This window comes from Oryctolagus cuniculus, chromosome 9 (assembly GCF_964237555.1).
Source record: "Oryctolagus cuniculus chromosome 9, mOryCun1.1, whole genome shotgun sequence".
Taxonomy (NCBI): domain Eukaryota; kingdom Metazoa; phylum Chordata; class Mammalia; order Lagomorpha; family Leporidae; genus Oryctolagus; species Oryctolagus cuniculus.
The window spans coordinates 53,616,783-53,760,961 of record NC_091440.1 but is presented as its reverse complement, the minus strand read 5'-3'; the positions used below and the strand labels follow the sequence as shown (position 1 = coordinate 53,760,961).

General features: G+C 37.6%; 2 long non-coding RNA genes across 3 annotated transcripts; both read right to left on the bottom strand.

The window, feature by feature from the left end:
• Positions 1-36,653: 36,653 nt before the first annotated feature.
• Positions 36,654-66,660, bottom strand: LOC127492026 (uncharacterized). Of its 2 annotated transcripts, XR_007920953.2 has the most exons (5): positions 65,757-66,660; positions 63,513-63,584; positions 45,202-45,264; positions 43,818-43,902; positions 36,654-41,574 (listed from the first exon to the last, which is right to left on the bottom strand). It is a non-coding gene; the product is annotated as an uncharacterized lncRNA (long non-coding RNA). The 2 variants fall into 2 exon arrangements; XR_007920954.2 differs by lacking the exon at positions 36,654-41,574 and having other exon boundaries at positions 42,525-43,902.
• A 3,359-nt stretch (positions 66,661-70,019) lies between these two features.
• Positions 70,020-136,103, bottom strand: LOC138843784 (uncharacterized). The gene is made up of 4 exons (XR_011378768.1): positions 134,855-136,103; positions 109,679-109,780; positions 99,476-99,643; positions 70,020-72,377 (listed from the first exon to the last, which is right to left on the bottom strand). It is a non-coding gene; the product is annotated as an uncharacterized lncRNA (long non-coding RNA).
• Between the last annotated feature and the right edge of the window lie 8,076 nt (positions 136,104-144,179).

Below are 144,179 nucleotides of genomic sequence, written 5' to 3'. Positions count from 1 at the left end.
TATCTGCATGCACTCAGTCTATCTGTATATATAATAAAAAATAGACCAGAGACAGCAGAGTCCCAGGATTTCACTTTGTTTGTCAGACTCAGATTTAATCATCTTCCACATGTTGCATTACAGTCAAATAATAACTCTGTAGCGGGGTGAAGGGAAGAAGATGAGTGTATGTATGTATGAAAAAACAGCCCTGAATTCTTGAGATGTCTTTTTAAATTATAACTGATTTAACATTTGTAAGCATTGCCATAGAAGAGGTTTGACGGACTGTAGCTGAATTTATTATGTGCCTACCGCATTAGCTCAGAACACAAGTAACTTTGTGCTTCGATATAGCTCTGGGAATCTCCTTTTGATATGGGGATTGCCATTTGCCCATGCCTGGAAGGAAAGAATGATGGCTGAGGTGGTTGTGGGTAGACAATGACCTCATTAATCATTGTGATGTAGATATGGATTGTTCCTTGCAGTGACTCATTACAGAGTGCATCAAATAATAAACACTGACAGCTAGCTGGTAGTGAATGAAGACTGACAGATGGTCAATAAATTCAGAACTGGCATATTTTTGTAAATTGATTGTAGGTTTGAAGGCTTGCAGTGCTTTTCATCACAACTTTAAATCACCAAAGTTGTCTTCCAGATTAAGCAATTAAAATTTAAATATGAAATGTCCTAATCATTTGAAAATGGGACATTTTCTACTCTTATGCTACTGAATGTTAACCAATTATTTTCAGTAAAAAACATTTTTAGAGTTTATGAAAAAAACATTCAGTGGCTGAACTGCAGATACTTTCCTATGAATGCCATGAAATAACTATACAATTTTTTAAAAAATATATTGCCACATAGCTCATGAACTTTTTTCCTGCAAGCTATCATTATCTCAAATCTAAACATGCAAAGATAAAAAGAAAACAAGTGCAAAGCTCCAATAATGAGTGATGCTTTATAAAATGATTTCACAAGATATTCTACCATGTAAGATATCGTTACCATAGTTGACATCATTCTCCCCTCTCATAACATCCAAAATTACATGAGTCTTATTTTAGTGGTTTTGGAAGATTTACAAAAAGAATGTCATTCTAAAGCCAAGGGCAATATACTCAATTAAAGCAACAAACCTGTCTCCTGCATCTACACCATTCACACTGCCTGCTCCTGGGACTCCCCTATAGTAGTTCGTCCTCCACAGTGCATAAACTATAAAATAAATCTGTTTTCAAGAACGATGACAAACTGTTACTTCAGTTCATTGTATTAGTAGCAAGCTTTATTTAACATCAACATTGTAAATAAATACCTAAAGCATATTTTTGTTTCCTTGGGGTTACTTGCCAGATTTCTTGTCCCTCCAGGCATGCCCTTGCTCCTATCCATTGTGGATTTATGTCCCCAATACATAGAAGCTCAAGTCCTCACCTGAAGGACTTGTGAATTGACCTTATTTGGAAACAATGTTTTGCAAATGTACATGTGTTTAGATTAGGTCATATTCTATGCAGGTCTGCCCTAACCCAATAGGAATCATGTTCCTCTAAGAGGAGAAAACATATAAAGACATAGATGCATGAGAGAAGACATCAGGTGATGATAAAGGCACAAATGAAGCGTCTGCAAGGCAAGACACATCAGGGATTGTTGACAAACCTCCAGAATCTGGGAAGTGGCAAGAGAATATTCTCCCCTCCTAAATCCCAAAGGGAGTACAGACCTGCCAAAACTTTGTTTTCTAACTTCTCATCTGCAAAATGAGCGACAATACATTTTTGTTGTTTTAAGCCACTCAGTTATAGTACTTTGCTCCAATAGCCCTGGGAAATGGATGCAATATCCATCCTTTTGTCCAAGAACATGGCCCATTATAGCTGCACCAATGGGCTTTCTCCCACATCTGATTCAGAGTTGCCAAAATAAAGCTCTGGCAGGAAATTAGAGAGCAATGGGAGCATGAGGACAGGTGTTTATTCCTGTGGTTCCCTCCTGTTAGGTAGCTTTGACTTGTTTCTCTCCCAAAAACCATACCTGCAGTCAGCTACTTCCTCTGGGTCTAATAACTGCCTTGTCCCCTTTCTCCTTCTGACCTGTGTGGCTGGTGGCTCGCAAATGTTATCACCTATGTTAAGTATCAATTGCTGCATAGTAAATTACCACCCATAAAAGAAACACAAATCATTATCTCAATGTTCCTAGGGAGCAGGAATCAGGTATGGCATTGCTGTATCTTCTGACTTAGGATCTTGAAGGAAGCAGCAGTAAAGCTACTGGCCAAGGCTGGAGCTTCTACAAAGGCTCAAATGAAAAAGGATCTACACCATGTTCACTTATCCATAGCCTCACATTTTCATGCACTTTTAGGTATGCATAATCAACTGTGGTTTAATATTAGATTAAAAATTCCATAAATAAACAACTCATCACTTTTAAATTGGGTGGCTTTGTGTGTAGTGTAATGAAATCTTGTGTCATCCCTCCCAGAATGTGAATCATCCCTTCACCCAGTGCAACCATGCTGTGTGCACGGTCCCTCCATTAGCCACTTAATAGCTTTCTCAGTTATCAGATTGACTATTGTGATACTGGATGCTTGTGTTCAAACAACCCTATTTTACCTAATAATAGCCTTGAAGTGCAAGAGTAATGATGCTGGAAATTCAGATATGACAAAACATAGCCATAAAATGTTTCTTTTAAGTGAAAGAAGCAAGGGGAAAATCATAAAAAGGAAAGAAAAAAAATCATATGCTAAAGTTGCTAAGATCTATGGGAAGAATGAATTTTCTATCTGTAAAATTATAAGCAAGTAAAAGATATACTGGTGTAACTATTCTATTTCATTGTTAGTTATTATTAGTAATCTCCTATAGTGCCTAATCAACAAATTAAATTTATATATATATATGCTTAGATATAATTAAATTTTATATAATATATAATATTATACAATATATATTTATATGTTTATATAAATTTATGTTTATTTAAATATATATTTTATATAACATAAATTATATAAATATAAATTTATATATATATAAATTTTACTATATATATATGCTTAGAGGAAAATGTAGCACATATAGGGTTTGGAACTACCCATGATTTTGAGCATCCTTTGGGGATCTTAGAATATACTGCACATGAATAAAATATGCTTCCTAAGTTATTTCCACTTGAATTGTTGGACTGGGGGGCGTAGTTCCTTTCTGGCTGTTGACCCGGGGTTTATCTTCAATTTCTTGCCATGTAGGCCTCCTCAACATGATAATTTACCTCATCAGAGCCAGTAAAAGAAAATGTCTTCTGCAATGCAGATGTCAGAATTTTCTCTAATTCAATCATAAAAGTAGAATGCTTTCAAAGTTAAGATATTCAGTTTAATCAAGGGGAGAAAATTAAGTGAGGAAGTGAATACTATAAGGTCAAGGTCACTGTGGATCATCTTAAAGCCTCCTACCACACCAACTCTAGTTATTTTTTTTAGGAATGCTAATGTTTATTTGTTTAACAAATGAAGAACTTTCCAATATCTACAAGGACCAACTCTGGTTAGAATAATTAAATCCTGCTCACATGTTAGTAAATAATCCCTTCTTTGAATGTGTCATTTGTTTCCTGCCTCAAGATGCTGCCATGATAAAGTAAATCAAATCACTCTTCTTTCTATTCGTTGTGATGAATTATTGTTGACTATGAATAATGTGCTAGTTTCCAAGATTCACCAAAACTAAAGGAATCTATGATTACTGGACATTCTCACCATCTCATTCAGGCCAATATAGTTAAGGCATAGAATAAAAACATGTTCTGAAATAATTCAGATTTATACCTGATTAGATTAAGAAAGAATTAATTCATGAGAGATCATGTAGGAGGATATTAAGAACTTGGATATATTCAACAACCATGTGGCTAGAATAGCTGAAAATGTAGGCATGAAGTTAAACATTAAATCTGACCATTGGGGTGGCTGTTATGGTGAGGGGGTAAGCTGCAGTTTAAGACACCTATATATATGTGTGTGTGTGTATATATATATATATATATATATATATATTAGAGTGCTCGGGATCTAGTCTTGCCTCTACTTCTGATTAACCTTCCTACAGATGCAGTTTGGTTGGAGCAGAATATAACTGGGGTCCCTGACAGCTACATGGAAGATCTGGATCAAATTCTTGGCTTCTGGCTTCAAACTTGCCTAGCCAAGGCTGTTGCAGACATTTGGGGAATGAACCAATGAATGGAAGTTCTCTCTCTCTCTCTCTCTCTCTTTCTCTCCTCTCTCCTCTCTCTCTGTCACTCCACCTTTCAAATAAATAAATCCTTAAAACAAAACCTGGTCATGGAGAGAGGATAGAAATCAGAGCTGAATGATAATGCTAAATGTCATGTCCAAGGGACTAACAAAGTCCACAAATAAGTAGCTGAGTCAGGAAAGTAACTGATTAGAGAACCAATGAAGCCTGGGAATGAGGAGGTTATCATGAAACAGAGAAAGCATTCGACTTGCCTTTGGAGTAAGGCAAGCACAGGAGATTAAAGAATTATACAGGCACATAAGCTCTGTGAAAGAGAGTATATCCATGATTTTCTTTGTAAGAAAACAATTAAAACCTTATCTAATTTTTCTTATTCCTCAAGTAAAGGAATACTACAAGCAGGATTTTAAGGCAATACCAAGCCAGAAGCAGAATTTCTCCGACACAAATATCAATCTACCATATAGAGCAAATGAGTTAATATTTTTAGTTTCCTCATCAATAAATCAGAACAAAAACATGTACATTGCCTATATCACAAGAATGTTGTGAAGATCCAGTAGGCAATAAATGTAAAAGTACTTTGAAAAGCAAAACACATCAAATAAACATTATTAAAAATATTTTTCAAAGCTCAATCATGTGGTATATATTTATGACAGTTATAGGTTACAGTAAAGCATTTCTTAATAGGAATCTCTAAATGTTGTCATTAAAATTTCAAAAGCACAAAATTTTCTTTACTTTGCTCATGATTGAGCCACTTTGGTAACCATTGAACTAAAACATAATATATAAAAGTATATCAACATAATGGCACTACGAATTTTTTTCCAAGATATGATTCAATGATTCTTGTCAGTTCAATATTGTGAAAAATGAGGATAATATTTTGTAATATTTCCTGACATAGTTTCCTTCTCAGTAATTAGATACCTCCCTAGGAAATGCCATCTTAGAAGGAGAAAGATATAGGAAATGTTCCTGAAAACAACAAAAGAGATAGGTTTTTCTAGTTGCAGAAGACAGCAGAAGAAAGTCCAGCAAAAAAATGCTATTCACATTTTCTGCCATCCTAGCATGACTGATTGAAAAAGCAGCATGGTAAAGAGGCAGTAAGTAGTTTAGGAGGAAGGTAATCTAAGGGACATAGATCCTTAAAAGGGTCCTAATGCCTTTCTGAGATCTCAGCTACACCACCTCTCACTGGCATAAGTGATGTGGTGGATTGTCACAGAGGGAAAGAAGCTTTGAAATTAGTCGTACTGAAACTACCTTCGATGGGTGTGATATTCCCAGTGGAGACATTGGAAGCAGTTCAGTGGTGAGAGTAGCCTGGCTACCATGACCCACTGTGGTAGAGATCATGATGACCTAAAGCCTAAGTCCAGCTAATGGAGAACTTGATTGGAATTCAGAGAATGCATAGCATCCTGGCACCATGGTAGAGGCCAACTCAGGCCAGGAAGGTGTTCTGCTTCTGCTGGAAATGAAGACAGGATGCCCAATATACAGTTGTAACAAGAGACCTGTCATAGACCAGCGAGGAATCAAAGGGGCCACACAAGGGCTCCTGCTTAGATCTGAATGCTCCACCTGCAACTGAGAAGTAGAGCAAGCGTCCCTCTCCGACCTACGTGGCGCTAGGAAAGTGGCAGACAAAAGAAGAAACCTCTCTGAATCAGAGTCTTGCTCTGTAGTGCCTCAGCATCTCTCCAAAAGGAGAAGAGCTTAAGTCAGAAGAGACTAAAATACATTTACTTAGTAAGTTTATATTTTATCTAACACCCTGTGGATAGAGGTTATGAGAAAGTTCAAATGAGTTACAGAGAAATTTTTGCACATCTGAGTGTAGTGTATAAATATGCAACCCTACCACATTTCCAAACCTGTTTCCCATATACATTTTAAAAGAAATGTCTCATTTCAGATCCACAAAGAATGTAACTATTCAACAGGAGCAAACATAATTTGCATAAATGCCTGCCTTACTGTGTAATGACAGATTCTGAAATGAATTTATAAGTGTAAAATGTGACAGATATTTAACGGCAGAAGGCAAGTGTCCTTAGGAAATAATGCCTTCCTATTTCGGAAAGGATGTAAACCTAGTAAACCAAAGGGTAATGAAGCTGTGGTTCCTGATTACTTATTTTTCCAGTTCACAAGATTATTTTAGTACAGTTAGACCTTTACAAATTCTTTTTAAATAGAACCTTTGAAACAGAATTGTATGTCCACTTTGTGAAGGAGTGTGAATAATGATATACCTAAGGAACAATGTAGAACTTAATGTAATCTCTTATTTTTACCCTATCCCAAATTTACTGATTGTGAGACATGTAAATATCAGAAAGATTTGAAATACTGAACAGATTTTTAAAAAAAGAAAGCAAAAATTCAACTTATTGAAAATGGGAAAATATGTCTGATTCTTGTATCAGAAAAATTATGAGTAATCTTTTTATTAAGATAATTACAATTCAAAGCATTTTATCTTCAGAAATCCATGAGAAAAATGAGGAGATATTAATTCAATTTCCAGGTAAAGTTTTCTGTTTAAATTCTTAGAAAGTCAAGCTAGAATGTCTATCTTTGCAGACAATACCAATAATTGAACTAACCAAGTACAAAACAATGTTTGCGATTTTTAGTTGATCAGTGAGATCTGTGCATAAGCAACAATAATTGCTTTGATTTTTCTTTTAATAATTTAAATATATTCAACTAAAGTGTCATTGACGGTTATCAGAAAATCTATGTGTTTATTCAACTAAACTAAGACAAAAGATATTTCTACAATAGTAACCACCAGTACTTTCTCTCAAGTGGGTTCACGTTTTCCCCAGGTCCAACAGTAATTACTAGATTTTCAGAAGTGAATTAACAGGAGTGAGTCTTAGATATGACAGGCTAAAAATCACTACACAGGGTGGAAGTTTTCATTTCTAAAATATTCTATATATTTCTATTGCTTATATAGCAAGAGGTGTATTATGGCTTTTTAAATAACCAACAAGTTCCATATTATATACAATACAAATAACCTAATCCGTCTATTATAATCTTGAATGTTTTTGAAGCATACAGGCTACTTTTTGGTGGCTTTGTCTTTGAAATCAGTCACATAATCTGTTCCTTGATTTTTCAGCTTCAAACGTCAGCTATTAAATTAAGATAACATTTCAATGGTCAATAATGTATTTTGGTGGATTTTGTATACTTGAGGGAATTGAAAATAATTTGTAACATAATTTTTTAAACTTTTATTTAATAAATATCAATTTCCAAAGTACAGCTTATGGATTACAGTGGCTTTTTCCCCCCCATAACTTCCCTCCCACATGCAACCCTCCCATCTCCTGCTCCCTCTCCCATTCCATTCACATCAAGATTCATTTTCAATTCTCTTTATATACAGAAGATCAATTTAGTATATACTAAGTAAAGATTTCAACAGTTTGCTCCCACACAGAAACACAAAGTGTAAAGTACTGTTTGAGTACTAGTTATAGCATTAATTTACATTGTACAACACATTAAGGCAGAGATCCTACATGGGGAGCAAGTGCACAGTGACTCCTGTTGTTGACTTAACAAATTGACACTCTTGTTTATGGCGTCAGTAATCTCCCTAGGCTCTAGTCATGAGCTGCCAAGGCTATGGAAGCCTTTTGAGTTCACCAACTCTGATCTTATTTAGACAAGGTCATAGTCAAAGTGGAAGTTCTCTCCTCCCTTCAGAGAAAGGTATATTCTTCTTTGATGGTCCATTATTTCCACTGGGATCTCACTGGCAGAGATCATTCATTTAGTTTTTTGTTTGTTTGTTTGTTTGTTTTTGCCAGAGTTTCTTTGCTTTCCATGCCTAAAATACTCTCATGGGCTCTTCAGCCAGATCCAAATGCCTTAAGGGCTGATTCTGAGGCCAGAGTGCTGTTTAGGACATCTGCCATTCTGTGAGTCTGCTGTGTATTCCGCTTCCCATGGTTCTCTCCTTTTTAATTATATCAGTTAGTATTAGCAGACATTAGTCTTGTTTATGTGATCCCTTTGACTCTTAATCCTTTTATTATGAACAACTTAATACTTTATCCCTTTTAGTAGTTTTTTTGTTCTACTTAATGCTATTGGTTGAATTCTTTAATTAACACACAATTATTCTTAGGTGTTTAAATTTAACTGAAAAGTGATCCCTGTTAAATATAAGAGTGGGAATAAGAGAGGCAGGAGATATACAATTTGAGACATGCTCAATTGGACTTGCCCCAAATGGTAGAATAGAAACGTGTCAGGGGATACCAATTCAATCCCATCAAAGTGGCATGTACCACTGCCATCTCACTAGTCAAAGTGATCAGTTTCAGTTCACAATTGATCATAATTTAACATAAATTTTTAAAAATCATTCTTTTTTATTATGTTTGTGACCTTCAAAAATTAAGAGAGCTTGAACTTGCTAGTGCCTTCAGCAACAGGGCAGTCACTTTTGAAATAGGTACCTTTTTGAGTGAATTCAAGAATTAGTGAATAGGTTGATGGAGAGCATGTAGCTATACGGGGTAGAAAATATTGACTGAAAAATTAATGATCAAAGGCAGGCATTCAGCCTAGCAGTTAAGACAGCTGCATCTCATGTCAATTTACCTGGGTTCAATTCCAAGCTCCAATTCCTTTAACCCAGATTCCTGCTAATGAACACCCTGGGAGTCAGTGGTGATAGCCATAGTAATTGTGTTCCCCTGGTCAGCCATGTGGGAGAAGTGGATTGTATTCCCAACTCGTTGCATTGGCAAGTATTTGATGAGTCAACTAGTGGATAGGAGATCTCTCTTCTCTCTCTCTCTCTCTCTCTCTCTCTCTCTCTCTCTACATATATATATATATATATATATATATCTTCCTATCTCTATCTCTTTCTATGTCTTTCTATATCTCTTTCTGTCTCAAAATTAAATATTTTTTTACTTTTTAAAAAAGATGTATTTATTTATTTGAAAGGCAGAGTTATAGAGAAGCCAAGGCAAAGAGGAAGAGAGAGAGAGAGAGAGAGAGAGAGATTTTCCCTCTGCTGGTTCACTCCCCAAATGGCCACAAAATGGACGGAGTTGGGCTGATCTGAACCCAGGAGCCAGGTGCTTATTCCAGATCTCCCACATGGACACAGGGGCCCAAGAACTTGGGCCATCTTTTATTGCTTTCCCAGGCCATAGCAGAGAGAAGAATTGGAAGTGGAGCAGCTGAGACTCGAACTGGCACCCATATGGGATGTTGGCACTCCAGGCAGCGGCTTTACCACTATGCCACAATGCTGGCCCCTAAAATACATTTTAAAAAAGCATGCCTTATATATTTATTTTCACATACAGCTATTTCTGGTTTCTGTCTTATATCTCAAGTTATTTCAGAAGTATTCAAATGTATTTAAAATAAATATTCAGTAGCTTCAAAAAATGCTGTGTTCTTGCTACATACTTAAAATATTTTAATTTTTCTGAAAATTCATTTCTGGTACGTTACAGTCATGCCCCAAAATTTATAGTCTCTGAGTAGCAGTAATTTCTGCTTCTGCCACTGACTTACAGCTTGACAATTCTGTTCTTCTTCTTTTTAATATCTTGAAACTTAACACGCTGACTCTTAGCAGAAGGGTAAGTCACAATTTTTTTCTTTTCCACACTCAGCATTCATAAACTAGGCTGATTAAAGAATCAGTATGGATGTGGCTTATCACACATGAGAATGCTAATTAACTAATAAATTTAAATATTGAAAATATTAACCATGTGACCATATACAGAAGAAAAATGAGACCATAGTTGATCATCCCTTTGAAAGTCATATTCATCTATGCAACATTACTAGAAAACATATATCTGGATCATCAGCCCATTATATTTTGTTTAATTCAGAAAAGCTTTTTCTCTACTCCAAAATAGGCGGCTCCTATCATGGTCATTTCCAGTTTCTAGGGTTCGGGATTCCATGAGAGCTCAGGTGTCTTTTAGGGAGTGAGAAAGGAAGGAGAAGAGTAGAGTATAATTTTACTTAAGCATTATCTAGCTGTTCACTTGGCAATTGATATTTTCTATATATACCCATATTTCAAAACTATTACTTTTTTATTCTAATATCACAGCTGAGACATTCAGAGCTATATAAAATCATGGGCAAAATATCTGGACAATAAACCAAGCACAGAAATACAAACATAGCATGTTCTCTTTTATATGCAGAAGTTTTTAAAAAGTCAATCTTAGGCGTCAATGTTGTGGAATAGTGGGTAAAGCCACTGCCTGTGACTCTGGTATCCCATATGGCTGCCTGTTTGTGTCCCAGCTGCTTCACTTCTGATTCAGCTCCCTGAAAATGGCTTGGGAAAAGCAGTGGGAGGTGGCCCAAGTGTTTGGGCCCCTGCCACCCACATGGGAGACCCAGATGAAGCTCTTTGATCTTGGCTTCAGCCTGGGGTACTGCTGGTCATTGCAGCCATCTGGGGAGTGAACCAGCAGATAGAAAATACCTCTCTCATTCTCTCTCTCTCTCTCAGATTCTTTCACGATAAATAAACAAATCTTTAAAAAATAAAAATTCCATCAACTTAAATACTAGCTACAAGAGGCTGGTAAAAGTGGTGAGATAACAGATACTAAAACAGTGTCAAGTAGATGTAATAACTTCTAGTGTTCCACAGCACAGTGAGGTGACTATAGCTCACAGTAACATAAAAAGAATAGGAAGAGGATCTGGTAGGCCTCAAACATAGAGAAATGGTAAGGAAACGTGAAAGCTGTATGCATGATTGGATCCATTTACAATGTTTACATGTGTTGAAATACCGCACTACATCCCACAAAACTATTCAAGAACTATATGTTAACCAAAATAAATTTTTAAAAAAGAGAAACTTTAAATAAAATTTTAAAAATACTTCTGTGTCAGGAATTCTGCTTGATGCTTTTATTGTTGTCTTAACCACTGAGACACAGAGTTGAAAATGACTGGTTGAAATCATACATTTCTCTGACTTTATGCCCTGAATAAGCTAGTTTTCAAAATTCCATATTCGTTCCACCTATGAAATAAATATGAAAGTAGCAATCACTTTCAAGAGGATGTAGTCTAGCGGGAGGTGTTGGTTGTATAATGGTGAGCATACCTGCCTTCTAAGAGAATGTCGTCTGTATTGTAAGAATTCCCAAGAATATTGGGATCTAATCTCAGAAATTTCTAAGAAAATATCAAGTATATGACCTGCTTACAACTCCACAGTTATATTTTATCTTCTAATGTTTTTCAATAATTTTTAAAATATAAGTTGTGTGTTGGTTATGAGTGTGATCAGAGAACAAAAAAATCATTTAGCTGCACTCTTAGGTTCATTTCTTGGTGTGTATACCACATTTCAATAAAATGTTTAAAAATATTTTTTAAATAGAGGTATGAAGCAATGGTTCCCACACTTCAGTAAGCATTTAAACATTTTCCATCCATCACATGGAAACTTGCTAAGCTACAGAACTCTGGGCTGCATCCTTAAAGCTCCTGACTCAGGACTGCCAGGGTGATAACTAAGGACTTGCATTTCTAAGGGACCTCCAGATAACAGGTATGCTGCTGATCCAGGGACCATGTTTTAAGAATTACTGTTCTAAAGGATACTTTTGTTCTGCAAACTCACATAAAAATGGTAATCATCAAATATATAAAAGTAGCTATAGAATAAGATAACTTACTTTTGTATCTCTTTTTATTTCAGTATCAATGTTTGAAACTTTCCTAAAAAGTGTTTTGGGACATAGCAAAATGTCATACAGCCTGGATTGCTTAGATGAATTATATGCTTAGCAAGGGAGATGTCTAGCAAGATCTAACATTAGATCATTGTACCATAAACTGTATTTTCTCCAGCATGCCCTAGATAGTACCCCAGCTAACTCAATAAAAACAAAATTAACACTGTTATATTACCAGACAATCACATTCCCATTAGCATCAGCCTCAGTGAAAGGTATTCCCATGTTGGAAGTTAGCCAGACTCCTTCAGACAATCTCAACTTACAACACAATGCAATTTGGAAATGGCCATATGGCAATAAATATGGCCACAAAATATCTTACAAGCCCTTGCTCAGCTTTCTTGTGTGACAGATAAGACTGAACATCTAGAGATTACCTTAACGGTAGCCACAGTGTATTTATAAGTGAAGTATATCAGCATAACCTTTGGTCCTATGGCCACAGAAAAACAAACATTATTTCTGAAATTAAATAAACAAACATTTTATCACTTAAATCACTTACATGACACAGATCCCTGCTGTGTGCAAGATCTAAGTGGTAGGGGAAAGAGAAAGTATTGCAAGCAATGTTTCTCATAGTATATAACTGGTCACATTTTATTTCATGAAAGAGATTGCTTACACCATTTTCTTGTATTTGGTGCAATGAAAGAACTAACATTGACAACATTCAAGCAGGAATACTTAAGGCCTGGTAGAATCTGCAGTGAGATCTCTTTCTATTTTTTTTTCCACTGCCGTGTACATCGGTTAGAAGACTGTAGTGGACTTCTCGTAATAAGAACTAGCTTTTCTATTCTCTTGCCTTTTTGCATTATCCTTCAAGTACAGCCACCTGCTCAGACAATCAACATGACTTTCTATGACTTCTCAGTAAATGAAGCTCACTCCACTAACCCAAGGGTACTGTCAATCTAAAATATCGATATGAAAGCCTGAATTGCACATTTTATGATCAGCCAACTGTACTTAAGCAGTAGCCATATTTAGAAGAGAGCCATTTTCTCATCTTTTAAAATCATATTCTACAGTGCCCTCTCTCACCAGTATTAGAAAACCTATCATTTTGCATATTAAATGCAGTATTACTGAAAATGCAGCAGAATGAATAGGCAACTCTTTTTTTCTATGCAGTAGAATTTCAGAGCGGTTATTTGGTTAGACAAAATCTCCAAAAACAGAATAAGGATTTTAAAGCATCCTCCTGGAAACGAGCCTAAAGAATATGAAATGAGCAAGGACCTGCCCTATGCCACTTGCCCTATGCTAATTCTAATTCTCTACTAATATTTCTCTTTATTAAGACACTTTACTGATAAGTTTGCAGCAGATATTGCCGATTTTGTTGGGGTAAAGATAGGGAAATTTTATTCAACTTATTTCAGCCTTTTGTAAAAGGCATAGAATATTATACTACACAATCTTGCTTCTGTCATTTACCTACCATTTGTGGACATGAGAAATTGTCAGATAGGTCCCTTAAGACAGAACATTTTGATCCAATAAGATTGGTGGGGCATTAAGTCAGATGCTGGTATTTTAATTTGTGTTTTCCCTTTTACCTAGTGAAATTTAAAAATATTCATCCTAACACAGTAAATGAGGCTTTAACGGAAGCTAAATCATTAGCAAAATGAATCAGAGTATGGCTAATATTGTGTTTTCTATCATCTTAAATGTGAAATTGTTGTGGTCTGACCAATTCAGTTGAAAACACCAACTCAAAAGTACCAGAGGCCATGCTACTGCTTGCACTGTAACTCAGATGTTAATTTCTTGCCTGCAACAATACTGACTTTAGAAAGTTTCCCTCTAGCCTCTCTCTCACAGAAGAAGAGAGAATTTATTTATTTATTTTTTTTTATTTATTTATTTTTTTTTTTGGACAGGTAGAGTTATAGACAGAGAGAGAGAGACAGAGAAAGGTCTTCCTTCTGTTGGTTCACTCCCCAAATGGCTGCCACGGCCAGCGCTGTGCCTATCCCAAGCTAGGAGCCAGGTGCTTCCTCCTGAGGCTCAAGCACCTGGGCCATCCTCCACTGCACTCCCGGGCCACAGCAGAGAACTGGACTGGAAGAGGAGCAACTGGTACTAGAACTGGCCACCATATGGGATGCCGGCACCACAGGCAGAGGATTAACCAAGCAAGCCATGGCACTGGCCCCGAACGAATTTTTTAACAATGTCATGAATATATAACACATATATGAGTTACTAGATAAAATCAACTATGTGTGGTCACAATGCAGTTCTGATGCAATGAAATGAACACCAAAGTGAGGTCAGAAAACTGAGGATCTATTCCTGGCTGTTTATGGAAACTCGTAGTTTCTCTAAACTTCAGTCCCTAGCATAAAGGGGAAAAATTGAGTTTAACAGTATCTCCTGGGGCTGGCACTGTGGCACAGAGGGTTAAAACCCTGCCTGGCAGCAGCAGCATCCCATACAACCGCCAGTTCAAGTCCTGGCTGCTCCATTTCTGATCCAGCTAGCTCCCTGCTAATGTGCCTGGGAAAGCAGTGGGGGATGGCCCAAGTCCTTGGGCCCTTGCACCCATGTGAGAGATCCAGAAGAATCTCCTGGCTCCTGGCTTCGGATTGGCAAAGCTCCAGCCATTGCAGCCATTTGGGGAGTGAAGGAACAGGTAGAAGCATCTCTCTCTCTCTCTCTCTCTCTCTTTCTGTGTGTCTCTGTCTCCACCTCTCTCTGTAACTCTATCAAATAAATAAAGAAAATAAATCTTTAAAAAAATTTAAAGTCCATAGCATTTAAAAACAAAAACCTCCTTCATAACACGGATATGGGCATCAAAAACGTCTTGCATGTTAACATACTTTTGAAATATAAAAATCAGTTATAAACTACATTTTCCACCCTCCTCCTTCATTTTCCCCTGTTGCCACTGAAGAACTCTTTTACAGACAATCTCGATATTCAATTCTGTGCTTCCATTTCTCGTTTAAAATTCTACCCCTCTCCATACGAACTGCCTACCTCCTACACATCTTACTCTGCAGTCATTATCAGGCTTCTCAAACTTCATGTGGCAACATCAGAAGCTACTCCCTTTCCCTCTTAAAGTCTGCCAGTCTTGTTACACTCCCTATCTTGGTGACTAGAACCCTCCATTAATTTTTAATTCTCCCTTTACTCCATTATCTATATACAACTGGTCTCCAGCTTTGGTAATTCCATGTCATTAATAATACCAGGTTCTATAGTTCTGCCTCAACAATAACTGGCACTGTTGAGGTTCAAGTCGTCATTTTTCTCCCCTGAATTGGGGGAAAGTCTTCTACTCCCTATTCCACCTTATCCCTGATGATGCTGCCAAATTCCTCTTATTAATAGCACATCTGTGTAGGTTACCCCTTGTTTAAATCCTCCATTAACTGGCCATCTCCTTGAAGGTAAATTAGGAATTCCCCAATGCATATTTTTCCAGATTTAGCTTCCTCCAAGAGCTACCTCTAGCTCCTCACCACTCATAAACTAATTTCCACCCAAGTTGTAACAGTGAAGTTCTTCAAGCATAGTTGCACTAAGCCTTTCCTTTTCATTGGCCTCTCCACACTTTAAGCATAATCAGTATTTCATTTTGTGCCTCTCAATCTTGAAGAAACAGCAGGTAACTGTTCCTCCAAGAAGCATTTCCTCGGACTGACATCATGGCCTGCCTTCCATGCTTCCAGCTCACTCTCCCCTTCCCTTAGTCATAACACAGTCACAGTGTTATAATTAATGTTTGATTTGCTTTCTCTATGAATTAAAATGTATTAATTTTTACTTTAATATCTAATTTTCTAACATCAATATATTGCCTAGAACACTGTTAATATTCAATAAGAGATGGTTGAATAAGCATGTTTTTCCTAGTCTTTTGTCATTTGATTTTTGGTAAAAAGTCACAAAATATTTTAAACCACTAAGTTAGTGATGCCTATCTACAAGCAGAAATGCTACCCATTTGCCTGTATACATCCCCCAAGTTTTACTAACGAAATTGCATACATAAATGTTGTTACAGATTCCAATCTGAGAGAACTGTGTTGAGCTCTTATCTAATCCTATAATGATTCAAGCCATAGGAACACTATTGGATTTCCAGAATCCTGAAATGAAGATTACCAACAACTTCACCACATTTGAAGCTCTCCTAAATGTTGAAAGGGTCTTTCTTGGAAAAACGTGAGTAGATGAACTATAACTGGGTCTGATATTGGAGATTTCTTTGATACTTAAGAACATTTGTCTTTTACCAATTACTATTTTTTGTTTTGTTTTGGTTGATGTTGTAAATGGTGACCATCTCTAATTCATTGTTTAGGAAAATAAAGAAGCTATAATAATTCCCTTATTGCATAGAATGATACTCAAAGAAATAAAGAAAAGGAAGTACAATAATATAAAAAAATTTCCTGCAATGTACACAAACATAGCAACAAGACAGAAATGGGAAACAAAGCATAATAAGATGGGTCATAAATTTTGGTGTGATTGGCATAAGCAAATGTGATTGGCCTAAGCCAAGTTGAGGTTAGGGTTCAAATTTCCTGATTGTCTTCTATAACTATTTTCTTTGTGTTTCTCTCTACTTTTTAATCCTGTGACTACACCCATATCGCATTAACTATACTCTCCTATACAAGTCTTTCTCTTCCACTGAAAAGTAAATATATTTTCATAATGAGCCATGTAATTCATTTTATCCTTTTTAAAGATTCTAGAAAAGAAAGGGATCGCTTTACTTCTCACTTCAGAAAAATAGGAGTGCTTTAAGTAACAATTCATTTCCATAAGTCCAAAGTTTTGTGTTCATAGACAAAGCTAAACTCAAGAATAACTTTTATTTTGTAGTATAAGAAGGATAAGAGAGAAGGGGCCGGTGCTGTGGCGCACTAGGTTAATCATCTGCATGCAGCACCGGCATCCCAAATGGGCGCCAGTTCTAGTCCCGGTTGCTCCTCTTCCAGTCCAGCTCTCTGCTGTGGCCCAGGAAGGCAGTGGAGGATGGCCCAAGTACTTGGGCCCCAGCACCCTCATGGGAGACCAGGAGGAAGCACCTGGCTCCTGGCTTTGGATCAGCACAGCACCCACCATGGCGGCCACTTGGGGAGTGAACCAACGGAAGGACGACCTTTCTCTCTGTCTGTCTCTCTCATTGTCTATAACTCTACCTGTCAAAAAAAAGTTTAAAAAATTAAAAAAATTAAAAAGATAAGATATAATATGCTAATATTTTAAATATTTTATAATTTTCTTTTGGGAAAGTTCAATGGACTGGGTTTTGGCAAAAACTCCCTCCAGATTCTAAAGCATTCTTGTCATTAAATGTTTTATTAAATTTTCTGCCAATTAAGCTATAGTAAACTGCTCTGTAGAAAATTCATGTGCTAAAATAATCATCTGAATGATGTTTTTGATGAATCATCAAAGTGCAAAAAGAGATAGGTTGTTATTTCTACTATTTCTATTTCAAGATCATGAGGGAAGTCAGAATCCTTAGTCACCAACTTCTTAGCTACAGGTGAGAGATTCTCCCACATCCTCTGAAAAACAAATTTACTGGAATTGACATAATTGAGAAAGAAGTCAAACTGCACACAGGTATGCAATTTTCCTATAACAATTTGTGTATCTGTCCATCATGAATGAAAGTGAAGTAGCAAAAATACAAAATAAACCCAACTATAGACATTTAATCCCTTTGTTTTCACATTGGCAATTATTTATATATAAATTAATTTTATATCTTCATATGTTCAGATACCTGTGTTCACATACAAAACATATTAACTGAAATTTCAAATCACTGTATTTGATAACGTGACTTTCTGCAGTTTCTGTGATACCTATGAAGGAACTTCAAAAATGAAATTAAGAGATGTGTATGTTGGTGGAAAAAATTAAACCCCATGCATAATTTTTCATAATACACATTTTTCATGAACTTTTGAAAGTACCCTCATTTTCTCAAAGCTTTTGTTTTCTAAGGCTAAAGTAACAATATGACCTCACAGAGACTTGTGACGTATCTCCTTGACAGCAGGTGTGAAGGTCCTATCTTTCAGGAAAGGGAAGAAAAATCTAATAGCTCAGATGCTAACTCTAGTCCTAAATCCATTTATAGCTGCTGAGTGACTTGTGGAGAGAGAGAGGGAAAAAAATGTGACATACAATGTAAACAGATGTTCTGGCTTTAATGACACTGGTTTTTTAATCCCCAAATACAAGCATACTCTTTGGACTAGAGTAAAGGGCATGGCATTACACAGAAATCTAAATCTCTCATAAAATAGTAATTTACTAGAGATTAATTAAAATACAAGAGAAATAAAACCCTTTGAATTTACTTATTTAAAGACTAGCCCTGATCTAAAATCAGTATTTTCTTTTTTCTGAAAGAAAAGAAGTCTAACCAAATATATCAGGAGTTAATCTAATCCTTTGTTGTTGATTAAAAACAATCATTTCTTTTGAATAATGATAAATAAATATCAATGGTCTTCCTTCTCTGTTATTGATGAATTCACACATTTGGTATATTTTGAAAATTTCTACAAAAGATCCGTAAGTATTTACATATTGATATTGTACAACAGATTAACAAAAACTTTCAAGGGAAAATGGAATTAAAAGATCAGTTTTTGGTGCATAAAAATGAAATCTATGCATAGCTTTGCATAATATGCATTTCTCATAAACTTTCCAAAGACCCCTATATCTTCTCTGAGAGACATATCTTGTTCACCACACCTGAAAGAGTTAACACATCATCATCCTCTCTTATCTCACTCTTATTTATTCTACTTTTTTATGATTATTTTAAATTTTGTTTCCATTTGTACTTGCTTATACCCATCTCTTATGCCCCAAAAATGTTCACTACAGATGTAAGAATGTGTCCTGCCTGATTTTTAATTAAGTTCTCTGTTCCCAGGACCCTACAGTGTCCCTGGCATTATAGGAATGTAATGAACAACTTAAATCTCCATTTAAATCTCCCTTCACACACTTGCTTGTAACTTAAAATAAGTCTTTTGCACTCACAATTTTAAGCATGAAATCAGATGTTTTCAATGTCCTAAACTTCACACAGAGGGACAAGCCCAGGTCCTTTGTTCATTACATTCTTGGTTTTTTCCTTTTACGAAGTTTCCTCTGCGGAGATGGAATGAAGTTTACTGGTTGTAAAAACAGAACAAGCTCTCTTGTGGCAGCTGACTGCTGGGATGCCCACTGCTGGAAGAGTCTGTGTTCTGTCATGCTGGGGAATGAGGTTCCATGAACTAACTCTACAATCAACAAAGAGAAGTGGGTATGGCCACTAACCCCAGACTGCAGTTGGATGACTGTTTCAAGCCTCCCCATCTTTAGAATCTAAGAGAGATGTATGAAGGATGAGCGCAAGCACAGTTGAGGAAAGTGGCATGGTAGCTTTTCCCTAAACTACCAATTGCCTGTTACTTTTGGCAGAGAGAAAACAAAAAAGAGCCAGACTGCCTGACTATAGCTTTTGTACTTCTGCCCAGATATTAGGAAAAATGATGGGATTAAAATAAGAATGCCAGTGATAACAAAAAGGAAAACTTCCCAATAGTTTTCCTGGCCCCGAGGATGAACTGCTAGAAGCACTGACCTCCTTGCCTGTCTCAATGAGGTCAACAACTGACTGTCACTCCTACAGTTATGATTAATGATGCTCTCCTTGGTGACTATTTCCAGCCACAGTCTCTGGAGTGAAGCAAGACTCAATTGCCTCGTGGTGTGTCGTGTTGTCGCTCTGGCGAAAGATCTATTTGTTATAGCTACAGGCTTAGCTTTCAACAAGGCATCCTCTCGATTCTTTGCTGTGACATCCTATCATGAGAGAACAGAGAGCCCCATACAAAGAATGACTGCTAAGAAGGATAAAACATTAAATTAATTTTAAAAAAGCTTTTGTACTGAACAGCAAAATGCAGCATAATGAATAATTAAACAATTAATAATGTAATCCTCTTAAAAGCACAGAACCACTATGTGAGAAGATTAAGTGTTTAACAGTTTCCAGTGTAATGCAAATGGTAAAGGATGAGCCTATTTTTCCCACCTTTTAGGGTAATGGAATTGAAAGCACATTTCTGGATTTTAATTAAATACTATTAAATTTTCAGTAATAAGCCAGGAACAACAGTACTGCAATATGGAAGGATTATTAAATACAAAGGTAAATACACAGTAGCAAGGCACTAACATCTTCTGGTCTGTATTTATAAAAAGAGGTTACTTGAAAGAGTGCATTCAACTTCTAAGCTACTGTGATACACATCACTAAGCCTCAAATTAAATGTTAATCTGTGTAATGACTCTAAGATTGGGATTTAGATTAATGTATTTCAGTGACAGTCCAATCATAAGAAAAGAACTGGAGAAACAATGTATACTATTTACAGAGCTATAAAACAAAAGAATTTGTGCATCCCAATTCTATTACATTCGCAAGCTTGCAATTAATACTCTACATTACACAGCACCTGTGCTCCTATGATTAGATTTTTACTAGTTCACAGATAGGGGCTGTCTTTGCTCAGTTTCCCTAGAAGTAGAAGGTGATAGGTTCAGGTGAACATAAGAAGTGAAACATGAGAGAATACTTGACCTTCTTCTAGGAGAAACTGAGTCAGGGAGGAAGATGCCAAACCTGAGTGAGACTTCAAATGAAAACCAGCTCAATCTGATTACACTGAGCTTTGGAGCATCAAAGACACCACAGAGTCTGTTCTGCTACCTTGGTAAATGAACCTAGCAGTCTAAAGTCATCCTCCGGGCAAGGGGGAGAACAGAGCATGAAGACACAGCACTGAGCAGTAAGAGGACTCCAAGCGGTGCAAGCAGAGAATCAACAACGACTCTACATATTTGTAGCAAAGAAAAATGTTTGCTTGTCCTCTCCATGAACTAGCTTAACTTTGTACCTAACCATGTTTTAAGTTGTAAAATGCTGGTTAGGTCAACTTTGATCCCTACATTCTGCTTGCCTCTGCTTACTAAGGCAAATTCCTATATGAAAACTTCTTCCTAAGAGCAATTTAGACTTCAAGCAGAAGGGATTGTCTAGACGAGGAGTATTTTGCCTGACACTGTAGAACTTGGCCTCAACTAATTTTATGTCTATCCTGTTCTGAGAATTGAGATGTATGACTGAAATCAACGCCACCCACAATTCCTGTAACTTTTACCCTTTGTTTAGGATTCCAATGTATTGCTTAGATCTCAGTCCTACCAAGGAGTTCTATTACACTCCTGTTCTTCCTCCTCAGAATTCTGACCCTCAACTTCACACTTTCGACCATCCCACTTCTCATTTTGTCAGTTTCATGAAATCCCAGGGGATGTGATTTACCTCTAAGTTGTTGAGAACTCGTCATCTGTAATTGTTGCTGCTTTCCATACTTTCATCTCAGTAATCAATTACACATTCCAGAATCACCTTCTTTCTGTTTCTGTAGGTGGAACTATAGGCTGGCCTCTTGCAGATGCCAGATTCTGATGGGTATCTCATTGGGTAGCAATTACCCGGCCATATGTAGCTATAATGCCAGTGATGAGTCTTAAGAAATTCAATTTTTAAAATAAGAATAAGTTGTCCAAATCATTCAGCAAGCAATTGCAGAGGTGACTCAAATAAAAAAAAAAAAAATCACAAATCCCTCTAATAAAAAAGGTTACCTTGGAAGCCAAGAACAAGGTTTGCTCTACAAATTTTAACTCTAGGGAATAATTCTTTGGACTATACAATACTTAGGAAAAAATTGATCTTAAAAGGAAGAGAAATATTAATGATAGGCACATTTTAATCATAGAACATAAAAATAACTGAAGTTTCTTAATCTTGCAAATGTGGACATAAGAAAAAACTAGAATCAGCTGAAAGGTTGTAAACAAATCATGGTTGGTTTAAAAGAGTTTTTAAGAAGCATAGTTAAGTTTGTTGGTATTACTAAGTTTAATAATAATAAAAAAGAAATATTTAACTATAAATGCAAATACATTTTAATTTATAAAATACAGTTTTGGAATTACTTGGAAATTATTTTTAATTTATTTTTAAAAGTTTATCTTGGGGCTGATGTCATGGCAGAGTGGGTTAAGCCACCTCCTGCAGCGCCAGTATTTCATATGGGCTGAACTAGTGTTCAACTCCCAGCTGCTCTACTTCCCATCTAGCTCCCTGTTAATGTGCCTAGGAAAGCAGATGGAGGAACTGTCTTTCTCTCCCTTTGTCTCTGTAACTCTGCCTTTCAAATAAATAAATCAATAAAAAATTTATCCTAAAGGAGTGCCCATAGATCTTATATTTCCTTTCTCCATCATATGTTAGAGAAAGGTTGCTGCATATCATCAATACAGAATCCAAGGCCACTACGTTCAGGCAAAATTTGAGTTTTAGCAAGTGTTGGAGGTCCAGAAAATGGTGGATACAATGAATAAATATAATCTTTGAGGCAAAGAAGAATCAGAAGCACAGCCAGTTGCTAGAGAAGATCAATGTGATGGGGAATTCTTGAGTCTGTTGGCTAAATCAACAACAAGCCTAGTGGGAACCATGAAGCGGGCAGAGGTGGAGGTCTTACACAGCTGACTCAGCAACTTTACAGCAGGAATTTCTCTTTAAGGCTCATTCTCTTCTAGGGTACATGCATTGGGTTTGAAGCTTCAGCTCTCTGATACCTGTCTGTGTAGTGCAGTAGAATATTCTTGAACTTCAAATCAAAAAAGATCTACATCCTACTTCAGTTCTGATGTTCATTAGCTCTGTGAAACTAGAAAGTATTTGCATTATTTAGATTATTATGGGAAATACAATATTTGTTCTTAAAAATATTGTGAGGGGGCAGGTGTGTGGTATAATGGTTAAGTCCCCACATGGGACACCTGCACCTGATGTAGGAGTGCCTGATTCAAATCTCAACTCCTCTGCTTCTGAGTCAGCTTTATACTAATGTACCTACGGAAGATATCCGGTGATTGCCCAAGTACTTGGGTCCCTGCCACCCACATGATATGCATGGATTTCCAGGCTCTCAGATTTGGCATGTTCCAGCCCAAGCTGTTGCAGTTATTTGGAAAGTGAACCAGCTTATGGAAGATCGCTCTCCATCTATCTCTGTGTCTGTGTGGGTATCTGCCTCTCACACAAAATGAAAATGATTTTAAAAAATTTTAAAAAATAAGGGTTAAATAAAATAATGATGACCAGCTTCATTTTATTTTGTAGACTCCCCACGAGGTCCCACAATGTTGGGTGAAATATAATTCATGCCCAATGAAGAGAAAAGAATAGAAGCAGGAAGTAGAATCCAAGTTAATCATGACAGTCAATACTGAGCACATACTTGACTATATATGTGCATATTTATAAAAGACACTGAGGACATACTCTGTACCAGATTCTGTACTGTGTATTTTCCATTTCATTAGATCTTTGCAATTTCTTAATTAAGTTTTATTTGTTTGTTTATTTATTTGAAAAGTAGGGATTGAAAAAAAAGAGAGAGAGACGGATAGATCATAACTCACTGATTTACTCCCTAAATGGCTGCAATTGCCAGGGCTAGGCCAGGCTGAAACCAGGAACCAGGAACTCCAACCAGATCTCCCACATAGTGGCAGGAACCCAAGTACTTGCACTATCATATCTTGCCTCCAAGTGCATAAACAGGAAGCTGGATTGAAGCAGAAGTGGGGATTGACCCCAGGCACTCTGACATGAGATGCGGGCAGCCCATTGTACTACATTGCCCACCCTTGGCCTTTACAACTTATGAAAAGTAAGCATTAACATGATCATTTTATGGATAAGAACATTGAAATTCACAGATATGAAATAACTTTTCCAAATTACATAGCCAAGAAATGGTATTAAAAAGTTTGTTTGGCTCTACTTTCTATACCCAGATCACATTTGTGTTTCATTTTGATCCATATCTGGACATGTGAGTACAGCTGAAATGATGTGGGATTTTCATATGGTCCAAATACTAAGGGGATTATCCTCCCAGTAGCCCAAAGATTCATCCTGGAATTTTAATTTCTGAAGCATAAATCCCTTCAAATTTAACTAGGTGATGATTTATAATGAACTTAACAGTGGGATCAGGGTTGTGGTGCAGCTAGTTAAGCCATCACTTGAGGCACTAGGATCCCATATCAGAGTGCTAACTCTAGCTCCAGCTGCTCTGCTTCCTATTCATCTCCCTGCTATTGAACCTGGGAAAGCAACAGAAGATGATCAAAACACTTGGACCCCTGCCACCCACATGGGATTCTTGGATGGAGTTTCTGGCTCCTGCCTTTGGCCTGGCCCAGCCCCAGCAATTGAAGCATTTGGTGCGTGAACCAGCAGATAGAAGACATCTGTCTTCCTCTCTCTGTCTTCCTCTCTCTCTCTGTCAAATAAAATAAAAATATTTTTAAAACACAATAGAGAACTAATTGTGTGGGGATAATATGGGAGAAAACTACTTTGAATATCATGTGTGTGTATGCTAATGGTGAGTACATAGGAGGCATTATACAATTTCTCTGGATTTAGAAGATTCATTTATTAAAGTATGGGGATTCTATTCCCAGAGAAAGAGAAGTACTATAAAGGAAAACATTGGAGGATGCATTCTCAATTTACTTTTATTTCCCTAAGGAAATGTAAATCCAATTTCTAATGACAATCAGTGGAGAAATCTGACTTGCTTTTAAGGAACTATTTTTTCAACCAACTTTGCTGGCATTCATCTACACACTATTGAAACAAGAAAGTTCAGTTCTCAACATTTAACTATCCCATGTTGACATTTGAAACCACTTTAAAGGAAAAGGGTATCATATTTGAATATGAAGAGAATTGGAATAAGTGTCAATGGACTAAGACCTCAACACCTCTTTTCTTATGAAAAATGATTATTATTTATATTCACTCTTTAAAGAACAAGTGATAGATGATGAGGTACAAAACGAAATCTATACATCAGATCCCATCAAGATCTTCAAAGTCATTCTAAGTAAATCACATTTGAATCAGGTAAGAAGTAGAACTAAAATATCCATTATTACATCTGAATTAGACAGATTTCCCAAAGTTCAACCAAAGCCAGAAAACAAAGAAATAATATCAATCAAGGATCTGAATATTTTTTGCCAGGTAGAGCTGCTTAAGTTTTCCCCTGAGAAAATATTGTTGAGAATAAACTAACACCTTGAGGAAGGTAACATAAATAACAAATGTACTCAAATAACACTCTCCAGTAGGAACTCTGGTCTGTACACACCCATGCTCATGGGTGGGACCTCGGGAGTCAAACCCTGCAACAGACTGCCCTGCAGCCTTGGCTGTGCAGTCATCAGCAGGGCAGAGAACTACAGAGAAACGGCTCAGGGTGGAAAGCTCATTATTACTCTCCATCCAGCAGCTACGTGCTTTGTAAATGTCCACACAAAACTCACTCCATAGCTGTTGAACTCCCTTCTAAATGACAATATAGATACCTCAAACTCAGCTGAATCTCATTTTGTGCTCATTTCACTTTGAGGCAGCATCTTTTTGCCTTCCATGCAGTATTTTTCTCAAACAATCATCAAACTGGCAGGCTCTGACTAGCTTGTCAGAAAGGAAAAGGAATTTATGCTTCATAGGAAATTAATCTAATAAGCAGAACATTTATAAGAGACCAAGTCAGACTTGTTTACAAATACCTGAAGAGGAGAAATTTTAATCTCATTATAATATGACCTTCCAAGTCCTAGGACACAATGGTTTAATCCCCATTGTTAACTCATTGTGTTTAAAGTTTACTGTGCCTTATGATTTTCGGAGGAATAAAAGGAAGCTGAAAATCACCTTATTCTAATAAAAGAGGAAGCAGGCGGTAAACCAATAATAACCTTTAATACTGTGATGAAAATAGCCTTGCATAAAACAAAGATAAACAACATTGCAATCTAATTTACCTCTGCATAAAATGTAAACTAGAACTCCATATGCAATAAAATATTAGTATCTTTACTGCCAGCATAATCTTAACTAATCATTTCTTACCTTACTTCTGTAGTTACAGTAAGTCATCTGCATGAAATTTGACTGAGTAAGGTTAGCCAGTGACTGAAACCAGTGTGGTTTTCCTTCTTTTCCATTTCCTAAAGTCTTTTTTCATTAACGTTCTCATACATTTCTAAGCTGGTCCCAAACAGGATCAGCCTCTACTCTTCCGAAATGTCACCAGCCCAAAATAGTTTCTTCTTAACAATCCCCTTCTTTGTAATACATAAACACATTCTTCAGGGGCACTGTAATTATCCAAAATGAGCTTTAGTGCTGCAAATTACTTCAGCACCCCTTTGATTTATCTGTAGTAAACACACTTTATAATATTTATATCCCCACTAAAACTGATACTAATAATGAATCGAGAGCACGTAACCATTTATATGATACAACATGGACAGATACCGGATGTCCAGATCATAGTTACATTACCTGCTCTTTCTATGGTGTTGGGAAAACCAAGCCTTGGCATTTTGCCACATCGAGGAAAATACCTTTGAAAATGGCTCAGCACATTGCACTTCATGTTTCCAATCATTCCCCTTAAAAAGATGGCATTTGTCCGTTCTTATGAGGTCTGGGTTATTGCGTTTTCACATTATGCATCATTACTCCGAGTAGGTGTCTTATCAGCAGCTCCAGTTGGTGTGGAGAAGATTGGAATTAAGCACTGGAAGCTTTTTATTTATTTTACACGCTTTATTCCTACAAGATTTTCTGCATATAAGCTTCTTTGTTCGACTGAGAATTGGATACATTGCCAAGGCATTGTAAAATTTACATCTTGCTTTTTCTCCTGTATTCTTTCCAAAATTGGATTGAAAACAAAGTACAGTTTTTAATTAAACCTCTGACCGATAACAGACTTTTTTTTCCCTGAGCATTGGCATTTCTGATCAGCAGTGAGCATTGAGGAAAGCCTAATAGGAGATGTTCACTATTTAACCACAGTCAGCCTTCAAGCAGTTTATGTCAGCTAAAATCTGGAGTTCTCCTGACAATATTCATTTAAAGATAATCATCACCAACATTGATCTTACTATGATCAACAAGAGCTTCAGCAAATCTGAAGGAAATTGGCCTTTTCCTTTTAATATCATGTAATCCACAATGATGCTTCTGCTAATTTTAACAGAGAAGTTTTGAAAGAACTGTTACTTTTTTTGAGGAAATTACAGAATACACTTTGGGTTACTTTTTGCTACTTAGTTCAGACAATTGTGGCCTATTTTATACTGAAGTGAAGTCCAGAAGTCCTCTGGTTTTGGCTTCGAAACGGCTTAATGACTTAAATACCCTGAGTAATGCTAATAGCCTGATTATCTGATACAGGTTTAAGAAATGCACAGATCACAGTAAATCCAGTTATATGATTTAAGGCTAAGCTAAGTCAAGAAATCAATGACCTGTCTTCCCATCTGTAAACTGAAATTAGCAAACATGCCTATAATATGGCAACAACCTTCACTTTCTGAAATGCTCAGATCCTTTCATTTCTATAACACCATGAATTTCTGCTGTCTGCCTGGGGTGTCTGCCTCCTACACCCAACATTTAGTTATGGAAATTTGTCAGCACTCAGTCTTAGTGATTTGTATTCTCACGCCATGCTTTCCCCTGAGGTGATCTCATCCACTTTCACACCTTTAAAACCACCTTGTGTCAATGACACCTGAACTATTATGTTCAGCCCAGGGCTTCTCTGAGATCCAGATTCCTATATTCAAGTGCTTACTTGACCTAAACTTCTCACAGATATTTCAAGCTTAGCTCATCCAAAACTAGAAAACTAAAATTTTCTTCAAATTTCTTGATTACTGTATATTCTCTCCTAATCTGTCTTAATACTTAATATCAAAATTCATTCCTATGTCTCTAGCAAAAATAACTAGGATACATCTCCTTCACATCACAAATTCTTCCCGTTGAACTACTTAAGTGAGGTTAAAATTGGCCCAATTATCTTCATTTTTACTATCACCAACTCTTTTAGTCTGTTTTCTGTTGCTATAGCAGAATACTACAGAGTGGATAATCTATCAAGAACACAGATTTATTTCTCACCATCTGGAGAGAGTAATACCAAGATATTGGCATCTGGTGAGGGTCTTCTTGTCATATCATAACGTGGCAGAGGCTATCAGGTGGCCAGGCAAATCAAGCATACTAGCTTGGTTCTTTATTATTATATAGCCAGCAATTCCATCATGAGGGCCTCACTTTTATGACCTCATGTAACTCAGTTACCTCTCAAGGGTTACAACTCCAAATACCACCAACACATAAATTTGAGGATTAAATTTCTAACACATGAACTTCTTGGGGAGACATTCCAGTGATAGCACCAATCTACATCAAGAGATCACCATTGCCTCTTAATTAACTACTGGTTTATCTTCCAAGGTGCATACCTCCCTTCCATAAATTCATACTGTCTACAACAGCTAAAGTGACCTTTAAAAATCAAATGAACTTCTTGTCAATCTCATATAAAAATGTTCCAATAGCCTCTCAAACTTTTAAAATAAAAGACTAATTTGTTGTCAAGACGTTCAAAGACCTTAATGATCAGAACCCTGGCTGCTTCATCACACTGTGCTTTATTCTATGCTACATCTCAACCACCTTAGCTTTCTTCGCTCCAAGAACAATTCACAGAATAAATAGCCTGAAGCTAAGCTCTACCTTTACCCAGAGTACTTCATCTTCTCTTTGCTAGCTTTTATTCAACTTAAGCCTATTTATCTCTGTTCAATCTAAGCCTACTATCAATTCTTCTGAAACTCATTTTCTAACCAGATTTTACATTCAAGCTAAAGTACTTTCAGAAACAGCACCTACTTTGTCCTTTGTCACAAGTTACCTTATCCTTGAAAGCCATGATCATAGTCATGTTGCTTACATTTTGTTAGCTTGATCCTCTATCCCTAACACCTATCTTTGAACCTGACACATTGTAGGTACTCAATGATCCTTCATAGATTTTATGTTTTGTATCATCTAGGTTGGACCCAGAATATGAAGAAGTCATTGCCAATTCTTGATGGCAATCACAAATCTTGATTATGATTCTGGTGAAGAGAACAGCTAAAGAATGGCAAATAAGGAATTTTATTCATGTAGAACAAAACTGGAGCACAAAAAATAAGAAAGGTTGAAATATGAGAAGAAATAAAGAGCAAATGAAGTGGTAAAATTATAAACCTCTAACCAAATATTAGCTGTATAAAAAGTAAGCTTAAGAATTCAAGATAAAAATTATAATAAATGAAAAATAGATTACTTATCACATTAAAAATAACTATGAAGGAACTAATAGTGATAAATGACTCACAAAGAATTTTTGAGAACTTAAAATATGCATGCAATAAGTAACATGATCTCAGATATATACATTTATAAAATAATAGGACTATAAGGAGAAAGACCCAAATGTGTAGTTGGTGAGAGATAACACACATAAATTTAAGAAAGATACAGACGGAAAAAGCAGACTTAATAGTTATCTGGGTACTCAGTAGCTCTACATATTTAATTCTTCATAGAACAAATGGAACAATTACAAAACCTGAACAATATTCTATGCTGCAAAGGAAATACCAGTAAATATGAAACACATATTCTTTGACATATCACAATAATAAATTACAACAAGAAAATATCTGTAAGTTTGGAAATTATGAAGACATGTTAAAAGACAATAATGAGAGAAAAATAAAATATACTGATTTAAATAACAATGAAAATACTACAAATCAAAATTTAGAAAGTATAGGGGCTGAATTTTTGTCATTGCAGGTAACACTGCTGCCTGTGACACCGCCATCTCATATAGACACCGGTTTTAGTCCCTACTGCTCCACTTCTAACTCAGATCCCTGCTAATGAGCTTGGGAAATCAGCAGAATATGGCCCAAAATCTTGAGCCCCTGCACCAACATGGGAGACACAGATGCTCCGGACTCCTGCCTGCAGCCTGGCCTAGCCCTGCCATTGTGGCCATTTGGGAAAGTGAACCAGTAGATGGAAGATCTATCTATCTATCTATATCTATATCTATCTATCTATCTATCTATCTATCTATCTCTTCTCTCTCTCTATCTATAAACTCTATCTTTCAAATAAATAAAATAGATCTTTAAAAAAATTTGGGAAGCATAACATATACAAAGAAATGTATACACTAACAGCACACATTTGAAAGGGAAAGCAAACATTTAAGCCTTCATCTCAGGAAATTATATGAATAAGAGCAAAAAAGAAAGTAGAAAGAAAGAAATATAAAGGAAAAACAGTGAAAACATGAATAATGATACAATAAAAGATTAAATATAATGCAAATGATCAACAAAGCCAAATTTTGGAAAACTGATAATATTTAAACATGTATACAGGCAAAGAGAGAAAAAATAATAAAGGGGAGAAATAACTTACATGAACTATAAAATAGGAGAGAGGGAGAAATAAGTTTGTATAGATACTGAAAAGAGACTTTGGTTATAAACAACTATATCCCAATTTCCTATAAAATAGAATTTAGAAATTGACAATGAAACAATAGAAAACTGAGATAAAAACTAAAGAAATTGATCCAGTAAAACAAAACTTTGTTCAAAACAAGATTCTGGACCAAATGTCATTTTTGGCAAACTTTAGAAAAAAATTAATATTGATCTTACATACTTCCAGAGAACAAGACAGGATGAACTATAATTTGTTGTATCAGATTGGATTTCATTGATACAAAAATCCAATAGAGAAAGTACAAAAATGGAAAAAATAGTCTGACCTCATTATAAACATGGTTGCACAGATCCTTAGAAATCTTTGGCAAATCTAAGCCAGCAATTGGTAAAAAAGGATAATGCATTATGAGCAACTTGGTATACATTAGAAAAACAAAGTTTAGCACTAGAAAACCAATGAAATATTACTAGTGCTCATAATACCATACCAGAAGAAAAAACATAACTTCATGACACAAAAACATATTTGATGTGTTTTATAATACATTCCCAATAAATATAAAGAGCTCTTTGTCAAATTTGGACTAGAATGGAGCTTAATCTGAAAAATGCTATATCCAACACATACACACACACACGCACACACACACACATATCACAGCTGGCATCTAATTAAATGGTATGGCTTTCAAAGCTTTCCTTTGGGGTCAAGGACACCAAATATAACCACTTCACTTCAGCTTTATTCTGAGAGGCCTAGGTGCCACTAAAAGATAGGAAACAGCAATGAAAATATATTAATTACAAAGGGAAAATAAAATTGTATTTATGCTCCATTCTATCAGATATATAGAAGTTCCAAAAGACTGTATAGATATGTTAAAAGTATTAATAATATTTTAGCAATGCTCAGGGATGGGAAGCCAGTTATATTTATATGCCAACATCAAAAAGTTACAAAACATATTTTTAAGTCTTCACTTGTATTAGCAGCAAAAAATTTAATGTCTGTATATATATCTAATTTATGCAGGATCTCTAATAAGAAATTACGTTGTTCCTTTAAAAATGTCAAATTAGAGACAACATTTTCATGAATTGGAAAAGTCAATATTGAAAAATGCTAATTGTTTCAAATAGCAATCATAATCAAAATCTGACTCTCTGAAATATGTATACATATGTGTGTCTGTTTCTCGCTGTGTAACTTGACAAGCTAATTATAAAATTATTTGCACAGTAGGGTGACTATAGTTAATAATAACGTATTGTACATTTCTAAGATAGTAAACTTCCAATGTCTCACCACAAAATATGGTAAGTGAAGTGATGGATATATTAATTACCTTTATTTAATTATTTCCTATTACATAAATAGTTTAAAACATCTTGTGGTATGCCACAAGTTGTCTGAGAGGCAGAGAGAGAGAACACACAGAGACAGAAAGAAAAAAAGAGCTGCCGTTCCCTGGTTCACACCTCAATGCCCATAACAGCTAGGATTAGGTCCGACTGAGATCAGAAACACAATCCTGGTCTCACATGTGGGTGGCAGGGACCAAACTGATCCAACAGTGATGCTTTCCAGCATCTACATTAGCAGGAAGCTAGAATCAAAAGCTAGAGTCAGAAATTAAACCCAGGCACTCCAATATGACATCCCCTCAGCAACTCAGCCTCTAGGCTAACTTCCCATCACCAAACTTACAAAGAACATTAAATATAATATTGATGCAGTCATTTAGCTTAGAAAGTATAATGCCAGTTAAGACAACCCACATTCCACATCAGAGTGGCTGAGTTCAATTCCTGGCTCCTGCTCCTGATTCCAGCTTCTTGCTAATATGGACCCTGAGAAGCAGAGGTGATCATACCAGTAATTAGGTCTCTACCACCCATTTGTGAGACTTGGATTGTATCCTAACCCCATCCCTGGTTTAGCCTTATCCATTGTGGGCATTTGGGGAATGAACTAGCACATGGGGCACCAGTTCGAGTCCTGGCTACTCCACTTCTGATCAAGTTCCTTGCTAATGTGCCTGGGAAAACAGTGGAAGATGGTCCAAGTACTTGGACCCATGGTACCCACTTGGAAGATCCAGAAAAAGATCCTGGATCACAGCTTTGGCTGACCCAGGCCTAGCCGTTGGAGCCAACTGGGTAGTGAATCAGCAGATGTTCTCTCTCTCTCTCTCTCTCTCTCTCTCTCTTTGTCTCTTAAATAAAATAAGTAATAAATATTTTTTAAAAAAAGACAAATCTAGATTTGCAGAATGAGAGAGACAGAGATCTTCTGTTCTCTGATTCATCCTCAAATAACACCAATGGTCAGGTCAGCTTCAGAGCCAGGCTGAAGCTAGGAGTCAGGAACTCCCTCCTGGTCTCTCATGTGAGTGCCAGGGGTCCAAGTACTTGGGTCATCATCTCCTTCCTACACAGGCATATTAGCAGGAATCTGGATGGGAAGAGGAACAGGAGCCAGTGTTGTGACTCTCTACTTCTGATCCAGCTGCCTGCTAATTCGCCTGAGAAAGCACCAAAAGATGGCCTCCGCACCCACATGGGAGACCCAGATGGAGTTTCAGTATCCTGGCATCAGCCTCGCCCAACAATGGCAAGAGACTATTTAGAGAGTGAAGCAGTGGATAGCAGACCAATTTCCTCCCCTTCACCCTCTCCCACTCCCTCTGTGTGTGTGTGTGTGTATGTGTGTGTCGCTCTATCTCTGTAACTCTGCTTTTGAATAAAGGAATAAATCTTTCTTAGAATTCTTCTGAATGTAGGTTTTTTTACATTTTTTAAACTTTTATTTAATGAATATAGATTTCCAAAGTACAGCTTATGAATTACAATGGCTTCCCCCCCATAACGTCCCTCCAACCCACAACCCTCCCCTTTCCCACTCCCTCTCCCCTTCCATTCACATCAAGATTCATTTTCGATTCTCTTTATATACAGAAGATCAGTTTAGCATACATTAAGTAAAGATTTCAACAGTTTGCTCCCACACAGAAACATAAAGTGAAAAATACTGTTTGAGTACTACTTATAGCATTAAATCTCAATGTACAGCACACTAAGGACAAAGATCCTACATGAGGAGTAAGTGCACAGTGACTCCTGTTGTTGACTTAACAAATTGACACTCTTATTTATGGCATCAGTAATCACCCTAGGCTCTTGTCATGAGCTGCCAAGGCTATGGAAGCCCCCTGAGTTCACTGACTCTGATCATATTTAGACAAGGCCATGGTCAAAGTGGAAGTTCTCTCCTCCCTTCAGAGAAAGGTCCCTCCTTCTTTGATGACCCGTTATTTCCAATGGGATCTCACTTGCGGAGATCCTTCATTTAGTTTTTTTTTTTTTTTTTTTTTCCAGAGTGTCTTGGCTTTCCATGCCTGAAATACTCTCATGGGCTTTTCAGCCGGATCTGCATGCCTTAAGGGCTGATTATGAGGCCAGAGTGCTGTTTAGGACATCTGCCATTCTATGGGTCTGCTGTGTATCTCACTTCCCATGTTGGATCATTCTCTCCCGTTTTGATTCTATCAGCTAGTATTTGCAGACACTAGTCTTGTTTATGTGATCCCTTTGGTTCTTAGTCCTATCATTATGATCAATTGTGAACAGAAATTGATCACTGGGACTAGTGAGATGGCATTGGTACATGCCACCTCGATGGGATTAAATTCAAATCCCCTGGTATGTTTCTAACTCTACTGTTTGAGGTAAGTCAGCTTGAGCATGTCCCGAATTGCACATCTCTTCCCTCTCTTATTCCCACTCTTATATTTAACAGCAATCACTTTTCAGTTAAGTTTCAGCACTTAAGAAGAATTGTGTATTGATTACAGTATTCAACCAAAAGTATTAAGTAGAATAAACAAAAAAAAATACTAAGAGAGATAACATATTAAGCTGCTCATCAACAGTCAGGGTGAGGGCTGATCAAGTCACCATTTCTCATAGTGTTCATTTCACTTTAACAGGTTTCCTTTTTGGTGCTCAGTTAGTTGCACCTATCAAGGAGAACAAGTGGTATTTGTCCCTTTGGGATTGGCTTATTTCACTCAGCATAATGTTTTCCAAATTCCTAACAGGGATCACTTTTCAGTTAAAATTTAAACACCTAAGAATAATTGTGTGTTAATTACAGAGTCAACCAACGGTACTAGAACAAAAAAAATACTAAAATGGATAAAGTATTACATTGTACATCAACCGTCAGGACAAGAGCTGATCAAGTCACTGTTTCTCATAGTGTCCATTTCATTTCAATAAGTTTCCCCTTTGGTGCTCAGTTAGTTGTCGCTGATCAGGGAGAACATATGATATTTGTCCCTTTGGGCCTGGCTTAATTCACTCAGCATGATGTTTTCCAAATTCCTCCATCTTGTTGCAAATGACCAGGTTTCGTTGTTTTTGACTGCTGTATAGTATTCGATAGAGTACATGTCCCATAATTTCTTTATCCAGTCTACTGTTGATGGGCATTTGGGTTGGTTCCAGGTCTTAGCTATTGTGAATTGAGCTGCAATAAACATTAATGTGCAGACAGCTTGTTTGTTTGCCAATTTAAATTCCTTTGGGGAAATTCCAAGGAGTGGGATAGCTGGGTTGAATGGTAGGGTTATATTCAGGTTTCTGAGGAATCTCCAAACTGACTTCCATAGTGGCTTGACCAATTTGCATTCCCACCAACAGTGGGTTAGTGTCCCTTTTTCCCCACATCCTCTCCAGCATCTATTGTTGGTAGATTTCTGAATGTGAGCCATTCTAACTGGGGTGAGGTGAAACCTCATTGTGGTTTTGATTTGCATTTCCCTGATTGCTAGTGATCTTGAACATTTTTTCATGTGTCTGTTGGCCATTTGGATTTCCTCTTTTGAAAAATGTCTATTGAGTTCCTTGGCCCATCTCTTAAGTGGGTTGTTGGTTTTGTTTTTGTGGAGTTTCTTGATCTCTTTGTAGATTCTTGTTATTAACCCTTTATCTGTTGCATAGTTTGCAAATATTTTTTTTCCCATTCTGTCGGTTGTCTCTTCATTTTCCTGACTGTTTCTTTTGCAGTACAGAAACTTCTCAATTTGATGCAATCCCAATAGTTAATTTTGGCTTTGACTGCCTGTGCTTCTGGGGTGTTTTCCAAGAATTCATTGCCGGTACCTATATCTTGCAGGGTTTTTCCAATGCTCTCTAATAATTTGACGGTGTCAGGTCGTAGATTTAAGTATTTAATCCATGTTGAGTGGATTTTTGTGTAAGGTGAAAGGTAGGGGTCTTGCTTCATGATTCTGCATGTGGCAATCCAAGTTTCCCAGCACCATTTATTGAATGGACTGTCCTTACTCCAGGGATTGGTTTTGGACCCTTGATCAAATATAAGTTGGCTGTAGATGTTTCGATTGATTTCTGGTGTTTCAATTCTGTTCCATTGGTCTATCCATCTGTTTCTGTACCAGTACCATGCTGTTTTGATTACAACTGCCCTGTAGTATGTCCTGAAATCTGGTATTGTGATGCCTCCAGCTTTGTTTTTGTTGTACAAGATTGCTTTAGCTATTCGAGGTCTCCTGTGTCTCCTAAAATGTAGTTTTATTCCAATGGGTATACAATGACATATTCTTTAAAAACAATAACATTTCAATACCTTTAGCATATTCTCAATGACTAAATATTAAATATATAGATTGAAATTTAAAATGTTATAACTTCAATTTTTATAAATCATTAATATTTACTAGCTCATTCCTGAAATTAGTCAAGTGCACAGCACCCGATTTTTCAAGACTGTACTTCTCTACCACATGCCCTAGATTGCCAGTTTTAATTTTTTATTAATATAAAGAGAGATTTCATGCATTCAATTGGCACAGTTCCAAAAAAAAACCACATTTCCCTCACTCCCCTTTCCCCCTACCACCACTCACACCCTCCCTCCCCTCCGTTCATCAGTTTTTGGAAAGACAGAATTTTAATCCATTCTATGTTCACAAGCTTGATTCACCACTAACAATAAAAAGTAGGAAGTAAAAAGTAAAAAGTAGGAAGACCATATTCCAAAGGAGGATAAACAAGGGCTAAAAATGGTAATCATATCAAAATATTCATTTCATTTTTCTACATTTTTTGTATTCTATGTTAGCAGACAAATATCAGAGAAAACATGGTATTTGTCATTTGGAGACTGGCTTATTTCACAAACATAATGGTTTCCAGCTATATCCATTTTGTTGCAAAAGACAGGATTTTGTTCATTGTTTATGGCTGAGTAATATTTCATAGTGTATATATACCACAATTTCTTTATCCAGTAATCAGTTGATGGACATCTGGGTTGATTTCATATCTTAGCTAATGTGAATTAAGCTTCAATAAATGTGGGGGTACAGATAACTCTTTCATACGCTGATTTATTTTCATTTGAGTACATTCCGAGGAGTGGAATTGCTGGGTCATATAGTAGATCTATTTTCATATCTCTGAAGAATCTCCATATTGTCTTCCGTAATGCTTGAACTAGTTTACATTCCCACCAACACTGCATTAGTGTACCTTGTCCCCAAATCCTCTAGAGCATTTGTTATTTTCTGATTTTTGGATAATAACATTCTAACTAGGGTGAGGTTGTAATTTGCATTGTGGTTTTGATTTACATTTTCCTCACAGCTAGTGATCCTGAGCAATTTTTTCATGTGTCTGTTGGCCATTTGAATTTCATACTTTGAAAAATGCCTGTTCATTTCCTTTGCCAATTTCTTAACTGGATGGTTTATCTCATTGTTGAGTTTCTTGAGCTCTTTATAGATTCTGAATATTAATCCAATAGCAGTTGCATGGTTTGCAAATATTTTACACCATTCTGTCGCTCGTTTCTTTACTTTGTTGAGTGTTTCCCTTGTGGTGCAGAAGCTTCTTAGCTTGATGTAATCCCTTTTGCCTGTTTTTGTCTTTACTGTCTGTGCCTCAGAGGTCTTTTCTAAGAAGTCTTTGCCAATGTCTTGCAGAATTTCCCCCGTGGTTTCCTCTAATAATTTAATGGTATCAGATCATAGATGTTCATTCTTGGTCCATATTGAGTTGCTCTTTGTATAAGAGTTAAGATAGGGTTCTTGTTTCATACCTCTGCACATGTAGATACAATTGGCAGCACCATACCGTCCTTTCTCCAGGGACTGATTTTACTGATTTGGAAAAGGTTAGTTGGTGTAGAAATGTAGATTATTTTCTGTGTTTCTAATCCATTCCACTGATCTATATGTCTATATTTGTGGCAGTACTAGACTGTTTTGATAATGATGCTTTTAAGCATGTCTTGAAATCTGGTATTGTGATGCCTCCAGCTTAGTTTTTGTTGAATAACATTGCTTTAGCTATTTTGAGGTCTCTGGTGTTTCCATATGAATTTTAGCATTATTGTTTCTAGATCTGAGAATAATGTTGTCAGTGTTTTGCTTTGGATCACAGTGAATCTGTAAATTGCTTTTGGTAGTATGGATATTTTGATTGTATTACTTCTTCCAGTATATGAACACAAAAGAATTTTCCATTTTTTGTGGCTTTTTCTATTTCTTTCTTTAACATTTTGTATTATTCATTGTAGAGATTTTCACATACTTGGTCAAATTTATCCCAAGGTATTTAAATTTTTGGTAGCTATTGTGAATGGGATTGATCTTCGAAGTTCTTTCTCAGCCAAGGCATTCTCTTTTATACAAAGGCTATTGATTTTTATGTGTTGATTTTATATCTTGCAACTTTACCAAACTCTCTTATGAGTTCTAACAGTCTCTTGGTTGAGTCTTTTGGATCCCCTATATATAGAATTATGTCAAATGCAAACAGGCACTATTTGACCTCCTTATTTCTGATTTGTATCCATATATTTCTTTTTCTTACCTAATGGCTCTGGCTAAAGCTTCCAGAACTGTATTGGACAGCAATGATGAGAGTGGGCATTTTTTTCTGGTTCTGGGTCTTAGTGGAAATGCTTCCAACTTTTACCCATAAACATGATGATGGCTATGAATTTGTCATAGATTGCCTTGATTGTGTTGAGGAATGTTCCTTCTATACCCAGTTTGCTTAAAGTTTTTATTATGAAAGGATGTTGTATTATTTTATCAAATGCATTCTCTGCATCTATTGAGATAATAATATGATTTTTTCTTCAGTTTGCTAATGTGATATATCACATTTATTGAAATGCATATATTGATCAATCCCTGCATACCTGGAATACATCCCACTTGGTCTGGATGAATTATCTTCCTGATATGTTGTTGGATTTGACTAGCTAGTATTTTGTTCAGGATTTTTGCATCTATGTTCATCAGGTTTATTGATATATAATTCTTTTTCTTTGTTGTATCTTTTTGGAATTGAGGTGATGCTAGCCTCATAGAATGAGTTTGAGAGGATTCCCTCCCTTTCTATTGTTTTGAGTAGTTTGAGAAGAATTAGAATTAGTTCTTTAAAAGTTTGGTAGAATTCAGCATTGAAGCTATCCAGTCTTGGGCTTTTCTTTATTGAGAAGAGTCTTTATTACTGAATCAATCTCTATCTTGGTTATTGGTGTTTCAGGTTTTCTATGTCTTTATGAATCAAATTTGGTAAATCATATGTGTCCAGAAATCTATTTCCTCTAGATTTTCCAATTTGTTGGCTTATAGCTGTTTGTAGTAATTCCTGATGATTATTTTTTATTTCTGCCAAATCTGTTGTTCTATCTCCTGTTTTTACATAGATTTTTTCTTCTCTTCTGTGGTATTTCTTATTATATCTCCTGTTATTACATCTGCTTTTTCTTCTTCAATTTTATTAACTTGGGTCTTCTCCTTCTTTTATTTGGTTAGTTGGGCCAATGGCATATTCAATTTTATTTATTTTTGCAAAAAAATATGTATTCATTTCACTGATCTGTTTCATTTGTTTCAATTTTGTTCATTTTTTCTCTAATTTTAATTATTTCTGTCCTCCTTTTTCTTTGTGTTTGGTTGGTTCCTATTTTTCTAGGTCCTTGAGATTAATTCTTCAATCCTATACTTGATGCCTTTCTAACTTCTTAATATAGCTACTCATTGGTATAAACTTCACTCCTAGCACTACTTTTGCTGTATTCCATAAGTGTTGATACATTATGTTGCAATCTTCATTTTTTTCTTAGGATATTTGTATTTCCCTTTTCATTTCTTCTATAACTTATTGTTCATTTAGGTCTGTGTTGTTCAGTCTCCATGTGTTTGACTATTTTATAGAATTTCTCAAGATGTTAATTTCTAGCTAGTCAGAGAAGATACATACTATGATTTCAATTGGATTGAATTTGCTGAGACTTACTTTATGGACTATCCTAGAGAAAGTTCAATGCACGGATGAAAAGAATGTGTATTATGCAACTGTAGGATTAGAAGTTCTGTAGATATCAATTAGGTCCACTTGGTCCATAATACAGATTAGCTCTATTGCTTTGTTGATTTTCTGCTTAGTTGATGTCCATTGATGAAAGTGGATTTTAAAGTCCCCCATTACCATTGTATTGGAGTGTAGTCTCTCTTCAGAACCATATTTGTTTTAAATAGCCACATACCCTAGCATTGGGTGTCTATGCCTTTATTGTAGTCACATTTTCCTGTTGAATGAATCCCTTTATCATTACATAATGCCCTTCTTTTTTTCTTTTTTTTAGTTTTTTTTTTTTTTTTGACAGGCAGAGTGGACAGAGAGAGAGAGACAGAGAGAAAGGTCTTCCTTTTTGCCGTTGGTTCACCCTCCAATGGCTGCTGCGGCCGGTGCGCTGCGGCCTGTGCATCGCGCTGATCCGTAAGCCAGGAGCCAGGTGCTTCTCCTGGTCTCCCATGTGGGTGCAGGGCCCAAGGACTTGGGCCATCCTCCACTGCACTCCCGGGCCATAGAAGAGAGCTGGGCTGGAAGATGGGCAACCGGGACATAATCCAGCACCCCGACCGGGACTAGAACCCAGTGTGCCGGCGACGCTAGGTGGAGGATTAGCCTATTGAGCCACGGTGCCGGCCTTCTTTTTCTCTTTTAACATTTTTTGTGATAAAGTCCTTTTTTTCTGATATTAGGATGGCCACACCTATTCATTTTTATGTCAATTAGTATGGAATATCTTTTCCACACTTTCACCTTAAGTCTGCATGTATTTTTGTTGGTGAGGTGTGTTTCTTGTAGGCAGCAAATATATGGGTCTTGTCTTTTAATCCATTCAGCCAATCTGTATTTTTTAATTGTAGAATTTAGGCCATTTACTTTCAAGGTTATTATTGATAAGTAATGACTTGGCCCTGCTATTTTTACATAAATATCCATAATCATTGCTTTGGATATCCTTTGTACTTTTACTAGGACATATTCTGCCTTCACATTATTTCACAATTATGACTACGTGTTTTTGTTTCTGTGTGTAACACATGCTTAAGTATCATTTGTAAGACTGGAAAAGTGACAATTCCTTCGATTTCTGTTTGCTTTGGATGGTCTTTACTTCACCTTCATTTATAAATGAGAGCTTTTTTGGGTACACTATTATTGTTTGACAGTTTCTTTCTTTTTGGAATAATGAGAAAGAACTGTGCTCTCTGTTTACAGGTTTAGACGGGCACCTTACCCTCCCACTAACACTCTAGGCCAGACTCGAAGTCAGTGTGGTCTGTCTGGTTCTCCCTCAGGAAATATCACTAGTGACACATGCTTTCGCAGTCTGCTCTCACCTTGCTCCCAGAAGGTGGACTCTCCTCCAGCCCCTGGCTGTGGGAATCATGGGTTGTTCCCCACTCAGTATTGAGTGTTCTTCCTGTCCATGGTGCTCTATGGTATCTTTCTTCTTTCTGTAGAATTTATACTGCAAACTTCTCTCTAAGTCTTCCTCTACTTTTCTTCTGTTATCTTCTCCTGGTCAAAATCAGCACATCTTTTTCCTATCAGCCATCTTGGAGCTTCAATTTAAAAAAAAAAAAAGCAGAGTTTTTTTTTTTTTTTTTTTTAATTTGGCAGTTTGAGTTGGGATGCTAGCATCATAAGTGCAAGCCTAAACCACTGGGTCCCAACATCAGATTCTATGATAGTATTTTTAAAATAGTTTATATTCTAGAGATATATAGTGAAATATTTATGAATGAAATTATGTAATGACAAACTATATTTAAATGAAACTGAGGGGCCGGAACTGTGGTGTAGCAGGTAAAGCCACTGCCTGAAGTGCCAGCATCCCATATGGACACCAGTTCAAGTCCTAGCAACTCCACTTCCAATCCAGCTCTGTGCTATGGCCTGAGAAAGCAGAGGAAGATCTCCCAAGTCCTTGGGCCCCTGCACTCATGTGGGAGACTCCAATGAAGCTCCTGGCTCCCGGCTTTGAATCAACACAGCTCCAGACATTGTGGTCATCTGGGGAGTGAACCAGCGGGTAGAAGACCTCTGTCTGTCTGTCTTTCTCTCTCTCTGTCTCTGCCTCAGCCTTTCTGTAATTCTGCCTTTCAAATAAATAAATAAATAAATGATCCTGAATTCTCAGAATTGGACAGAGGCATAAATGAAATCAGCCTGACAAGAGTTCACAATTTATTCACCATATATGTCACACTTCTGAATATGTTTCTAATTTCTAAAATAAAGATGTAAAAAGACAATAAAGTTTTCAAAAGACCACAGTGAAACAACCTTTACACATGAATTTATATCCAAAATATATGAAAATTTCCATAATCAATAATACTGAAAACCTAATAGAAAAATAAGCCAATGACTTGAAAAGGCTCTTTATCAAAAGACAAAATGCAAATAAACAACAAACATTATAAGATATTAAAGCTTATTTATAATCAGAAAAACATAAATTAAATACATAGTGGAAGAAACAACTATATACTCACCAGGAGGGGGGAAAACTAACTGTAGCAAATGTTGGCAAAGAAATGAAGGAATAGATTTCTTATATACACATTTGGGGCTGTAGTTTCGAACGTTCGCGTGGGAAACAATTTTGGACTATTCCTATGAAACTGTTGATGCACTTTATGCGACCTAACAATTCTAGGTGTGATTCTACAGAAAATTCATTCACGTGTGCACCTGGATATGTACATAAGATTGCTTTAATAATGTTGTTCTTTTCAGCTTCATACTAAAAATAGTCCAAATGGTTATCAATAGCAGAATGAATAAATACATTTAGGTTATTCATTTGGAGGTAAAGCATGCCTGAATGAAAATGCAAAATTTATGAATCTATTAACAATGGATATGAGTTAAACAGTCATAAATAATTTGATAAAAGCTTCAAGCCAGGATAACCTAAACCTCATCATTTAGGGTTTCATTCTAGATGGAATTACTATAAAGAAAAAAAGAAGTGTGGGTAATCATACCCTCAGGAAAATGCAGAGAGGGTTGAGGGAAGTATTGCATTTTCTACCTGGATAGTGATTTCACAGTGTTCTCTTGAAAAATAACTTGTGGAATTTGACACTTATTTTCATCCTTTTTTCTACTGGTCTGTTCTAGATAACATAAATAGTTGAAAAGAAAGCAGAGGGTTATTCCTTCACTAAAGAATAACATGCAGAACAACGAGATCCTATTCTTCCATTAATTTGGTTTTTGTAGGAAGTTTGGACGGCTGTTTTCGGCTATAATATTTGGATATGTGGGAAGAAAACTCAATGAAAAATGGAAATGAGACATTTTTACTGATGGATATTCTGAATTATAAAACATACTTTAAGAATTTTAATTTTCATATTTTCAATTAATACCATATAGAAATTATTCAAAGCTATGAATTGCCCTGAGGAAAGGTTTGCTTTAGTGAAGAATAATCGCCAACTAAACCATCAGCTTGAACAAAATTGTAGATATGTCATATCTATTTTCTTCTACTGTATCTTAATTTTCCAACTAGTGTCATTTGAATTAGTTAATTTTATCACCCTGAGCCCTGCCCCACTTCTGGTGTACACAGACTCATTCACATTCATCCTCTCTTTCTCTCCATCTCTTTTCTCTCTTAACTGTCTCTCGAATCTCTTGACTGTCCTGTTTAAAACTAAAGATATTCCAATTTGCTACGGTGGTCAAGACAAATATCCAAACTGAGTGGTTTAAAAAACAGAAACATATTTTCTTACACTGGAAATCCAATCAAGGTGTGAACATCCTGGCTTCTCAGGAGACCTCTCACCTTGGCTTGCAGATGAGTGGTCTTCTGGTTATATGCTCTCTGCATTTTTTCTGTGCACACACCTCCCTGGTGTCTCCTCCTCCATCTACAAAGTTACCAGACATACTGGATTAGAGCCCCACCCTTATGAATTCATTTAACTTTAATTACTTCATTAAAGTTCCTATCTACAAGTACAGTCACATTGAGGGTTAGCAATTTACCATGAGAATTTGAGGTGCGGGGCAGAGGAGTACATTTAGGTCCTTACACAAATTCTTTCATTTTTGTAACATTATATTTAGTCAGTCTTCAGAACAATAAAATAATAAAATAAATTTCAAAGTTAGTAACACTATATATGTTGTTCAGAGAATAGTAAATCATAAGGACCATCATTTATTCCCCTCCATTTCAACTGTAAAATATTACAAATATTTTTAAAATAATGGAAAATATAAAATGGGATATGAACCTTTGTAAGAGTTCTAGTAGAAGATTGGATCCTCACAGCTCAAAAGGGACTGGAGGGGAGGTGGGCCATAAGTGTATGCTGAAATTCTTCTGCATAAATATTTGAACATTTTACTGTATCCCATAGACTCGAGCTAAGCGTGATAGCTTGAAATACAAAATGCTGAATCATCCAACTCCAGCTTACTTTTCAGTCTTAACTTCTGTTCCTCCACTCCACGTGTGCCCTGATTTTACAGCATAAGACGCTTCAGCAATGTCCAGATTATTCCACACCTACCATAGAATTCTCTTTCACTGCAATGGTGCCCAGGACACTACTTGGCCTTAAGACACAGCTCAAAGCTGCCTCCTTACTGCATAAACAAGTTTTTTTCTATCACAGTATACAGCCCTCACCTCAGTTATAGTGCTCCTGATATTTTACTGTCAATGCTTTTATATCCAAGCCCCAACTTCTAGGCATGGGCAACTTGAACACTTCCAGCCTCAGTTCTTAGCATGTGGTAATGATCACTGATTTTTACTTTTTTTTTTTTATTTGACAGATTGAGTTAGTGAGAGAGAGACAGAGAAAAAGGTCTTCCTTCCATTGGTTCACTCCCCCAATGACCACTACAGCCAGTGCTGCACCGATCCGAAGCCAGGAGCCTGGTGCCTCTTCCTGGTCTCCCATGTGGGTGCAGGGCCCAAGCACCTGGGCAATCCTCCACTGCACTCCCAGGCCACAGCAGAGAGCTGGACTGGAAGAGGAGCAGCCGGACTAGAACCGGCATCCATATGGGATGTGAGTACCACAGGTGGAGGATTAACCAAGTGAGCCATGGCGCCAGCCCCTGATTTTTATTTTAATATGCAAGTTACCGCAGTATTTTATTCTTTCAGTACATAGGCATATAGACATTAAGGATATACTATATAAAACACTTACCAAGGCTCTGGGAACATAGCTGATAACTCAGCTGGTGTCTGGGTGTAGTCTCAAGTTTACATTCTAAAAGGGAAAAACAGACATTAAAAATTTACTACACAATTATTTAACAGATAACTTCTTAAGTTCTATAGAGGAGGAAAAAAGACACAAAATTATTCAAATATAGAATAAGGTACCTTCACCTAGTCAGGGGAAGAAGTTATTGAGCAAAGTTTTCTCAACAGAGTGATAAGGAGAAAGAAAGAGAGAGAGAATCAAAGAAATTAACTAGGTCATTGTTCCCAAATGTCAGTTGAGTATAAGATGACATGAATTATTATTTCTATTAGTTATGACACATAATTATGGCTTGCTTTAACTCATTAAAATGGTGTTGTATTTCTTTTTCTAACACATAGTCTTTAGTTTACAAAAGTGAATGATTTGAAGAAAAGTAGTGCATTAGAGGAAAATAATAGTAGCCATACACAGATATGGCAAAAAAAATTTAAAGATATTCTGCATGAAATTATTTGCAGTAATTTCCAAACAGTACAAAGAAGAAGGAGAAGAAGAAATTCCCAGAACAATGGAGAAAAACTTTGGCATGTAGGAGAAATGAAAGAACTCCAGATAAATACAGCTCTAAGGGAGTAGGAGACAATGCTGGAAGATTAGGCCTCCATGAGGGGGAATAAAAGTGACAAGGAAAGATTGTTTTGGAAAACTCTAATATGGAAGAAGTGGAAGGACAAATGGCAAGGAGGCAAAAGGAGAAACTGCCTGGTGTTGCATCATCCAAGTCAAAGATGAAAGCTTTCCAGAAGAAGGAACGATCACCTGTGACTAACAGTGCTGGAAAGACAAGCTAAGAACTAAAATGCTAAGGCTGGCATTGTGGCACAGTGGGTTAGCCTGCCACGTACAGTGCTTTCCATGTGGTACTACCAGTTCAAGTCTCAGGTGCTCTGCTTCAGGTCCAACTCCCTGCACTTGCTACTTATGTCTGAGAACACACAAAATTGAGTTCCTGGTTCCTGGGCTGAGCCTGACCCAAACCTACATATTGCAGTCACTTGGTGAATGAGCTTCTGATGAAAGATTCATATTTCTCTCTCTCTCTCTCTCTCTCTCTCTCTCTCTCACACACACACACACACACACACACATAAATAAAAATTTATTTTAAAAACCCCAAAAGCATCAATTATTTTTAACAATATGCATTTCACTTCTGTCTTGAGCCAGAGACGTAAGGGATCATATCTAAGGACTCTGATACGTCTTTCTGCAGTTTGGATGAATATAAATCTGGGTCTTAGGCATGATAGGCTTTGATTTGCCCTTAGTGTCAGGGCCCAGTTTTTCAGAAAGATGTTCTTCACATTTATTTCTCTAGAAATACATTGCATGAGAAGATCTTAATTTCTTATTTCACTAATTTTTCATGCTTCCCCTGATGGCAAATTAAAATTCCTTTACTATATGTTTGATCTTGGGCAAGGCATTTAGGTGACTGAAGGTCATATTCCTAGGGAAACTTATATCTGCAATACATAGTTGTTGTTAACTTTAAGAATAATGTGGAGTGAACATTTGACTTCATGCTGAAGCCCACATCGCCTCTCAGAGAACCTGGATTTTAAACCGAGCTTGAGCTGCCAATTCCACCCTCCTGCAAAGGCAGACTCTGGGAGGCAGCAAGTGATGGCTAAAGTGGTCAAGCCCCAGCCACCCTTGTGAGATAGCTGGATTGAGTTCCTGGATCCTTATTTCTGCCCCAGTGCAGCCTCACCCATTGTAGGCATTTGGGGAGTGGATCAGCTCCTAGGAGATCTTTCTATCTGCCTCTCTGTCTCTCTGCCCCTCAGGTGGATTTAAAAGAAAGAGAAAGAAAAACAAAAGTACAACCAGTGGCAAGCATGCAGTACTTGCTTCGAAGTAGCATGAATTATCATCAGCCCCATTCCACAGTGTTTCATTCATCTTTATCAAGAGATACTAAGCCTGAGGCCTATCCTCAACATTGCACACTTTCCCATGGGGTTATATAAGCAGTTCCACATAGGAAGACTGTTTGACTACAAAGCAGTTATTTATTTACTTACTTACTTGTTTACTTACTTACTTATGTGAGAGGTAGAGTTACAGACAAAGAGAGGGAGAGACAGAAAGGTCTTTCACCTGTTGGTTCACTCTCCAGATGGCCGCAATGGCCAGAGCTGGGCTGATCCAAAGCCAAGAGCCAGGAGTTTCTGCCAGGTCTCCCACACAGGTGCAGGGGCTCAAGCATTTGGGCCATCTTCCATTGCTTTCCCAGGCCATATCCAAGAGGTGGAATGGAAAAGGAGCAGCCAGTACATGAACCAACACCACAGGTGAGGCTTAGACTACTATGGCATAGCATCAGCCCCTACAAAGCAGTTTGTTTGGGTGTCATCAAGTTCCAAAAATCATCAATACTCAATAAAATACCTTTAAAACTATGTATACAAATATTTTATGTCTTCTGAGAAAGAAGATCTCTTAAAACCAATTGTAACTCCATGAAACACAAGAAATTTTATTTCTTGAGATTAACATCCAAGATATGCTTAGCATGACATAAACATTGTTTAGAATATTACAGTTATTTTAACTCACTGTTTTCAGAATAAATCACATTTACAGAAGCACATTTATAGAAGGCTGAAGACAATGCCATGTGTAATAAATAGAACTGCTGTTTTGCTCTTGTCAGTGAACACTTATTAAACACCCACTAGGTACTAGAATTAATGGAAATGAATATGAATTAACACATTTCCTCTTCAAAAAGACATTTTTCAGTGACTTGACTTTTTTCTAGTGTTTGGTGTAGGTAAATAAAAATGACTGTATCATATTAGAAACCAATCTGTTATCAAATGTAATTTTTTGCAACAGCAAACATTTTTAGATTATATGAACACACAGACATACATACACACTAAAAGCATCTGAAACAGGCAATGCTCTATTATTCTAAATGGCTCTCTGACTGAGACCTGGTATGCCAGCCTGAAGCAAATTATTATAGCCCTGTCTATTAGCTCCTAAAAATAGTGAGCTATAATGGAAACACTTGGAGACTAAAGAGTGGGCAAAACTACTGTCCCAATAATGGTGCAGCAATGAAACACATTTGTGTGGTTTGTCATGTCATGGTGAGGGATATATGATAGCTATGCCTGCCTAGTGACACCAACCTGAACTTGGGTTCAGTGTTTTTTTTTTCTTTTATTGTAGACTTTTAAAAATTTTCTTTACAAAGTCTATTTCTCTGTACCTTTCTCTTCTCTTCTCTGGCAAAATTCTCGGATCAAATTACTCCTTTAAGTCTATACCAAAGGAAAGGGTAGTTGTATTTGTTGAAGCAGAACCTATAAGTAAAAATTGCTAAAGTGATCTGAAATGAAAATGCCAGAACTCTGACCCTTGACAATTTTGCAAAGCCCTTGTTGAGTGACACATTTTCTAACACAACCCACAAGGCTCTGACCATTTTGCAGGGTGTAACATTATTTTATTTGAGCTTATGCCAGGGCTGTAACACACTGCCATCTAAATTTGTGTTGTAAGTCAGCTGTTTGCTATCCTCTCATTAGATGGGTCAATAGACTTTGTTTTTATGTCTATTAGACATGGCTAAGACTTTAAATAAGTCAGTTTATACAGTACAATATAATTAAAACAAACTTGCATAAAATTATGGTATTCTATTTAGCTTATATATTTCAAATCACAGGCATAAAAGTAAACCCAATCTTAGTCTGATATAACAACAAAAAGACAAAGAATCGAATTATCTCAAATGTACCTCTATTTTAAATTGAAGTATAAGTTTCATACAATAAATTATACAAACCTTAAATGTAAAGGTTCAATACCTTTTGACAAAATAATACACTTGGCCGGTACCGCGGCTCAACAGGCTAATCCTCCACCTAGCGGTGCTGGTACACCGGGTTCTAGTCCCGGTCGGGGCGCCGGATTCTGTCCCGGTTGCCCCTCTTCCAGGCCAGCTCTCTGCTGTGGCCTGGGAAGGCAGTGGAGGATGGCCCAAGTTCTTGGGCCCTGCACCCCATGGGAGACCAGGAGAAGTACCTTGCTCCTGCCATTGGATCAGTGCGGTGCGCCAGCCGTGGCGGACATTGGAGGGTGAACCAACAGCAAAAGGAAGACCTTTCTCTCTGTCTCTCTTTCTCACTATCCACTCTGCCTGTTAAAAAATAATAATAATAATACACTCACTGGTGTAATGGCCAAATCTATTATAAGATCATTGATACCATTGCAGAAAGTTCCTAAATGTCCCTTGCACTTGTTCCTCCCAAAACTCTTGATCAGAGGCAGCAATTGTTCTGGTTTTTCTTTTTGTAGTTCGTTTATTTTTTACCAAAGATAAATTCTGCATGTTATAAAATTATATTACAAAATGTACCAACAAACACTTTTGAAATTGACATATTGGGACCGGAGCTGTGTCATCACATGTAAAGCTGCTGCCTGAAGTGCTGGCATCCCATATAGGCACTGACTCGAGTTCCCACTGCTCCACATCTGATCCAGCTGTTTGCAATGGCCTGGGAAAGCAGTAGAGGATGTCTCAAGTCCTTGGGCCCTTGCACCCATGTGGGATACCTGGAACAAACTCCTGGCTCCTGGCTCCTGGCTCCTGGCTCCTGGCTCCTGGCTCCTGGCTTCGGATCCACACAGCTCCAGCTGTTGAGGGGCCCACTGGGGAGTGAACCAGCAGATAGAAGACCTCTCTCTCTCTCTCTCTTTCTCTCTCTGCCTTTCAAATAAATAAATAAATCATTTTAAAAAGTTTACATATCATTCAATATAATATTCTCCAACTAGCTCATGTGTTTACATGTATCCACGGTTCTTTAATTTCACTATTGAGTAGTACTTCATTATGATTGCTTATCCATTTGCTCATTGATGAATTTGAGTTTTTTCAGGTTTGTGTCTATTTTGAATAAAACTGCTTCAAACAATTTTGAAAAAAGTACTTTTGTCAATATGTATCTTATTTTCTCTTGGATAAATACCTGAAAGAATTGTTAACTCAAAGGGTAGGTAACTATAATTCAAAAAATTACTACCAAACGGGGGCTGGCACTGTGGTGTAGTGGGTAAAGCCACCACCTGCAGTGCCAGCATCCCATATGGGTGCTGGTTCAGTACCTGGCTGCTCCACTTCCAATCCAGCTCTCTGCTATGGCCTGGGAAAGCAAAAGATGGCCCAAGTCCTTGGGCCCCTGCACCCACGTCGGAGGGAGACCTGGAAAAAGATCCTGGCTCCTGGCTTCTGGCTTCAGATCCACACAGCTCCAGCTGTTGAGGGGCCAACTGGGTAATGAACCAGCAGATGGAAGACCTGTCTCTCTCTCTCTCTGCCTATGCCTCTGTGTAATTTTGCCTTTCAAATAAATAAATCATTTTTTAAAAAAACTACCAAATGATTTTCAACTAGATGTACGAATTTTATACATTTACACCAATGTACAATGGTATATATTAACAACTCATAATTAATGGTGTTAACATATTTCATGTGCCAATTGTTTATCTTCCTTTCAAAGCGCCTGTTTAGGTATTTTGTCAGTTTATCAAAATTTGAGTTGTTAAGGGCTTAAAATTGATTTATGATCATTATTTACACATATCACATAAGTTTATTGTCAGATATATGTATTACAAATATTTTCCCATAGTCTTATGTGAAAAATAGCAAATTAGGAGAACGCTTTAATATTTATGGGATGTAAATCACCAATTTTTCGCTTTGGTTACTGCATTTCTCAATTTCAGAATTTCCATATGTTAAAATTTGTATTTCACAATTGCAATTTTTCATCTATTTATCAGGTTCATACTTTCTTTTAAATTCTTAAATAGGGGCAGACATTTAGCCTTCAGGTTAAGATGCCTGCATCCCATGTCAGTGTCTGGGTTTGATTTCTGGCTCTGACTGCAGATTCTAGCTTCCTGTTAATTTAGAACCTTGGAGGCAGCAGTGATGGCTCAAATAATTGGGTTCCTGCCACTCACATGGAACACTTGGATCGAGTTTCCAGCTCCTGGCTTCTGCCTGGCCTTAGTCCCAGCAATTGCAAGAACTTGGGGAATGAACCAGCAAAGCAAGTGCTTTCTTTCCCTCATAAATATCTAATAAATAAATAAATGTTCTGAAACATATTTAAATAGCTGTTTTAAGCTCTTTCGTCTCTGGGTCTTATATATATATATATATATATATAAATTTTGTTTCTCCGTCTTGCTGATAACATGATTCTTTTCATCTATGCCTTATAGTGAGGCTTTATGTTATGCTAAGGATTATATACTTTATGTTCTTGTTAGTTGGATATTTTTAAGTCATTAAGGAGGGTTGAGTGTTCCTTTGTTGGAGAATTAATATAATAGTGGAACACCTTGATTGTGAAGGTAAGTCCATGTGATTTCTCATTCTAAGTCTATAGTAGACCTATTCCTAATATGTAAACTCAGGACTACATTGAATGCCCACAGTGTTTAGCAAGGCTCTTACAACTCCTACCTCTTAAGAAATGTCAGAAATGTATGACTTGTAGAGTCGAATTACTTTTATCACCCACCCAATTCACTGAGTCACTACTCACAACTTAACACTTAATTTAAAAAAAGAAAAAACACTTCCTAGGTGGATTTAGTTTTAGCTCAGTTCTTTTCTCTGTAGTCTATGATATTACAATTTTTTTTGCCTTTCTTTTTTTTAACTTTTATTTAACGAATATAAATTTCCAAAGTACAGAATATGGATTACAATGGCTTCCCCCCCATAACGTCCCTCCAACCCGCAACCCTCCCCTTATCCACTCACTCTCCCCTTCCATTCACATCAAGATTCATTTTCAATTCTCTTTATATACAGAAGATCAGTTTAGCATACATTAAGTAAAGATTTCAACAGTTTGCTCCCACACAGAAACATAAAGTGAAAAATACTGTTTGAGTACTACTTATAGCATTAAATCTCAATGTACAGCACACTAAGGACAGAGATCCTACATGAGGAGTAAGTGCACAGTGACTCCTGTTGTTGACTTAACAAATTGACACTCTTGTTTATGGCCTCAGTAATCACCCTAGGCTCTTGTCATGAGCTGCCAAGGCTATGGAAGCCCCCTGAGTTCACTGACTCTGATCATATTTAGACAAGGCCATGGTCAAAGTGGAAGTTCTCTCCTCCCTTCAGAGAAAGGTACCTCCTTCTTTGATGACCCATTCTTTCCACTGGGATCCCACTCGTGGAGATCTTTCATTTAGTTTTTTTTTTTTTTTTTTTTTTTTTTTTCCCCCAGAGTGTCTTGGCTTTCCATGCCTGAAATACTCTCATGGGCTTTTCAGCCGGATCCGCATGCCTTAAGGGCTGATTATGAGGCCAGAGTGCTGTTAGGACATTTGCCATTCTATGGGTCTGCTGTGTATCTCACTTCCCATGTTGGATCATTCTCTCCCGTTTTGATTCTATCAGCTAGTATTTGCAGACACTATTCTTGTTTATGTGCTCCCTTTGGTTCTTAGTCCTATCACTATGATCAATTGTGAACAGAAATTGATCACTGGGACTAGTGAGATGGCATTGGTACATGCCACCTCGATGGGATTGAATTCAAATCCCCTGGTATGTTTCTAACTCCACCGTTTGAGGTAAGTCAGCTTGAGCATGTCCCGAATTGCACATCTCTTCCCTCTCTTATTCCCACTCTTATATTTAACAGCGATCACTTTTCAGTTAAGTTTCAGCACTTAAGAAGAATTGTGTATTGATTACAGTATTCAACCAAAAGTATTAAGTAGAACAAACAAAAAAATACTAAGAGGGATAACATATTAAGCTGCTCATCAACAGTCAGGGTGAGGGCTGATCAAGTCACCATTTCTCATAGTGTTCATTTCACTTTAACAGGTTTCCTTTTTGGTGCTCAGTTAGTTGTCACCTATCAAGGAGAACAAGTGGTATTTGTCCCTTTGGGATTGGCTTATTTCACTCAGCATAATGTTTTCCAAATTCCTAACAGGGATCATTAAAATTTAAACACCTAAGAACAATTGTGTGTTAATTACAGAGTTCAACCAATGGTACTAGAACAAAAAAAAATACTAAAATGGATAAAGTATTACATTGTACATCAACCGTCAGGACAAGAGCTGATCAAGTCACTGTTTCTCATAGTGTCCATTTCACTTCAACAAGTTTCCCCTTTGGTGCTCATTTTAACTCACCCAACAGCCCATAATTCTAACCTCTGCTTCTATACCCAGCAAGATGATTATGCTCTGCTAGGACTCTGCCTCCCTCACTTACAATCTAGAAACTGCTTCGAGGCAGAAAGTCATGTTAATCACACGGCTTGCTTTGCCTGTTTTCTTTCTTTCTGAGATCATAGTCCTGTGTTGCCTCTTATCAAATGTCTAAAACAGTTCTTCCAAATATTACGTCCAGTTTGATAACTGTTTATACTGAGTGGACTATTCCCGGTCACTTACTCTGTCTTGGCTGCAGTCAAGTCCCTCAAGATTTGTGGTTCATGAAAGTTAGTACACATCAGTAACACAAAACACCATGCTAGTCTCTAAAAAGCCAACCCACATATAAGAACCACAAAGACTTGTGTTGTGTTTTGGTTTGATGTCTTTTGCTTTATTTTTAATGAAGACTCCAATTTTAAAAATGCTGCTTCCTTAAGAGCAAGTTCCCTGGTTTTAATAAACCCAATGCATAACAGGTTCTTTCTGGATTATGCTCTTCAGCTAAGTATACTTTCAAATATAATAGGAGCACCTATAAAAGAAGCCCTTAGTACTTAAGATAAAGCAAATACTTTGTATTCACTAGGAAAAGACAACACACAAATCACACACCTGTGATTTTGAGAAATGAGATCTGACTTGAACCGTGGACAACATTTGATTTTACTTCTTTTCTTTTTTTGGATACTGAGAATGTTTCACAAATGAGCACTTTGCAATATTCAAGGTGAGTTCTGGACTTTTGACCCTTTATAATTTAAACTAGAAATTTTCCTGGACTGACAACAAGCTGTTTCACATTCTTCTCTGGGTAGGCTCCTAACCTCTGCCACCTTTGCAGACATGCACACACATATGTACACACAAAGAGACACACATGATAGCCCGGTGATAGCAGACCCATCACTCACTTTCTATGCCAAGGATGTAGATAGGCAATGAGCACAGAACAGTTTGAATTAGTACCACTTCCATGACCTTTAACACTTTTTCACTTTTTCATCATGACTTAGTGTCAATTCATTTTTCTGACATGGTATATAGTGCAAAGAAAACAAAAGCTGATAAGACAAATTTATTCCATTCAACCAAATGGGATGACCTCTGTATACAAATAAAAAGATTATCTGTACAGAAATGCATTTCTATTATGATTGGAGGGCAAATTCTGCTCTTCTACCTACTAGTTTTGCTAGTGGTGGCTCTGAGGGTGCAAATGCCAATAGGGAGCAGCAGAGACTACCAGCAATGTATTAAATCTCCTAGTTGGAGGACAAAATATAACTGATGTTGGGGCCGGTGCTGTGGTGCAGCGGGTTAAAGCCCTGGCCTGAAGCGCCGGCATCCCATATGGGTGCAGTCAGGTTGTAGTCCTGGCAGCTTGTCTTCTGATCCAGCTCTCTGCTATGGCCTGAGGAAGCAGTCGAAGATGGCCTAGGTGCTTGGGTCCCTGCACCCACATGGGAATCCCAGAAGAAGCTCCTGGCTCCTGCCTTTGGTTAGGCGCAGCTCTGGCCATTGCGGACACCTGGGGATTGAACCAGCAAATGGAGGACTTCTCTCTTTGTCTCTCTTTCTTTCAAATAAATAAAATAAATCTTTAAAATATATACATTATATATATATTATATTATATATTTAACTGATGTTAAATATATAACTCATGTTATATATCTTTATTTTAAGATTTTTTTAAATTTATTTAAGAGGTAGAGTTACAGACAGTGAGAGGGAGAAACTGAGAGAAAGCTCTTCTATCCATTGGTTCACTCCCCAGATGGCTGCAATGACCGGAGCTGCGCCAATCCGAAGCCAGGAGCCAGGAGCTTCTTGCTAGTCTCCCATGAGGGTGCAAGGGGCCCAAGGACTTGTGCCATCCTCAACTGCCTTCCCAGGCAACAGCCGAGAGCTGGATTGGAAGAGGAGCAGCCGGAACTAGAACTAGCACCATAAGGGATGCCAGCTCTGCAGGCGGAGGATTAACCTACTGCGCCACAGCACTGGCCCCCATATTATATATTTATTAGTCAAAATATAACTCATGTTAAAGGAGACAATAGCTAAAATTCAAAAACTCTTCTACTAAGAAAACTTCAAAGCAAGAAAAGAACAGACTAAAAACTGAGCTGAAGCAAAAGAGTAGCAAAGATAGAGCATAAGAGGAAGACCAGGAATAAGGATTCCCTCCCTCTGGTTTAAAGTCACAAGTACTGTGGTGAAGTGGATTTTAAGTGTAAGGAAGTGAAATGACTTCCCTAAACATATCTGTGTGAATGAGGAAGATGGAGCAGCATGACTATCTCCTCACTTTTCACACTTTCAGTAAGTGTGTGAAATTAACTCTTAGTGTAAAGCCAATTAACTCTTAGTAAGATAAGGCCAATTACTTAACTGCTTAGTTAACTCTTAACTCCTATTCTTAGTAAGGTTAGACAAGTGATCCCACTTTGGGTTAAACCCCTGTCTCTCTTTCTCAGTCTGCAGTCTTCATTTCAGATGGATACCAGCTATCCTCTCTAGGCCTCGTCCACATTCAGCCCAGGAGGCACGGTGTTGTCTGAGAACAATGAACAAATTCTGGCACGTTATATGCAAAATAAGGAATCCCAGAAAGTAAGGCTGAATCTAAAGTCACACAGCAAGAAAGTGGCAAAGGCAATGTTCACATTAGGTCTCTCTCTTGCTCAAGGTTGTATTCTCTCCATCAAGCCTTAGTCTCATTCTCTAAACTCTGAATTCAGTTGACCCTCTCTCTCTGGTTGGCTCCACATCCAAGAATGCAAACAAGCATGGATTGAAAATATTTTCTAAAATAGTTCTAGATATTTCCAAAAAGCAAAACTTGGATGTGCCATATGTCAGCTATTTTACTGGATCCATGGAGATATAGCAATGTTTAGGAACCACATTAAGGTTTCATAAATAATATAGAGAGGATTTAAAGTATACAAGAGGATAGATGTATGTTATATGGAAATGTTATACCATTTAAGATAAGGAATTTGAGAATATGCAGATTTTGGCATCCATGAGATTCTGGAACCAAACTCCCATGGGTACCCAGGGACAAATGTTTTTTGAAATGAGAGTATGATCTGTGTGGGTGGCTTATGTCTGTACAAACTGACTTTCCAGACTAAACTTTGGCTCATATTTGTATAAAATCTTTCCAAAACCAAACATTGGCTTATGTTTATACAAAGTTGTACACATTGTAGTGTATGTCATGAGTCAATGTCACATTTGTTATTCCTCAACAACCTTTAGTCAAAGATTATGGAATTAAATAAAAGTGAGAATTAAATCTCATATGTCAATAAAGCATCTAGGACATCTAGTACAGCCCTAGTTCCTCTTCAACAAGTGTCCAAAGCTACATTATTTTTATAAATTCATTAGTGAATCAAACATATTGCTCTCTAACTAATCAGTTTTAGCATCCATGGGAGTTTAAGATCCCATTGTTAATTTACTTTTAAAAAAGACTTTGAAAGAAATATTAAAGTGTATAAATCTAGAATTACATTGTTACTGAAAACCTGATACTAAGAGGTGCCAATTGTCTGGTGTCTCAGTGAGAGGAGGTCCTCAGTGAGAAGAGGCCAAAATCTTGATGGCAATATTAACCTAGGGTGATGCCAGAGCTGTTGTTACACCAGTATGCACTGATACTGCAGGGCTGACAAGGAAAATATTTAAATGCTTCCATTCTGATTGGCACACAGCAGCTTCAAAAAGCAGCAACATGAATTAATAATATAATTCCAGCACATATGGCTTATCTCAGAAACCCAAGAATCATTGCAATTTCAGGACATTTTCCCCAGATCAGACATGGTATACAGAACTGAGAGCCAACTCTAAAATCCTTCTATTCATTGTAGATATGAGGGAGGTGTGCCATCAACAAAAACAATTTTGGGTTGGAGAGAGGGCTCTGCAGCCCTACTGCAGAGAAACCGTTCTATAAACTCCTACAAGAAATGCCCATAATCTGCACGAGAGAAGAAACAGAGACCATTTTCAAAGAAGGATCGAGGAATCCACTGGGGATATTGTCTTAGACTGCACAGTCTCACCAGTGAAAAGTTTTAAAGAGCACTGATGTTTTTTTAACAACTTATTTTCTAGTGGGTAATGGCCTTCCATGTGAATTGTGAAAAGTCATGTTGGAGGACATCTATAAGTCCAGCAAAATACATTGAAATGTTAGGAGGGTATGTGCCTCAGAGAGGGACAGAGAAGCACAAATGTCCTAAATTGCTCCCTCTCACACACATACCCCATGCCTCTCCCTCTCCATGCCTGCCGGTTATTCAGGGAACACCCAACCAAGCCAGATTGTTCCCTGGCAAATAAGCCTGCATCTTCTTCAGTCATCAGTCACAGCAGTATCACTCCCTCCCCTCTCTCCTTTTGCTCTTTTATTTTTGCCTCAGCTAATAACTTGGCATCCTTCAGTCATCACCACATCTGCTGGCACCAGCTTTTTCTTGATTCACCAACAGGGTATACAGCTGACTCATGTTTAGGAAGAAAAAGAAAGGAAAAAGCCCGAGTTCTTGGCTCCAAAATCCCAGTTCCAACCCACCTCCAATCCCTTCTTGTTTTTTCACTCCTTCTAACTACTTCCTTCAACTCCTGGTTTTTTGAACATTGATGACAAACCCACAGTGGAAGTAAGGAAAATGAAAAAGGGCAAGCAGAGACTTGAAGGGAAGTGTGATGAGTTAAAGATAGAGAGGATGAGTGTGAAAGAGCCCCTATGTGCTATAGAGAATGCCCAGTCACTAGAGAAGTTGCAAGGTGGCATCATTGGAACAGATTGAAGAATGATTCTGACAGGAACATTATTTAACTAAGAACAACATAAACAGATTGGAACACTTACTACAGTTACATTGACAGTTGCCTCTCTAAACTCCTTACTTTGGACTTGTCTATACCATTGGCAAAAATAAAAGGAAGACTTTTTTTTATCACTGTGAATGGGAGTCATTGATTAGGGACTATGCAGAGAACCCATTTGGTGATAGCAGCAATTTCCTACCCTATGGCTATATCCAGTCCTTCATCCCTCAATGTCAGAGTGATAAAGTTATGAGAATAAAAATAAAAGAATCCCAATATACTTAATTTTCTAGCTTTTTTTTTTCTGAAAAGTAGTAGAGACCCAAGAGGAAGTCCATTGAAAGGTACCTAGAGATAATTTTCTCCCTGATGAAAGCATGTCTGTTAAGATAAAATCTTTGTCCCTCCTCTGCCACCAGCATCCTACCCCAGCCTCTAATCTTTCTACCTATCTTTGACTGACTATAGCATGAGGATTATTCCTTGGTGCTGCTATAGCCATCTTCTGACCAGGAAGGCAGACCAATGATTCACTATAGATGGCAAAGTAGAAAGACAGACAAAATCTTGGTAAACCCCTGCATTGCTAAATCAAAAAGAGCAAAAGCTACTTACAGATTTCTTAATACATAACACAATACATTCTCAATCATTAGCTGTGTGATGATCCAACAATAGGAGGTAACAATTACCATCAAAAGAAACCGTGGAATATAAAAAGATCATGGAAATTCAGGAAGAGAAAAGATAGTCATATACCCTCTCTCCCACCTCATCAGCACTCTGTGTATCCAGGTTGAGTTTCAGGTTCCTCCAGGCATACTCCACTGTTGTGGGCATTTGGAGACTAAGTGGATGGATGGGAGATCTCTCTCTCTCATTCTCTCTTTCTCTCTCTCTCTCTCTCTCATTCTTTCTCTCTCTCTCTCTCTCTTTCACTCTTTCTCTCCTCCCCCATTTAAATAACTAAAATAACATTTTAAAAACCTAAAAGTATTAAAGTAAACTAGTGATAACATTATATTCTATATAACAAAACTAACACAACTATTGTTATTAGTAAAGTAGCTTTGCAAGTTTCTGATTAATGAGATGTCAATAAATCATGAAAAACTAATTTAAAAATGTAATAAAACCACTATGGAGGAATTTATGATATTTTCAAAACCCTCCATATCTATAGATTGCCTTAAAAACATCAAGGAAGAAATCTGCAGAAGTAAAAATCACTGACTACATATTTTAAAATGTGTGTAACTAATGGAGTATTAAACATAAATATCTAAGTATCTTCAAAATTTTATTTCACCTTCAATTTTTGGTCTTAGAGGATCCGGGCATTTATTTATTTTTTAAATGATTCCATTTTATTTTGACTGTTAAAATAATCAGAAGTTCTAAATAAAATTGAAATACTCCCTTGGTTACAAATTTTGTGTGGATGTTTGCTCAAAAGGCCACTAAAATGGGCTCAGTGATTGATAGACTGATTCTGAATTTCTTGTGTACCTATAATGTTATTTTGAAACATTATATTATTCTAAGATTCCAAAAAAATTTAACAAAACTTAATAGAGCTATTTCAGTGTTATTCCATCAAGTGTGAGATTACAAAATTGCAGTGTATCTTTAGGCCATAGACATGAACCATACTGTATGAAAATAGAAAACAAGCTCGAGAATTATATAGTGTAGTCATTGATCTTACAAAAGCATTTGTCTGCTGGAGCAAAGCTGAATTCCACACAACAAAACTGCCTTACACTTATTTAGTGTTCTCTCAATCTTCTAAGACACAAAGACCCATCTTTTAAATCTGAAATAAGATTGTGTCATTCTGAGCTATAAAATTATCTCCAAAATACATGTTGTGAATTACCTGTATTGGCAAAGCAATAGACAGGATAACGTGTATTGCATTTTGCTTTGATTCTTTGCATTTTACAGAAAAACATCTTGTTAAACAGAGAAAGATGACAAGCAATATATTCAGTCATGTATCAATAAGGGAAGAAATTTTCTCAAATAAGTTATATATACGGACAAAGCTTTGGAATTCCACCAATGTCGAATAAGTGCCACAAAATGCATTGGTCCATGTGTTTTTCTTTATCCTTTCAGAACTGACATTTCAAAGCTAAAATTTATCCCTAGCATCTTCCAATTGCAAAATACTGATTACCATGCTATGGCTCAGCTTGTCTACAAACAATTCAGATCTTGTGATCTTACAGTTCACTTCAATAGAGACCTGTTGATTTGTGACAAATTGTGTTAAGTCAGCTTACAATTTCCCAAAGCAACATCTGTGAACTTTCATTTTAACATAGGATGTTTTATGAGATTCTCATTTAGAGCACTTGCTTGCCACTATTCCAAAGAGAATTAATGATCCTTGGAAAATATATAATAGAATCCTAGGTGTTATGTGGTATATATTTTTTGGCTGTTTTGGTAACTATAGTATAAAAACAAGAAGGCTAATTTTGTGGCTAAGCACTGCCCAAACCAACTTTGAAAAATGTCACCTCCAGGAACATCACTTTTCTCTGGTTGATATCCTTTATACCCTAATCTAAAAGTCAAATGAGCATTTCTAGACAAAAGAAATAAGAGCTGGGGCGTGCCCGTAGGTTTATTTTTAATTGGAAAAAGAACTCCTCTTTCTTAAAAGTCAGGTAATGATTTTAATGTGTTGCTAAGCAAGACCTGAATAAAATATTAGACAATCATGCTCAGAAGCTATTAGTGGTTTTCTAATCTAATACAGAGAGAGGTAGTTTTAAAAGTAATTGAGATTTTTCTTTATTTGTAGCTGTAGAACTTGTGGAAATTTATCAAGTATACTATTTTTTGAAATTATCATCAAGCACAGCATGGACTTTAAAGTTCTTTACAAGAGACTACAGAGTCTATTCCCGTTAACTGGTAGATAAAAACACATTGAAAAGTGGTATGCAAATAAATATACAGTTTTCATAAGAAAAAATCTAGAGCTGCAGAAGGGGAGATATGCTGTTTTATTTTTTCCCTATAACAATCTATTGTTTTAGGATAGAGTGTTTATTATTATTATTACTATTATTGATCTTATTATTACTAGAACCAAACTTGAAGTTTAGAATCTGATATATATCCAGATAAAGAGAATGCTATTGAGTTTATCAACCAAAATATTGACTGGGAAGGGAGTTTGAATCTATGCTTCTTCAATTTCAGCCAACACCTTTGTTCACCACATGATTAATTTGTTCATAATGTGCCACAAGTGCTTGCATTGGAAATTGCTAAGTGGGGAGAAATGGATAACTTTTATTTTGAGGAGGAATTGTCTTACTCGGGCAAGAAAGCAAAACTAATTGGATGGTGTATACAACTAAACGAGTTGCTGTCTTTTCCTCCCCTGATCCCTATAGTATTAAGGACAGAATTTCCCCAGGTAGGCTGGGTGCATGGCGTATTGGGTTTATGTTTTTAGCTGATAACTTTTGACACCCGTATTAAGTGTCAGAATGAAGGAAGAGAATCAGATAAAGAGCCAAAATATATAAAACTCCAACTATCTACCTTTAGATACACGTCTCCTCCCAAAAGTAAAGCTCTTTCAAGAATATAAATCCAACTGTGCTCTCAAAAGTAGATTTTGCATGGTAGAGGCTCAATTAAGGGATGGTTTCTAGGATTTATTTCCATTAGCATACAAAAACGCCATTTAAGGAACATTTAAATGGTGACAAAGGAACTGCCTCCCCACTGCATCTTTAAAAGGGCACTGGTACAATATTTCTTGTCCTGCTGATAATCATTTTTTCTTCCTGCTGTTCATCCATTCCTCACTTCTGAAGACTAAGTATCTTTTTCTCTAAGAAAATAGAAATATTAAAATAAATCCTAATCACTTGATCTAGAGACAAAGTATAATGACCACCAATTTAAATACTATAAACACAATCTGAAAAATGAAAACTTGATACATTTCCAATATGCAATGATGTATTTTTTCAACACTAGTAGGATGCATTAAAATATGTTCTCCTTAAGAGATTTCAAATTCATTACCAGACAGTTATGTTTTTACTTTAAAAGCAGAATTGACAGTACCCTATGAATAAAAATGAAAAGTAAATCTCACAGTCAGAAAATCTAGTGGCTGTGAGCTCTTGTTCCACGGCACTTGAGATTACACATTGGGCAAACTAATAGCCTGCTGATTCAACCTCAGTGAGTGATGGAAAGATTAAAGTGAAAAAAAAAAAAACCACCAAAAATAGGTTAATTTTGGCTACCAAGAATTTTGTTAGCCAGACACAAAATTCCAACATAATGTCATTGGGTTCTCAATGTAGATAATTCATTTTTCAATTTTTATTTTTAAATATTTATTTATTTGTAATACAGAGAAAGAAAGTTGGAGACAGACACAGAAACAATCTTCACTCCTCATATGCCACCAATCCTAAGCTATGAGTCCCAGAACTCCATCTGTATCTCCCAAGTAGGTGGCAGGGACCTAAATTCTATAGCCATCACCTGCTGCCCCCCAGTGTGTATACTGGCAAGGAGCTGGAATCAGGAGTGGAGTCAGGACTCAACTGCAGGTACTCCAGTATGGGATGTGGCATCCCAAATGATATCTTAACAGCTGGGTCAAAGATTCACTCTTTAATGTAGATATAAGGAACCTATAAAAGGAATATTATTAATCTTCCCGTTCATCATTCGAATAAAATAGAGGATTTTGCTCTTCTTTTCTGCTGAAGTAAGAGAATCAGGCTTGGGCAAGGTAAAGGCCAAGTCAAAGCCTCAACCCGTGAACAACTCTTCATTAATCACCATGTCATCCACTGAGTTAAAGGTAATCTAGCAACTGAATTTCACAGCTAGAAGGGATCATGGAAATCATCTAAATAATGCCCTTATTTTACAGCTGAGGAAAGTGAATGGATCTAACCGCTCAGTTATTTTTTAGTACAACCGAAACTAGAATTCAACTAGAATTGGGAGATGTTTACCCTCTTCATATTATTCAGAGCGCTATTGTTTGTGAACAGTGACTTTCCAACATTTGTGAAAAAAATGGGGAGAAATGTGTTTCATATCTTACTCCACATACACACAGAAACTGAAGCAAAATTTCTTAAAACAATACTTACTATGTATGACGCACCAAGACATTCTGTAATCCTTTCTGTTAGATGCTATTTCTTTGTAATGCCTATCAAGACCTAGTGAAATAATAATTTCATTGGTTAAAGGGCAATTACATATTTTGAAAAAATAACACTAGTATAAGCTAGTGTAACTTAACTATTTTTTGTCTTCAAAGAGATATAAAGAACTTCAGTTGTAACTTAAGGAATTTTTGCCAACAAAGGGGCACCAGGACAGGCGTCTTCCCGACATAGGAAGACCCTAAGCAAAAGGAACCAGTGTCGTTTTTGCTAATTGTGCTTGCCTTTCTCATATCAGTATTCACCTAGTGCTGTTTGGTGAAGTAACATTCTAGCCCTTCCAAACAGGAAGAGAGTAATTGAGAGAAAACACTCTAGTTCCATATAAGCTGTTCCCACCTTCCCAACTTCCTTTTCCTTCCTTGTTTAGAAGAGATGTTGCAAAATCAGAATAGTTTTCACTGGAATTCTTGTCTTCTCACAACTAAATCACTTTTCCCCACATTCTGCCGCCAAAAAATCCATGGATACCCTTGCTTTCTTTCTGCTCAGTGGTCCTTTCTCATGGATCACAAGCAAGTCATTCTTCTATACAATTTTTCTAAACAGAAAATGGGAAATTCCATGGAATACTTGCAAGTTCCTTTGACTCTGTCTTGGCCACCTCTCTACCTCACCTATTCCCATGTCTCCTGCACACTTCCAAATCTCTCTCTCTCTCTCTTTCCCCCCTCCCTCCCTCCCTCCTTCCCTCCATTGGTCTTATTCTATTTCACATGCAAACAAATACCAACAAGGATATGTATTTGAATCTGGGATTCGGATGTGCAAGTTGACCCAGCTCTTTGGGTAATAGAGATATCTGCATCACCCATAACTACACACACCCCTGTGTGCCACAGCTCGGTGCATACACATCCAGGCCCCACAACCAGCACTTCTGTGTCCAGAGATCAAGTGACCTTTACATAGTTAGTTCTTTCTATTAGTTACTTTTGTGGTTTTGCTCGGTAGCTTTCAATCAAAGTTTAAGCAATAGCCTAATCTGGGAGTGAGAGAAGAGAAGGATCCCTTGTTGTTTATGCAGAATACTGAACATACACACTGGCTCTGCTTCTTGCTTGCCCCCCCAACCATTGTAAGGCAGGCTTAGCTGCTTGGAGTGGTTTAAAATCTGAGCTCTCTTAGAGTACTTTCAGACAGTCCTAGAAACACATAGTATCCTGGTCATCTGAAATGGAAATAGAAAGGAGAGAATAAAGGGAAGAGAAATAGAATGACAGGATTTACTAGTGTTGGATAATACCAGGACTGAAGAACAAAGCTATGCTGAATCTTCATTACAGATGTTATTGATTGGATTCGTTTGTTTTCATCCTTTTATCAATTTGTCTTCTGTAGCAGCCGCACCAGTGATGAAAGGGTGTTCAGAAAGAAAACTTTATTATGACAAATATCACTCAGAGTTAAGCCATCTCTGTATCCCTGAAGCATTCACAGGCCCTCAGTAAGAACAAAACAAATTAGATTAAAAAGGAATAAACATACATTGAACCACAGTGCCCCATGGCAAACAAGGCATCCTTTCCTCCTTAACTAAAACCATTTTTCAACTAGTAAGGAAACAGGCAACTGTGAGGCTATCTCCTTGTCCTCTGGAGAAGTTACAGAGATGGCAGGTGATACCACTGCAGCCCTCTGAACGGTCAGAGAAGAATGTCTGCTCCTTCACATTTTGACCTGCTGAATCTATATCAGGTGTAACTGAAAAATAAAAGCCAGATGGTCTCACAATTTTCCTACTGCTACCAATTACCCAGAGATGAATTGTCTGTGCAGGTGAATAACTCAGTAATCTTGGCTTGGATGCACTGTAGACTTGAAGTAGCTCAGCTACTACAACTTCCTCTGACAGAAGAAGTTACTGTTGTAATCAATTTTACATTCTTAGCATATTTATAATTACAATGAAAACTATATATGCATGCGGGGTGGACAAAAAAGATTTCTTGAAAATGTTATCTTTCTGAAATGCCTTTAGTTAAATATGGTTGGAAATGTTTGAGGCAATTTATAATGTCAAATCATTAACAGAATGGATTTTTCTTGTTGAACATGGGGTGGAGGGTTATGCAACAAGAAATTTGGCAAGTCTTCTTGGCCAATCTTTGTCAACAATCTGTTTCAGAAGGCCTTTACTTATCTGTGTTCTGCTTTCATTCTCACCATTTGTTTGAGGGTGATGAGGCACAATGGTGACAACTTAGATAAGGTTTCTGTCTGCAGGTTTCTCAAACTGGACTGAGCTAAAGGAAAAAACAGAAACAACAATGTCTGTCAATCTCTGGTCCTTGAAATAAGTGACAGGGAGGCAGCTGTGCCTGGGCAGCAGCGTTTTAATTTAGAACTAAGAGCACTTGGAGAAATGTTGAATAGTCTCCCAGAATCATAAATTGTTTTCTCCAGAATGATCCAACAAAATAATTTGGGCTCTTAACCATGGCTTCTTTGGTCCCCTTACCTGAGAAGTTAAGTACTTGGGATATGTTCAACAGAAATTGGCATGTGCTATACACCTTTACAGATTTTTAAATATCAGAATCACTTCTGCACAACCAGTTACATTTTAAAGCCAAAGCTTTTATGCAAACACTTCAGAATGTGTGTGTTTATTGTGGCAAGCATAATACAGTCACTTCATTTGAGAATAGCAATGTAATTTTCACCCTTTAAAATGTATGCTTTATGTATAGACAGCTCACATTAATGTTTGTGAAAGGCTTGGATCCTGAGCAATAACTTATTGAAGAGCAGGCAATTGATGTCTCATTGCTTTGTGACATTTGTGGCTAAATCAAAACTCCCAAGCTGGGTATGGTTTCCATTCTGTGTAGTGTAATAACACAGATGCAGAGACAAAAATTACTTAGAAAATGTCCTTATGGTGGTCTCCAGTGGCACAAATTTATTTTCTGTAAGTATGAGTCAGTATCACAGTATAACTTTGACTTTTTTTCAAGGAAGATTTAGGAATTTTCTTTATTAATTGTCTACATATGACCAACCATGAAATGGACTCCTTTTGGGATCAAATTCAAGGATACTTTTGTCATTTGCTTGAAAAAGTGAGACTGGATATTCCAACTACAGAAGTCTTGATTTTTTAACTCAATATTTGCTAGGTATATCAAATATATATACATATATATATATATGAATGAAAAAGAACTCTATGAATCATTTGCAAAAAGCTAACCTTTAAAATCAATTAAAAAAAAACTGCCTTGTTAGAATTACTTTTAAAAAGAACTTAATATTTATTATTGTACAAGAGACAAATTGATAAGTAACTTAGATAGGTGTGTTCAGGTATGAAAAGATGCAAAAGTCCAGGATGAGAATTTAGAATATTTTGGGAGAGGAAATGGAAATTAAACCAAGAAGACAGGAGAAACAAAGAATGTATATAGTGCAGAGAACTGAGATGATGGGTTCTGTGCAAAGCAATGTGTGACCATGTCATCAGTAAGCAAGTTTGACAAAAATCATAAAAGGTTTAGCATGAGTATATTTCTTGTTGAAACCTCTGCAGATGATGAATTTTGCATTCTGTATTCATTTTGAGTTAAATGGAAATGTTATGTGTGGACTCAACCATTAGAAATATTTTACCATACTTGGAGGTACAGAAAGTGAGCTCACAGGGCCAGCACCTCGGCTCAATAGGCTAATCCTCCACCTGCAGCGCAGGCACGCCAGGGTTCTAGTCCTGGTCAGGCCGCAGGATTCTGTCCCGGTTGCCCCTCTTCCAGGCCAGCTCTCTGCTGTGGCCCGGGAGTGTAGTGGAGGATGGCCCAAGTGCTTGGGCCCTGCACCACATGGGAGACCAGGAGAAGCATCTGGCTCCTGGCTTCGGATCAGCGTGGTGCGCCGGCCGTGGCGGCCATTGGAGGGTGAACCAACGGTAAAAAAAGAAGACCTTTCTCTCTCTGTCTCTCTCTCACTGTCCACTCTGTCAAAAAAAAGAAAAAAAAGTGAGCTCACATCTTATACCAAAAATAATAATATAGGTAAATTAAAGATCTCAGTATAAAAGAACAATACTTGTTCATACCCTTAGTCCATTTCTTTTTTTAACCAAATTGATAAGGCTTATTTTATTTGTGATAGCCGTAAAGGAAAATCAATTAGGATGTCCTGCAACATGCAAATGTTTAAGAAGTTTGTGGTACATACATGCCATGGAATGCTATGCAACAATGAAAAGATATGGATCATTGATACATATAACAGCCTGGATGAATATTAAGGGAATTATTCTGGGTAACAAATGTTAAGGTCAGTTGTTATAGCACAGTAGTTAGACTGCCTTGGCATGCCTATATCCCATTTTAGAGTGCCTATTTTTAATCACCACTTAACCCATTGTTGTGAACAGAATTAATATCATGAAAATGTCCATTCTATCCAAAGAACATTAAAGATTGAATGTGATCCCAATAAAAATATCAAAGCTTTTCTTCTCGAATCTAGAAAAAAAAAAAAACTACCCTAAAATTGATATAGAGTCACAAGAGAACCTAAATAGCTAAAACAATGCTAAACAATAAAAACAAAGCTGAAGGGATCCCAAAGATTTCAAGACATATTACAGACCAATTATAATCAAAACATCCTGATGCTGGCACAAGAAAAGACATATGGACCAACAGAAAAGATTATCCACCCCAGAAATTAATCCACACATCTACAACCAACTAATCTTTGACAAATTAGCTAAAATTTCTTTCTTTTTTTTTTTAACTTTCATTTAATGAATATAAATTTCCAAAGTACGACTTATGGATTACAATGGCTTCCCCCCCATACTGTCCCTCCCACCCACAACCCTCCCCTTTCCCACTCCCTCTCCCCTTCCATTCACATCAAGATTCATTTTCGATTATCTTAATATACAGAAGATCAGCTTAGTATACATTAAGTAAGGATTTCAACAGTTTGCTCCCACACAGAAACATAAAGTGAAAAATAAAAGATGATTTTTTTTAAATGATGATGAAATCAGATCAGACCTATTATCATGTTTAATCCCAGTGAGAGTCAAGTTGGGAATTGATAATTTCTTTTTTTTTTTTTTTTTTTTACAGAAGATCAGTTTAGTGTACATTAAGTAAAGATTTCAACAGTTTGCACCCCCACAGAAACAGAAAGTGAAATATACTGTTTGAGTACTCGTTATAGCATTAAATCTCAATGCACAGCACATTAAGGACAGAGATCCTACATGAGGAGTAAGTGCACAGTGACTCCTGTTGTTGACTTTACCAATTGACACTCCTGTCTATGGCATTAGTAATCTCCCTAGGCTCCAATCATGAGTTTCCAAGGCTATGGAAGCCCTCTGAGTTCTCCAACTCTTATCTTGTTTAGACAAGGTCATAGTCAAAGTGGAGGTTCTCTCCTCCCTTCAGAGAAAGGTACCTCCTTCTTTGAAGACCTGTTCTTTCCACTGGGATCTCACTCACAGAGATCTTTTGCCAGAGTGTCTTGGCTTTCCATGCCTGAAATACTCTCATGGGCTTTTCAGCCAGATCTGAATGCCTTTAGGGCTGATTCTGAGGCCAGAGTGCTATTTAGGACAGCTGCCATTCTATGAGTCTGCTGAGTATCTCACTTCCCATGTTGGATCACTCTCCCCTTTAATTATTCTATCGGTTAGTGTTAGCAGGTACTAGACTTGTTTATGTGCTCCCTTTGACTCTTAGTCCTTTCATTATGATCAATTGTGAACTGAAATTGATCACTTGGACTGGTGAGATGGCATTGGTACATGCCACCTTGATGGGATTGAATTGGAATCCCCTGGTATGTTTCTAACTCTACCATTTGGGGCAAGTCAGCTTGAGCATGTCCCAAATTGTACATCTCTTCCCTCTCTTATTCCCACTCTTATGTTTAACAGGGATCACATTTCAGTTAAATTTCAACACTTAAGAATAACTGTGTATTAATTACAGAATTAAACCAGTCATATTAAGTAGAACAGATAAAAAAAAAACTACTAAGAGGGATAATGTATTAAGTTGTTCATTAACAGTCAGGGCTATGCTGATGAAGTCACTGTTTCTCATAGTGTCCATTTCACTTCAACAGGTTTCCTTTTTGGTGTTCAGTCAGTTGTCACCGATCAGGGAGAACATATGGTATTTGTCCCTTTGGGACTGGCTTATTTCACTCAGCATGATGTGTTCCAGATTCCTCCATTTTGTTGCAAATGACTGGATTTCGTTGTTTCTTACTGCGGTAAAGTATTCTAAAGAGTACATATCCCATAATTTCTTTATCCAGTCTACCATTGATGGGCATTTAGGTTGGTTCCAGGTCTTAGCTATTGTGAATTGAGCTGCAATAAACATTAGGGTGCAGACTGCTTTTTTGTTTGCCAATTTAAATTCCTTTGGGTAAATTCCAAGGAGTGGAATGGCTGGGTCGAACGGTAGGGTTATCTTCAGGTTTCTGAGGAATCTCCAGACTGACTTCCATAGTGGCTTGACCAGTTTGCATTCCCACCAACAGTGGGTTAGTGTCCCTTTTTCCCCACATCCTCGCCAGCAAAATTTCTTTCTTTAGCAAGGATAGCTTCTTCAACAAATGGTGTTGGAAAAATTGGAACTCAGCATGCAGAAGTATGAAACAAGAACTTTACCTTACATACTATACAAAAGCCAACTCACAATAGATCAGGGATCTAAATCTAAGACCTGAAGTCATCAAATTACCAGAGGAAAACATAAGAAGAAACACTGCAAGATTTCGGCATAGACACAGACTTCTTGGATAAGATACCTGGCGCACAGGCAATAAAGGCAAAAACCGACAAATGGGATTACATCAAGCTAAGACACTTACACACAGCAAAGGAGACAATCAATAAAGAGGCAACAAAATAGGAGAAAAAAATTGCAAACTATATATTTGATAAAGGATTAATATCCAGAATATATAAGGCATTTTTCACTAAGAGAGAAAAGGTGGAAATCAAACTTGTATGTTTATTTGATTTCCTATTCTCTTTCCCTCCCTCTCTCTGTTTTTGTCTATATTTAGAGAAATTAAACAATATATACATAAGATTAGTAACACAGGAAATATATATCATAGTTATATGTGGATTTTTAAAATGAGAGTTTTTTTTTACTTGTTTGTATTTTCCCACATTTTTCAAGTTCTCAAAATGAACATTTATTAATTTTGTAATTTTTATTTTGACTATATTTTACCTCTTGAAGTATGGAACAAACAGTAAAAACATACTCAAAGTCTGAAATATAGAGATGCTTAATGTGAGGTACCTAAAGAAAGAAGTCTATTTAATTTTCTGTAATACAATCACACAGTATGAGAAGTTGACTGAAGATTCCTACTGGATATGAGGTTGCATCAGGATAGAGACTCAACAAAGTCAACCCTTCTTCATTAAGTATAGAGATGGTCTATCGTTTGCATCACTAATATAAGACACACACACACACATTGTTATATCAAAGAATATACTGTTGGCTTTTAAGTGAGGGGATTCAATAAACTGAACTAGACAAAATGATGTTGGAAATAACAAGGTCTAAGTTCTTTTGTACTCACCATACATTTGAAGCATAGTTAACCTTAACTTATGAGAACCCTGTGCATTAGGCTGTGTATCTGCATTTTTGGACCCCAAACAAGCTGAGATTTATAGATACAGAGCATAAAGTTACTGACATTGTCAAAACTCAGGCAGAATAAACTAAGATTGTAATGATTTCTTAACATCATTCCCAACTGAATTAATTATATCAAGCTTTCCATCCTCTGAAAATGCTAAATTCAGACTAAATCTAGATTATTTCTCACCTCTTTTTTCATCAGCCTATTCTCACCAAATTTCTCAGGATTTTAGGTTATCAAGTAGTCTCTCTTTTTTGTATGTTAACCTCTGAACTCTCACTCTTAATCTGTTCTTCCACATCCACAAGTAAATGAGTCAAATTTCTCATCCATGAAATAAATACCGAAAGAAAGATATTTACAATCTTGTATTGGCCTCACATGCCTTCTAACAATTATTGGATTTTATTCTCCGCTTCATGGCAAAACATTCTATAGTGCTTGTCTACATTTAATTTTCATCCAATAACTTCTGAATCTAGTGATCTTCACATGGTTTAATTTGCAAGATTATTTTTAGTGTTTGTCTTACCATCCACTCATTGGCATAAACCTCTCATGTTCACTCCTCTATCCTTCATTGATTTTTGAAACATTCCATGCTTCAGGTTCTATGATTTCAAACTAAGTTCAATAAGCTGGATCACTCCTGCTCTGTCTCCTTCACATGATCAAACCTCCATCAAATTACTAAAAGTTGGCTTGGTCTAGGTGTTTTACCTTTTAAATATAATAGCTGCAGGTAATTTCCTTCATGCTGATGGGTTTAATTATCATTCTGTCAAGTTCTCACTAATCTTTATCTAAATTCTAGTTATTTCTTTAAGTACCTATTTAACACCTCCACTAGGATAGCTAAAAGGTGCCTCCGAATTACACCAAATTCAGTATCTGCCATTCCCCCATCCTATCACTACTATTCATTCTAACTGATACATCAGTTCATTAAGTTGTATGTGCCACATTAAGCATCATTTATAATAGCCCCTTATAATTCTCTTAAACTCAATATTGAAACTGGCTGACATTTGTCTCTGGAATATACCTACTTCTAGCAAGTTCTATGTTGCTGATGTTCCTGCCCTCACTCTTGCCTCCCTGCAATCCACTTTTAATTGCTTTATTGAATATGTTTTCATCCTAAAATGACATTCATATTTGTAGTCTTTGCTCTGTTTCCACTGTCTCTCTGACTATTCTCCCTTCACTCCCTATACTCTTGCCATGTTAACCTTCTACCACATCTTAAAAAAGGTATGTGGCACCCTTTCAGAGTGCATGCTGTATGGAGAGGCCAAGCGTCCCAATATCTAGGGTGTTTCTGTTCTGAACCCCTTGTCCCTTGTAGTGCATAGTGCTATGTGGGCTAGGGTGCTGGGGTCACAGTTGTCCTAATGGATCTGTTGGATTTGTGAGGCTATGCTCTCTTTTGCTAGTGTAAAGTCCAGGGGTAGGGATAGGCAGGGGGCTTCTGTCCTCTGAGACAGTATGGATTCTGACAGTGCCTCTTTTCTCAAAATGGCTGCATACTACCATCGTTTGTGCTCAGGGTTGGAAAATGGTTGGGGGAATGATAGGAGCTCCGTACCCGAAATACTCTTCATCTAGATTCCCACTGGTTTTGTTTCTGTCTTAATCAAAGTTCACAAATTAGTTCAAATATATTACTTTTCCTTTCTCAACTAAATCTCCCCCAGCATAGACCAAGTCTGTCTATTGTATATCCTCATGATACCTTCGCCTTTCCTTCAGGAAAGTTCCACATTTGTGATTCTAAATAGTAGCTTCAATCTAAAACATATTATGAGCGAATTAATAAATGAATGATCAATTAATATTTACTAGGTACTGCAATGGCAATAGCAATTTTAAGATACATAAATCTCTGGTCCTGCTCTCCTATCTAGTGGGAAAAAACCTAGGAAAGTAATTAAAAACATAATATAGTGTGATAAGTAATATAATGAAAAAATGTACTTCAAGTTTGTGGAAAGGAAGATCTAATTAATTCTGCAAGGAAGGGACAAGGGCAGGCTGGCTTCAAAGAAAAGCTGACACTTGGGTTAAACTTTGAAGGATGATCATGAGTTAGTGAGGCAGAGTTTGGTGAAAAGATAGGTTAGGCATAAAGAACAGCACGAACTAAATCACCAAGGTATTTCCATGGAATTCAGGTCCAAGGAATTAGAATGAATGCCTGCTTTGTGTCTAGAACATGTGGTGTATGGAAGGGAGAGGTATAAGGTAAGGCAAAGAGGTAGATTGGGGTAGAACTGCCAAGATTCTGAAATGGTAGGTAAGTAACTTAAGACTATATTTACTGAACACAGTGGGATCTCTTCTTTCTTTCTCTTCCAGGTATTAAACTGTGTTTGCAAGAGGTAGTAGACAGTAATATAGAGAGTAGGTAGGTAGAAAAGAGTGGCACTCTAAGAGACAAAAAGACTAGTAAAAACTATTACAATCATCTAGTGAAGCTGTAATTAGAGCAATAGCACAGGGAAGGGAGAGAGTCGAGGGTTAAATAAGTGTGACCTGGTGACCAAACGGGATGTGAACCATGAAAGTGATGAAAGAAGGGAAGATCGAAGTTGTCTGGATTCGATGACTGAGTTATATTTACTAAGATGGTAGATACATTAGAATAACATACTGTGGAGATGAGGGCCACATTTTCTAGCTCTTACCATGATAACAACATGCAGAAAAACATCATTTTACTTAGAGATAGCATAAAATATGCTGTTAAGGAAAGCCCATCATTTGTTCAGAAACTGTATTGATAGGGTCAGCATTGTGTTGCAGCAGGTTAAGCTGTCACCTGCAACACGTGTGGTCCCAGCTGCTCTACTTCTGATCCAGCTCCTTGTTAATGCACCTGGGAAAGCAATAGAAAACTGCCCAGGTGTTTGGCCCTTGCCATGTGGGAGATCTAAATAGAGTTCCAGGCTCCTTCCTTTAGCATGGCTCAACCCCAACCATCATGGTCATTTGAGGATTGAACCAGTGGAGAGAAATGGAGCCAATGTCTTCATACACCTTAGAGTTTGAGCTGACAAATAGTATTTGCAGACATAATATCAAGCTATATTCACAGAAATGTTGGAGGAAATATAGACACTGTGTGGCTTTCATTGCAAAAGAGGAAAATATTTAACTGTTGGGTCTTTCGAGCAGAAAGGTTTGTGTTATGTGTGATGTAAAATTCTCCCTCAGTTTCTCCTGTGAACTCTGATAAATTCCACACTTCACACTCCTGCCTGGTTCAGCCTTTCAAAATGATTTAGTATGAATATTTACAAAAAGACTTAAGAGATACACAACAACCACACATGAAAATTTCAAGAGGCCTTCATCATCTTTTGTGAAAAAGACAAGAAGTACTGAACACATGGAAGGTCTTAAACATATCACCAAAGAAATACTTCAACAGCACAAGCAAGAATAACCAATAAATACAAAGAATCCCTATGCTGTCCAGGCATGCATGCATGCTCCATCATTGACTGATCATTTTCATTGATATTTACATGAAGACTGGCATGATCCTGCTAAAAGTCAAGCCTTAATAATTAAAGGCTCTTTGTCTTGGTTTAGGAAGAATCTGCAGGATTTGCTTTAAAGATACTGACAAATGCTGATTTTCTCTCCCTTCACTCAGGATTGTGTCTAATGCCAGTACCTGCACAACATGACCTTCTTTTTTTTTTTTTTTAAGATGTATTGATTTATTTGAATGTCAGAGTTACAGAGAGAGAGGAGAGGCAGCAAGAAAGAGAGATCTCCCATCTGATGGTTCACTCCCCAATTGGCCGCAATGGCTGGAGCTGCGCCGATCTGAAGCCAGGAGCCAGGAGCTTCTTCTGGGTCTCCTGCGCAGGTGCAAGGGCCCAAGGACTTGGGCCATCCTCTACTGCCTTCCCAGGCCATAGCAGAGAGCTGGATCAGAAAAGGAGCAGCCGGGACTAGAACCGGTGCCCACATGGTATGCCAGCGCTTTAGGTCAGGGTGTTAACCCGCTGAGCCCCCACCATGACTTTCTATTCAGTGCTGAAATGCAGTCTTCTTCACCCTGCAGGGTAGATGAGCAATTATGCATGACTAATTCTGTAAAACTCACATAAAAGATACAAAGACTAGTCTCATTACATTTCCATTATTCTTTAATAATTATTAAAACAAAGGACTACTTACTATAGATGGTTCAATGGACCTTGTGTTTCCTTCGTCTGCATGTATAATGAATTGAATAGATGTTATATTTTCAACAAATCAATTGCCTATTCCCTAATCTATATTATTGTTCGCTTAGAAAAGATGAAACATTTTACTCTTCTGGGTAAGGTGTGATGACACATTGAATGAGTACAGGGTTTTTATTCAAATTATCCATTGACACTAACGAAACAGAAACACATCACTTAGTATCAAAGTTAAATTAGCCAAAAGAATCACTATTTTTTTCTCTCAACCTAATTTTAAAGCTCAAGATTACAAGTATGCCTAATGTTCTTTCTGTATGTAACAGAAACACGTTTAAGAGAAAAGCAATTATTCCATCCACAATCCTCTCCAAAAAATCTTTTTTATTCTTTTTCAAGACATCATGGAAAATGATATCAATTTTCTATCTTTTCTATAGCCTATTACAGGACTTCTTGGCTGCCATACAACCTTTGGCAGGTACAACACATCAAATCCAGAGCCATCCAAAAAATCCTCAGTAAAAGTGAACTGTGACTGCATAGAAGGGTTTCTCTTACATTTCATTTTGACCTTCTCCAAAGATAAGTTGACTTTTAGAATCATTTTATTAATGTTACTTAACCATGTTAAGGAAATTTGCTTTCAGGAAGAATTTAGTTCATCGAAACTAACCTTCTGGGAAATCATTTAGTCAACCTGTCAGACTAGACTAATCACAGTTTGCTAAATGACTGTAGCCTTATTTAAAACCTGAATACACTGAATCCAAACCACACATCTCACTATTAAACTTATTGGTATCAGGAAACTATCTAGCCCATTTACACCACTCACCAACTCTAAATTTATCTAGACCATTGGGAAAAAAATAACTTTAAAATATAATAGCAACCACATCTTTAATAGTGATTGGTTATCCCTGTGATTATTATTTGAATTCTTATTATAAATTCACTCTTATTGTTGGATTTATCACTCCCAAGCATAAAATGTATCTAAAGTTAAATGCCAGTGCTACATTTGAGAAAATACTTTAGCACTCGTTCACAGTGAAGTGCTATTAGTTCAGCAAGTCTATTTAAGAACAAATCTAGAAGATGTTCTGATGCAGAGCCCAATTTCTCAGTAGTAATGTGTCAGTTCTCATTAGATATATAATAAAGTATATTACAAGGCCTTTTAAGACAACAAGCATTTTGATATAGCCTGACATCAGGATGAACAGTTGTTGCCTACAGTGATTCTTAAGGAAAATATATATGCAATCAATCACTACGAAACAATAAAAAAGAATTACAAGATTTAAAAAATTAGCAGATGTAAAATTTCTCTCTATGTGTGGATAGTTGTTTAACTATCTTTGTTCTACATATTATCAAATCCCTGAGTATAATAATAACACATGTTCTAATAGTTAATGTTCCTTCAGATTTTCCTCCTACAGCCTTCTGTAATAATTTTTTTCAGTTATCCAAAAAGCAGTGAAAATATTGACACAGATTTTATCCATCACACCAAAAGCAAAACTGTGGGGAAACATCAAATAAAAATAAAAATAGAGCCAGATAAAAAAAAATTTTGACTTCTAAAATATTGTCTCATCTTAAGAAAAGAAAAAAGAATGCTCTCCTTACTAATGTGATTAACCCTACTTCTTCTAAATAATGCTAGAATCAATGTGGTCAAAAACTGCTTAGCCATAGGACCACATTGTGGTAAAGCAGGTTATGCCACAGACTGCCACCATGCCTGATCACATATGAGTGCCAGTTGGAGTCCAGCTGCTCCACTTCCAATCAAGCTCCCTGCTAATATGCCTGAGAAAGCAGTGGAAGACAGCCCGAATTCTTGGACTCCTGCAACTCACGTGGAATATCTGCATGAAGTTCCAAGCTCTTGGCTTCAGCCTGGACCAATACTAACTATTGTCGCCATGTGAGGAGTGAATCACTGATTGGAAGATCTCTGTCTCTGTGGCCATTTTGGTAATTAAACACTGGATGGAAGATTTCTCTGTGTGTGTGTGTGTGTGTGTGTGTGTGTGTGTTGGGGGAGGGGGGTGTGTCTGTGGTCATTTTGGGAGTGAACCTGTAGATGAAAGATCTTTCTGTCTTTGTCTCTCTGCCTCTATCTCTGTTTCACTCTCTCTCTCTGTAACTCTACCTTTCAGTATAAATCTTTAAAAAAACAGCCTTGCAAAGTGTTAGGAAAGTGTCCAAATAAAGAAAACTTTTGAGACCTACAGGTGGAAGATAAGAGCAAACAGGGAACATCAATAGTTAACTGTGTTCATCTTCAATAATTACCAACATTTCCAAATATTTTAAGTGTATGTACAAGTGTAAGTATATAAGTAACATGTAATAACTTTAAAATACTATTATGTACAATGTGAATTAATGCTATAACTAGTACTCAAACAGTATATTACACTTTGTGTTTCTGTGTGGGTGCAAACTGTTGAAAGCTTTACTTAATATATGCTAAATCGATCTTCTGTATATAAAGATAATTGAAAATGAATCTTGATGTGATTAGAAGGGGAGAGGGAACAGGAGATGGGAGGATTGCAGGTGGGAGGGAAGTTATGGGGGTGGAAAAAGCCATTGTAATCCATAAGCTGTACTTTGGAAATTTATATTCATTAAATAAAAGTTAAAAAAATACTATTATGTAATAAATAAATTCTTGCAAGCTATTTTTACAAATACAGTGATTCTTATACTGATATATAAGAGAATATTAAAATCTCATATAAACTGTAATCAAAATGTTTGTTGTGATTCAAAAATATTTTTAAATTTTTTCTATTTTTTATGACATGCATCTTTCATTAAGTTTTTAAAGACCCTTTGTGTAACTTTTGTGCAATTTTTGTGTCACTCAAGTGACAACCACACCTACTTGGAGAGTATCCTGTTTATTCAAGAAGCGTTTTTGAGAGTCTACTATCAGGTTCTGTGCTAGGCATTCTATAAAAAGAAATATTAACAAAAAAAGAAATATTAGTACCTATTTTTAAAGGATTCTTTCCCACATGCTATATTCTGAATATTAGTTTTCAAAAAGAAAACCTAAAATACATCATAATGATATACACCAGAAATATTTTCTCATACAGACCTGTAATTTTGTGAATTTATTGTTTGTGAATCAGAGGTCAAATACTCTAAACAATAGCCCAGTACCAAGAACCAGCTTAAGTTGATCAGGAAACTTGAGAGTCCAATCAGAAAAGTGATTTGTTCTCAGCACCACCATAAAGAAAAGAGTTACAGCAAACTGCATTTGCTAAACATGAATATGCCATCATGCTCCCTGATAGACTCATTGTAACTACAGTGTTTATGTTGTAATGTTTTAGGCTTTTACTTCCTTTATGTATGCTGCCAAAGTTCTATTAGAAAGTTGAGCCAAATACAAATTGATTCAGAATGGTTGTAACCATTGTGTGTGTTTCTTCAATAACCACTAATGACCCTTAAAAAAAAAAAAAACTCAATGAATATGGCTAACATTTGGAGATATCTGTCTCTTTTTAACCAAGGAAATTTGTAAAAACCCCTCTGTATAACACATTTGAACCATCTCTCCTAGTCATAGCTCCATGCTGTACTTCTTTATGAATGTTTCTCATTTGCAGGCCATAGTTATCTGGAAGGCAAGGACCTGTCTTGTGCAACTTGATGCCCGCCATGCACAGCACACAAAAAATGTGCTAAATAATAAATAAGAGTCCTGTATTTTAATGTGATTTTTAAATTATCACAAGCAGAAAAAGAAAAAAATCTGGAACATTACCAATACTTAGTTTTGGAAAAATCAAGGTTTGATTCTAAAATGTGACATTTTCCATTACCGTTGCTATGATTCTTTTGGTGAAACTGCAAAGCCTATACCTTTAAATTCTGCCTGTATAATTAGCTCTGAGCATGACACAGAACAACTCACTCAACCTCTCTACTCCTAGGTAGTAAAAATTATTCTAATTTACTTTGCAGGAAGGTTGGAAGAAACCAGCTATGAAGCAAATTATAATATAAAAGTGCTATATAAAGATTAATGGAGAGAACTATGACTTATAAAAAGTGATTATAATGAAATAAAATGACTACAGATTCAACAGCAACTTATAGCAGAAACAAAGCAGCCACAGAAACAACCTTGACATTATCTCAATTCCTATTTATGATAACAGCATTCTATCCAGATTGTAGTGGATATTTATTCTTCTAGATTCAAAAGTAAATTTCTGTAATTGCTTGTCCTATATGCATTATATCATAACAACTATTACATCACTAAAGTTATGAAGCTTATTATCCATTTTAGAATCTACCACTTTGAAACAAGATCAAGATTTTATAACCTGGGGCCAGCCTTGTGGCACAAAGTTAAGCTTCCACCCGTGGCACCAACATCCCATTTAAGCACCAGTTTGAGTCCCAGATGCTCTACTTCCAATCCAGATCCATGCTAATTTGCCTGAATATAACCCTGCCATACAACCCAGCCATCCCACTCCTTGTAATTTACCCAAAGGAAATTAAATTGGCAAATAAAAGAGCTGTCTGCAGCTCAATGTTTATTGCAGCTCAATTCACAATAGCTAATTCCTGGAATCAACCTAAATGCCCATCAATAGTAGACTGGATAAAGAATATGGGATATGTACTCTATAGAATATAGACAGCAGTAAAAAACAATGAAATCCGGTCATTTGCAGCAAAATGGAGGAATCTGGAACACATCATGCTGAGTGAAATAAGCCAGTCCCAGAGGGACAAATATCATATGTTCTCCCTAATCGGTGACAACTAACTGAGCACCAAAAAGGAAACTTGTTGAAGTGAAATGGACACTATGAGAAACAATGATTTGATCAGCCCCTATCCTGACTGTCAAGGAACAACTTAATACTTTATTCCTTTTAGTCTTTTTTTGTTCTACTTAATACTATTGGTTGAACTCTTTAATTAATACACAATCATTCTTAGGTGTTTAAATTTAACTGAAAAGTGATCCCTATTAAATAAAAGGGTGGGAATAAGAGAGGGAGGAGATGTACAGTTCGGCACATGCTCAATCGGACTTACAACTAACGGTAGAGTTAGAAACGTGCTAGGGGATTCCAATTCAATCCCATCAAGGTGGCATATACCAATGCCATCTCACTAGTCAAAGTAAACAGTTTCAGTTCACAATTGATCATAATGATAGGTCTAAGAGTCAAAGGGATCACATAAACAAGACTAGTGTCTACTAATACTAACTGATAGAATTAAAAAGGGAAAGAACAATCCAACATGGGAAGCAGGATACTCAGCAGACTCATAGAATGGCAGATGTCCTAAACAGCACTCTGGCCTCAGAATCAGCCCTTAAGGCACTTGGATCTGGCTGAAGAGCCCATGAGAGTATTTTAGGCATGGAAAGCCAAGATACTCTGGCAAAAACAAAAAACAAAAAACAAAACAAAACAACAAAAAAAAAACACCTAAATGAAAGATCTCTGCGAGTGAGATCCCAGCAGAAAGAACGGGCCATCAAAGAAGAAGGTACCTTTCTCTGAAGGGAGGAGAGAACTTCCACTTTGATATGACCTTGTCTAAATAAGATTGGAGTCAGTGAACTCAAAAGGCTTCCATAGTCCTGGCAACTTATGACAAGAGCCTCAGGTGATTACTGATGCCATAAAAAAGAATGTCAATTGTTAAATAAACAGCAGGAGTCACTGTGTACTTACTCCTCATGTAGGATCTCTGTCCTTTATATGTTGTACCATGTTAATTAACAGTTTAACTAGTACTCAAACAGTACTTTATACTTTGTGTTTCTGTGTGTTTGCAAACTGTTGAAATCTTACTTAATATATACTAAATTGATCTTCTATTTATAAAGATAATTGAAAATGAATCTTGATGTGAATGGGATGGGAGAGGGAGCGGGAGATGGGATAGGTGCGAGTGGGATGTGGTTATGTGGAGAAAAAGCTGCTATAATCCAAAAGTTTACTTTGGAAATTTATATTTTTTTTAAACTTTTATTTAATGAATATAAATTTCCAAAGTACGGCTTATGGATTACAATGGCTTCCCCCCCATAACATCCCTCCCACCCGCAACTCTCCCCTTTCCCATTCCCTCTCCCCTTCCATTCACATGAGGATTCATTTTCAATTCTCTTTATATACAGAAGATCAGTTTAGCATACATTAAGTAAAGATTTCAACAGTTTGCTCCCACACAGAAACATAAAGTGAAAAATAATAGATGATTTTTTAAATGATGATGAAATCAGATCAGACCTATTGTCATGTTTAATCCCAGTGAGAGTCAAGTTGGGAATTGCTAATTTCTTCTTTTTTTTTTAACAGAAGATCAGTTTAGTATACATTAAGTTAAGATTTCAACAGTTTTCACCCCCATAGAAACACAAAGTGAAATATACTGTTTGAGTACTCGTTATAGCATTAAGCCTCAATGTACAGCACATTAAGGACAGAGATCCTACATGAGGAGTAAGTGCACAGTGACTCCTGTTGTTGACTTTACCAATTGACACTCCTGTTTATGGCATCAGTAATCTCCCTATGCACCAGTCATGAGTTTCCAAGGCTATGGAAGCCCCTTGAGTTCTCGGACTCTTATCTTGTTTAGACAAGGTCATAGTCAAAGTGGAGGTTCTCTCCTCCCTTCAGAGAAAGGTACCTCCTTCTTTGAAGACCTGTTCTTTCCACTGGGATCTCACTCACAGAGATCTTTCATTTAGGAGGTTTGTTTTTGTTTTTTTTTTTTTTTTTTTTTTTTTTTTTTTTGCCAGAGTGTCTTGGCTTTCCATGCCTGAAATACTCTCATGGGCTTTTCAGCCAGATCCGAATCCCTTTAGGGCTGGTTCTGAGGCCAGAGTTCTGTTTAGGACATCCACCATTCTATGAGTCTGCTGAGTATCTCGCTTCCCATGTTGGATCACTCTCCCTTTATTTATTCTATCAGTTAGTATTAGCAGGTACTAGACTTGTTTATGTGCTCCCTTTGACTCTTAGTCCTTTCATTATGATCAATTGTGAACTGAAATTGATCACTTGGACTAGTGAGATGGCATTGGTACATGCCACCTTGATGGGATTAAATTGGAGTCCCCTGGTATGTTTCTAACACTACCATTTGGGGCAAGTCAGCTTGAGCATGTCCCAAATTGTACATCTCTTCCCTCTCTTATTCCCACTCTTATGTTTAACAGGGATCACATTTCAGTTAAATTTCAACACTTAAGAATAACTGTGTATTAATTACAGAATTAAACCAGTCATATTAAGTAGAACAGATAAAAAAAAAAAACTACTAAGAGGGATAATGTATTAAGTTGTTCATTAACAGTCAGGGCTATGTTGATCAAGTCACCGTTTCTCATAGTGTCTATATATTTATTAAATAAAAGTTAAAAAAGAAATATTTTTCCAAGTTGGTGGCTTGTTTTATCATTGTTTTAACAAAGTCTTGGGGCCGTTGCTGTGGCACAGTGGGTTAAAGCCATGGACTGCAGCGCCAGCATCCCTATGTGCACTGGTTCAAGAACCCACTGCTCCACTTCTGATCCAACTCTGCTCATGTGCCCCTGCACCCAAGTGGAATACTTAGAAAAAGCTCCTGGCTTGTGGTTTTGGATTGGCTCAGCTCTGGCAATTGTAGCCATTTGGGGAGTGAACCAGCAGATGGAGGATCTCTCTCTCTCTCTCTCTGTTTCTTCCTGTACCTCTGTCTTTCAAATAAATAAAATAAATCTTAAACAAAAAAACAAAGACTTTCATAAACCAAAGGTTTTTATGTAGTTGAAGTTCAATTTATGGATTTTGTTTATGTGTGTGGATTCTGTCTTTAGTGTAATGTCTAAGAACTTGTCACCTAATGCTAAGTTATGACAATTTTCTATTTTATTCTCTATAAAAAGTTTTGTAGTTTTATATTTTACATGTAAGTCATAAAAATCCATTTTAGATTTTGCATATGTGAGGTTTAAGTCAAAGTTCATTTTTTGGGTTATTGATGCCCAATTGTCCCAACATCGTTTGTTAAAAAGACTATACCCTTTCTCCAGTGAATTACTTTGCACATTTGTCAGAAACTTGTAACTTCAGTTTAACTGTGTGAACTTAATAAGTTCTCAATTTAAAAATCACAAGTCCAAAGCCATTATGTGGCATATTTGAATATTTAAGAGAACTTCAGTGTCACCTTATTTAAAAGTTTAATTTGTTAGATTTATAATTTTTAAGTACTCCAATGGTTTCGTTTGTTAGACAATTGAATTACTTTAAAAGGAAATCTATCATATCAAATGCATAAACACAGTTTAAAATGTTGAGAAAAGTTATTAACTAAATATGTAAATGAGAACAACGACTACTAAAAGGCCCCTTTAAAAAGACTGAAGAAATTTGCTAAACATATTAAAATTGTTGCATAAGCTACACTTTCATACTTAAAGTTGAAGTAGGCCTTTGATACATATTTGATAATTAAGCTCTTTTTAAAAAAGTAGTACTTCTTAGAGAAGCTAAAATTAAAAAAAAAAATAATGACAATACCAACTGCTGGCAAGGTTACAGCAAAACTAATACCTTCATACATTCTTTTAGGAATATGAAATGTCCTAACCATGCTACAGAACAGTTTGGCAGTTTCTTACAAAACTAAACATGACTTACCATATGGCACAAAAATTCTACTCTTCAGCATTTATCCAAGAGAAATTAAAACTTATGTTTACATAAAAACTTGTACACATACTTATAGCACCTTGAGTTGTAATAGCCAAAAACTTGAAACTGCACAAATGCAGTCAGCTGGTGAGTGTAACCAAATGTGTTACAGCCATACTGTGGAACAGTACTCAGCAGAGAAAAGGAATAAACTAGATAAAATTTGGACAAATGATATTATGTGCAATGAAGGAGAGAAAGTCAGTCTTAAAAGATAGCATCCGGTAAAGTTTCATTCACATAACATTACTGGAATGACAAAATTACAGAGACGTAATACAGAGTAGTGTTTGTCAGGAGTTAGGGGCTGGCAGCAATAGTAGATAGGGAAATGGTGAGACTGTGTAAGGTAACTTGATAAATCCTTGTCGTTACCAAATTGTCCGTATCTCTACCACGGTGATCCTCACACTAACACAGACGTGCGATAAAAGGAAACACATATATGAGTGCATGTAAAACTGGTAAAATTTGAAGATTAGTGAATTGGGTTAATGACAATATTCTGCTCATCCTACTATACTCTAGATTATCAATTTGTAATCATTGGAAGGAACCAGGTGATGTCTACACAAGATCTATTTTTCCTTTAGATTACACATGAGTGTAAAATTAATTTTTTTTAACTTTTATTTAATGAATATAAATTTGCAAAGTACGATTTATGGATTACAATGGCTTCCCCCACATACCGTCCCTCCCACTCACTACCCTCCCCTTTCCCACTCCCTCTCCCCTTCCATTCACATCAAGATTCATTTTCGATTATCTTAATATACAGAAGTTCAGCTTAGTATACATTAAGTAAGGATTTCAACAGTTTGCTCCCACACAGAAACATAAAGTGAAAAATAATAGATGATTTTTTTTAAATGATGATGAAATCAGATCAGACCTATTGTCATGTTTAATCCCAGTGAGAGTCAAGTTGGGAGTTGAGAATTTCTTTCTTTCTTTTCTTTTTTTTTTTTTTTACAGAGGATCAGTTTAGTATACATTAAGTAAAGATTTCAACAGTTTGCACCCCCATAGAAACACAAAGTGAAATATATTGTTTGAGGAATAAGTGCACAGTGACTCCTGTTGTTGACTTTACCAATTGACGCTCCTGTCTATGGCATCAGTAATCTCCCTATGCTCCAGTCATGAGTTTCCAAGGCTATGGAAGCCCTCTGAGTTCTCCGATTCTTATCTTGTTTAGACAAGGTCATGGTCAAAGTGGAGGTTCTCTCCTCCCTTCAGAGAAAGGTACCTCCTTCTTTGAAGACCTGTTCTTTCCACTGGGATATCACTCGCAGAGATCTTTTGCCAGAGTGTCTTGGCTTTCCATGCCTGAAATACTCTCTTAAAATAATTTAAAATAAATACATTAATATTCTCTTCCATGCACAAAAAAAAAAAAAAAAAAAAAAAAAAAAAAAAAACAACAAAGTAAGACCCTTACGAACATCAAAACAGCTAGTATAATATACAGTGGAGGGCATTTGGCTTAAGAGGTTAAGACACCCATGTGCCACATCAAGGTGCTTAGATTCAATACCTGACTATGCTCCTAACTCCAACTTCATGCTAGTACAAACATTGGGAGGTAGCAGTAAGGGCTCAAGTGATTGGGTTCTTGCCAACTACAAGAGACCTGTACTGAATTCCCAGCTCCCAGCCCAGTCCAGTCCTGGATATTGTGGGTGTTTGAGGAGTGAACCAGCAGATGGAAGAACAAACTCTCTCTTGCTTTCTGTTTCCCTCTTTATCTCTCTGTTTCTGTCTCTCACTTGCTCTTTGCCTCTAAAATAAATAAATAAATAAATTTCTTTACACACAATACTACAGTAATCAGAACAACTGATTAATATATGGCATATATTTAACAAATTGTACCTGTTGCCACAGTTGTTAATTTTATTACTACTTCTATGATTTTTATCATTAATATTTGACCTTGTATTTGCTCTTAGGACTGATGCTCTACCTTTAATTATTCTCATTATTGACTTTTCATTTGATTAAGTATTTGAGAAGTTTACTAGAGCAAATAATACTCCCTTGCCCAACTTATCTCAGCCCTATCCTGAATGTCTACTCTTCATTTCTCCCTACTCCACTGCTTTACCACAATTTATTTTCCTCCTTAGCATGTATGATCAAATGATATATTATAAATTTATGCTGTTACTTCTTTGTCCTTTTCTTAAAGGTGCATTCTTTATTTGAAAGGGAGAATTACGCAGAGAGGGAGAGAGAGAAGTCTTACATGCACTGGTTCAATCCCCAAATGGCCACATGGCCAGTGCTGGGCCAGGCCAAAGCTTCCAAAGCTGCATCTTGGTCACCCATGTGGTTGCAGGGGTCCAAGGACTTGGACCATATTCCATTGCTTTCTCAGGAACATTAGCAGCGAATTGGATCAGAAGTGGAGCAACTGGGGCTCTAACAGACACTCAAATGGGCTGTCTGTATTGCTAACAGCAGCTTAACCTGCCACAATAACGGCCCCACATGTTTATTCTTGAGTCTCCTTTAGAAGTCAAACTCTTGGACAACAGGGTTTTATTTACTTTTGTTCACTGTTGCATCTCTAGTTCTTACCCAATACCTGACATGATAGAGATTCAGCGATGATTTTTAAGAAAGTCAACATTGGTTTCAACTAATTAGTGAATGTTAATATTAAAAATAAGAAGGCAAAAATAATTTTGCTCCATGTTTTAAGTAACAACTCCTGATGTGTGAGAATGTGCCTTAGAAAAATACTTTTCTAAAGATATAAAACTATTTTGAAAAGAATCTTCCAAGCACTTCAAGGACAAAAAAGATCAAGGAAATACTATGTTTCTTGAGGGTTTGATACATTTCTCTGCATGCCTTATTCATGAGTGAAAATGAAGAGTCTGCTCCCTTTCGGAGCCCATTCACTTTTACTTCTGTGCTTCCATTGGCTATTCACGTTAACCAGTTCTTAGGATAGTAGTTCAGTTGCCTCAGACCAAATTTGCATTTTGCTTTCAGGATGCATGCTAATTCTCTTACTTCAAGTTTATTTTCATCTATTTATGCAAGAATAATTTGGAATCCATCAAGATGCATAAGTACTTCAGTAACCTCCCCTACCTCTTGCTCCAGATTATATATGAGTCTGTTTAATTTCTCTGGAAATGAAGCAAAGACATTTAAAAATATTTGTTATGAACCACAAAATTGTTTTAGGGGTGATACATACTCTTATTAACTTTCCTTCTGTTTCAGGTCTTAAAAGAACACCTTCTCCAGTCAGGTCCATGGATTCACTGGGTGATTCACACCCATGCAGTTTGTTCTTCATTCAAATGAGTAAATAGGAAAAAACAAAATCTTAAGGGACCTGGGAAGGAAGACAAATATGTGCCACTTACTGAGCATTCTGAAAATTATAGACATGCTTCAGGAAATAAGTGTGGGGAGCAACCCGGACTGGACTAAGTTACTGGAATTAAGACTTATTCTATGCATCTGCTCTCCCACAATATGGCGCTGGGAGAGGAGGAAACAGCTTCTACGCAGCTGCCTCTTGCCAACCTGAGTGATGACCTCCAAAAGCTGATCCTGCTCCTGATTGGAGTACTCGGCGTGTGGGCAGCCGAGTTGGGATTGGTGGAAGAGGACTATAAAGGAGGAGAGAGACAACATGCACCAGGAACATCTATCTGAAGGAACACCTGTGCAGCCCCCGAGAGAGCCGGCCGGCGGTGTGCTGCTCCCCTGCGGAAGTGGGGAAAGTGGCCAGGGGGAACCGCCCTTCCACGGAGGTGGAAGGGACGGTAGCCAACCCGGGAAGAACCAGCAGCAAACCCGGGGAGGGCCGAGCAGACGAAAGAACAGTGCAGGGTCCTGTGTCGTTCCTCCACGAAGAGGGGGAGCGACATAATGGTGCCGTGACTCGGATATGAAGCCTAGGCAGGGCCTAGTGTCGTTCCTCCATGAAGAGGGGGAGCGACAAATAAGAAGGGTTCCGTTTCCAATAGATAGCAGCCAAATGCAAAATAAAAATAAAACAGTTCCCACCCAGCCACCTTGTGATTCCAGCCTCCCATTTCAGTGTACTAGTTCCAATTGCAGTTGCTCCATTTTGAATCCAGCTCCATGTTAACATACTAGGGAAAGCAGTGGAAGATAGCCCATGTACCTGGGCCCCTGCACTCATATGGGAGATCCAGACAGAGTTCCAGGCTTCTGGCTTTGGACTGGACAAAATCTGGCCATTGTGGCCATTTGAGTAGTGAACCAGCAGATGGAAATCTCTCTCTCTCTCTCTCCTCTCTCCTCTCTCTTCTCTCTCTCCTTTCTCTCCTCTTTCTCCTTTCTCTCTTTCATTCTGCCTGTCAAATAAATAAATAAATAAAATATCCTTAAAATAAAAAAAAATTACAACTCCCATCCTGAAGTAGGCAGGATTCACCAGGGATCCAGAACTTTTTCATGACTCGTGGAGAATGTGAGCTCATAAAAAGCAGTAGTAAAGGGACTCAAGGAGTCTGGTGAGAAATACCATAGATTGTAAGTGCCCCAAGATAACATAAATTGCTTCTGGTTTCCATCTTCTACTTAACTCTCTGTTATCAAAATTCTCAGGAAGTAACTTGAGACTGGGTAGTAAATGAATGACTCTTGATCATTTGAAACAATGTAGGCTAAGCTTTACATGGTGTAAGTTTCACTGTCTTTGTTACCTGACCAAAAAGCATTGTTTTTCATTACATTTATAACAATATCATTATTCATTACACATTTGAACTTTGGAACCAAACTCATGCCATTGTGTCCAATCTAATAGCAGTATATGAAGGTCTAAGGATGTCACAGAAGAAAGATGCATCGATAGGTATTACTCATTAAATACCTCACAAAGTAAGGCAATTTGGAATATTTGCCAAGGCCATGATCTAAGTTACAGTAATATTTTTTATCTCTTTCTCACTTAAATCCAGGCAGAGTCAAAGAACCTCAAGTTAGTATGGGAAGGGGAGTCTACTTTTCTCATTATAATTCTCCGACCTAAAGCAGTTCCAAGTTAAAGGAGGAAATATTAAGCTCCAAAAGTTGGGAGTTCCAAATAATACCTAATACTGATCATTCCAGTTATTTAATTGAAATGATGTTTATGAGAAGTTTTTGCAAGACTCTGTCTTATCTAAGGATCTGCATAATAATCTTGGGCTTGCTGGAGTTTCTTCCAGGAGTAGAAGATTATACTGACTATAACAGATGAGATAAGAAACTGCATTTTGCTAAAAATCCATGCATGTCAATTCAACATACTGGTTACACATACAATATCTCATTTATTCCTCATAGCACCTTGAAATTCATGCATGCAACTTGTGCAGTTGTGCAGGTATACATGCTGAGAAGTTTGCCATGCATGTGTTAAGACTCTCCTCTCACTGTCTTAAAGTTCTTAATAATTTTAAAAGGGTTCCCAAATTCAAATTTGCACTGAGTTTTCATGTTATGTAGCTGGTCCTACAAAATGTTTCTGGGAGTCTGGTCATACTCAGTTTCTTGACTCAGATTTGTAATTATATGGGTGGCAACTTTTAATAATTTGTTATACCGTACACATTTTTCGAAAATGTTTCATGTATTTTATGTTACATGATTTTAAAATGTTAAAAACAAATCCTTTCCAAGAAACAGATTTATTTCAGGAAATGAGGAAAATTAATATCCGACTCACAGTCTCAATAAATATGAAGGCTTACTTCTAGTAAATAGAAGTAAGTAGAAATAAAACCTAATTATTTTTAATTTAGAAATTGAAATAAAATCTGTATTGGAAGCACTACATGGCAGACTTGTCACAGCAGAAGAATACATCTTTTTTTTTTTTTTTTTTTTTTTGACAATCAGAGTGGACAGTGAGAGAGAGAGACAGAGAGAAAGGTCTTCCTTTGCCATTGGTTCACCCTCCAATGGCCGCCGCGGCCAGCGTGCTGCTGTGGGCCCACCATGCTGATTCAATGGCAGGAGCCAGGTACTTATTTTGGTCTCCCACGGGGTGCAGGGCCCAAGCACTTGGGCCATCCTCCACTGCACTTCCCTGGCCACAGCAGAGAGCTGGCCTGGAAGAGGTGCAACCGGGACAGAATACAGTGCCCTGACCGGGACTAGAACCTGGTGTGCTGGTGCCGCAAGGCGGAGGATTAGCCTAGTGAACCGTGGCGCCGGCCCAAGAATACATCTTGTAAGAGTAAAAGGATAAGCCTGAGATATAATCCTACAATTCAAAATGAACACATATAGGTATGGGAAGACAAGAGATGTGGAGGGTAATTGACAGAGATCCAACTTATAAATAATGGTCATCTCTAAAGAAGGAAAAAATGCATCAAAATCCACTTGTAGGAAGAGATCATTCCAGAGTAGAGAATACCAAAGGAAACGAAGAAGCTTCACCAAATTCACAGCAAATTTAATAAGAGTCATGTTTCTTGTTAACTTTATTATTTGATTTACAATGAAACAAATAAGACTGTGAAACCTTATTAACTGAAAAATAGGTAGTCCTCTAAGAATTATCTAGAAGTGGGAAGAGTTCAAAATTTTTTGTTATTTTTTCTTCAGATAACAATATAAAAATGTTTTGCAGTTTAGGCTGTAGAAATTAGGGAACATAATGATCCAATGATCCAAAACTATTGCCACCAGTCAAGTTATTATGCATTTTTGAAAGCAGAATAGTCAATTCAGAGCTTCAAAGTTTCAGGAAAATATATATTCAGGTACTTCTGGGATTAAAAAAAGATTAAATACATTAAGTCCACTGGAAAATGAAAATGAATCAAATTTAAATGAATCAAATTTAAAACTATTATTGCAAAGTCATGATAGCAAAAGACCAGCAGTAAAAATAAAACCAGCCAGAACAAACTTCAGACATCTCTAAACATCATTGAAAGATTGATGCCGTTAAGTCTAAACAATTTGTGTAACTATGGTAACTAGCAAAGGATGCAAATGACAAAACATGCCTTGAAAAAAAGAACGCTTTTAAAATAACAAGGTTTTCAATGGAAGATTAAATTAACAAAAAGTACCTTAGGTAGAGAGAAAAACCCAAAAATACTATGTTTATTTTTCCATGAAATGGAACTCAAAGTTGTCATTTTTTATAAAAGCATAACATATACCAATCTAAAAAAATCCATGAATATTACTAAATTGCCATTAACAAAATTTAATTCTCCATTTTCCAAATTATTGCAAAAATATGAACATACAAAACAATTTCTATGCAAAACACACACACACACAAATAGGAAAACAGTTCCACTGTAAGAATTAGACTTAGAAAACAACTAGAATCACTTATAGGTTCAATTCAGAATTAATCACATGATTTTTGTGGTCAGTCTTGTGGCACAGCAGGTAAAGCCCCCGCTTGTGACACCTGTATCCCTTTCAGAGAGCCAGTTCGATTCCCAGCTGCTCTGCTTCCTGCTAATATACCTGGGAAGGTGGTTCAAAATGGCCAAAGTATTTATGAACTTGCCACCCACATGGGGGAACACATGGTACTTGGCTTAGGCTTGGCCAGCCCTAGCTGTTGGAGCCATTTGGGGTATGAGCCAACAGATGGAAAAGCACCTCTCTCTCCCTCCCCCTCCCTCCTCCCTCCCAATGAATAAAATAAATCTAAAAAAGATTAATCATATGATTTAAATGAAAATACCCCCAAGCTTTGGAAATCTCCTAAATGACTATTGTTTCTGAAAACAATACAGTATAAAATGCAGGACTACACAGAAAAATATTTTTTAAACCTAATCGTACAGCTTAATGTCACAGATTAAAATGGACACTATAACTGTAAATGAAGCAACTGGAACAGAGAAGATACAAATTTTTGTGGCCCTAGCAGCACATTTTCTCTCCTTTTGATAATTTGGCAGAGAGTTGGCTCAGGAGCCCTGAGCTGCCTCAAGGGAAGAACAGACTGACAGCTGTCATCTTTTCCCAGAGTCTCCCTTTCAAAAAGATCTCCTGTAGACTCAGGAGCTTCTGTTCTTTTATCCCCACAGAGATGCTCCCTGGTCTTCCACGTAAATATGCACGGCAAGACTTCCCTCATAGAGGCACCAGCGAATACCATGGACGATCCCTGCTCCCTAGATTTGAGACAATCTGCTCAAATTCTAACTTTTTTTTTCCCCTCCACTAGTAAATTCCCTCTTATAAATGTGTGTTAAACCTACTCTGGTTTGCTACTCATGTTGCCCGTGATTGCTTTGTACAACATAAATCAAGTCAACAATTTATTTTGCCTAAAGATATTAATTTGAGAAATGAAAATCAGATTACATATATAAAATTGATTAACATCATATGTCATAGAAAAAGGATAAATAAGAAAAATAATATTTCCTTTTAATGGGATGGCAAAAGGAACATGATAAAATATTGTGCCCATTTATTTGTGTAAAACTCTCAGAAAGGACAAGAAAAATGGGTTTGGAGTGTTTATTGTGTTTATTTCAAGCCAGTATCCAGCATTACATTCTTTATGAAAAAGCATTAAGTCTTTCCATTCAAATCAGCACTAGAGTCAATAAGATTTCTATTTTAAAGCTAGGAATATTTAAAACTTATGATCAATTTCATAATTATGAACCAAAATATAATTGAAACCATAATGGAAAGAAACAGGAAATGTTCTTTTAGTTACTGATCACGGAAAGCTCTAGAAAAGTAATCTATTGAAAAAAAGAATTCATAGTGGAGTTCAGCCAAGGAGAAGATCAAAAGACACTTAGAGAAACATCAATTCCAATTCCATGTACCAAATTCACGAATTCTCATTTGAAACAGCAACAAAAATTAAGAATTGCTCCTGTGAGAAAAGCAAGTGATCTATAGTGATAAAATTTATTTTACATCTGTAGCAAAGAAAAAATGTATCTCTATTTTATTTCTCACTAATTTCAAGATGAGATGATAAATCTTTCCAAATTAATATATTAAACTTGATTAGAATAAAAATTCTAATGGGATTCATGTGGAATGTTGAGGACATTAAATTCCATCTGTAAGGATAACCAGGATGAGAATACCTTTGTAAATTTTTAAAAGAAAGTAACTTGCCAAGCCATATGCTTGAAATGAATCATATGATTGTAATAATTAAGATCAATACAGATAAACATACAGGTGGCTGAAAAGAAATTACATTGCACATGTGATGAGTCATCTCAAATGAATGACTAATGAAAGGAACATCCTGTATTTATTGTCTTAGTACTATTCAGTGGGCAGAATATGGGAATTTCAAATCCATATACAGTATCAGTACATATCATGCAACATAACTAACTCCTGAGGAATTAAAAATTGAATGTTAGTAAAGAAAATCAGACAAAATTGATCTACATATCAATATTTAAGAGGCTTATTTTCTAAGTAAAGTAAACATAAAAAAGAGGAAATTACCCAATATTTAACTCATCAAAATAAAAACTTGAATATAAAAAGCCAATAGCAATTGAAAAGTACATAAAATATTAAGTTGAAATTTCTAGCAAATAAATAAAGGAGTAATATCATTATAAACTTCGCTCCGCTCTAATTTGCATTTGTTTGATATAGTGAGATTTAGCATTATCTCACATTTTTACTTAAAGGTTGTGATTCTACACTGGTGCAGTACCTATTTATGTTTCTTTACCATGTGTCAGTCTCAAAATTTCCCTAATCATACCACATTTGGGAAAATACTTTTAATAAAAAAAGAGAGCAGAGCATATTTCTAGTTTACAAAATTAAAAAAAATAAAATCATTAAGCATCTCTAGTCATCAAAAAATTGTCAATCAAAGCCACAGTGACAAATTTTAACTTTTAAATTAGCAAATAGGTTTTTTTAAAGATAATTTCCCAAACTGGTTTGAGTAAAAATATAGTTTTCTCTCTCACACATAAATGGTAATAATAGAAGTTGAAATTATAGTTAGAAGAGCAATTTATACTTATAAGCAATATTTATAAAATTATCATAAAAAGCTTTTTCAAAATATACATTTATGTATTTAAAAGGCAGAGTAGGAGAGAAGGCGCGAGAGATCCATTTCATCAATTGGTTTATAGCCCAAAATAGCCACAACTGCCAGGGTTGAATCAAGTCAAATTCAGGAACCCAGAACTCCATCTGTCTCTCATGTGGGTTGCAGGGGACATAGTACATGGGCCGCTTTTTACTGCTTTCCCAGGCACATTAGCAGGGAGCTAGTTTGGAAGTAGGGCAATTTAAAACCTGAACCAGAGCTCCCATATGGGATGCCAGCATCGAAGGCCGCAGCTTTACCCACACCACAAAAATTCTGTCCCCTGTCATAAAACTCTTAATGGTAGTAAATGCATATCCTACAAATGAACAACTCTAAAATATGTAAAAGACTATTTTTAAGAATTTCCAGTCAGTATATCAAACAACACAGAAACAGGAAAGCAAATTATGGCTCACATACAGAGAACTCAGTGCTACCATTAAAATGATGATTATGAAGATTACATAACAGCATGGAAATACTTATGAAAATTCTACCACAGGAAAACACAGAAGCAAAATATAAAATTATGTGCATGATAGCAAAAGAAAAAAATGGAAAGTACATAAAAATCAATATCCTTTAAGAACAACAAAAGGCCAGTGCCACGGCTCAATAGGCTAATCCTCCACCTAGCGGCACCGGCACACCGGGTTCTAGTCCCGGTCAGGGGCGCTGGATTCTGTCCCAGTGGCCCCTCTTCCAGGCCAGTTCTCTGCTGTGGCCCGGGAAGGCAGTGGAGGATGGCCCAAGTGCTTGGGCCCTGCACCCCATGGGAGACCAGGAGAAGCACCTGGCTCCTGCCTTCGGATCAGCCCGGTGCACCGGCCACAGCACACCAGCCGTGGCGGCCATTGGAGGGTGAACCAACGGCAAAGGAAGACCTTTCTCTCTGTCTCTCTCTCTCTCACTATCCACTCTGCCTGTCAAAAAAAAAAAAAAAAAAAAAAAAAAAAAAAAAAAAAAAGAAGTCTGATTCCTTTAATTTATAAACATGTGGTCTCTATTTATTAATTAAAAGCTTTCATATCAACATAATCCAATTCTCATTCCAATGATGATTCAAACATTATAACCCAACTTACCAGCTCTCATTCAAATATAAGACAATCCGAGCTCCCTTGATCACACTGCAGCTGAGGCTGGAACTTGGGGACTAGGAATAAAGAAGGAATTTTGATCTCTTTTTTTCTGCTTCTCCTCCATAGATGGCTGCTATGGTTTGGATAGAATTTAGCTTCCCAATCAATGCAAACATTTAAACTTAAAGTCAAAGGTTAACGGAACTAAGAAGATGTACACTTAATCCAATTATGGTGTTTGGGAGGTAGTTTGGTGAGAGGTCCTTAGGTCATTGGAGGTGTGCCCTCAGGAGGGAGTTCTCAGTACAGGGTTGGTTATACAAGCCAGCTGGATCCAGCCTCTCTGCTTCCTGGATCACCATGTGATCCTTCCTCACCTGCACTCCTGACTCCACCATTGTCAGCCTCATCAGAGCTCAAACCATTAGGTCCATCTAATCTTGAACTTGAACTTCCCAAACTGAGAGCTAACTAAACCTTTTCTCTTCATAATGTTAGGTTTCTCATGTGTCTCATTGCGGTAGCATAAAGCTCACTGAACAATTACTAGCTTGGAGTTTAGAATCTTCTCTCCCTTGGTGTCCCCTCACCCTCTTGAGCGTACCTTTTAGTCAAGATTTCAATCAGTTATTTCTCTCCTGTGGCATCCCCATGTGGTTCATGAAAATGCATATCCATTCTTTGACTTATCAGGATTGCAATAACCAAAAGTGAGGCCCGAGTCATGCCTTTATTTGGGGCTTGAGTAGTGAACAGAGGAAAGTCACCTGGGGTATTGACTGAGGAACTGAAGCCCACTCTTCCAGGCTTAACAGAAGGATGCAGTAGCACCCCCTCCTCAACCCTAGGAACTATACAATTTCTTCTTCCCTTTTCAGTCAGCCTTTGTAAGTCACTTTCTCTGTTTTATTCTGTTCCCCTTAGATGTTTTGTTATGGGCTGATTGTGTTTCCCAATAATTCCTATGTTGAAATTTAATCCCCATGGTGTGGTATTCAGAGAGTAGAAACGTAATCTGACTATAGTGTTCAGTTTTGAGGACTTTGAGAGATTATTGGTATTCAACAGGGTCATCAGGATGGCTTTCTAAAAGAAAGGGAGAGACCAGAAGACACACATGCACCTGCTCATGTCTCTCTTTGTGAAGCCCTGTACCACAAAGGATTCTGCTAGTGTGAAGGCCGTCACTAGAGGCAAGACTTGAAACCTCAGAACCATGAGCTAAATAAACCCTTTTTCTCTATAAAGTTACCCAACTTCAGGTCTTTCATCACAGTAATGCTAAGCTGGCTACTACCTAATCTTTTTACATTCTTGAAATTATCAAGTAATTTAAGAGTTATGGATGGGATTCTTGTCTACCATTTTGAAATTTTCTCTTAGGGCTCATCAGTTGCTTACATTTGAACAGCTGTTCAAGAGCAATAAACACCACAGAAAATTACAAATGGTCACTGTACTTTCAATTTGTTCTGATGATTAAAATAAATGTGTAAATAATGGAAAAATGAAGATAAATCAGTCAGAAGTAAAAAATTCTAGTTTCTTTGTGATCACTTAGTAAGTACATGCCTTACTCAGTGTCCTCAAGCTCTCCAGATTTGTTTCATTCCCTATAGTAGAGATAGTAAATAATAGCTCTTGTAATTCTTTCATAATAAGTTATGATATACTATTTATTTACCATAAATATCAATATATGTTAGCCTTATTAAAGTAATTAAGTCCTTTTTTATTACAGGATTTTCCCCCACAATCCCTTTTTGCATTTTTTTAAATATTTATTTGAGTGGCACAGAGACAGAGAACTCCCATCTTCTGGTTTGTACCCCAAATGCCAACAATGGTCAGGACTTAGCCAGAGCCGAAGACAGAAAAAAGAACTCAATCCAAGTCACTCACATTGGTATCTGGGAACAATTACATAAGCCATTATCTGCTGCTTCCCAGGCTCTATATTTACAGAAAGCTTGAGTCAGGCACCAGATCTGAGAATCAAACTGTGATGTGAGATACAGGAGCCCTAACCAGCATCTTCTAAGCCTTCCCCAACTATTTCATAAATAGAAATATTACTATGTATTCTGCTTTTTTCTTAAGTGTATAGATTGCTTTAGTCTTCTAAGTAGTGAAATAATCAGCAGTGAAATAATCAGAAGTGAAAACCAAAGTCAAAATTTACTGTAACAGCTTGTTCATTGAGGCTTATGAGAATAACCACCAAGCATGTAAAAAAAAACAGCAAAATGACACCTTGTGTGAGATTCTTTTTTTGACTGAAATTAATAAAGAGATGTAAAGCATCTGGAAACAAAAGCATGTCAAAGCTTTTCTTTCAGTGAGCACAAAAGACATACTGATAGGGTTAGATGCTTTAAAAAAAACTAGTGAAATGAGTTGAGTATTAAAAGAACCCTTTTGTTGAAGATTATTGCTTTTATTCAGGTTCAGATGAAATTGTTTGCTTTAGTTAGACAATAAATTTCCTTCTCAGGAGTAATTTCCCTGTAATGTTATTTTTATCCAAGGCAATTTATGTCTAATGTTAGATCAGAAGGATAACAGAGGCACTTTGTTCTAGGTTTTTCCTGGGGTGGTTCCCTTGAGTGTGGAATCCTGAACGCCCAAAAAGGGCTCAGAAATCTGCTGACTGCATTTCCATTTTTTTTCTCCCTTGTTTCTTCCTTCATCTCCCTAGCAACCCAACCAGCCCCCAAACAGTTCACCTCTAGGAATAGGTGTGAGTAACATGAGCAACACAATAAACTGTAAGGTGTTTAATTCTTTCCTAAGGCTGAGCCACCCCTACAAAGGAATCCTGTATTCATTGAGGAGGGAACATTTTGAGCAGAGAGACCTCTGGAGCTCCGTGACTATTCAAATCTCGCTCATTTGCCCTTAGACTCTTCCCTGCCCTGTTGAGCAACTGGATGCCACCTTATTTAGCAATGTCCAGTCACACAGCAGCACCTTTCCTGTCTGCACTCTCACAGTCGAAATCTGAATAAAAGCATCCCAAACTAACAGCATATTTATCTGTGTAGTCTTAAGGGAAGCAAAAATTTAAAGCTGCTGAAGGTATACCTATAAAAATGAACTTCTATACATTATTTCCTAAATGATAAATATGAAGAAAATAATTTTGCAATGCAATCTGTTTGACTTAAATCATAGTAGTATTAGTAATGATTTGGTATAATTCAAAAGAAAATGAAAATATTTACAGTGTGTTTAACAGAATTATATTATCTTAATGTTGAAAGAAAACATTCAAAATTTCCCTCACATCTTGTATTTGAGGATCGTGGATGATGAAATGAGTTGCCCAAAGGACTTTGCAAACTCACAACAAGAGCAGAGGCTCTTTCATTCCTGTTCTGTTCTGTGTATATGTACAATGTCACACACCTCTTTGGTTTCTTACTGGAAATTGCTGTTGAAACTATCAACCCAAAACTTAAGTCAGGCCATTATAACTTCCTTAAGTATCAAAAGAGGTAAACAAGAGAATGAGATAAACTAATAGGATTCCTGTCTTCCTCCTGACCTTATATTCCTCATATCATAACTGGTGACATCAATCACTACCCTTTCACTCCCTCACAATTCATCACTTGGAATATTAACCATGAAGTGGAAGCCACATTGCCCTTCACTTGTAGCACTATCTTCTCCCACCATATTATTCATGCAATTAGTGGGTGTCTTCCCTGCTTCATTTCCTGCCTCCTACACACGTTCCGCAGAAATTATGATGAAGCATGCAGACCTTGATTTCTGTATTTTGCTCTGCTATGGTCTGAATATTTGTGTCTGCTTCTTTCTCCCTACCCAAATTCATATGTTGATGCTTCATGACGGTGGGATGTGATTAGGCCATGGAGGTATTGCCCTCATGAATGAGAATAATATTTTTGTCAAAGATGCCCCAGAGGCTTCTTTGTCCCTTTCTCCATGGGAGGACCCAGAAGACGCTATCTTTGAATCAGAGATCAAGCCTTTACCAGTTACGAGATCTCCTGGCACTTTGATCTTGGACTTTTCAGCCTCTAGAATTGTAAGCAGTAAATTGCTGTCATTTATCAATCACTCAGTCATAGGTATTTACTATAGCTACCTGAATAAGGTTCCAGTTTCCACAGAGAAAAGACGAACATCAGCTTCCTTGTAGTGGTACCATTGTCATTCCCATAAATATGCAACCTCTTGGAACTTTGAGGCATCAGGCTGGAAAAATCCCATTCATGCCAACTCATGGAGCAGGAGTTCTCTGTGCTTGTTGCCCCTAGAAGTCAAGAAGTCCAGAAGTCAAGATCATTCCTGGGACTTCACACTAGGGATATTTACTCAACAGGTAGCCTTGAATCCAGAGGGAAATTTATCTCTAGGTTCTGAGGAGCCAATATCTCCTAGGGCAATCTGACTTCCCAGATGGTGTGAAAGACATCACCTGATACAGAACAGAGACATAATGGAGAGCTGAGGAGGGGACTGTGAATTCATCAACTCAGGAATTCCATACTTAGCCCTCCCACCCACATATGCTTCTCATCCTACCACTCCACATTCCACTCAGACTCTGAGCCCAAAGAACAGTATAAAGGAAGAAATTGACAACTTTTTTTGCATGACTAAGTCCTTCATGGGATAATGATATTAAATTGGCATCTGGATATGACAAACAGCAGTTCTAAGTAAATATTTTTCCATTTATATGTCAGACATGTTTTGATGTCTCTTTTATTTACTTATGTATTCTGATATTTTGCACAAAAACATGAAATTGTACATTGAGCAAAATAGAAGCAATTAAACATAAAACTATAATGGCACCTAATTTTTACTATGTAAAAATAGAGGAAATCAAGTCTTAGGTGCTACAATAAAATTGTCCGAGTTCACATTCCACTTCTGCAGTTAGCTGACCCTTGACCTGGTCAGAATGTTTAATCTGTCTGAACTTGGTTGGTTGGTCTCATGTGCAAAGTGGAGAGGATAATAGCATCCACCACACAGAATTGTTCCATGAATAACTGGGTACATGGAAAATATTTAGCACACTGTCTGCCACATGTACTTAGTAAATATATACGCATGTCTAAAAGAAGAAAATGCAGGGGAGGGCGATTGGATTAAGATGGTGGAGTAGGGAGGGACCTGGCTGCTCCAGTCTAGAAGATAGTTTTTTTTAAAAAAAATGGAAAGAGTGCAGTCTCAGGGAAGAGTTAGGGAGAAAACAGCAGAGGAAACTCTACACAAATTGGAGGAACACAGTGGACCTATGTGGAGGACAAGGACATGCACAATGTAGGACCACAGCCGCCGAGATCCTCTGCACCAGGTTTGGAGAGTGAGGTGAGACCACACTACAGCAGCCCAAGCCACTGATGAAAAAACTACAGGAAAAGCCTAGAGGGAATCTGGCTTGGAACCCTGTGGGGGACAGTGTACCTGCCAGACTAGAGGAGAAAAAACAAAGGGTGGAGGGGCACATTCTCTCTTTGCGATAATCCTGCAAAGGCATCCTATAACAAGCTGACAGAGAGCACGCACGATTTTGGAATACGTAATAACTGCTCCAGCTCATGTCTGTGCCCAGCAACGAACCAAGTGGAGACTTCTGAATATGGTGGAAAGAACAGACAGGTGGCTGTGTGCTCAGGACTGAGAGGCTAGTGTTCCTGGACTGTGAAAACACTGCGGCTGTGTGGGAGGACTCAGGGTGTGGCTGGGACATTGAGCAGTAACTATGGGAGGCTGCACATGATCAGGGCTTCTTGGATACATGGCAAGGGACATTGCTGGGGAATCTGAGCTCACACTGAAGACTGCACAGACCCTTTGTGTGGTCCTTACAGCAGAGAGGATGAAAAATATACTCACTGGAGTTAGGTCTCCTTCAAGGAGAGGAGCTCAGCTGGGTCTATGCCAACAGACAAGAAGTAACCTAGCCTCTGATTAAAAAAAAAGAAAAAGGAGATTTAACAGGACAAACCTGAGTGTATCACCTAAGACACACCCTCCACCCTGAAGAGAACTCTACAGTTAAAAAAAAAAAGTCTGGCTGAATGGACTTCAAAACAAAAGCATTTATTTGCTGCCTACAAGAAACACATCTCACCAACAAAGATGCATGCAGACTGAAAGTCAAAGGATGGAAAAAGATATTCCATGCTAACAGAAACCAAAAAGAACTGGTATAGCCATTCTAATATCAGACAAAATAGACTTTAACACAAAAACTGTTAAAAAAAAAAAAGACCTAAATTAAAGATCTCTGTGAGTGAGATCCCAGCAGAAAGAACGGGCCATCAAAGAAGGAGGTGCCTTTCTCTGAAGGGAGGAGAGAACTTCCACTTGGACTATGACCTTGTCTAAATAAGATTGGAGTTGGCGAACATGAAAGGCTTCCATAGCCTTGGCAACTCATGACAAGAGCCTAGGGTGATTACTGATGCCATAAACAAGAGTGTCAATTGTTGAATCAACAACAGGAGTCATTGTGCACTTACTCCCCGTGTAGGATCTCTGTCCTTAATGTGTTGTACTATGTGAATCAATGGTATAACTAGTAATCAAACAGTATTTTACACTTTGTGTTTCTGTGTGGGTGCAAAGTGTTGAAAGTTTTAATTAACATATACTAAATTGATCTTCTATATATAAAGATAATTAAAAATGAAACTTGATGTGAATGGATGGGAGAGGGAGCGGGAGATGGGAGGACTGTGGGTGAGAGGGAAGTTATGTGAGGGAAAAAACCACTGTAATCCAAAAGCTGTACTTTGGAAATTTATATTTATTAAATAAAAGTTTAAAAAATTTCTTGATATCCAAGAAAAAAAAAGAGACAAAGAAGGACATTATGTAATGAATAAAGGATCAAATCAACAGGAAGATGTGACTTTGATAAATGTATATGCACCTAATTAGAGGGCACCTGGATATTTAAAAGAAATTTTAAGGGATTCAAAGGGAGATTTAAACTCAAATAAACTAGTAATGGGTGATATTTTAATAACCCACTTTCAGCAATGGACAGATCAACCAAACAGAAAATCGGCAAAGAAAAAGCAGAGTTAAGCGACACTATAAACTAAATGGACCTAACAGATATCTGCAGAACTTTCCATCCTACAGTTGCAGAATACACATTCTTCTCACCAGTGTAAGGAACCTTCTCTGTTATTGACCACATTCTAGGCTATAAAGAAAGTCTCAGCAAATTAAAAAAAAAATCAAAATCATACATTGCATCTTCTCAGACCACAATAAAGTGAAGCTAGAAAACAGCAACTCACTAGAAAATATGCAAATACTTGGAAACTGAGCACATGCTCCTAAATGAACGGTGTGTCATAGAAGAACTCAAAAGAGAAATCAAATAAACATCTGTAAAATAATTAAGATGACAGTACAGCATATCAAAACTTATGGGATACAGCAAGAGCAATGTTAAGTGGAAAGTTTATAGCAATTGGCGCCTACATCAAGAAATTGGAAATGAACAAAATAAATGAGCATTCAATGCATCTCAAGGATCTAGAAAAGCAAAGTAAACTAAACCCAAAACTAGTAGGAGAAAAGAAATAATGAAAATTAGAAGGGCCGGTGCTGAGGTGCAGCAGGTTATGCCTGGCCTGAAGTACCAACATCCTATATGGGCGTGAGTTTGAGCCCCGGCTGCTCCACTTCCAATCCATCTCTCTGCTGTGGCCTGGCCTGAAGATGGCCCAAGTCCTTGGGCCCCTCTACGCACGTGGGAGACTTGGAGGAAGCTCCTGGCTCCTGGCTTCAGATTGGTGCAGCTCCGGCCATTGCAGCCAGTTGGGGAGTGAACCATCGGATGGAAGACCTCTCTCACTCTCTCTCTCTCTCTCTGCCTCTCCTCTCTCTGTGTAACTCTGACTTTCAAATAAATAAATTTTTTAAAAGAAATTTAGAGAAGAAATCAAAAAAATTGAATTAAAAATACAAAAGATCAGCAATATGAAGAGCTGGTTTTTTGAAAAAGTAAGCAAAATTGACACAACATTGGCCCAACTAACCAAAAAAAGGAGAGAGAAGATCCAAATAAATAAAATTAGAGATGAAAAATAAAATGTAACGACACCAGAGAAATAAAAAGAATCAAAAGAAATTACTAGAAAGCTGTATGACAACAAACTGGGAAAGCTGAAAGAAATGGATAGATATTTGGACACATACAATCTACCTAAATCAAGCCATGTAAACAAAGAAAACCTAAACAGACCCAATACCAAGAAGAAAATTAAATCAATAATGAAGAACCTTCCAACAAAGAAAAGCCCAGGACCAGATGGCTTTAATGCTTAATTCAACCAGGCACTTAAAGAAGAATTAACTCCATTTCTTCTCAAGTTATTCAAAACCATTGAAAGGGAGTGAACCCTCCCAAATTCTTTCTGTGATGCAAGCATCACCTTAATTCCTAAACTCACAGAGGACACAACAGAGAAAAAGAACTACAGACCAAATTCCCTGGTGAACAGAGATGCAAAAATCCTCAACAAAATACTAGCCAATGAAATCCAACAACACATCAAAAAGATCATTCACCCAGACCAAGTGAGATTTATCCCTGGTATGCAAGGATGGTTCAAAATTTGCAAATCAATCAATTTGATACATCACAGTAACAAACTGAACAACAACAAAAAAAACATGATTATCTCAATACAAACAGATAAAGCATTTGATAAAATACAACACACTTTCTTTTTTTTAAGATTATTTATTTATTTATTTGAGAGGTAGAGTTACAGACAGTGAGAGGGAGAGACAGAGAGAAAGGTCTTCTGCCTGTTGGTTCACTCCCCAATGGCCCCAACGGTGAGAGCTGTGCCAGTCTAAAGCCAGGAGCCAGGTGCTTCTTCCTGGTCTCCCATGTGGGTACAGGGTCCCAAGGACTTGGGCCTTCTTCTGCTTTCCCAGGCCACAGCAGAGAGATGGCTTGGAAGAGGAGCAGCTGAGACTAGAACTGGTGCCCATAAGGAATGCCAGCTCCACAGGTGGAAGATTAACCTACTGCACCACGGCACTGACCCCCAACACACTTTCATGATGAAAACTCTAACCAAATTGTGTATAGAAGGAACATTCTTCAGCACAATCAAGGCAATTTATGACAAACCCATAGCCACCATCCTATTGAATGGGTAAAAGTTAGAAGCATTTCCACTGAGATCCAGAACTATACAAGGTTGCCCACTCTCACCACTATTTAATACAGCCCTGGAAGTATTAACCAGAGCCATTAGGCAAGAAAAAGAAATCAAAGGGATACAAATTGGAAAGCAGGAAGTCAATCTATCCCTATTTGCAGATGACATGATCCTATAGGGGATCCAAAAGATTCTACTAAGAGACTATTGAACTCAGAAGAGTTTGGTAAAGCAGCCAGATATAAAAACAGCACTGGGCATTAGCTTCAGGGAGTATACATAGACAATGCTATGGCTGAGAAAGACTTATAAGATCAATCCCATTCACAATAGCTACCAAAAAAAAAACAAATAACTTGGAATAAATTTGACCAAGGATGTTACAGATCTCTATGATAAGAATTACAAAATATTAAAGAAAGAAATAGAAGAATAAGAAAAAATGGGAAAATCTTCCATGTTCATGGTTTGGAAGAATCAATGCCATTAAAATGTCCTTTCTTCTGAAAGCAATTTACAGATTCAATGCAATACCAATCAAAATACCACGGGCATTCTTCTCAGATATAGAAAAAAATGATGCTGAAATTCATATGGAAGCAGAGGAGACTTAGAATAGCTAAAGCAATCTTATACAACAAAAACAAAGCTGAAGGCATCACAATATCAGATTTTAAGACATACTACAGGCAGTTATAATCAAAACAGCATGATATTGGTACAGAAACAGATGGATAGACCAATTGAGCAGAATAGAAACAACAGAAATTAATCCAAGCATCTACAGCCAACTTCTATTTTACCAAGAGGCTAAAACCAATCCCTGGAGCAAGGACAGTCTCTTCAACACATGGTCTGGGACAAGTAGATTTCCACATGCAGAAGTATGAAGCAGGACCCCTACCTTATACCTCACACAAAAATCGATTAAACATGGATTAAAATCTAAATCTATGACCTGATACCATCAAATTACTAGAAAACGTTGAGAAAACCCTGTAAGATATTGGCACAGGCAAAGAGTTCTTGGAAAAGATCCCAGAGGCATGGGCAATCAAAGCCCAAACTAACAAACTGGGATTACATCACACTGAGAAGCTTCTGTACTGCAAAAGAAACACTCAGGAAAGAGAAGAGGCAAACAACAGAATGGGAAAAAGTATTTGCAAACAATGCAACTGATAAAGGATTAATAACCAGAACCTACAAAGAGATCAAGAAAGTCCACAACAACAAAACAAACAACTCACTTAAGAGATGGGCCAAGGACCTCAATAGATGTTTTTTGAAAGAGAAAATCTAAAGTGCCAACAGACACATGCAAAAATGCAGGATCACTTGCCATCAGGGTAATGCAAACCAAAACTACAATGAGGTTCCACCTTACCCCAGTTAGAATGTCTTTCATACAGAAATCAACAAACGACAAATGCTGGTGAGGATGTGGGGAAAAATGTACACTAATCCACTGTTGATGGGAATGTAAACTGGTAAAACCACTAAGGAAGTCAGTTTGGAGATACCTCAGCAATCTGAATATAGACCTACCATATGACCCGGCCATCCCACTCCTGGGAATTTACCCAAGAAATATGAAATCAGCAAATAACAGAGTTATCTGCACCTGCATGTTTGTTGCAGCTGAATTCATAATAGCTATAACATGCAATCATCCTAAATGCCTGTAAACCAAAGACTAGGCATAAAAATTATGGAATATGTACTCTATGGAATACTACACAACAGTAAAAAATGAAATCCAGTTAATTGAAATAAAATAGATGAATCTGGAAAACATCATACATAGAGAAATAAGCCATTCCCAAAGGGACAGATACCATATGTTCTCCCTGATCTGTGGTATCTAATAGAGCACCTAAAAGGAAATTGGTAGAAGTGAAATTGACGCTTTGAGAAGCAATGACTTGAACAGCCATTGTCTTGACTAGCAATAAACTGTTTTTTTTTTTTTAATTCTTAATGGAGAATGGGACTGGTAATGGGAGAGAAAGGAGGAAGATGGGTGGGAGTGTGGTTATTGTGGGAAGAATCACTATATTCCTAAAGTTGTACATATGAAATTTTAGTGGTTAAATAAAAGGTTTCTTTGTGGGGGGAAGAAAAGAAAATGGGGGATATTATTAAAATTATAAAGAAGATACCCTGAGTAAATAATCCAAATGCTCTTGAGTACACAGCTTAAAAAGCAGTGACATGCCCATCCTATGGAATACCACTCAGGAACAAGAAGGAATGAACTATTGATGCAACTTGAATGGATTTCAATGGAATAATATTGCATGGAAAAAAAAACCAGCTGCACAATTTTGCATGCTATTTCATTTATATGTTATTAAAATGAAAAAATAATAAAGACAGAAACAGACTAGTACTTGCCAGGGGCTAAGGGAGGGGAAAAGTGATAAACTGGCATTGGTTCTATCAAGATAGCTCAAGGAATCCTTATAATATAAGTGTTCTGTGTCACGTCTGTGGAGATGGTCAAATTGCATATAATTAAACACAAATTCATATCAATGAAAGCATGCAAAACTGGAGAGCATTGAATAAATTCAGTTAATTTTATCAATATCGATTTCCAGGTTGTGATATTGTACTCTGGTTATGCAAGTTGCTTACTACCTCTGTGGGAAACCAAGTGAAAGGCCCATGGAATTATCTCTGCTATTTCCTACAACAAGGTGTGAATCTGCAATTATCTCAAAACAAAAGTTAAAGAAATAATAATCACTAAAATAATTTTGGAGGTTACTATGATTACATCATTCTGCCTTGTTTATGTTTTGTATGCCGTTTCATATATAATTTCCACATTAATAATTTCTATACAAATAAGTAGATCATACTTGAAAGTTATTGAAAATCTTTAAAGAATAAAAATGAAAGCTGGGGCTGGTGTGACATAGCATGTTAAGCCACCAGCTGCAACAATGGCATCCCATATGGGCACCAGTTTGACTCCTGCCTACTCCACCTCAAATCCAGCTTTCTGTTAATGTGCCTGGGAAAGCAGCAGAGGATGGCTCAGGTCCTTGGGCCTCTGTATCAATGTGGGATACCCAATAGACTCTTGGTATCCTGGCTTCAGCCTGGCTTAACCCAGGCTGTTCTGGTTATCTGGAAAGTAAACCAGCAGATGGAAGATCTCTCTGTCTCTGTTTCTCTCTCTCTCTCTCTAACTGCACTTTTCAAGTAAATACATATTTTTTGTTTAAATCAAAAAATAAATGCTGACAATTGATAGGCAATTACTTTGTCCAGCTATTTATTTATTTATTTTGCCCCCTAAAATGGAGTAAATTAGTCATTCATTGTCAATTTACTTGCTATCTAATCATTGAGTGGTTTGTTAGAAATGCCTTTCCTTGGCCAGCGCCGTGGCTCACTAGGCTAATCCTCCGCCTAGCGGCGCCGGCACACCAGGTTGTAGTCCCGGTTGGGGCGCTGGATTCTGTCCTGGTTGCCCCTCTTCCAGGCCAGCTCTCTGCTGTGGCCAGGGAGTGCAGTGGAGGATGGCCCAGGTGCTTGGGCCCTGCACCCCATGGGAGACCAGGAAAAGCACCTGGCTCCTGGCTTCTGCCATAGGATCAGCGCGGTGCGCCGGCTGCAGCGCGCCGGCCGCGGCGGCCATTGGAGGGTGAACCAACGGCAAAGGAAGACCTTTCTCTCTCTCTCTCTCACTGTCCACTCTGCCTGTCAAAAAATAAATAAATAAATAAATAAATAAATAAAAAAGAAATGCCTTTCTTTCTTTGAAGTGACCCAATCCAAAAATAAGTCTCTCAGCCTCCTGACATCTACAGTTTCCGAGTCTGGGATCAATTGTCTCAGGAATTTTAGACACACACACACATACACACACAAAGGAAAAGCACCTAGAAGCTAGAAGGAAATGGAAGCAGGAAACAGATTCTGTTTGTAGATAGCTCCTCTGCCCTTCCCACCTGGTTTGCTTAGGGGCCAGAACTTTCTTCTTTGGTCCTCACTTCCCCCAAGTTATTTACCAGAGTTTGAGACTGAGTCTTATGAGTCACCAGGGAAGGAAATACTGACTGCTGGTATTTACCTGGGTAGCATCAGCCAGCCTGAATCAACGTGCCCAGGATCCTGCGAGCATTCTGGAGGCCCTGGCATTTGCGTCCGTGTTGTTTATTGCTGTTCCCTTGCTGCGGTTATGATCTGTATTAGTAAACCTTCACTGATTTGTTTACAGCTCTTCTACCTTGCCTGGGATGCTGGTAAAAACTCTCTATGCATTTTCCCTGCCTCCTGGAAGTCCTTCATTCAAGCAGTCACCGATTTGTACTATGGAATCTTTATCAAGTCCAAACCACCATCACCCTCACAAGACCACACTGTATGCACAGTATGGAAAACATGGAAAAACAAGAGAAACTGATTTAAAAAAAATTTCTGTGCTCAATATCACCTTATAATTAAAAATCAAATTGCCTAGATTAACAGAACTTTTCAAACTACTTGAGGTAAAGAACCAATTGCAGACCGGCGCCGCGGCTCACTAGGCTAATCCTCCGCCTAGCGGCGCCGGCACACCGGGTTCTAGTCCCGGTTGGGGTGCCGGATTCTGTCCAGTTGCCCCTCTTCCATGCCAGCTCTCTGCTGTGGCCAGGGAGTGCAGTGGTTGATGGCCCAAGTACTTGGGCCCTGCACCCCATGGGAGAGCAGGAGAAGCACCTGGCTCCCGCCATCGGATCAGCGCCATGTGCCGGCCGCAGCGTGCCGGCCGTGGCGGCCATTGGAGGGTGAACCAACGGCAAAGGAAGACCTTTCTCTCTGTCTCTCTCTCTCACTGTCCACTCTGCCTGTCAAAAAAAATAAAAAGAACAAATTACAGACTGACAATTTTAAAATTCAATTGAGAAATAATTAGAAAAATACTAATCAAAAAATTTGTTATTGTCGATTGACATACACTTACTCTATCAAATTCCCACTGAAATTTTTAAACACTGAATTTGCAATTTCCACATTAACATCAGTACAAGCAGTTCATAGGTCAGCATGTCTGCCAACCACTCTTTGAATAGCAATGAACTAGGGGTCGTACTGTCATCTCTTCCTTTCTTACTGGCACAATCCTCTTTGATACTCACATTTAGATGACCATTTTCTTCTCTCAGTTTTTGTTCTTAGCAAAGAAAGACGTGGCAAAAGACCCAAGTCTGTATCATCGTTCTCACGTATAGGGTATCTCACTTAAAACAAAATGGCAGAATCAAATTTATTAATCCTGACACTTGACCTTTACTTTCTCAGTGATTAAGAAGGTCCTGAAAAGTAGAAATTTTCTCAGGGGAATCAAAATGAGCAAACTTCTAAGAAGCAGAATCAGATATTAAATTTCATTTTTTTGAAATTTGAATGTTTTCTACACCAATTCCTTTTACTACGGCAATATTCTAAGATCACTGCACCTGTGTTCCAGTGTCTAGTTATCAGCATTTTCTAGCATTAAAATTACAGTGCATTTTAATGGTTCCTATCATTGTTATTTAAGTATTCATTTGAGCATTGGTTTTCTGCCTCAAAGAGGGCATACTCTTTGAAGGCAGGGGAATCTGCCTACTGTATTTTTTTATTTCTTTCACAGTGTCTAGCATAGGATCTAAAACAATATTCAGTAAATATGGAATAAGAAAACAAGCATCAGTTCCATTCTTGTTACTTGAACACTTACATATGCCTGCTATATTTCCAGAAAGAAATAAAATATTTCAAAGTAAAAGAAATATTTTAAATATAAAATAAATTTGTCTATACAATTTTTATTTTCTTTCATGATTATAAAGACTTTCAACATCTTACAAGTCAATTTTGATTGCTTTGGCCAAACACATGTAACTAAGCCCTTATAGTTATTTTTCCCCCCTCAAATTGGACTATTATACTCATTCAGCAAAGCATTTTGGAGGACCCTGGAGCTAGGGTTGCATTCACTTCATGGTTAGTAAGTACACTTGGTCAATAACCAAATTACCTCAGCTGTTAGAATCAACCTCAAGAAGCAGCTGATGACCCACATTGGATGGTTTTCCAATGTACGCTGCCATCTTGGACTCACTTCTCACTTGAGAGAATCCATACAGCTGCTTTACAAGGTTTTTACTTTTCATTTTGCCAAAGCCTCTTTAAACATTGCCTATGCACACTGAACCATTTTCAAACAAATTGGAGCTTTGTATATCTCTAAAGCAGCTGTAAGGACTTTACATTTTCACAAAGGGAATAAAAGTTGGAGGCCATAAAGTGTGGCTTTTGAGAATCTTTTTACTTACAAATGTAACATCTTAATAAGTTTATTCATGTAAACAAAATAATGGGAATGATAAAAACCATGAAAATAATTTACTCACTACTGTAATTACACCAATGGATTCTGTCTACCTCTCTGGAGAAAAGGAATGAAAATAAATAACAGTAATGTCCTAAAATCCCCCATGTTAGAAAATTATACTTGTCTTTCTAATGAAGGTTCTAGGAACAGTTTTAACGGATCAGGTTGATAAATAATTACATAATTTTAGAAAGCTTTTCTAGTATTCTAGGCCACTTCTAAAATGCCAATGTAGCATACACAAAAGACAAAAAATTGCTGAAAATTTTGATGAATCTCTTATATCTTGACAATTGTCTCTTCATTTATGATCTGAGTCCTCAGCGATTGAAATTGCACACATTTTAAAGAAAAGCATGCTATCTTTTTAAGACATTTAATGGCATACTAAGTGTTAGATCTGTATTCCTAGCATATCTGAGAAAATTTTCTGATATTTGTACATGGTCACCTTAACATTATTAAGCTTGCACCTGTATTTTCAAAGTACCAGAGTGCTGAAAAGAGAAATAATCTTTATTTTATGATACCACTATTCCCATCATCAAAGCAACATAAATATGTTTCAGTAATAATTGACCATTGAATTTTACATTCTTGATTGCACTAGACAATTCTTTGACATTATTTGTATGTTCTGTGAAAATAAACATTTGAATTAATAACATAATAAAAGAAATTACTTATAAGGGCTAAAATGGTATTCAATGGTCATATAATGGTTAGGTTTTCTTTTGTTTATCAGGTCTAGGTTTACTATTGCTCTCTTCAAACATAGATGTAACATTATCATATTTTTTTTATTATTTGAGTATAGATATTCTGAGGGTTTGGGGCACCCAATGGATTCTTGTGACCATTTATCAAGTAAACCAAAGAATGTATGAGTGACTCACAAAATACAAATATAACTATACCTGACTGGAGAATGAGTGACATGGTAGCATCTCTACTTTATCCAGCATGGTGATTTCCAGACTCTAGACACTAAATAAGGATTTGTTTTTATTGAGACAACATGGTTAGCATTCCCTTTCCTACAAAAACTGCCATCAAGCATCTGCATTGTTCCTTTTAAATTAGTAAAATTGTACTGCATTCTTCAGTTTTTTGTGTGGGCAATGCCTTCTCCTTTAAAGGGATTTCAAATTTCTACCACAAGTTTTCATAAATATCACCTCCATTATGGCATAAATTGACTTTACGTACTATAGTCTGAAAGGCTATGTTTAACATGCAATAAATAAACCAGTTAGAAAAAAAGCAAGTGGGATCAATGGAATCTGGAAGTTCGACAAAAAGTTCCTCAGAAGTTCTACAGGAAAATGAAAACTTCAGAAGAGAGCATGGGCCGGCGCCGTGGCTCAATAGGCTAATCCTCCACCTTGCGGCGCCGGCACACCGGGTTCTAGTCCCGGTCGGGGCGCCGGATTCTGTCCCGGTTGCCCCTCTTCCAGGCCAGCCCTCTGCTATGGCCAGGGAGTGCAGTGGAGGATGGCCCAGGTGCTTGGGCCCTGCACCCCATGGGAGACCAGGAAAAAGCACCTGGCTCCTGGCTCCTGCCATTGGATCAGCGCGGTGCGCCGGCTGCAGCGGCGGCCATTGGAGGGTGAACCAACGGCAAGGGAAGACCTTTCTCTCTCTGTCTCTCTCTCTGTCCACTCTGCCTATCAAAAAAAAAAAAAAAAAAAAAAAAAAAAAGAAGAGAGCATGGACCCTGACAGACACAACTTTGAGTGCAGAAAGTCATACTGCAGAGCACAGTTCCAGGATTCCTCCTTAATTATTTTGTTTCGGGGCCAGCACTGTGGCATTGCGGGTACAGCCCCTGCTTGCAGTGCCCACATCCCATATGGGTACTAATTCGAGTCCTGGCTGCTCCACTTCCAATCCATCTCTCTGCTGTGGCCTGGGGAAGCAATAGAAGATGGCCCAAGTCCTTGGGCCCCTGCACCCATGTGGGAGACCCAGAAGAAGCTCTTGGCCCCTGGCTTTGGTGCAGATCAGCACAGCTCTGGCCATTGCGGCCATTTGGGGAGTGAACCAGCAGATGGAAGACCTCTCTCTCTCTATCTCTATCTCTCTCTCTCTCTGCCTCAGCCTCTCTGTAACTCTGCCTTTCAAATAAAATAAATAAATCTTTAAAAAAATTACTTTGTTTCACAGGGCAGTTAGCCTCTCAGCATGTCTGTTTTCTGATTGGTACTGGGTTCTACCAGTAAGAACTGAACTAGTACATGGGTGGAAAACCCAGCATTCAGTAAGTTTTAACAATGTGACCTATTACTGTTACTGCATAGAATCCATACTCTTTTCTGGGAAATAGGAGACAATTTTAAGTTACATATATTTTTCTATACCCTAAATTGATTTGTGAATTAATTATTTTCTCTTTCTAAATTTAATATAGATTACAATTTTAAATGTAATTCTTGTTCCACCATTATTACAATCATGTTTATGGGGATTGCAGGTAGAGGGATTATATCCAATGAGAATCCAGTTCTTAAGAGAAAGGAGTCATTTGTCCCAGAGAGCAAGAAGCTGACCTTTCATTTGTCCTCTGCTCCTTCTTACCATCCTTCCCCACATTTCAACATTTATCCTTCCTGCTGGCTGTTCATGCCTTCATTATTTTATTTCAGCATAAAACAAATAGATCAAAAGCAAATTATCACTAAAATAATAAAGATATTTCACACTTCCTATGAGGTTTGCATTTTTGTAAAAAAAAACTATATTTATTTATTTGAAATGCAGAGTGACTGAGAGTGAGGTAGAGAAAAAGAGAAAGATCTTCCATCCTCTGGTTCATATCTCAAAGACCCATGATAGCTGGGGATAGGTCCAGCAAAAGCAAGGAAAGAATACTACCTAGATCTCCCATGTAGGTGGCAGGAAACCAGCACTTGGGCCATCTCTGGTGCCTCCCAGGCACATTAGCAGGAAGCTGGATCAGAAGTGTGGAATAGCTAAGACACTCTAATATGGGATGTAGGTGTCCCAGGCAGTTGCTTAATTGCTGTACCACAATCATCACCCCAATATCTGCATTTAAAAAGAGGTTTTTGGGGGCTAATTCTGTGGCTCAGCAAGTAAAGCCACCACCTGCAGTGTGTGCATCCCATATGGGTGCCAGTTCGAGTCCCAGCTGCTCCTATTCAGCTCTCTGCAATGGCCTGGGAAAGCAGTAGAAAATGGCCCAAGCCCTTGGGCCCCTGAACCCATGTGGGAGACCTGGAAGAAGCTCCTGGCTCTTGGCTTCAGATTGACTAGCTCTGGCCATCGCAGCCATCTAGGGAGTGAACCAGTGGATGGAAGACCACTCTCTCTGTCTCTCCTCTCTCTCCCCCTGCCTCTGCCTGTCTGTAACTCTTTCAAATAAACAAATAAATCTTTAAAAAAATAAAATAAAATAAGTTTTTTTCTGTAGTAGTAGTGCTTAACATTGTGTAAGTCTCAAATACAGACATTTATCACTGTGGTATCTAATGTGTGCTATAGAGAGATAGTCTTGAAGTATATGGGGGCAAGTTCACAATTTACAAAAGGCAAGAGAAGTGAACCTGAAAACGATAGCCTGAAAATCTAATATCAACAGTAAAATAATAAAACAAGCCCAACAGAATGAAATTCGTCAAAATCTAGGGGTGATGAATCCTAAGCAGCAAGCAGCACAGTTTTATAAAGAGCAAATCATACCTGACACAATCAATAGCATTTTCCAGCAGAATGACAAAATTAGAGAATGAAGGGGACCAGGTAAATGTTGCCTGTTTGCAAAATCACAATGCATTTAAAATAGTCCCCACAAATTTTATATTGAACTCTAGATAAAACTGATTCATCCATGAATGCTTTATAAAAAGGCCTAAAAAAATGTGAAATGTCACAGATAGTGACAATGCAGGGCATTGTGGGGTGCTAGAGTTAATAAAGCTCATTCACTGCATTTTCTAAACTGATGAAAGAGAAAAGTATATCAGCATCATGGATAACACGCTAGTGAATAGAGCATTTCACAGGACACAATTAGGTTGCTTTTAGAATACAATGGATAATCTAAAAGGATCCTAGTGAGATGACTGTAACAACCATCAGTTAACTAAAAATAAGACAGACTGAGCTAAGGGGAAAGGGAGATGAAGAATCAAGAACCTCTGGGATACGTTCTGTTTCCATCTTCCCCACTGGCATTCTTCCACGACTCATTTAACTGTCTGGGATTCATCCCTCAACCCTGATGTTAGTATTGAATAGGAGATAGCAGCAGTTTAATCCTGCCAGTTGAATACCTTGGTTCTGTGACTAGAACGTGATGAGACAAGTTCATGGGCCCTTTTTCAACCGTGGCATCTCTTTCTCTTAGATAAAAGCAATCATAGCTTTGGTTTAAGGATGTTCTCCCAACCCACTGCTCAGAGACAGAGACAGAGAGAGAGAGAGAGCACAAGCGGCAAGAGACAAGTTGATAAATAAGCATAAGGAAATGAAAAGTAATAATGCAAGTGTGTAGAAAGTTCTAGAGCAACTCAAAAAATAAGAAATTGTTACAGGAAAATGGATAAACTTATTAAAAAGAGGCAACATTTTGCCTGGGCCTTGAAGAACAGGGAAAGAAAAAGAATGGGAACTAGACAGTATTCTGCACAAAGGGGCAGCAGACAAGAAACTTTCCTCCTGGATACCTGAGAAAAATAACTCATGCTGAATCTCGCGCAGAATGCTGCTTTGAAGAGCAAATGGAATGACCCACACAACAAATCTGGTAAAACATTATGTAAATATGAAAGATTTTAATCATACTATGCTCAGTTTTTAAAAAATTAAAATGTTCTAGTGAGATAAGAACTAGGTGAGACATAAACCCAACTGCCTACCTTGAGCCCACACATGGCCACATTAGCATTACTGAGTGAAATGTTTCCAACTTCTCTAACCCTTCTTCCTGGGCGTGATGAGGGTGGGAGATGCCACACACAGCACAGGCCTGGATACTACTCAGCACACACATACTTCCAAGAGGAGGCTGACTCACATATGTGGGACGTGAAGCCTCCTACAGATCAGCATGGATTCACAGGCAGCAGCTGCCCCCCACCTCCTCTGCAGTTATGTTCCCCTGCAAGAAGGAGGAATACTGTTCCGTCATCCCAGCCCAAAAGCTTGGAATCTCCATAGCCTCCTTCCCTCTGTGTTGTGATTTCCTAATAATTCATCATGTTTCTTGTTCTCATCTTTTTATATGCCCCTGATGACACTAACAAATAAACCTCTTGAATGGAAAATTCAAGTTGTCCTACTCGGGATCTGCATCAAACTGTCTCATTTCCCTCCTCCACACCAACCTGGCATAGAGAAAACAATGTGTTTGACTTGTGCTTTTATTCAAAGTTCATCTGTAACACCCCACTGCCAATATCAGTGATTTTCACATTTCATCTGCATGAAAATCATGTCTGATACTTGTTTCAGATACAGATTCCAGGATGCCCCTTCTTATTTAATTCAGTGGTGTTGGCATCCTGGATCTTCATTTTTTAACAAACAAAAAGTTTATGATAGTCTTCCTACTAAGTGTTTTGAAGATAATTCTGTAACAGAGACCAGCTCTTCTTGAAAGCTATGCCTGAATTTTAAATTCCTGTTTCCAAGTGTCTTCTTAAAGTCACATAATCACTTCATTTAGGTATGATTATCAAACCTAGGAATGTAACACATAATTAGTGTCTATATATCATATCTATTATCAAGTTATCTATCTAAACATATTGGACTATGTTGAGAAAGTACTTGCTGGTAGCTTTGGGACCTGCAAGGAGGGAAGGCCTACACTTCCGGAAATGGAGAGGCCTACTTCCGGGGAAGAAAGTCCTTGTCAAGGTCCCTACGGGTGCCTAAAGGTCAACCAGTAAGGATCAGACCTGCCTCAACCTTTAACTCCCATGCCTGGAATCTATAAAAGGAGCTCTCTCAATCTCTGACGCGCGACTTCCCCGGCCCCCGCTCTGTTGCTCTGTTGCTCTGTTGGGACCAGGGAACCTTGCCGGGGTGGCGGAATCTTAATAAAAGTCTGTGAATTAATTGATTCGTCTGTCTGGGAAGATCTGTTACACACCGGACACCTTGCACTTGCTAAGATAACTTTCTAGTATCCAAGGGGTTACTAGTGCAGGGAAATCTGTTAAAATGTCTAAGAGTGAAAAAAAATGTAAATTCTGTGTAATCATGTTCAAAGGAAGTTTGATTCACAGTCCTGGAATTTCACAGTTTAATTGTCTCAAAAAGGAAACTTCTCCTGACAGGAAGGGCGTATTGTCTTCCTGAGGAGAGTTAAAGCATGAGGTAATAACTATTTCTTTGCTTTTCCTCTATGGGATAAGATCAGCAGTGGAAGGACATTGCACTTAGTCCTCCAGTTACAGTATCCAATCCACCTCTTCTGAAGCTGAACATCAGGACCTGCCTTCTGTCTGAAAGTGGTGAAAAGACCAAATGGTAATTATGCCTGATGTTGCCAGGAAATGGGGAGGAGAAAGATAATAAAGCAGAGACGTGTTATGTTGGAGAAGCTCCGTTCCCAGATTAGAACACCCATGATTTCATGAACTTAACATAGTCAAAAGGATGTCATATTAGGTAGCTGGGAGTTAAGCCAACATTCCACTCACCAACTAGAATCAGAGGAGCCCAGAAGCAGGAGGTTGCAAGATATACAGTACTAAAACAAAGTAATCAGGAAGCAATTAGCCCAGGGTTGTTTCTGTACTCAAAACCCTTACACAAACAAATAGAAACTCAATGTTGAACATTACTTTTAGCTAAATAGTTTTTTAACTGGCAAATAAGTAGTGAATATATTTTATAGTGTATAATAAGTTGCTTTAAAACATGTATACATTGTGAAATTGTTCAATTGAGCTTATTAACAAATGCACTACCTCCTATGATTTTCTTGAGAGAACACTTATTAAGACAGTATATTGTTATTAACTATAGGCATCAAGTTGTAAAATACATCTCTGGAACTTATTCCTCATAATTGTAAGTTGTAGCCTTAGATCAACATATCCCAATCCTTCCTTTCCCAGCATTCTATGATCTGCTTGTGAGTTCTCTTTCAGATGCTACCTATAAGAAAGATTATGTAATATTTATTTTCCTATGTCTGTTTTTTTCCACATAACATATGGTCTACCATGTTCATTCATTTTGTCAAAAGTTATAGGATTTTCTACTTTTTTAAAGGGTGAATAATATTCCATTATGTAATATACCACATTTTTAAACATCCATTCAACAACTAATGGATAATTAGATTGATTCCAGATCTTTGCTATTGTGAGTGGTCCTACAGTGAATATGGGAGTGCAAATATTTCTTTCTCAGTTTTATTTCATTTTCTTTGGTTATATGCACCACAGTTGGACTGCTGAATCATATGATAATTCTATTTTTAGTTTTTTTTTTTTTTTTTTTTTTTTTTAGGGGAAACTCCATACTGTTTTCCATAATGACTCAACTACCTTACTTTCCTGCCAACAGTGTACAAGGGTTAGATTTTTTTCCACATCCTTACAAATACTTGTTCTTGTCCATCTTTTTCATATTATTCATTCTAATTTGAGGTGATAACTCACTATGAATTTAATTTGCATTTCTCTGATGATTAGTGATGTTGATCATTTTTCATATGCTTGCTGTCTGTTTGTAGATCTTCTTTTAAGAAATGTGTATTCAAATCTTTTGCCCATTTTTAAATCAAGTTATTTATTTTCTTGCTATTGAATTAAGTTTTCATATATTTTTATAATAATCCATTATCAGAGGCATGGCTTGCAAGTATTTTCTTACATTCTTTAAGTTCTTCTCACTCTGTTGACTTTGTCCTTTGCTTCACAAAAAGTGATTATTTTTGAATTGAATTTCAACCAATCATAGACTGCCAACTAGCTCATTGATTATATACTTGTATCCTCTTAACACACTGTATTCAAATAGGGCAAATGCCTAGCTAATGCAAAGCGAGTGCTCCCTTTGCTTTTTTGTTCATCCTATAAAGTCCCACTGCTCATGCTCCTACAGCAGAGCTCTCTAAACCTCTTCCAGTTACCCAATTATCTAATTATTCTTTGTTTACATAAAGCCTTTTAAATTTATTGTGACTAAATTTTTTTTATTTTAACAGTAGCAATGTGTGGAGACAATGGAAAGATGAGGCTACATTTCAGCAGGGATGCCAAAACAAAAAACTAAACAGTGAAGTCAGTAAAGAATCCCCACATGAACCCCATGAAAGGTGTAGCATCGGGAGTTCTGTATTCAATGGTCAACTATGTGATAATCCCAAGAATGAACCGTCAATACTCATCTGTGCCACCATAGGAACCACACAAAGAGATTCCAAGATGGCAGAATAGGGAGGGAGCTCCCTGCTCTGGGCCAGGGGAAGAGAGTTAAAAAAAAAAAAAAAAAAGTGGAGCAAGTATAATCTCAGGGAAGATTTAGAGAGAAAACTGAAATGGAAATTCCATGAAAGGAAAAGGAACACTGCGGATCTGCATGAGGGTGTACACATGCAGCGTGAGCATGGGTATAACGTAGGAGCCCAGCAACCAACAGCCTGAGCATCAGCTTTGGAGAGTGAGGTGAGACCAAACTGCAGTAGCCCATGCCACCTGTCAATATAGCTGTGGGGAGAGTCAGGCATGAGTCCAGCCAGCAGCCATGTGAGCAACAAGGTACCTGCCAATCTAGACGGAAAAAAGGGGCACATTTCTCTCTCGTAATCCCAGCACCTGGCAACTGGCTGAGAGAGAGCAGGCACTATTTTGCACATATGCAACAGCTGTACGAGCTCGTGTCTGTGCACCCAGCAACCAGAGAAGAGGAGATGCTTGAGTCTGGATGTGAGGATTAATAAGATGCTGGGGAGGCCGGTGCCGTGGCTCACTTGGTTAATCCTCCACCTGCGGCACCGGCATCCCCTACGGGCACCGATTCCAGTCCCGGCTGCTCCACTTCCAGTCCAGCTCTCTGCTATGGCCCGGGAAGGCAGTGGAGGATGGCCCAGGCGCTTGGGTCCCTGTACCTGCATGGGAGACTGGGAGGAAGCACCTGGCTCCTGGCTTCCGATCGGTGCAGTTCCAGCCGTAGCGGCCATTTTGGGGGTGAACCAATGGAAGAAGACCTTTCTGTCTCTTTCTCTCTCACTGTCTATAACTCTACCTGTTAAATAATTAAAAAGATAGATAGATAAAGAGATGAATAAATAAATAAATAAGTGAAAAAGATGCTGAGCACCCACATAGGACTGTGAGATGCCTCCAGCCTTTCAACACATCACAGGTGTGGGGCTCAAACTGCCAAATGGAGAATCCATAGGCAACTGACTCTGAGAATATCTCTGCCTTTTTGTGGAAGGGACAGTGTAACCAGGCAGAGTGGGTCCTCTGTATCCCATTCCTATGGGAGCCTTATGTACTGAGACTGTGGAAATATTGTGACTGCAGGAGAAACCACAGGGTATAGCTGGGTCTCTTGGCAATCACTGTGAGTTACTTCACTTGCTCAGAGCTACCTGAGTGCCTGATATGGGTCATGGCAATGGGATCCATGCCACACTGAGGACTGAACAGATCCTTTGTGTGGTTCTTAAGACAACATGGATGAGTATTGCACCCACTGGGGGCTATCATCTGGCATTGATCAACTTGGAAGAGAGGGGGTGAGGGTGTGATTATGCCAACAGTTAATCAAACTCCCTTCAGATATAAAAGAGGAGATCCACCATGGTCAACTTGGGTGTCACCCTGGGTACTCACCACACCCTGGAGCACTGAACAGGGTTTGCTGGCCATACCCAGTGTATGCCTCTGGGTATTCACTGAAAGAGCAGGCACTCCACTAAACCATGGAGGCATAGTCCAAAAATAAGACATAAGAAAAAAAAAACTAGAAAGTATCTCCACAAATGCGGAAAAGTAAATGCAGAAAATCAAGAAACAAGAATAAGGATGCTGGGACCAGTGCTGTAGCATAGCTGTAAAGCTGCCGCCTGCAGTGCTCGCATCCTATATAGGCGCCAGTTCAAGACCTGACTGATACACTTCTGATCCAGCTCTTTGCTATGGCCTGGGAAGCAGTAGAAGATGGCCCAAGTCTTTGGGCCCTTGTACTCACGTGGGAGAACAGGAAGAAGCTCCTGGATCCTGGCTTCGGATTGGTTAAGCTCCAGCTGTTGTGGCCATCTGGGAAATGAAACAGTGGATGGAAGACCTCTCTCTGTCTCTGCCTCTCTGTAGCTCTCCCTTTCAAATAAAAAAATAAATCTTAAAAAAAAAGAATAAGCAAGTCAACATGAGGCTACCAAAGGAACATAGCAACACTTCAATATTAGAATGTGAAGATGAAGAGATTGATGAAATACCAGAAACAGAATTCAAAAGATTAATCATGGAGTTAACTCAGAAGCAATCAGAAGCAAATCCAGAAATTAAGGAAATCCATACAAAATATGAATGAAAATATTTCCCGTGACATTGAGATTTTATACAGAAGTCAAAATGAAATATTAGAAATGAAGAATTCAATAGATCTAATTTAAAAATATGGCAGAAAGCCTTAACAACAGATCCATGTGGCAGGAGAAAAAACATCTGAGCAGGAAGACAAATCTTCAGAAGTTTTACATTCAGATCAAACAAAAATTTAAAAAAAGGATTAGAAAAATTAAAAATAGTGTTGGAGATTTTGGGATACTATCAAACAACCCAACATACAGATCTTAGGAATTCCTGAAGGAATGGAAAAAGAGAAAGGATTAGAAGGCCTATTTAGTGAAATAATTACAGAAAAATTCCCCTATTTGGAGAAAGAAGAGGATGTCCAAGTATAGGAAGCACATAGAACTTCCAATAGACATGACCAGAAAAGATATTCACCACGAAACATTGTAGTCAAACTTTCAACAGTATAACATAAAAGATTCTAAAATGTACATGAGAAAAATGCCAGTTTACTTTCAGTGAATCTCCAATTAGACTCACAGCTGATTTCTAATCAGAAATCTACAGACTAGAAGAGACTAGCAAGACACAGTCCAAGTCTTAAGAGAAAAAAACTGTCAGCCCAGAATACTGTACCCTTCAAAGCTTTCATTTATGAATGAAGGTGAAATAAAGACCTTCCATAACAAACAGAAATTGAAAGACTATGTCAACACTCACCTAGCCTTACAAAAGATGCATAAGAATATTCTACATACAGGAACACAGAAGCATAGTGATCACTATGAAAGAGTGTGAAGGCAGAAAATCCTGCAGTAAAAATACAAAAGAAATACAAAGTAAATAAAAGGAATATTTATGGAAGAATGGCAGGGCAATGTCATTACTTATCAATAGTAACCTTGAATGTAAATGGCCTCTACTCTCCAATTAACATATGCACACTAGCTGAATGGATAAAAAAAAAACTCATCTATTTACTCCTACAAGAAGTAGGGAGGAGGAAGAAGAGAGGAAGTGTAGGCAGGAGGGAAGAATCACTGTGTTCCTAAATTTGTATATTTGAAATGCATAAAATTTGTATGCCTTAAATAAAAGCTTTCTAGATTTACGAAAGAAGAACCACACACAGAATCTATGCAGTCCTCAGTATGAGTTCGGATCACATTGCAATGACCTACCCCAGGAAATCAGGGAGCTCTGAGCATATGGAGCTTCTCACAGTGATTGCCCAGAGACCCAGCTATACCCTGTGCCCTCTTGTACAGTCACAGAGTCACAGCACACAAGGATTCACTCTGCCCTAATAGACTGTTCCACTCACAGAGAGGCAGAGACATCCCTAGAGCCAGCTTCCCATGGGCTCTCTGCCTAGGCAGTTTGATCCCTGGATCCTGTGATATGTTGAGAAGCTGGGGCCCCTCGTAGTCTTACATGAGTGCTCATTCCATGTCAATCCTCCCAGCCAGACTTAAAGTCAATGGGGAACATGGATTTTTCCCTCTGATAAAATCTCTGGATCACACATGTGCACAAAAGCTTCTGGTCTCAGCCCCTTCTCCTGTCAGAATGGTGCTCTCTCCCTTCCAGTTGCTGGGTGCACACACCTAAGCTGTTGATGCTGTGACTACTGACAGGATGGCTTCTTTTCTCGGCCAGTTGCTGGGCACACACACAAGAGCTGGCACAGCTGCTACATAGATGGCACCAGCCTTCTCTCACTGGTTGCCAGGTGCTATTGTGGAGGAGACAGAGAGATTGACAAAGGAGATAAAATCAATCCCTGGGGCAGATAGTCTTTTCAACAAATAGTACTGTGAAAACTGGATCTCCACATGCAGAAATATGAAACAAGACCTCACCTTACACCTTACACAAAAATCCCACTCAAAGTGGATCAAAGACTAAATCTATGACCCAATGCCATCTAATTACTGGAGAACATTGCATAAACTCTGCAAGACCGTGACATAGGCAAAGATATCTTAGAAAAGACCCCAGAAGCACAGGCAAGCAAAGCCAAATTAGACAATCATGTTGAGAAGCTTCTGTACTGCAAAAGAATCACACAGCAAAGTGAAGAGGCAACTGACATAATGGGAGAAATTATTTGCAAACTATAAAACTGATAAAGGATTAATATCCAGAATCTATGAAGAGCTCAAGAAATTCAACAACAACGAAACAAACAATTCAGTTAAGAAATGGGTGAAGGATTTGAACAAGTATTTTTCAAGAGAGGAAATTCAAACGGCCAACAGACACTTGAAAAAATGCTCAGGACTACTAGCCATCAGGGAAATGCAAATCAAAACCAAAATGAGGTTTCACCTAACCCTAACTAAAATGGCTCTCATTCAGAAGTCAACAAAAAAAATAAATGCTGACACAGATGTTGGGAAAAAGGTACTCAAATTCACTGTTGGTGAGAATGTATACTGGTACAGCCTTTGTGGAAAACAGTATGGAAATAGTTTAGAAAGCTGAAAATAGATATACCATATGACCCAGGCATCCCACTCCTGGGAATTTATCCAAGGGAAATGAAATCAGCATATGAAAGAGTTATCTTACCCCCCCATGCTTACTGCAGCTCAATTCACAATAGCTAAGATATGAAATAAACACAGATTTCCATCAACTGATGACTAAATAAAGAAATTATGGCACATATACACTATGGAATACCACTCAGTAAAAAAAAAGGGGGGGGGATGAAATTTTGTCTTTTGCAACAAAGTGGATACAACTGTAAACCAATACACTCAGTGAAATAAGACAGTCCCAGTCCCAAAAGACAAATACCATGTTTCCCCATCTGTGGTAACTAATAGAGTATCCAAAGAAGTAACAATTAGGAGTGAAATTGACATTTTGAGATTCAATGATTGTTTACAATGCTTTCTCTACATTGAGGAACAGTGATTTTTGTATTTGTTTATTTCATCATACTATTTGTTGAACCTTTTAGGTAGTTTATGGTTAATCTTATGAGTACAAAGTAAATTGAAAATAGATCATTGTAAAAATTAAGAGTGGGAATAGGAAAGAGAGGAGGAAGAAGGGTGGAAGCATTGGCAGGAGGGAAGGTAGGGTGGGGAGATTCACTATGTTCCTAAACCTATATACGAAATGCATGAAATCTGTATACTTTAAATAAAATCTAAAAAATCAATAATTAAAAAGAGAATGAATCATCTGCTCCTGCATCTAACAACAGCAGCTGGAACCAGGAGAGGCCTAACACTTTCCCAGGCCATGAGCTTTTTAACAATTTGTAATCGGCCCTCCAAAGCTTTATAGAACTTCTACTCTCTTAGAGAGGTACAGAATTAAATAGTGTATAAAAATATCTGAATATACTGATTGAAACCAGGAACCCTGAATAATTATGTGATTAAGACTTTTTTTTATTTTTATTTTTTGACAGGCAGAGTGGACAGTGAGAGAGAGAGACAGAGAGAAAGGTCTTCCTTTTGCGGTTGGTTCACCCTCCAATGGCCGCCGCGACCAGCGCGCTGCGGCCGGCACACTGCGCTGATCCAAAGGCAGGAGCCAGGTACTTATCCTGGTCTCCCATGGGGTGCAGGGCCCAAGCACTTGGGCCATCCTCCACTGCACTCCCGGGCCATGGCAGAGAGCTGGACTAACTGAAGATGTAGAAATATAGACAACTTAAAGTCTGAGACACAAACATCTGGTCATAAAGGTGTATGTTTTTGAAAAGGAACACAGAAATAAGAAAAAATAATAAAATGAAAAATAAAACAGATTTAATTCCAAAGTATATTTTAATAAGTTTTCTCATTTCTAAATGATCTTCAGTCAGTGCTACATAACATAAACAAAGAAATAATGTATTGAAACAAAAAATCTTTAATTTTACTTCTCACCAAAATAATTAAAAATGGAATCAGTGTTATAACCATTATGAGTGGTAGTACTACACCTGTAGATTTAGAGCATTAATAATTGAAGAATCCACTAAAAGTCAGCCATTGAAAAAGTAAAATATGTCATTTTAACAACCATAGAATTATAGGATTTTCAAATTCAATACTCAACTCACAGTGTTCAGTGAAGAAAATCAAAATGAAAACTCCATGTAGAGCCGGCGCCGCGGCTACTAGGCTAATCCTCCGCCTAGCGGCGCCGGCACACCGGGTTCTAGTCCCGGTTGGGGCGCCGGATTCTGTCCCGGTTGCCCCTCTTCCAGGCCAGCTCTCTGCTGTGGCCAGGGAGTGCAGTGGAGGATGGCCCAAGTGCTTGGGCCCTGCACCCCATGGGAGACCAGGAGAAGCACCTGGCTCCTGCCATCGGATCAGCGCGGTGCGCCGGCCGCAGCGCGCCGGCCGCGGCGGCCATTGGAGGGTGAACCAACGGCAAAGGAAGACCTTTCTCTCTGTCTCTCTCTCTCACTGTCCACTCTGCCTGTCAAAAAAAAAAAAAAAAACAACTCCATGTAACACCAAATCTTGAAGTACTCATTATTTTAAAAATGATTTTGCCAAATTGATATCTTTCAAAATATTTCAGGGGTTCTTAATCTAAAAATTTGTGTGTAAATGAGGTATTGGGCTATATTTTTTCTAAATTTCCCATCAGTTCTAAGACTTTATAACTCACTTTTCCTTCACTCTTAGCACACTTTTTATTAGAACTATTAACAAATATGAACGTTGTTTAATTTCAGTTTTCTACCAGAGCTAATAACCAGTAAAATAATCAAATTGAAGCAGAAATTTAGAAAAAGGAGATATAAACAGAAAAAAATTTGAAAATAAATGACTGAAAAATCAGCTATGGGGGGCCAGCACTGTGGTGTAATGAGTTAAGCTCCTACCTGAGGTGCTGGCATCCCACATAGGCACCAGGTCAGGTCCAGATTGTTCAACTTTCAATTCAGTTCTCTGCTGATTGCCTGGGAAAGCTGCGGAAGCTGACCCAAGAGCATGGGCCTCAGCACCCATGTGGGAGACCTGGAGGAAGCTCTTGTCTCCTGACTTCAGTTTGACTCAGCTCTGGCCATTGCAGCCATTTGAGTAATAAACCAGCAAATGCAGAACGTCTCTCTCTATATCTCTGCCTCTCAAATAACTGAATAAATCTTTTTTTTTTTTTTTTTTTTGACAGGCAGAGTGGACAGTGAGAGAGAGAGACAGAGAGAGAAAGGTCTTCCTTTGCCGCTGGTTCACCCTCCAATGGCCGCCGCTGCAGCCGGCGCACCGCGCTGATCCTGGCAGGAGCCAGGAGCCAGGTGCTTTTCCTGGTCTCCCATGGGGTGCAGGGCCCAAGCACCTGGGCCATCCTCCACTGCACTCCCTGGCCATAGCAGAGAGCTGGCCTGGAAGAGGGGCAACCGGGACAGAATCCGGCGCCCCAACCGGGACTAGAACCCGGTGTGCCGGCGCCGCAAGGTGGAGGATTAGCCTATTGAGCCACGGCGCCGGCTCAACTGAATAAATCTTAAAAAAAAAAAATCAGCTAAGTCACTTTCTATTATATTTAGTATGGTATTTTAGTCCATATATATATATTATTTTTTATTAGACAGGCAGAGTGAGACAGTGACAGAGAGAGAGAGATAGAGAGAAAAGTCTTCCTTCCATTGGTTCACTCCCCAAATGGACACTAAAGCCAGCACTGCGCCAATCCGAAGCCAGGAGCCAGGTACTTCCTCCTGTTCTCCCATGAGTTGGGAGAGGGTGCAGGGGCCCAAGCACTTGGGCCATCCTTCACTGCCCTTCCGGGCCTCAGCAGAGAGCTGCACTGGAAGAGGAGCGACCAGGGCTAGAACCCGGCGCCCATATGGGATGCCGGTTCCGCAGGTGGAGGATTAACCAAGTGAGCCACAGCACCAGCCCCTAGTCCATATATTTTACAAACTGATTCAATTCCCTAAAACTGACAAAACCTTTGGAAATGATTTCAATAGAAGCTGGAATGTTTATTGATGATGAAACAGGAGATTGTCACTGTGTGATTCAAATAAAATATTAAGGAATCATCAGTCTAGAATAAAATAGTTGAAAAACTTCATGATACCTGTCATGAAACTGAACTATTTTAGAAGAAATAATTCACAGGAGTAAGTGTTCTAGTGCCATCGAGTAGAGCGTTCTCTACATTTTACTTTTCAAGTGGGTTGGGCAAAGCATTGCTGGAACAAATTATAAGAAAGAAACCCAAAATGGATGCAACTGGAAGTCATTATAAATAAGCCAATCCCAAAAAGACAGATACTATATGTTTTTCCTGATCTGAGGTAACTAACAGAGTACCTAAAATGTAATGTACTGGAGTGAAATGGACGTTTTGAGATTCAGTAACTGTTTACAATCCTTGTCTCTTCTGTTGAGGAGCAGTGCTTTTTTTCTTCATATTATTTGTTGAACTCTTTTACTTAGTGTAGTGTTAACTTTACAATCACTAAGCAAACTGAAAATAGACTTATAAAAATTAAGAGTGGGAATGTGAGAGGAAGGAGGAAGAAGGTTTGGATCATGGGTGGTGGGAAGGTAGAGTGGGAAGGGTCACTGCATTCCTAAATCTGTATATCTAAAATACATGAAACTTGTATAAATTAAATTCAATTTTAAAAATTAAAGAAAAGAAGCAAACCCCATGGCACATTTGTAATAACTGAAAGTACACTAATGTATTCCTGAGAATTCTTCCTTCACAAACACTAAATTACCTATGTATTCAACCCAAACAGCAAGGTTAAATAACTTGCAAAAAAAAAAAAAAAAGTAATGTGGAGATTACTAAAGTAATCACACAGAAAGAAAGGGAAGCCAAAGAGAGAATTTCACATCAGAATCCTGTTCACTTCTCCCACAGAGGCTAACGTAACTACGAATCATTTTAATTAATCTGCCATAAAATGTCACAACCCAAATGAGTTCAAAGGATTTCAATTCAATCCACAGTGCATCACAAATACCACCATGAACTAGAGCCAATGCTTCAGCCTTAAATCTGAGAGACATGCAGATAAGTAGACAGGTGTATGCACAAAAGAATAAAGTATAGTAGAAACCAATTACAGCTAAGTCATTTTTCTTCCATAAGGCAAAATTTTATTATGAAAAGAAAAATTACTACAACAAAAGGGACTCTGATTTCTCTAATGATTGAAGTATCTACATACTTTCTTGATGAAATAAATTTCACTCAGTATGAATTATAAACAAGTTGTCCAGCTTGCTGTGAACATTATAGTTCCACTAAGAATCATACCACCTGCACTGAAAGATATATTCACCATTTCATGTCCTAAAGAATCAGATGTATTTATTGGGGCAGTTATAATTAAGATGATGTTTTCACATCTTTGCTTAAATATACAGATGGTAACAAAGTCTAGGGTGCATCTGGTTCCAAACAAGAGGCTGACAAAGGCTCTCTTGCTTGATTTGTTACTTAAATATTTGACAGGGTACAGAGATCTAATATGTAATTTTGCAGGTGAACATCACCACCCAACTAATCCTATTGTAAATATCTTTATATTCCAGATCTATGGTGCAGTACTCTTTCTACCTACATCAGATTGCTGTTGATGGCAGCTGAACACTTAAGCACAGCAAAAATGTATTATTAGCAAAAGTCTAGCTTATTATTTGATTATCAACGGCTGGCTGAACTCTCAAAGTAAACTAAGTATGGTTTTGATAAGTATTCAAAAGTTCTGAAAATGTTCTAAAATAGTAATATCACAAAAAATGATTTCTGGATTTTTTCTATTGGTTAAGACATATCTATTCTTTCCTCATTCAATAAAATTAAGATTATATTGTTCCCTAAATGGACTTCTGGCCACTGATATTTCAAGGGTGTTAAAGTATTGTCTTTAAAATTTTTTAAAAGGTGAAAGGAAGAATCTGGAGCTTTTCATGTTAGTAAAAATAGTATTTCAAACAATACACTTCTAGCTATTGTTGGACACAACAATGTATTTTATTATCATTGCTATGAACTCAGCATGACTTCAATAACCTTGGTAAAGTTGTTTAACTTCTTTGGCTTTCAGTTTCAGTGACAGTGACAATTATATTTCATAATACTTTGTAATGATTAGATGTCAGAGAGCCTAGTGCAGTTCCTGATAAAAAGCAGATATTCATTGTGTTATTTTTCTGTCTGCTTTAAATAAACATTTCCTTCCTTCCTTCTTAGTGTACAATAAGCCTTATGGACTTGCAGAAGGGCAAAAAATTAATAGAAATTTAAGTATGTCCCATTTCTCCCACTATACCATTGTCATTCATCTCTCAATTATAAGTAATATCACGTGCTTCAAAAAGTTCATGAAAAATGCAATTAAAAGATAATTCTACATTGGTCCAAAAATGTTTGGAATTCATATATCCATAGTGATCTCAAATAGTTCATGAAAAATGACTACTGTGAAAGACCTATGCATGAATTTAAAATTGTTTTATATCAATATAAACTTCTAATTCCATTTGTAAAAGTTATTTATTTTCTTATATGAGAGAGAAAGGAAGTGAGACAGAAAGATAGAGCTCGTTCTTGCTGGTGTATTACCCAAACACTTGGCAACAGCCAGTTTGAGGTCATGCTAACCCAGGAGCCAGGAAGTTAATCCAGAGCTTCCACATGTATGCCAGGGACCCAACTACTTGAGCTATCATTATTGCCTCTCAGGGTCTGCATTAGCAAAAAGCGAGAATCAGGAACCAGAGCCAGGTATCCAATCTATGTACTCCAACATGGGACATGAGTGTCTTAACTGGCTTCTAATCCTTAGGCAAAAATGTTCACCCGATTCCATTTTCCTACCAACATTCTGAAGCATCATGATGTTTATTCTTTACTTTTCTGTCTTCACATTTGACTGTGAGGACAGATCCCATATTTTCATATTTATATGCTCAGATCTTAGTATCTTTGGAATATAAAATAAACTCAAAATAAGGATGTGTTGAATAAATCAATATTGGGAATATAAAATGTATTTCCTGCTCCTGAAAGAGAGAGAATATAAAATTAAAACATAAAAGCCCTTATTGTCATGATTCTATTCAGATTGCAAATTGTTTCCATTTGCATACTTTGTTGTATCCATACAGGAGTCCCAAGGTAACTGGTAAGAGCATGACAAAAGTCAGAAGACCTGGACTCAACATTCTGTCATCACCAGTCACCTGATCTGAAGTTATTTTGTGAACTCTTTGAGTTCCTGTCTCTCTGAGCCTCAATATTCTCACCTTCAAACAAGATTAACATCTGTCTTGCCTCCTGGCTGGGTTGTTATTAGGATCAAATGAAAGAACTATGAAAACATACATGTTAGGCCGGCGCCGCAGCTCACTAGGCTAATCATCCACCTAGCGGCACCGGCACACCGGGTTCTAGTCCCGGTCGGGGCACCGGATTCTGTCCCGGTTGCCCCTCTTCCAGGCCAGCTCTCTGCTGTGGCCTGGGAGTGCAGTGGAGGATGGCCCAGGTGCTTGGGCCCTGCACCCCATGGGAGACCAGGAGAAGCACCTGGCTCCTGCCTTCGGATCAGCGCGGTGCACCGGCCACAGCGCGCCAGCCGTGGTGGCCATTGGAGGGTGAACCAACGGAAAAGGAAGACCTTTCTCCCTCTCTCTCTCACTGTCCACTCTGCCTGTCAAAAAAAAAAAAAAATACACATTGGAAGTATCTGTGAGTCCCTCTCAAGGAAAAGACAGGTTACCCATTAGTTGTTAGACACTAGCTTCACTTATCAATAAAAATGCTGATTACTCAAAGACCCTAAGTTGCACAGAGATTAGTAACTCAGATTGATATAGTGGGAGTTACTTAACAAAAACACCTCTAAGAAGCCAGAGCACATCTAGTCTTGGAGTCTGCTAGAACCTGGATGCTGAGCAAGTGGAAGGAAGGATGCAGCAGGGAGGGACATTTTTGAACAAAGATTTAATATGTAGCACAAATGGATTATTATAGGTAGTACATCCTTGTGATTAGTTGCTAGTACATCCTTGGTAGAACAAAGCATTGGTGTTTGAGCATAAAAGGAGGTGAACTTGGAAAACTAAAAGAATTAACCAGTGAAGAACTATCAAGTTAAGTTTCAACTTTCATATAGATAATATATTTCATGTAGCAAAAACAATATGTCATGTAACAAGTAGTTGCTAACAAATATAACTTTAAGAAAATAAACTCAATTTTATCCATTAGATTTGAGACAGAAGACTGTAGCAGAGATTTGTTATTAAGCAATTGCCATTTGGAAGTAATAAATGACAATAATACTTCAAAAAATCTGTTGCACCAAAATAAACATATCATTTAATTTCATAATTAATGAATTATTGAAGTAGTTTTGAATTTATATGTAAATTGTTTGAAAATATTATACCTGATATATGATCTGCATGTGTAAGATTTATCCATATAGATTATTGGACAATAAGAGTGAAGGAATCCATGTAAGAATAATTACCAATAAGATAATATCAATACTTTATCAGCTTTAAAATCATTACTGAAGAATTGCTAGATTTGAGATTAAAGAGGAAAAAAAATGAGGCCAAAGAATCAATTCCAAAACCTTTGGAGGGATGTTAATTGACTGGACTACAAAACTTCTAGGATGTCCAACACCCCAAATGAGAATTAAATTCGCACCAAAAAATGTGAATGATAGTTTTTGAACCAACTTAGCTGAGCAACCATGGTGCCCATATATTTGTTCAAACACTTTCTTGATGTTTCTATGAAAGTGGTTTTGGACAGGCTCAACACTTGAATCAGTGGAATTTGAGCAAAATATTGCTCTCATAATATGGCCCTCATCCAATTAGTTAAAAACTTGAAGAGAACAAAAATCTGATCACCCACAAGCAAAAGGGACTCCTGCCAGCAGATGGTCTATGGATTTGAACTGCAATATTACTTTTCTCTGGGTCTTCAGCAAGTGAGCCTACCCTGCAAATTTTATACTCATCAAACTCCATATTTTAAATTCCTTATGATTAATCTATATATTTCTATGACTATCTAGGCCATCCCAGATTTGTTTGAAACTTAATTTGTTTGAAACTTTTTTTTTTTAATTTAGAGAGGCAGAGACAGAGACACAAAGACAAGTAACACAGAAAGAGATAACTCTTATCCATTTGTTCACTCCCTGAATGCTTTAACAGCTGGGGCTAGGAGTAAGGAAATCCATCCAGGACTCCCACAAGAGTGGCAGGGACTTAACTACTTGAGTTGTCACCTAACACCTCCCAGATTGTCCATGAGCAGGAAGCTAGAATCAGAATCTAGAGCTAGGGCTCAAACCTAGGTATTTTGATATGGGGTGAAGGTATCTTACAGGCATCTTAGTTGCTTGGACTTCACTGTTTTGAAAAAAAAAAAAAAAAGTAATTTGTTTGAAAGGCTAAGAGACAAAGGGATACAGAATGGAGAGGATGTAGTTTGGGAGGAAGAGAGATTTCCCATATATTGGTTCACTACCCAAAGGTCCACAATAGCCGGGGCTGGCCAAACCAAAGCCAGGAGCCAAAACCAATCCCAGTCTGCCACATAGATTATGGATTCACAAGTACTTGAGTCATCACCACTGTTTCTGAGGGTACTCATAAGTAAGAAGCTGGAGTCAAGAAGGGAGCTGAGATTCCAACACAGGCACTCTAATATGGGATACAGGCACTCAAAGTGGTATTTTAACTACTGTGCCAAATGTCCATCCCAGACTCTGCTCATTTTTTAAAAGCAATTTTTAAAAATTTCATTAAAGAAATCGGCAAAGAGTAGTCTGCACCATGATTAGTTGGGGTTCTGTATTTATAGGGACCAGAGAAAATATGACAATATATGGGTGGAATATTCATGTTATTTTTGGAAAAGGGAGTGTGACTGCTCCACTTCTTGATGACAGAATATGCAAGATTACATGGTAAACAGCAAGAATAAAGGAAAGGATGGAAAATTAGGGTATATTTTACAATCAAATTACCATGGCGTCTTCTGGCCTCAATTATTTACATCCATATTATAGGCAAAATATATTTACCATCTCTCAAGACCCCCAAAATTCTCATCCAATCATAAGCTTTCTATGCACATGAATATTATTATCCACTTTGTTTTCTAAACTTCATGTCCCAAATAATCTCTCAATCTCATTTTCTATATGTAGTCATTGTTACTTTATGATCAGATGTCTGTGAGAATAATCTTTTCTAAGTGTCTTAAAGGCCATTTTTCTACATCAGGTCTTGTTCTAACTCCTGGTAGCACAAAATAAGCCCTCTCATTTTGAAAATAATGCTTCCACCCAAAAATGTAGAGAATAAGAGGCACCCAGTTAAAAAAAAAAAAAAAAAAAAGGAGTCACTGTTTAATATCAGTGCGAGGAAGAGAGATTTCCCATGCATTGGTTCACCACCCAAAGGTCCACAATAGCCAGGATTGGCCAAACCAAAGCCAGGAGCCAAAACCAACCCGTCTGCCACATACGGGTTGACTAAAATAGTAAGTTGTTCCTCGACAGTCAGGACAAGGGCTAATCAAGTCACTGTTTCTCATAGTGTCCATTTCACTTCAACAGGTTTCCTTTTTGGTGTTCAGTTAGTTGTCACCGATTAGGGAGAACATATGATATTTGTCCCTTTGGGACTGGCTTAACTCACTCAGTATGATGTTTTCCAGATTCCTCCATTTTGTTGCAAATGACCAGATTTCATTTATTTTACTGCTGTATAGTATTCTATAGAGTACATATCCCATAATTTCTTTATCCACTCTACTGTTGATGGGCATTTGGGTTGGTTCCAGGTCTTAGCTATTGTGAATTGAGCTGCAATAAACATTGAGCTGTAGACAGCTTTTCTATTTGCCAATTTAATTCCTTTTGGGTAAATTCCAAGGAGTGAGATGGCTGGGTTGTATGGTAGGGTTCTATTCAGGTTTCTGAGGAATCTCCAGACTGACTTCCATAGTGGCTTGACCAGTTTGCATTCCCACCAACAGTGGATTAGTGTCCCTTTTTCCCTACATCCTCGCCAGCATCTGTTGTTGGTAGATTTCTGTACGTGGGCCATTCTGACCTCTAACCGGGGTGAGGTGAAACCTCATTGTGGTTTTGATTTGCATTTCCCTGACTGCTAGTGAACGTGAACATTTTTTCATGTGCCTGTTGGCCATTTGGATTTCCTCTTTTGAAAAATGTCTATTGAGGTGCTTGGCCCATCTCTTAAGTGGGTTGTTTGTTTTGTTGTTGTGGAGTTTCTTGATCTCTTTGTAGATTCTGGTTATTAATCCTTTATCAGTTGCATAGTTCGCAAATATTTTTTCCCATTCTTGTCTCATTTTTTAGATGTAATGATTGTTACCTGAGGATCATATTTCTGTTACATTACTTTTATGTAAGTTTATTAAAAGTTCTTTTTACTTACCTGAGAAGTTCTTCGTGTGGCTGTCATTCTTTCCGAAGTCTTAACAAGGTATCTCACATCCTCACTCTAATTTGGTCTTTTGTCTCTATTTTATTTTTTGAGACTTTATTTTATGTTGAGACTTTAACTGCCATAAGAGAGTGGAGAAAAGAAGTAGTTTTATTTTTCAACCAAAAAGTCCTCTAAATCCCTCCTAATAATGTGCATAAACTGGAAATTTGTTTCCTTAGTTCATGTCTTTCTTCAGAACACTTTGTCACATGCAGTTAAGAGCAAGCAGTTGACACTTTCAATGTATGCCTGAAACTCACCTTGATAAAGCTAGAAGTGCATTAGGAACAGTCTCTGTCATCCAAATTGCCATAGGCCACAACTTTAACACATCTTTCTTTTAAAGATTTTTTATTTATTTATTTGAGAGGTAGAGTTACAGACAGTGAGAGGGAGAGACAGAAAGGTCTTCTGGTTCACTCCCAAAATGGCCGCAACGGCTGGAGCCATGCTGATCCAAATCCAGGACCAGGAGCTTCTTCCGGGTCTCCCACATGGGTACAGGGGCCGAAGGACTTGGGCCATCTTCTACTCTTTTGCCAGGCCATAGCAGAGAGCTGGTCAGGACTAGAATCAGTGCCCATATAGGATGTTGGCGCCACAGATGGAGGATTAACCCAGTGCGTCACAGCACCGGCCCTGCACATCTTTTGCTCCTACATAACAGGACCATGATTGTATCCAACCTCCATCTACCATTTTTTTGCAAAATCAATGCAACATATTTGGAATTTTGTTAGCACAATGTTCTATTTAAAAGTACCAATTCAAAATCATCTAGAAATTGCTGTCAAAGGCAGCACCCCAAAACTGAGCAATTTAAGAGACGAGAGTTTATTACTTCTAATGATGGTTGGATATTTCTCCCAATCTTATCAAGATTCATCTGAATTCATCATGAATCATTCATGCATCTTCAATCAGCTGAAAAGTTAACTGAAAAATTACTACTCTAGGATTGCTTCAGCTGAGACCGCTCAGGTCTTCTCCATTCCACACTTCCTATCTGTCCTTTGAGAGTCTAGTTTGGGCTTGTTCTTATAGGTTGGGCTGTATTGTAGGAGGAGAATGAACATATGTCAGGATTCTTGAGGCCTAGAGTCAGAATTCACTCACTTGTGCTATGTTCTATTGCTGAAAGCAAGCCACAAAACCAATCCACATACAAAACATGGAGAAAGGATCCCATCTAGTTAGAAGACTGTGAAGACCAAAAAAAAAAAAAAAAAAAAAAAAAAAAAACTATTTATACAAAAAGTTGGATGGTATTGGTGTTATTTTGCTATCCCCCTGCCCTACATGGAATACCCAAAGACATAAAGAATAGAAATTTCACAACACTCCCTGCTAGACTAAAGGTACAGCACTCAAATAATTCTGTAGCCCCTCACCTTGCCAGTGTCCTGCTTACATGATATCATGAAGGGTCAGGGTGGTGGCAGTTTATGAGGAAACATGTTGTTGGGAATAGCAATATGGATGCCAAGTTCTTAGAAAGTTGTTCCAATTTTCATGTTTTCTTTAAAAATGTATTTTATTATTATTTCTTAGATTCTGTGGAATTATGTTGCCATTCCTGAGTATAAAAAAGATATTCCCAATCTAAATCCTATATTATAGTATAACTGTATCATTTAATCTGACTGGGTATCTAGAGTTGCATTTATCAGGTGTATCTACAAGAAAGATCAAGGATGAGAACTCCCGGGCACACAGTTGGAAAGTGGTGGAGTTCACAACTAGTCCAAGTCTTCTAGTTTCCAGTCAGAGGCTTCACAATTTCTACAGTGGAAAGGTTAAGGATTAGTAGTCAGACTGGGGGGTGAACTAGCAGTCTTTTCTGTACTACTTTGTTTCTTTCTTTTTTTTTAATTTATTTGACAGATAGAGTTAGTGAGAGAGAGAGACAGAGAGAAAGATCTTCCTTCCATTGGTTCACTCCCCAAATAGCTGCTATGGACAGAGCTATGCTGATTCAAAGCCAGGAGCCAGGTGCTTCTTCCTGGTCTCTCACGAGGGTGCAGGGGCCCAAGCACTTGGGCCATCCTCCACTGCCTTCCCGGCCCACAGCAGAGAGTTGGACTGGAAGAGGAGCAACCAGGACTAGAACCCGGCACCCATGTGGGATGCGGACACCACAGGCAGAGGATTAAGCAAGTGAGCCATGGCGCCAGCCCCATAACCACTTTCATTCACCAAGCCATTTCTTGGGTCTCTTTGCTTCCAGATCTGGAGCTCTTTCCATTTGTTGCCTTGCTTCTTATACTGGATTGTGTTCTATTCCCTGAAAGATATGTTCAAGACCTACCCCCACCACCTGAGAATGTAACCTTATTTGGAAATAGAATCTTCACAGAAGTGATCAATTAAAATCAGATCAGATCATATACTGGATAAAAGGTCAGCACTAATTCAATCACTGGTTTCTTTATGAGGAGAGGAAAATTTAGACCCCCACAGACAGACACATGAGCAGGGTAAGGATTCTATGCAGGCAAAGATTGAGTGATAGATCTACAAGTCTAGGCACTGCAAAGATTGTCAGCAACAATTAGAATCTAGGAAGAGGGCAGAAATATTTATCCTCTACAGCACTCGGAGACAGCAAGGCCCTGCCAATATCTCCATTTTAGATACCCAGCTTCCAGAACTGTGAGAAAACAAATCGCTGCTATTTTAAGCCATCCAGTCTACAATAGTATGTTACAACAGCCTTAAGATTGAACGTCTTCCCCGTATTTCCTATGAAGAAGACAGACTTTTCACCTTTACCCTCTTGGGGTTCCTGATGGGCCTGGAAATTCAATTGACATAAGATTTAATAATAGGAAAAAATACACAAGTATTATATGGCACAAGAGTCCTGATAAGGAAAAGAAAACCCAGTTAGAGCAAAACTCAAATGCTTTTATGTTAGATTGAAAAAGAGGGGTTATTGTGGAAAACTAAGTAACTCATATGGAGAGGCTGGAAGAAGATTATTTAAATAAGATCTGTTTGTACAGAATTCTCTAGGCCATGATTCCTCATCCTAACGATGGTGTTGCTCTTCTGGTACAAGGAGGGCATCACTCACATGGGAGCAGTTATCTCCTGTTTTCAGGAAGAAAAGGGGTGATTAGGATGCCCTTCTTGTATCTGCTGTTTTCAAGTACCTTTATCACAAAATAATCCTTATATCAAAGTGCCATATTTTAGGGGGAATGTCTGTCACATTTCATTACAAACTTCTTGACAATAAATACCATATTCTTTACCTTTGTATAGTCTAATGAAGAGGGAAAGGATGGCAGACAAGTCAACATTTTGTTTCCTAAAATGAAAGAGGGAAATCAAGAGTTTCGGTTCAGCATGTTATTTTTTTTTCTCTCCAATGCTCACAAGGTCAGCCCTCCTACCTAAAAGAGCCACTTGAAGCTAATCTCAAAGCTTCCAGTACAATTTTATTTGACCTTTAGTTAAAGACCACCTCAACCAGCAACTGACTTTGTTCCATCCCCTTGGGCTGCTGCAGAAAGCACTTTTCACAATGTTCTTTTCATTGTTCTGCTTGGAAATCTAAAACCTGCTCATCCTCAAAGAAACCAACCAGAAAATGCCAAACCAGGCAATAACAAACCATATTTCATACGTTTTTAGAAAGAATATGCAGGGAAGAAAAATGAAGATAATAAAATAGTCTGTTTATCTGAAAACTATGTTTTCTTATGCTAAGTATTATGTTTATAGAGCCAATACATCATGTCCACCAATAAGTGGAAGTGAAGCATGGATCTTCCACACATTGTTTGACACGGAAAGTGAGTATTTTATTGGCATTGGATAATTTAAACTCACATAGTGGTGTCTGGAGTATATTATCAGCATACCATGCAAGAACTAGATTGTTCAGCAATTTGTGTACCAGAGAGAAGCCATCCAAAACAATTCAGGAGACAGGCAAGGGCAAAAAGTGTGGGGAAGGTGCATTGTATTAGATGAATATAAGAAGATACTGATTAACAACTGATAAAACCTGCCATACAGTTTGTTAAATACTAGTTCATAAGTCAAAGTTGCAGGCAATGACATGGAAGTACTGATCCAACTACAAATAGCAGCGCTGATAGCTGCAGAAAATCTGCTGGGTTAATAATTCCAATTTTCCCCATCTCTTCTATAACAAACACCATGTGAAGACACACACACACACACACACACACGTACACACGCATGTACTCATGCATACATGTTACTATATAAATAAGAGTGCTTTGGGTTTAAAAATACTGGTTCTGGAGTGAGACTACCTGAACTTGAATCCCAAGTTTACCTAAATATTTACTATTGTGCAAACATATCTGTAAGACAGAGATTATGTAGTTCATATCTCATATATGCTATTGTGACAAGCATTAAAGAGGATAACGCATTAAAAAATATAGCCCAACACACAGGATAAGTCAATACATGTCATATATCATTATCATTATCACTATTATACATACACACATGTTTGGCTATCAATGTACATCTCTGTGACTAGGCTTATGGACTAAAAAATATTTAAAATTTGTAGAAATTATATTAATTTATCCTTTGAAAATATTGTGAAATACAACTTGGCAAAACGCCTTAGACTCCAAACTTAATCAAGTGGGCAGTTAATGAATAAAGTCTGCTCAGTATTGGCAAACTCTGTAAGCTAGTCAACCTAGATCCCCTTCTATGCTCTGATGGATGATTTGAGTCACACTAGGAAAGATGAAATAATATGATTAAAAGCAAGCAGCAATTAATGCAAGAGGGATGGAGTAACAAGTAGGTCAATTTGTCTGGTCTCTGCAGAGTGTAACATAAAGCACACTAGACCTGAGACAAACAGGTTTCCACTCCATGCTATACAATAGGAACATTAAACTCTGAGCCTCAGTGTTGAGTTGATTTTCCTTTCAAAAATAAAGCAAAGGTTAGTTCAATATTAAATAAGTAACATCAAGTGAAAGCACTTTCTGAGATCCTTCAAAACCAGAATAATTGAATTAATTGTTAAGCTTACTGTCAGAGATCATCTTAATATGAGGTTTAAAAAATAAATAAAGCCAGAAATGCCAGTTCAAAGAAACTGAAGTTTCCAAACTAGCCCACAGAAAGCCAGTGAGAAAATTTTGAGTGAAATGATAAAAGTGGTGTTTAGCCGGCGCCGCGGCTCACTAGGCTAATCCTCTGCCTTGCGGCGCCGGCACACCGGGTTCTAGTCCCGGTTGGGGCGCCGGATTCTGTCCCGGTTACCCCTCTTCCAGGCCAGCTCTCTGCTGTGGCCAGGGAGTGCAGTGGAGGATGGCCCAGGTGCTTGGGCCCTGCACCCCATGGGAGACCAGGAAAAAGCACCTGGCTCCTGGCTCCTGCCATCGGATCAGCGCGGTGCGCCGGCCGCAGCGCGCCGGCCGTGGCGGCCATTGGAGGGTGAACCAACGGCAAGGGAAGACCTTTCTCTCTGTCTCTCTCTCTCTCTCACTGTCCACTCTGCCTGTCAAAAAATAAAAATAAAAATAAAAGTGGTGTTTAAATGGGATAATTATGCAGATATGTATGGCCTTGTTTTTATAAGGCCACATTTTTCTTAAAAGTCAGATGAGATGCTAGCATTTAGCCTAGTTATTAACATACCAGTTAACACACCCGCACCCACTTCACAGTACCTGGTTTCAATTCCCAAATCTGGCTCCTGACTCCAGCATCCTGCTAATGAAGACCTCAGGAGAGAGTAGTGATGGCTCAAGTAAATGGGATCCCACCAACCATATGGGAGACCTAGATTGAAGTCCCACCTCCTATCTTCAGCACTGGCCCAGCCTCAGATATTATGGGCATTTGGGGAGTAAACCACTAGATAGAATTGCTCATTTTTTTCTCTCTCAAAAAAAAATTAATAGTCAGATGAAATGGCAAATGAACATTTATAAAATGTTCTTCCTGTTTTTAAAAATTGCTATCAATAATATACATTAAAACTAACTTGTGATATTTATGAGAATGATTTGTGAGCTATCAATCAGACTTCTGGTGCTATAAATCAAGGTATTTAAAAGATGACTTTAAGAACATTTTCAGAAAGGGATTTTTTTTTCATGTAATAGTACTTGGGTAGGTTGCTAAAGAGACATAATACCTTTTCTGTCAATATAAGTGCATTGCACTCTCATCTGCCATAACGTTTACCCATATAGCAGATCCTATTATTGCTCAAAATACTTGCTTCTGTTCTCTTGGGATGATATTTCCTCTCTCCATTCCATTGCTATTAAGCTGGCTGATATGATTTTCTTTGGGCAAATAGAAGCTTTAAAAGCCTTCACTTAGTTCTACCAAATTCTGTTTTCAGACTTCCATGGAAGAATGAAATAATAAAAAATCTCCTCATTCAGAAAAAAAGAAAGATTTTTGAGCAGCCATAGTAACAAGTAAACACCAGAACTCTTTAAACCTATGTAATGCTGTTTAATGAATCACCTATAGTTCTATTGCCACGGTAATAATCATCACCAGAGTTCTTGAGTTGTCTGAGAACATCAGCCAATCACTGACAGCCTCTTGCTTCTAAAAGGCATCCATTAGGATATGGACTTAAAAAGACACATTCTGTGAATGTCAATGAGTCAATAATAGTCTCACCCTAACAGCCATGTTTCTAGAACTGATTCACACAATCCCCTCCTCTAAGTCTGCCAGTCCCTGGACTCTACTTTTCCCAAAAGCCCTATACATTAGTATACACCAAGCAACAAAATCAGCCTAAAGTTTTATTTCAGATTCTGAAACATAGCAAGAAAATGACCAGGAAAGCGCCATTCTGTCAGTCTAGGTCCCCAGTGAAAAGCAAATATTCAGTGTGGAGCAGTGCCACGCTGGAACCATAATAGATACATAACATGAGTGAGAAAGAAGTGTGTGTGAACCTCTGAGATTTTCAGGCAGTTGTTTAGCACAGTATAACTTACACTAGACTGAATTTTAGAAACTATAAGTCCAAGTTATGACTACAAAAAGTACACAAAGAAAATAGGCAGCTATAATTTATGTCCTATCTGCCATACCCCATAAAGCTGAAAATTCCTCTTGTGGGATCAGATTTATCTCCCTTCATCTAATACAATCTTTAAGTTTTTGTATTTCAACACAGTATTTATTTTAAAAGTTTCATTTTATTATGTAATTTGAAAAAATTATAAAATATATGATTTTTTTCAAAGATTTGTCCTTTTCACCAAAACAATAATAGTAATAACATGGGTAAGACTGTAAATCATTATGAAATAGGGCAACAGGAAAAATGATATACTACAAAGTACATGATGCAACCATAAATGTTCAATTCTGAAAGCAAATCCTTCATAGAAATCTGTATCCAACTTTAACATGAAAACAAGTAAGAAAGCCAAATTTATCTTTGAAACATGTTAAATTTTACTACAACATGTCTTACAAAGATACACATAGGCACAAAAGATGCCTATTGCTGTATCTCATTTGAAACATTTATATTATCAAATTTTATTATTTGTTTGTATCCCATGGAATTGATTGTGAAAGGCAGTCAATGAAATACTTCAGTTATGAAAATCCATTGAATAATGTATATTGAGAACATATTATAGGTAAAGTACAAGATTAAATGTTGTTAATGTTCCAAAATAAAGACATAGAACTTGCTTTCAAGTGTAAAAGTAAAAAGAGGAAATTTAATACATAATCAACATAAAATATGAACCTGAGAAATGGTGTCAGAGAGAGAGATAAATAAAATGACATACAAGATCTGAGAGATAATCACAATTGAGGAAAAATCAGAGGAAAACTACAGAACAAGCACATTTAAACCAGGCATTGAAAGAAGGTAGGAGATGCACCCCTGAGCATGGTTCTTGTCATTCTAGGCAAGGACAATCACACTGCTTGATGTTGTCTTGATCTAGCACTAATATGACTTGCCATTTTCCTGATGTGTATCACCAATACACACTGAGAGTTGGCTGGAGGGGAGGAGTGGAGTTATATTTTATTTTGGATCTGTTCTTCAGTTTTATTCATTCACGTAAGCAGCATAATTTAGCCTAATTCATTTAACTATAGTGAAGAAGAGATTTCAAGGTATACAGGTCATTGGAAATTGATTCAGGATCTATACATCTTTCTGAACTGTTGGCCTATGACGTGCTAGCCTTGTCAATATCTCGAGTCAGAATCTTTCTGAAAGTAGACTACTTTCTGTATTTTATTTCTTCTATTTGGGTCACAGCTTTAATCCCAAGCACTGAACCCCAGCGAGGGATTAATAGTGGTGAAAATTGTTAGTTAACTAGATTTGATGAGGCAGCCGACTGATAAGGCTTGATTATAGGCCTCATAATTCACTAGGAACATTTCATTAGTCAACATTTTCACTGACACTCCCTTCTTAGTAATGGTCCAAGCACAGTTCTACAGCCTTTTCCTACAATTATTTTTCTCGCTTGAGGAATTCCAGGATGAAGAGACAAAAAGGAAAGCAAATTTTTCACTGTACATCACACCTACAGAGGTGGGCAGCAACATGGTTCAGGGACATTTCCTGAAGTCATGATGAAATTTACAGCAGAACAAAAGCCACCTGGACCTATTATTTATTTTGCAAAGCAAAATAAGACCTTTTAAAAAAATCTCATATTCAATTTTATTAAGCAATATTAAAAAGCAATAGAGCTTCCAGGACACATAGGAATATAGTGCACATATCATTTATATGCAGTTGTGCATAAATCATCCCTTTTTTTCCAGATGAATAGAATCAGAACTTCTTGGCACTCTCAAAAACACCCACTTAACTCTCAAGAATAACTCTATAAAAGGAGGCTTATCAAATTCTCTAGAATAAAAATCGGGCCTAAATATAAAGACTTTGCCATTACACGGTCATTCTTCAAACCCTTGACTTAGCAGAGTTAATATCGTTTGCATCATTATTACTTAAAAGGAGTGGAATAATGTCCAAGTCCTGAGAAAAAGAAAGCAAATTAACTGTTTGCATCCATAAATATGAATGGAACTGAAGTCCTGACATTTAAATAAAATGTTTTTAAAGTTTTCCCATTAAAACTAATCATAATAAGTAGCTGCTTCCTAAAAAGGGGCATCAGCTGTGCCTCAACTCCCTACATAAACTGCACTGAGGGTCCCTAACTAGAGAAAATACTGAGCAATAATCCAAAAGACCTCAACCACAGACTCAGAGACACTAGACAAAGCGTCTATCAGT